Source organism: Engystomops pustulosus, chromosome 7 (assembly GCF_040894005.1).
Source record: "Engystomops pustulosus chromosome 7, aEngPut4.maternal, whole genome shotgun sequence".
Taxonomy (NCBI): domain Eukaryota; kingdom Metazoa; phylum Chordata; class Amphibia; order Anura; family Leptodactylidae; genus Engystomops; species Engystomops pustulosus.
This window is the reverse complement of record NC_092417.1, coordinates 142,130,264-142,274,442: the sequence shown is the minus strand read 5'-3', so window position 1 is coordinate 142,274,442 and position 144,179 is coordinate 142,130,264. Positions and strand designations below refer to the sequence as shown.

Genomic DNA, 144,179 nt, shown 5'->3' with positions numbered 1-144,179 from the left:
AGGTATTTAATTAGCGCGTGCACTGGGATTGTGGCACAGCTGCGCCGGCTTCCATGCGACACAAATTGGGGGGGACAATCCGAATGATTAGGACTGAGCGCTACGTGTGGCACCAGCCTTAGGGTGCGTTCACACGTTGCAGTTAAAACTTCATTGTAATTAGTTTTGGGGTGGTTTTAGGTGGTATTACTTATTTTAACAAGTGAAAGACATCAAATCAACAGGTGAATGACATTTGTGGAACAGCTTTCTCCTTCAAAATCAAATTCACCCGTTCATCTCATATCTTTCACCTGTGAAAAACTAAAAACGGCCCAAAAACGCCACGTTTGTCTTCACCCTAAGAGCTGACTCTTGAACGATAGCCAATGGCTCACTCAACCTCACCCAGGATCGGACTGGGCCGGCGGAGGACCGGAGTATCCTCCATTGGGGTCTGGCTCCTGGCTCTATGGCAGGGGCCTCTGTCCCGATAAGATGCCAATGCCATTTAAAAGTCACAGTGCAATGCGGCTGGGAAACTTTCATCTCGCACGTCGCACTATGACCCAGGATGCGCAGCCGCTAAATGATGACATCAAGCGGCCTCTCATCCTGTCCTCTCAGGTGAGCAGAGCACACAGGGGACTGGAGGGGCCTAAAGAGAGGACAGCAGGGCCGCGAAAGATATGCATAAGAGGGGAAGCTGGAGGACCTGTGGTGATGTCATCATCACATGACCCTCCGGCTCCTCCTCTATACAGTCTCCCGCGGAACAGGACTGCTCTGCTCACAATGAGGTGAGGGGGACTAGAACAGGGGGGCAGCAGGAGGGGGGGAGGGGAACTAGAACAGGGGGCCTGGAGGGGTGAGGAGAGACTAGAACAGGGGGGCAGCTGGAGGGAGAGGGGAACTAGAACTGGGGCAGCAGGGAGGGGAAACTAGGGAGGGAGGAGAGAGGAACCACAACCGGGACTGTGGAGGGTGGTGCTACTAAAACCGAGGGGAGGGGGGAGCTAAAATTGGGGACAGGAAGGGGGAACTCGAACTGGGGGCCGTGGGGTGGGGGGGACTCGAACTGGGGGCAGGAGGGGGGGGGGAACTCGAATAGGGGGCAGGAGGGGGGGGGACTCAAACTGGGGGGAGGAGCTGGGGGCTGCAGGGGGGGGAAATACGGGGGAGACATGAACTAGAACTGGGGCTGCAGGGGGGGGACTAAAACTGGGGGCAGGAGGGGAGGGGGGAGCTAGAACTGGGGGTAGCAGGGGAGGGGGGAATAGAACTGGGGGCAGGAGGGGAGGGGGGAATAGAACTGGGGGAAGGAAGGGGGAACTCAAACTTGAGGGAGGAGGGGGGAACTCGAACTGGGGGCACGAGGGGGAAACTCGAACTGGGGGAAGGAGGGGAGGGGGAATAGGACTGTGGGCAGGAGGGGAGGGGGAATCAGACTGGTACAAAGGTTAATGAATCTCCCCCAGTGTCTCTGCACTGCTCCAATAATCAATTGTTTGTGTGTCTTAAAGAAACGCATACAATTGATTCTCTCTTCCTCCTGACAAATGTGAGTCCCCACGAGCTCCAAACCCAGTCATGGCTGAACTCCAACTGACTATGATCATTACACCCCTGCCTATTAATATGTTTTTGAAGTGTGAAAGCAAACCCAATCAAATGATGGAACATATTTGCATTTGGACTGCAAAGCAGCAGTGCTTATCACTAAGCCACTATACTGGAACTTCATTACAGAGGCGCAAGCCAGTTGCTAAAAGGAAGACACAACAATAGTTACATCCAGTGCTAAAATGCATCAGGTTTATTTATGGCATGTTGTAACAGGAAGCGAAACACAACCTTTTATTTCCCCACAAATCATTAGTTTAAGATCATGAGGCTGCGCTCACACGCTTTGAATTGTGATACAACAGCTGTGGAGAGGAGATTTTGCATTTACAAAATGCAATAAAAAGAATTACAGCCCCACCAACAAAATGGCTGACGTTTGTTTCAATATAATAAACTTTATTTACACATGGAATTTGTATCCTTGACAACACATGACATCACAGTACAGAACATTCCGGACCCACCTGCCAGAAGAACCATTGGAGCTGCTGGAGGTGCTGAAGGACGATGGCTCTCTGCATGGTCCATACCAAAATAAGGTAGGGGGGAAACCATATAAGTGTAGGGGGCCTGTAGGGTATAGATGGGGTAGGATGGACACCAATCTACAGTATATGGAATAGAACATTTTGATAATTAAGGGTTAACCACTGGGATTTTCTCCACCTAGTCCATATTCAGAAGTTAGAAAAGGTATATTACCCAAAAATACTATTATTCTTTTATAGGTTTATAATTATTATTATTACTATTTAATTTGGGGATATTTAATATTTTGAGCCTTAAGAGGCTTGTGCAATGAATTAAACTTATCCCCCTTGACTCTCTCCACCCGTCCCATAGAACTGTATTGGTATCCGTGACAACACGTGACATCACAGTACAGAACATTCCGGGATCCACTGGCCAGAAGAATCATTGGAGCTGCTGGAGGTGCTTGAAGATGAAGGTTATCTGCATGGTCCATGCCAAGTAAGGTAGAGGGGAAGTCATGTATGTATGTGTGGAGGGTACAAAGCCAGCGTTTAGTAATGGAAGCACACATGTCCATGCTGGTAACATTTGACGTTCCGGAGTGCCGAGCCCCCCCTTCACGTCCCACTCCCTTGAAGGTGGCGTAGAGGGCAAAATAATCACAAGTGCTAGCAATAAGCAAGCATTTGCGATTATTTCAGGGCCCCTACACCACTGATAAATATGCCCCATAGTGTTAAAGAACATAAAACCGAAATAACAAAGTCTTAAAGGTATATGGGAGCTCTTTATGAGCCAACAACTTTATAACTAACTAACATACATATATAGACATGGGGGGGGGCATCTCCCTCTTTTTAATGTGGCCCCTTCTTATCTCCCCATATTTATGTAGGCCCCCCTCATCTCCCCCTCTTAGTGTGGTCCCCTCTCCTCTTTGTAGCATAGTTAAAAAAAAATCAAACACCACATACCTCACCTTTCCAGGTTCCCCAGCAGCTCCTCTCCTTCTCTGCTGCTGTGTACATCAGGCCGGCAGGTGATGACGTCATCATATTGCGCCACACGTTCAGTTTTTCAGATGCAGTTTTTGAAGCCAAAAGCAGCTGTGGATTATAACGGGTGAGGACTTATAAGAAATGCCTCTATTTTTACTCCACTCCTGGTTTGGGCATCAAAAACTGCATCTAAAAAACTGAACGTTTGAACGTGATACATCTGTGTCTGTTACTATGCCTGTTGTACAGTGATTACTGCACGTCTGTTATCCTCTGCTTATAGAGGACTTTTCATTTCTTGGCAAGTATCTTGGTCACAAAACTTAATTTCATTTTGATCTGGGCCATTAGGCGACTGACTGTGTTAATCTTCTTATATTTGTTATCCATGGCCTCCTTTTGTTATAAAATCAACTTTTAAAATGAGGGGCTCCTGGTGTTACCAGAGACCCTCTGTGCTGCAACTTCATGGGCTGTTATGCTTTCAGCCCCCTGCTCTCTCCCTTTCCCTCTGCCTAATGTAGTGTTATTGCAGCTGAGAAAGTTTCAGCACACATTGGAAGGGGGAAGTGCTCCTCACACACAGAAAGAGCCTTTGAATATGCCTTTGGTCTCTGGTTACCCCCTCCACGATCATAAGAATAATTTTTAAGGTTTATTTTAGAAGGAAGGAGGCCATGAATAAAAAAATATAAGATTAACACAGTCACGGCCTGGATCTATGAGTAAGTGGTATATCATGAATGTATGTGATGGAAGGTTTTGTTTAAATATCTGTCACAGCCGCCCTGACAACTCAGCCACTGGGGAGCAGGCGCCCTGACAACTCAGCCACTGGGGAGCAGGCACCCTGACAACTCAGCCACTGGGGAGCAGGTGCCCTGACGGCTCAGCCACTGGGGAGCAGGCACTCTGACAACTAAGCCACTGGGGAGCAGGCACCCTGACAACTCAACCACTGAGCAGCAGGCGCCCTGACAACTCAGCCACTGGGGAGCAGGCGCCCTGACAACTCAGCCACTGGGGAGCAGGCACCCTGACAACTCAGCCACTGGGGAGCAGGCGCCCTGACAAATCAGCCACTGGGGAGCAGGCGCCCTGACAACTCAGCCACTGGGGAGCAGGCGCCCTGACGACTCAGCCACTGGGGTGCAGGAGCCCTGACAACTCAGCCACTGGGGAGCAGGTGCCTTGACAACTCAGTCAAGGGGGAGCAGGCGTCCTGACAACTCAGCCACTGGGGAGCAGGCGCCCTGACAACTAAGCCACTGGAGAGCAGGAGCCCTGACAACTCAGCCACTGGGGAGCAGGAGCCCTGACAACTCCGCCACTGGGAAGAAGGCGCCCTGACAACTCAGCCACTGGGGAGCAGGCACCCTGACAACTCAGCCACTGGGGATACAACTGACTAATAAACACATGACAGTAAAACATGGGCAATAATAACAGTCACAGGCCCAACGGTAACCCATAGCAACATTTTACACATATATGAAGTATACACATATATATAATTCTGAATTCACATCTGTATACTGCCATGATAAACATGATGAGAATGACCACTCAGCTACTAGGGAACAGGCGCCCTGATGACTCAGCAACTGGGGAGCAGGAGCCCTAACGACTCCGCCACTGGGGAGGAGCCCTGAATTCACATCTGTATACAGCCATGATAAACATGATGAGAATAACGACTCAGCTACTAGGGAACAGGCGCACTGATGACTCAGCCATTGGGGTGCAGGCGCCCTGACAACTCAGCCACTGGGGTGCAGGCGCCCTGATGACTCAGACATTGGGGTGCAGGCGCCCTGATGGCTCAGCCACTGGGGTGCAGGCACCCTAACGACTCAGCCACTGGGGTGCAGGCGCCCTGACGACTCCGCTACTGGGGAGGAGCCCTGACAACTCAGCCACTGAGGAGCAGACGCCCTAACGACTCAGCCAATGGGAAACAGGAGCCCTGGAGACTCAGCCACTGGGGAGCAGGCACCCTGACGAATCAGCCACTGGGGAGCAGGAGCCCTAACGACTCAGCCGCTGGGGAGCCGGCGCCCTGACAACTCAGCCACTGGGGAGCAGGCGCCCTGACAACTCAGCCACTGGGGAGCAGGCACCCTGACAACTCAGCCACTGGGGAGCAGGCACCCTGACAACTCAGCCACTGGGGAGCAGGCGCCCTGACAAATCAGCCACTGGGGAGCAGGCGCCCTGACAACTCAGCCACTGGGGAGCAGGAGCCCTGACAATTTAGCCACTGGGTAGCAGGCGTCCTGACAACTCAGCCACTGGGAAGCAGGAGCCCTGACAACTCAGCCACTGGGGAGCAGGCACCCTGACAACTCAGCCACTGGGGAGCAGGCACCCTGAAAACTCAGCCACTGGGGAGCAGGCGCCCTGACAAATCAGCCACTGGGGAGCAGGCGCCCTGACAACTCAGCCACTGGGGAGCAGGCGCCCTGACGACTCAGCCACTGGGGTGCAGGAGCCCTGACAACTCAGCCACTGGGGAGCAGGTGCCTTGACAACTCAGTCAAGGGGGAGCAGGCGTCCTGACAACTCAGCCACTGGGGAGCAGGAGCCCTGACAACTCAGCCACTGGGGAGCAGGAGCCCTGACAACTCCGCCACTGGGAAGAAGGCGCCCTGACAACTCAGCCACTGGGGAGCAGGCACCCTGACAACTCAGCCACTGAGGAGCAGACGCCCTAACGACTCAGCCAATGGGAAACAGGAGCCCTGGAGACTCAGCCACTGGGGAGCAGGCACCCTGACGAATCAGCCACTGGGGAGCAGGAGCCCTAACGACTCAGCCGCTGGGGAGCCGGCGCCCTGACAACTCAGCCACTGGGGAGCAGGCGCCCTGACAACTCAGCCACTGGGGAGCAGGCACCCTGACAACTCAGCCACTGGGGAGCAGGCACCCTGACAACTCAGCCACTGGGGAGCAGGCGCCCTGACAAATCAGCCACTGGGGAGCAGGCGCCCTGACAACTCAGCCACTGGGGAGCAGGAGCCCTGACAATTTAGCCACTGGGTAGCAGGCGTCCTGACAACTCAGCCACTGGGAAGCAGGAGCCCTGACAACTCAGCCACTGGGGAGCAGGCACCCTGACAACTCAGCCACTGGGGAGCAGGCACCCTGAAAACTCAGCCACTGGGGAGCAGGCGCCCTGACAAATCAGCCACTGGGGAGCAGGCGCCCTGACAACTCAGCCAAGGGGGAGCAGGCGTCCTGACGACTCAGCCACTGGGGTGCAGGAGCCCTGACAACTCAGCCACTGGGGAGCAGGAGCCCTGACAACTCCGCCACTGGGAAGAAGGCGCCCTGACAACTCAGCCACTGGGGAGCAGGCACCCTGACAACTCAGCCACTGGGGATACAACTGACTAATAAACACATGACAGTAAAACATGGGCAATAATAACAGTCACAGGCCCAACGGTAACCCATAGCAACATTTTACACATATATGAAGTATACACATATATATAATTCTGAATTCACATCTGTATACTGCCATGATAAACATGATGAGAATGACCACTCAGCTACTAGGGAACAGGCGCCCTGATGACTCAGCAACTGGGGAGCAGGAGCCCTAACGACTCCGCCACTGGGGAGGAGCCCTAAATTCACATCTGTATACAGCCATGATAAACATGATGAGAATAACGACTCAGCTACTAGGGAACAGGCGCACTGATGACTCAGCCATTGGGGTGCAGGCGCCCTGACAACTCAGCCACTGGGGTGCAGGCGCCCTGATGACTCAGACATTGGGGTGCAGGCGCCCTGATGGCTCAGCCACTGGGGTGCAGGCACCCTAACGACTCAGCCACTGGGGTGCATGCGCCCTGATGACTCAGCCACTGGGGTGCAGGCGCCCTGATGGCTCAGCCACTAGGGTGCAGGCGCCCTGATGACTCAGACATTGGGGTGCAGGCGCCCTGACGACTCCGCTACTGGGGAGGAGCCCTGACAACTCAGCCACTGAGGAGCAGACGCCCTAACGACTCAGCCAATGGGAAACAGGAGCCCTGGAGACTCAGCCACTGGGGAGCAGGCACCCTGACGAATCAGCCACTGGGGAGCAGGAGCCCTAACGACTCAGCCGCTGGGGAGCAGGCGCCCTGACAACTCAGCCACTGGGGAGCAGGCGCCCTGACAACTCAGCCACTGGGGAGCAGGCACCCTGACAACTCAGCCACTGGGGAGCTGGCGCCCTGACGACTCAGCCACTGGGGAGCAGGAGCCCTGACAATTTAGCCACTGGGTAGAAGGCGCCCTGACAACTCAGCCACTGGGAAGCAGGAGCCCTGACAACTCAGCCACTGGGGAGCAGGCAACCTGACAACTCAGCCACCGGGGAGAGGCACCCTGACAACTCAGCCACTGGGGAGCAGGCGCCCTGACAACTCAGCCACTGGTGAGCAGGCGCCCTGACAACTCAGTCACTGGGGTGCAGGCGCCCTGACAACTCTGCCACTGGGGAGCAGGCACCCTGACAACTCAGCCACTGGGGAGCAGGCACCCTGACAACTCAGCCACTGGGGAGCAGAAGCCCTAACAACTCAGCCACTGGGGAGCAGGCACCCTGACAACTCAGCCACTGGGGAGCAGGCACCCTGACAACTCAGCCACTGGGTAGCAGGAGCCCTGACAACTCAGCCACTGGTGAGCAGGCGCCCTGACAACTCAGTCACTGGGGTGCAGGCGCCCTGACAACTCTGCCACTGGGGAGCAGGCACCCTGACAACTCAGCCACTGGGGAGCAGGCACCCTGACAACTCAGCCACTGGGGAGCAGGCGCCCTAACAACTCAGCCACTGGGGAGCAGGCACCCTGACAACTCAGCCACTGGGGAGCAGGCACCCTGACAACTCAGCCACTGGGTAGCAGGAGCCCTGACAACTCAGCCACTGGGGATACAACTGACTAATAAACACATGACAGTAAAACATGTGCAATAATAACAGTCACAGGTCTAATGGTAACCCGTAGCAACATTTTACACATGTATAATTCTGAATTTACATCTGTATACAGCCATGATAAACATGAAGAGAATGACGACTCAGCTACTAGGGAATAGGGGCCCTGAAAACTACGCCACTGGGGAGCAGGCGCCCTGACAACTCAGCCACTGGGGAGAAGGCGCCCTGACAACTCAGTCACTAGGGAGAAGGCGCCCTGACGCTTCTGCCACTGGGGAGCAGGCGCCCTGACGCTTCTGCCACTGGGGAGCAGGTGCCCTGACAACTCAGCCACTGGGGAGCAGGCACCCTGACAACTCAGCCACTAGGGTGCAGGCGCCCTGATGACTCAGACATTGGGGTGCAGGCGCCCTGACGACTCCGCTACTGGGGAGGAGCCCTGACAACTCAGCCACTGAGGAGCAGACGCCCTAACGACTCAGCCAATGGGAAACAGGAGCCCTGGAGACTCAGCCACTGGGGAGCAGGCACCCTGACGAATCAGCCACTGGGGAGCAGGAGCCCTAACGACTCAGCCGCTGGGGAGCAGGCGCCCTGACAACTCAGCCACTGGGGAGCAGGCGCCCTGACAACTCAGCCACTGGGGAGCAGGCACCCTGACAACTCAGCCACTGGGGAGCTGGCGCCCTGACGACTCAGCCACTGGGGAGCAGGAGCCCTGACAATTTAGCCACTGGGTAGAAGGCGCCCTGACAACTCAGCCACTGGGAAGCAGGAGCCCTGACAACTCAGCCACTGGGGAGCAGGCAACCTGACAACTCAGCCACCGGGGAGAGGCACCCTGACAACTCAGCCACTGGGGAGCAGGCGCCCTGACAACTCAGCCACTGGTGAGCAGGCGCCCTGACAACTCAGTCACTGGGGTGCAGGCGCCCTGACAACTCTGCCACTGGGGAGCAGGCACCCTGACAACTCAGCCACTGGGGAGCAGGCACCCTGACAACTCAGCCACTGGGGAGCAGAAGCCCTAACAACTCAGCCACTGGGGAGCAGGCACCCTGACAACTCAGCCACTGGGGAGCAGGCACCCTGACAACTCAGCCACTGGGTAGCAGGAGCCCTGACAACTCAGCCACTGGGGATACAACTGACTAATAAACACATGACAGTAAAACATGTGCAATAATAACAGTCACAGGTCTAATGGTAACCCGTAGCAACATTTTACACATGTATAATTCTGAATTTACATCTGTATACAGCCATGATAAACATGAAGAGAATGACGACTCAGCTACTAGGGAATAGGGGCCCTGAAAACTACGCCACTGGGGAGCAGGCGCCCTGACAACTCAGCCACTGGGGAGAAGGCGCCCTGACAACTCAGTCACTAGGGAGAAGGCGCCCTGAAGCTTCTGCCAATGGGGAGCAGGCGCCCTGACGCTTCTGCCACTGGGGAGCAGGTGCCCTGACAACTCAGCCACTGGGGAGCAGGCACCCTGACAACTCAGCCACTAGGGAGCAGGCACCCTGACAACTCAGTCACTGGGGAGAAGGCGCCCTGACAACTCAGCCACTGGGGAGCAGGCACCCTGACAACTCAGCCACTGGGGAGCAGGAGCCCTGACAACTCAGCCACTGGGGAGCAGGAGCCCTGACAACTCAGCCACTGGGGAGCAGGAGCCCGGACAACTCAGCCACTGGGGAGCAGGAGCCCTGACAACTCCGCCACTGGGGAGCAGGCACCCTGACAACTCAGCAACTGGGGAGCAGGAGCCCGGACAACTCAGCCACTGGGGAGCAGGAGCCCTGACAACTCAGTTACTGGGGAGCAGGAGCCCTGACAACTCAGCCACTGGAAAGAAAGCGCCCTGACAACTCAGCCACTGGGGAGAAAGCGCCCTGACAACTCAGCCACTGGGGAGCAGGCGCCCTGACAACTCAGCCACTGGAAAGCAGGGACCTTGACATCTCAGCCACTGAGGAGCAGGCACCCTGACAACTCAGTCACTGGGGAGCAGGAGCCCTGACAATTTAGCCACTGGGTAGCAGGCGCCCTGACAACTCAGCCACTGGGGAACAGGAGCCTTGACAACTCAGCCACTGGGGAACAGGAGCCCTGACGACTCAGCCACTTGGCAGCAGGAACCCTGACAACTCAGCCACTGGGGAGCAGGAGCCCTGACAACTCAGCCAATAGGAAGCAGGGACCTTGACATCTCAGCCACTGGGGAGCAGGCACCCTGACAACTCAGTCACTGGGTGCAGGAGCCCTGACAATTTAGCCACTGGGTAGCAGGCGCCCTGACAACTCAGCCACTGGGAAGCAGGAGCCTTGACAACTCAGCCACTGGGGAACAGGCGCCCTGACAACTCAGCCACTGGTGAGCAGGCGCCCTGACAACTCAGTCACTGGGGAGCAGGCGCCCTGACAACTCAGCCACTGGGGAACAGGCGCCCTGACAACTCAGCCACTGGTGAGCAGGCGCCCTGACAACTCAGTCACTGGGGAGCAGGCGCCCTGACAACTCTGCCACTTTGGTGCAGGCACCCTAACAACTCAGCCACTGGGGAGCAGGAGCCCTGACAACTCAGCCACTGGGGAGCAGGCACCCTGACAACTCAGCCACTAGGAAGCAGGGACCTTGACATCTCAGCCACTGGGGAGCAGGCACCCTGACAACTCAGTCACTGGGTGCAGGAGCCCTGACAATTTAGCCACTGGGTAGCAGGCGCCCTGACAACTCAGCCACTGGGAAGCAGGAGGCTTCAGCCACTGGGGAACAGGAGCCTTGACAACTCAGCCACTGGGGAACAGGAGACCTGACGACTCAGGCGCTGGGGAAGAGGAGCCCTGACAACTCAGCCACTTGGCAGCAGGAACCCTGAGAACTCAGCCACTGGGGAGAGGCGCCCTGACAACTCAGCCACTGGGGAACAGGCGCCCTGACAACTCAGCCACTGGTGAACAGGCACCCTGACAACTCAGTCACTGGGGAGCAGGCGCCCTGACAACTCTGCCACTTTGGTGCAGGCACCCTAACAACTCAGCCACTGGGGAGCAGGAGCCCTGACAACTCAGCCACTGGGGAGCAGGCACCCTGACAACTCAGCCACTGGGGAGAAGGCGCCCTGACAACTCAGCCACTGGGGAGCAGGAGCCCTGACGACTCAGCCACTGGGGAGCAGGCGCCCTGACGACTCAGCCACTGGGGAGCAGGCACCCTGACAACTCAGCCTCTGGGGAGCAGGAACCCTGACAACTCAGCCACTGGGGAGCAGGAGCCCTGACAACTCAGCCACTGGGGAGCAGGCGCCCTAACAATTCAGCCACTGGGGAGCAGGAACCCTGACAACTCAGCCACTGGGGAACAGGAGCCCTGACGACTCAGCCACTGGGGAGCAGGAGCCCTGACAACTCAGCCACTGGGGAGGAGCCCTGAATTCACATCTGTATACAGCCATGATAAACATGATGAGAATAACGACTCAGCTACTAGGGAACAGGCGCACTGATGACTCAGCCATTGGGGTGCAGGCGCCCTGACAACTCAGCCACTGGGGTGCAGGCGCCCTGATGACTCAGACATTGGGGTGCAGGCGACCTGATGGCTCAGCCACTGGGGTGCAGGCACCCTAACGACTCAGCCACTGGGGTGCAGGCGCCCTGATGACTCAGCCACTGGGGTGCAGGCGCCCTGACAACTCAGCCACTGAGGAGCAGACGCCCTAACGACTCAGCCAATGGGAAACAGGAGCCCTGGAGACTCAGCCACTGGGGAGCAGGCACCCTGACGAATCAGCCACTGGGGAGCAGGAGCCCTAACGACTCAGCCGCTGGGGAGCAGGCGCCCTGACAACTCAGCCACTGGGGAGCAGGCGCCCTAACAACTCAGCCACTGGGGAGCAGGCACCCTGACAACTCAGCCACTGGGGAGCAGGCACCCTGACAACTCAGCCACTGGGTAGCAGGAGCCCTGACAACTCAGCCACTGGGGATACAACTGACTAATAAACACATGACAGTAAAACATGTGCAATAATAACAGTCACAGGTCTAATGGTAACCCGTAGCAACATTTTACACATGTATAATTCTGAATTTACATCTGTATACAGCCATGATAAACATGAAGAGAATGACGACTCAGCTACTAGGGAATAGGGGCCCTGAAAACTACGCCACTGGGGAGCAGGCGCCCTGACAACTCAGCCACTGGGGAGCAGGCGCCCTGACAACTCAGCCACTGGGGAGAAGGCGCCCTGATAACTCAGTCACTGGGGAGAAGGCGCCCTGACGCTTCTGCCACTGGGGAGCAGGTGCCCTGACAACTCAGCCACTGGGGAGCAGGCACCCTGACAACTCAGCCACTGGGGAGCAGGAGCCCTGACAACTCAGCCACTGGGGAGCAGGCGCCCTAACAATTCAGCCACTGGGGAGCAGGAACCCTGACAACTCAGCCACTGGGGAACAGGAGCCCTGACGACTCAGCCACTGGGGAGCAGGAGCCCTGACAACTCAGCCACTGGGGAGGAGCCCTGAATTCACATCTGTATACAGCCATGATAAACATGATGAGAATAACGACTCAGCTACTAGGGAACAGGCGCACTGATGACTCAGCCATTGGGGTGCAGGCGCCCTGACAACTCAGCCACTGGGGTGCAGGCGCCCTGATGACTCAGACATTGGGGTGCAGGCGACCTGATGGCACAGCCACTGGGGTGCAGGCACCCTAACGACTCAGCCACTGGGGTGCAGGCGCCCTGATGACTCAGCCACTGGGGTGCAGGCGCCCTGACAACTCAGCCACTGAGGAGCAGACGCCCTAACGACTCAGCCAATGGGAAACAGGAGCCCTGGAGACTCAGCCACTGGGGAGCAGGCACCCTGACGAATCAGCCACTGGGGAGCAGGAGCCCTAACGACTCAGCCGCTGGGGAGCAGGCGCCCTGACAACTCAGCCACTGGGGAGCAGGCGCCCTAACAACTCAGCCACTGGGGAGCAGGCACCCTGACAACTCAGCCACTGGGGAGCAGGCACCCTGACAACTCAGCCACTGGGTAGCAGGAGCCCTGACAACTCAGCCACTGGGGATACAACTGACTAATAAACACATGACAGTAAAACATGTGCAATAATAACAGTCACAGGTCTAATGGTAACCCGTAGCAACATTTTACACATGTATAATTCTGAATTTACATCTGTATACAGCCATGATAAACATGAAGAGAATGACGACTCAGCTACTAGGGAATAGGGGCCCTGAAAACTACGCCACTGGGGAGCAGGCGCCCTGACAACTCAGCCACTGGGGAGCAGGCGCCCTGACAACTCAGCCACTGGGGAGAAGGCGCCCTGATAACTCAGTCACTGGGGAGAAGGCGCCCTGACGCTTCTGCCACTGGGGAGCAGGTGCCCTGACAACTCAGCCACTGGGGAGCAGGCACCCTGACAACTCAGCCACTGGGGAGCAGGCGCCCTGACAACTCAGTCACTGGGGAGAAGGCGCCCTGACAACTCAGCCACTGGGGAGCAGGCACCCTGACAACTCAGCCACTAGGGAGCAGGAGCCCTGACAACTCAGCCACTGGGGAGCAGGAGCCCTGACAACTCAGCCACTGGGGAGCAGGCACCCTGACAACTCAGCAACTGGGGAGCAGGAGCCCGGACAACTCAGCCACTGGGGAGCAGGAGCCCTGACAACTCAGTCACTGGGGAGCAGGCACCCTGACAACTCAGCCACTGGGGAGCAGGAGCCCAGACAACTCAGCCACTGGGGAGCAGGAGCCCTGACAACTCAGCCACTGGAAAGAAAGCGCCCTGACAACTCAGCCACTGGGGAGAAAGCGCCCTGACAACTCAGCCACTGCGGAGCAGGCGCCCTGACAACTCAGCCACTGGAAAGCAGGGACCTTGACATCTCAGCCACTGGGGAGCAGGCACCCTGACAACTCAGTCACTGGGGAGCAGGAGCCCTGACAATTTAGCCACTGGGTAGCAGGCGCCCTGACAACTCAGCCACTGGGGAACAGGAGCCTTGACAACTCAGCCACAGGGGAAAAGGAGCCCTGACGACTCAGGCGCTTGGGAACAGGAGCCCTGACAACTCAGCCACTTGGCAGCAGGAACCCTGACAACTCAGCCACTGGGGAGCAGGCGCCCTGAAAACTCAGATACTGGGAAGCAGGGACCTTGACATCTCAGCCACTGGGGAGCAGGCACCCTGACAACTCAGTCACTGGGTGCAGGAGCCCTGACAATTTAGCCACTGGGTAGCAGGCGCCCTGACAACTCAGCCACTGGGAAGCAGAAGCCTTGACAACTCAGCCACTGGGGAACAGGAGACCTGGCGACTCATGCGCTGGGGAAGAGGAGCCCTGACAACTCAGCCACTTGGCCGCAGGAACCCTGACAACTCAGCCACTGGGGAGAGGCGCCCTGACAACTCAGCCACTGGGGAACAGGCGCCCTGACAACTCAGCCACTGGTGAGCAGGCGCCCTGACAACTCAGTCACTGGGGAGCAGGCGCCCTGACAACTCTGCCACTTTGGTGCAGGCACCCTAACAACTCAGCCACTGGGGAGCAGGAGCCCTGACAACTCAGCCACTGGGGAGCAGGCACCCTGACAACTCAGCCACTAGGAAGCAGGGACCTTGACATCTCAGCCACTGGGGAGCAGGCACCCTGACAACTCAGTCACTGGGTGCAGGAGCCCTGACAATTTAGCCACTGGGTAGCAGGCGCCCTGACAACTCAGCCACTGGGAAGCAGGAGGCTTCAGCCACTGGGGAACAGGAGCCTTGACAACTCAGCCACTGGGGAACAGGAGACCTGACGACTCAGGCGCTGGGGAAGAGGAGCCCTGACAACTCAGCCACTTGGCAGCAGGAACCCTGAGAACTCAGTCACTGGGGAGCAGGAGCCCTGACAATTTAGCCACTGGGTAGCAGGCGCCCTGACAACTCAGCCACTGGGGAACAGGAGCCTTGACAACTCAGCCACTGGGGAACAGGAGCCCTGACGACTCAGGCGCTTGGGAACAGGAGCCCTGACAACTCAGCCACTTGGCAGCAGGAACCCTGACAACTCAGCCACTGGGGAGCAGGCGCCCTGAAAACTCAGATACTGGGAAGCAGGGACCTTGACATCTCAGCCACTGGGGAGCAGGCACCCTGACAACTCAGTCACTGGGTGCAGGAGCCCTGACAATTTAGCCACTGGGTAGCAGGCGCCCTGACAACTCAGCCACTGGGAAGCAGGAGCCTTGACAACTCAGCCACTGGGGAACAGGAGACCTGACGACTCATGCGCTGGGGAAGAGGAGCCCTGACAACTCAGCCACTTGGCCGCAGGAACCCTGACAACTCAGCCACTGGGGAGAGGCGCCCTGACAACTCAGCCACTGGGGAACAGGCGCCCTGACAACTCAGCCACTGGTGAGCAGGCGCCCTGACAACTCAGTCACTGGGGAGCAGGCGCCCTGACAACTCTGCCACTTTGGTGCAGGCACCCTAACAACTCAGCCACTGGGGAGCAGGAGCCCTGACAACTCAGCCACTGGGGAGCAGGCACCCTGACAACTCAGCCACTAGGAAGCAGGGACCTTGACATCTCAGCCACTGGGGAGCAGGCACCCTGACAACTCAGTCACTGGGTGCAGGAGCCCTGACAATTTAGCCACTGGGTAGCAGGCGCCCTGACAACTCAGCCACTGGGGAACAGGAGACCTGACGACTCAGGCGCTGGGGAAGAGGAGCCCTGACAACTCAGCCACTTGGCAGCAGGAACCCTGAGAACTCAGCCACTGGGGAGAGGCGCCCTGACAACTCAGCCACTGGGGAACAGGCGCCCTGACAACTCAGCCACTGGGGAACAGGCGCCCTGACAACTCAGCCACTGGGGAGCAGGCGTCCTGACAACTCAGCCACTGCGGAACAGGAGCCCTGACGACTCAGCCACTGGGGAGCAGGAGCCCTGACAACTCAGCCACTGGGGATACAACTGACTAATAAACACATGACAGTAAAACATGGGCAATAATAACAGTCACAGGTCCAACAGTAACCCATAGCAACATTTTAGACATATATGAACTATACACATATATAATTCTGAATTCACATCTGTATACTGCCATGATAAACATGAAGAGAATGACCACTCAGCTAATAGGGAATAGGGGCCCTGCCGACTCAGCCACTGGGGAGGAGCCCTGACAACTCAGCCACTGGGGAACAGGAGCCCTGACGACTCAGCCACTGGGGAGCAGGCGCCCTGACAACTCAACCACTGGGGAGCAGGAGTCCTGACAACTCAACCACTTGGGAGAAGGCGTCCTGAAAACTCAGCCAATAGGGAGCAGGAGCCCTGACAACTCAGCCACTGGGGAACAGGAGCCCTGACGACTCAGCCACTGGGGAACAGGAGCCCTGACGACTCAGCCACTGGTGAGCAGGCGCCCTGACAACTCAGTCACTGGGGAGCAGGCGCCCTGACAACTCTGCCACTTTGGTGCAGGCACCCTAACAACTCAGCCACTGGGGAGCAGGAGCCCTGACAACTCAGCCACTGGGGAGCAGGCACCCTGACAACTCAGCCACTAGGAAGCAGGGACCTTGACATCTCAGCCACTGGGGAGCAGGCACCCTAACAACTCAGCCACTGGGGAGCAGGAGCCCTGACAACTCAGCCACTGGGGAGCAGGCACCCTGACAACTCAGCCACTAGGAAGCAGGGACCTTGACATCTCAGCCACTGGGGAGCAGGCACCCTGACAACTCAGCCACTGGGGAACAGTAGCCCTGACAACTCAGCCACTTGGCAGCAGGAACCCTGACAACTCAGCCACTGGGGAGCAGGAGCCCTGACAACTCAGCCACTGGGGAGAAAGCGCCCTGACAACTCAGCCACTGGGGAGCAGGCACCCTGACAACTCAGCCACTAGGAAGCAGGGACCTTGACATCTCAGCCACTGGGGAGCAGGCACCCTGACAACTCAGTCACTGGGTGCAGGAGCCCTGACAATTTAGCCACTAAGTAGCAGGCGCCCTGAGAACTCAGCCACTGGGAAGCAGGAGGCTTCAGCCACTGGGGAACAGGAGCCCTGACAACTCAGCCACTTGGCAGCAGGAACCCTGACAACTCAGCCACTGGGGAGCAGGCGCCCTGAAAACTCAGATACTGGGAAGCAGGGACCTTGACATCTCAGCCACTGGGGAGCAGGCACCCTGACAACTCAGTCACTGGGTGCAGGAGCCCTGACAATTTAGCCACTGGGTAGCAGGCGCCCTGACAACTCAGCCACTGGGAAGCAGAAGCCTTGACAACTCAGCCACTGGGGAACAGGAGACCTGGCGACTCATGCGCTGGGGAAGAGGAGCCCTGACAACTCAGCCACTTGGCCGCAGGAACCCTGACAACTCAGCCACTGGGGAGAGGCGCCCTGACAACTCAGCCACTGGGGAACAGGCGCCCTGACAACTCAGCCACTGGTGAGCAGGCGCCCTGACAACTCAGTCACTGGGGAGCAGGCGCCCTGACAACTCTGCCACTTTGGTGCAGGCACCCTAACAACTCAGCCACTGGGGAGCAGGAGCCCTGACAACTCAGCCACTGGGGAGCAGGCACCCTGACAACTCAGCCACTAGGAAGCAGGGACCTTGACATCTCAGCCACTGGGGAGCAGGCACCCTGACAACTCAGTCACTGGGTGCAGGAGCCCTGACAATTTAGCCACTGGGTAGCAGGCGCCCTGACAACTCAGCCACTGGGAAGCAGGAGGCTTCAGCCACTGGGGAACAGGAGCCTTGACAACTCAGCCACTGGGGAACAGGAGACCTGACGACTCAGGCGCTGGGGAAGAGGAGCCCTGACAACTCAGCCACTTGGCAGCAGGAACCCTGAGAACTCAGTCACTGGGGAGCAGGAGCCCTGACAATTTAGCCACTGGGTAGCAGGCGCCCTGACAACTCAGCCACTGGGGAACAGGAGCCTTGACAACTCAGCCACTGGGGAACAGGAGCCCTGACGACTCAGGCGCTTGGGAACAGGAGCCCTGACAACTCAGCCACTTGGCAGCAGGAACCCTGACAACTCAGCCACTGGGGAGCAGGCGCCCTGAAAACTCAGATACTGGGAAGCAGGGACCTTGACATCTCAGCCACTGGGGAGCAGGCACCCTGACAACTCAGTCACTGGGTGCAGGAGCCCTGACAATTTAGCCACTGGGTAGCAGGCGCCCTGACAACTCAGCCACTGGGAAGCAGGAGCCTTGACAACTCAGCCACTGGGGAACAGGAGACCTGACGACTCATGCGCTGGGGAAGAGGAGCCCTGACAACTCAGCCACTTGGCCGCAGGAACCCTGACAACTCAGCCACTGGGGAGAGGCGCCCTGACAACTCAGCCACTGGGGAACAGGCGCCCTGACAACTCAGCCACTGGTGAGCAGGCGCCCTGACAACTCAGTCACTGGGGAGCAGGCGCCCTGACAACTCTGCCACTTTGGTGCAGGCACCCTAACAACTCAGCCACTGGGGAGCAGGAGCCCTGACAACTCAGCCACTGGGGAGCAGGCACCCTGACAACTCAGCCACTAGGAAGCAGGGACCTTGACATCTCAGCCACTGGGGAGCAGGCACCCTGACAACTCAGTCACTGGGTGCAGGAGCCCTGACAATTTAGCCACTGGGTAGCAGGCGCCCTGACAACTCAGCCACTGGGGAACAGGAGACCTGACGACTCAGGCGCTGGGGAAGAGGAGCCCTGACAACTCAGCCACTTGGCAGCAGGAACCCTGAGAACTCAGCCACTGGGGAGAGGCGCCCTGACAACTCAGCCACTGGGGAACAGGCGCCCTGACAACTCAGCCACTGGGGAACAGGCGCCCTGACAACTCAGCCACTGGGGAGCAGGCGTCCTGACAACTCAGCCACTGCGGAACAGGAGCCCTGACGACTCAGCCACTGGGGAGCAGGAGCCCTGACAACTCAGCCACTGGGGATACAACTGACTAATAAACACATGACAGTAAAACATGGGCAATAATAACAGTCACAGGTCCAACAGTAACCCATAGCAACATTTTAGACATATATGAACTATACACATATATAATTCTGAATTCACATCTGTATACTGCCATGATAAACATGAAGAGAATGACCACTCAGCTAATAGGGAATAGGGGCCCTGCCGACTCAGCCACTGGGGAGGAGCCCTGACAACTCAGCCACTGGGGAACAGGAGCCCTGACGACTCAGCCACTGGGGAGCAGGCGCCCTGACAACTCAACCACTGGGGAGCAGGAGTCCTGACAACTCAACCACTTGGGAGAAGGCGTCCTGAAAACTCAGCCAATAGGGAGCAGGAGCCCTGACAACTCAGCCACTGGGGAACAGGAGCCCTGACGACTCAGCCACTGGGGAACAGGAGCCCTGACGACTCAGCCACTGGTGAGCAGGCGCCCTGACAACTCAGTCACTGGGGAGCAGGCGCCCTGACAACTCTGCCACTTTGGTGCAGGCACCCTAACAACTCAGCCACTGGGGAGCAGGAGCCCTGACAACTCAGCCACTGGGGAGCAGGCACCCTGACAACTCAGCCACTAGGAAGCAGGGACCTTGACATCTCAGCCACTGGGGAGCAGGCACCCTAACAACTCAGCCACTGGGGAGCAGGAGCCCTGACAACTCAGCCACTGGGGAGCAGGCACCCTGACAACTCAGCCACTAGGAAGCAGGGACCTTGACATCTCAGCCACTGGGGAGCAGGCACCCTGACAACTCAGCCACTGGGGAACAGTAGCCCTGACAACTCAGCCACTTGGCAGCAGGAACCCTGACAACTCAGCCACTGGGGAGCAGGAGCCCTGACAACTCAGCCACTGGGGAGAAAGCGCCCTGACAACTCAGCCACTGGGGAGCAGGCACCCTGACAACTCAGCCACTAGGAAGCAGGGACCTTGACATCTCAGCCACTGGGGAGCAGGCACCCTGACAACTCAGTCACTGGGTGCAGGAGCCCTGACAATTTAGCCACTAAGTAGCAGGCGCCCTGAGAACTCAGCCACTGGGAAGCAGGAGGCTTCAGCCACTGGGGAACAGGAGCCTTGACAACTCAGCCACTGGGGAACAGGAGACCTGACGACTCAGCCACTGGGGAGAAGGCGCCCTGACAACTCAGCCACTGGGGAGCAGGAGCCCTGACAACTCAGCCACTGAGGAGCAGGCGCCCTGACAACTCAACCACTGGGGAGCAGGAGTCCTGACAACTCAACCACTGGGGAGAAGGCGTCCTGACAACTCAGCCAATAGGGAGCAGGAGCCCTGACAACTCAGCCACTGGGGAGGAGCCCTGACAACTCAGCCACTGGGGAACAGGAGACCTGACGACTCATGCGCTGGGGAAGAGGAGCCCTGACAACTCAGCCACTTGGCCGCAGGAACCCTGACAACTCAGCCACTGGGGAGAGGCGCCCTGACAACTCAGCCACTGGGGAACAGGCGCCCTGACAACTCAGCCACTGGTGAGCAGGCGCCCTGACAACTCAGTCACTGGGGAGCAGGCGCCCTGACAACTCTGCCACTTTGGTGCAGGCACCCTAACAACTCAGCCACTGGGGAGCAGGAGCCCTGACAACTCAGCCACTGGGGAGCAGGCACCCTGACAACTCAGCCACTAGGAAGCAGGGACCTTGACATCTCAGCCACTGGGGAGCAGGCACCCTGACAACTCAGTCACTGGGTGCAGGAGCCCTGACAATTTAGCCACTGGGTAGCAGGCGCCCTGACAACTCAGCCACTGGGAAGCAGGAGGCTTCAGCCACTGGGGAACAGGAGCCTTGACAACTCAGCCACTGGGGAACAGGAGACCTGACGACTCAGGCGCTGGGGAAGAGGAGCCCTGACAACTCAGCCACTTGGCAGCAGGAACCCTGAGAACTCAGTCACTGGGGAGCAGGAGCCCTGACAATTTAGCCACTGGGTAGCAGGCGCCCTGACAACTCAGCCACTGGGGAACAGGAGCCTTGACAACTCAGCCACTGGGGAACAGGAGCCCTGACGACTCAGGCGCTTGGGAACAGGAGCCCTGACAACTCAGCCACTTGGCAGCAGGAACCCTGACAACTCAGCCACTGGGGAGCAGGCGCCCTGAAAACTCAGATACTGGGAAGCAGGGACCTTGACATCTCAGCCACTGGGGAGCAGGCACCCTGACAACTCAGTCACTGGGTGCAGGAGCCCTGACAATTTAGCCACTGGGTAGCAGGCGCCCTGACAACTCAGCCACTGGGAAGCAGGAGCCTTGACAACTCAGCCACTGGGGAACAGGAGACCTGACGACTCATGCGCTGGGGAAGAGGAGCCCTGACAACTCAGCCACTTGGCCGCAGGAACCCTGACAACTCAGCCACTGGGGAGAGGCGCCCTGACAACTCAGCCACTGGGGAACAGGCGCCCTGACAACTCAGCCACTGGTGAGCAGGCGCCCTGACAACTCAGTCACTGGGGAGCAGGCGCCCTGACAACTCTGCCACTTTGGTGCAGGCACCCTAACAACTCAGCCACTGGGGAGCAGGAGCCCTGACAACTCAGCCACTGGGGAGCAGGCACCCTGACAACTCAGCCACTAGGAAGCAGGGACCTTGACATCTCAGCCACTGGGGAGCAGGCACCCTGACAACTCAGTCACTGGGTGCAGGAGCCCTGACAATTTAGCCACTGGGTAGCAGGCGCCCTGACAACTCAGCCACTGGGGAACAGGAGACCTGACGACTCAGGCGCTGGGGAAGAGGAGCCCTGACAACTCAGCCACTTGGCAGCAGGAACCCTGAGAACTCAGCCACTGGGGAGAGGCGCCCTGACAACTCAGCCACTGGGGAACAGGCGCCCTGACAACTCAGCCACTGGTGAGCAGGCGCCCTGACAACTCAGTCACTGGGGAGCAGGCGCCCTGACAACTCTGCCACTTTGGTGCAGGCACCCTAACAACTCAGCCACTGGGGAGCAGGAGCCCAGACAACTCAGCCACTGGGGAGCAGGCACCCTGACAACTCAGCCACTGGGGAGAAGGCGCCCTGACAACTCAGCCACTGGGGAACAGGAGCCCTGACGACTCAGCCACTGGGGAGCAGGAGCCCTGACAACTCAGCCACTGGGGAGTAGGCACCCTGACGCTTCAGCCACTGGGGAGCAGGCGCCCTGACAACTCAGCCACTGGGGAGCAGGCGTCCTGACAAATAAGTCACTGGGGAGCAGGCGCCCTGACAACTCAGCCACTGGGGAGTAGGAGCCCTAACAACTCAGCCACTGGGGAGCAGGAGACCTGACGACTCAGCCACTGGGGATACAACTGACTAATAAACACATGACAGTAAAACATGGGCAATAATAACAGTCACAGGTCCAACAGTAACCCATAGCAACATTTTACACATATATGAAGTATACACATATATAATTCTGAATTCACATCTGTATACTGCCATGATAAACATGAAGAGAATGACCACTCAGCTAATAGGGAATAGGGGCCCTGCCGACTCAGCCACTGGGGAGAAGGCGCCCTGACAACTCAGCCACTGGGGAGCAGGAGCCCTGACGACTCAGCCACTGGGGAGCAGGAGCCCTGACGACTCAGCCACTGGGGAGCAGGCGCCCTGACAACTCAGCCACTGGGGAGCAGGAGCCCTGACGACTCAGCCACTGGGGAGCAGGAGCCCTGACAACTCAGCCACTGAGGAGCAGGAGCCCTGACAACTCAACCACTGGGGAGCAGGAGCCCTGACAACTCAGCCACTGGGGAGCAGGCGCCCTAACAATTCAGCCACTGGGGAGCAGGAGCCCTGACAACTCAGCCACTGGGGAACAGGAGCCCTGACGACTCAGCCACTGGGGAGCAGGAGCCCTGACAACTCAGCCACTGGGGAGCAGGCGCCCTGACGCTTCAGCCACTGGGGAGCAGGCGCCCTGACAACTCAGCCACTGGTGAGCAGGCGCCCTGACAACTCAGTCACTGGGGTGCAGGCGCCCTGACAACTCTGCCACTGGGGAGCAGGCACCCTGACAACTCAGCCACTGGGGAGCAGGCACCCTGACAACTCAGCCACTGGGGAGCAGAAGCCCTAACAACTCAGCCACTGGGGAGCAGGCACCCTGACAACTCAGCCACTGGGGAGCAGGCGCCCTGACAACTCAGTCACTGAGGAGCAGGCGCCCTGACAACTCTGCCACTTTGGTGCAGGCACCCTAACAACTCAGCCTCTGGGGAGTAGGAACCCTGACAACTCAGCCACTGGGGAGCAGGAGCCCTGACAACTCAGCCACTGGGGAGCAGGCGCCCTAACAATTCAGCCACTGGGGAGCAGGAGCCCTGACAACTCAGCCACTGGGGAACAGGAGCCCTGACGACTCAGCCACTGGGGAGCAGGAGCCCTGACAACTCAGCCACTGGGGAGCAGGCGCCCTGACGCTTCAGCCACTGGGGAGCAGGCGCCCTGACAACTCAGCCACTGGTGAGCAGGCGCCCTGACAACTCAGTCACTGGGGTGCAGGCGCCCTGACAACTCTGCCACTGGGGAGCAGGCACCCTGACAACTCAGCCACTGGGGAGCAGGCACCCTGACAACTCAGCCACTGGGGAGCAGAAGCCCTAACAACTCAGCCACTGGGGAGCAGGCACCCTGACAACTCAGCCACTGGGGAGCAGGCGCCCTGACAACTCAGCCACTGGGGAGCAGGCGTCCTGACAACTCAGCCACTGGGTAGCAGGAGCCCTGACAACTCAGCCACTGGGGATACAACTGACTAATAAACACATGACAGTAAAACATGTGCAATAATAACAGTCACAGGTCTAATGGTAACCCGTAGCAACATTTTACACATGTATAATTCTGAATTTACATCTGTATACAGCCATGATAAACATGAAGAGAATGACGACTCAGCTACTAGGGAATAGGGGCCCTGAAAACTACGCCACTGGGGAGCAGGCACCCTGACAACTCAGCCACTGGGGAGAAGGCGCCCTGACAACTCAGTCACTAGGGAGAAGGCGCCCTGACGCTTCTGCCACTGGGGAGCAGGCGCCCTGACGCTTCTGCCACTGGGGAGCAGGTGCCCTGACAACTCAGTCACTGGGGAGAAGGCGCCCTGACAACTCAGCCACTGGGGAGCAGGCACCCTGACAACTCAGCCACTGGGGAGCAGGAGCCCTGACAACTCAGCCACTGGGGAGCAGGCACCCTGACAACTCAGCCACTGGGGAGCAGGAGCCCTGACAACTCAGCCACTGGGGAGCAGGAGCCCGGACAACTCAGCCACTGGGGAGCAGGAGCCCTGACAACTCCGCCACTGGGGAGCAGGAGCCCTGACAACTCAGTCACTGGGGAGCAGGCACCCTGACAACTCAGCCACTGGGGAGCAGGAGCCCGGACAACTCAGTTACTGGGGAGCAGGAGCCCGGACAACTCAGCCACTGGAAAGAAAGCGCCCTGACAACTCAGCCACTGGGGAGAAAGCGCCCTGACAACTCAGCCACTGGGGAGCAGGCGCCCTGACAACTCAGCCACTGGAAAGCAGGGACCTTGACATCTCAGCCACTGAGGAGCAGGCACCCTGACAACTCAGTCACTGGGGAGCAGGAGCCCTGACAATTTAGCCACTGGGTAGCAGGCGCCCTGACAACTCAGCCACTGGGGAACAGGAGCCTTGACAACTCAGCCACTGGGGAACAGGAGCCCTGACGACTCAGGCGCTGGGGAACAGGAGCCCTGACAACTCAGCCACTTGGCAGCAGGAACCCTGACAACTCAGCCACTGGGGAGCAGGAGCCCTGACAACTCAGCCAATAGGAAGCAGGGACCTTGACATCTCAGCCACTGGGGAGCAGGCACCCTGACAACTCAGTCACTGGGTGCAGGAGCCCTGACAATTTAGCCACTGGGTAGCAGGCGCCCTGACAACTCAGCCACTGGGAAGCAGGAGCCTTGACAACTCAGCCACTGGGAAATAGGAGACCTGACGACTCATGCGCTGGGGAAGAGGAGCCCTGACAACTCAGCCACTTGGCCGCAGGAACCCTGACAACTCAGCCACTGGGGAGAGGCGCCCTGACAACTCAGCCACTGGTGAGCAGGCGCCCTGACAACTCAGTCACTGGGGAGCAGGCGCCCTGACAACTCTGCCTCTTTGGTGCAGGCACCCTAACAACTCAGCCACTGGGGAGCAGGAGCCCTGACAACTCAGCCTCTTTGGTGCAGGCACCCTAACAACTCAGCCACTGGGGAACAGGCGCCCTGACAACTCAGCCACTGGTGAGCAGGCGCCCTGACAACTCAGTCACTGGGGAGCAGGCGCCCTGACAACTCTGCCTCTTTGGTGCAGGCACCCTAACAACTCAGCCACTGGGGAGCAGGAGCCCTGACAACTCAGCCACTGGGGAGCAGGCACCCTGACAACTCAGCCACTAGGAAGCAGGGACCTTGACATCTCAGCCACTGGGGAGCAGGCACCCTGACAACTCAGTCACTGGGTGCAGGAGCCCTGACAATTTAGCCACTGGGTAGCAGGCGCCCTGACAACTCAGCCACTGGGGAACAGGAGACCTGACGACTCAGGCGCTGGGGAAGAGGAGCCCTGACAACTCAGCCACTTGGCAGCAGGAACCCTGAGAACTCAGCCACTGGGGAGAGGCGCCCTGACAACTCAGCCACTGGGGAACAGGCGCCCTGACAACTCAGCCACTGGTGAGCAGGCACCCTGACAACTCAGTCACTGGGGAGCAGGCGCCCTGACAACTCTGCCACTTTGGTGCAGGCACCCTAACAACTCAGCCACTGGGGAGCAGGAGCCCTGACAACTCAGCCACTGGGGAGCAGGCACCCTGACAACTCAGCCACTGGGGAGAAGGCGCCCTGACAACTCAGTCACTGGGTGCAGGAGCCCTGACAATTTAGCCACTGGGTAGCAGGCGCCCTGACAACTCAGCCACTGGGGAACAGGAGACCTGACGACTCAGGCGCTGGGGAAGAGGAGCCCTGACAACTCAGCCACTTGGCAGCAGGAACCCTGAGAACTCAGCCACTGGGGAGAGGCGCCCTGACAACTCAGCCACTGGGGAACAGGCGCCCTGACAACTCAGCCACTGGTGAGCAGGCACCCTGACAACTCAGTCACTGGGGAGCAGGCGCCCTGACAACTCTGCCACTTTGGTGCAGGCACCCTAACAACTCAGCCACTGGGGAGCAGGAGCCCTGACAACTCAGCCACTGGGGAGCAGGCACCCTGACAACTCAGCCACTGGGGAGAAGGCGCCCTGACAACTCAGCCACTGGGGAGCAGGAACCCTGACGAATCAGCCACTGGGGAGCAGGAGCCCTGACGACTCAGCCACTGGGGAGCAGGCGCCCTGACGACTCAGCCACTGGGGAGCAGGCACCCTGACAACTCAGCCTCTGGGGAGCAGGAACCCTGACAACTCAGCCACTGGGGAGCAGGAGCCCTGACAACTCAGCCACTGGGGAGCAGGCGCCCTAACAATTCAGCCACTGGGGAGCAGGAGCCCTGACAACTCAGCCACTGGGGAACAGGAGCCCTGACGACTCAGCCACTGGGGAGCAGGAGCCCTGACAACTCAGCCACTGGGGAGGAGCCCTGAATTCACATCTGTATACAGCCATGATAAACATGATGAGAATAACGACTCAGCTACTAGGGAACAGGCGCACTGATGACTCAGCCATTGGGGTGCAGGCGCCCTGACAACTCAGCCACTGGGGTGCAGGCGCCCTGATGACTCAGACATTGGGGTGCAGGCGACCTGATGGCTCAGCCACTGGGGTGCAGGCACCCTAACGACTCAGCCACTGGGGTGCAGGCGCCCTGATGACTCAGCCACTGGGGTGCAGGCGCCCTGACAACTCAGCCACTGAGGAGCAGACGCCCTAACGACTCAGCCAATGGGAAACAGGAGCCCTGGAGACTCAGCCACTGGGGAGCAGGCACCCTGACGAATCAGCCACTGGGGAGCAGGAGCCCTAACGACTCAGCCGCTGGGGAGCAGGCGCCCTGACAACTCAGCCACTGGGGAGCAGGCGCCCTAACAACTCAGCCACTGGGGAGCAGGCACCCTGACAACTCAGCCACTGGGGAGCAGGCACCCTGACAACTCAGCCACTGGGTAGCAGGAGCCCTGACAACTCAGCCACTGGGGATACAACTGACTAATAAACACATGACAGTAAAACATGTGCAATAATAACAGTCACAGGTCTAATGGTAACCCGTAGCAACAATTTACACATGTATAATTCTGAATTTACATCTGTATACAGCCATGATAAACATGAAGAGAATGACGACTCAGCTACTAGGGAATAGGGGCCCTGAAAACTACGCCACTGGGGAGCAGGCGCCCTGACAACTCAGCCACTGGGGAGCAGGCGCCCTGACAACTCAGCCACTGGGGAGAAGGCGCCCTGATAACTCAGTCACTGGGGAGAAGGCGCCCTGACGCTTCTGCCACTGGGGAGCAGGTGCCCTGACAACTCAGCCACTGGGGAGCAGGCACCCTGACAACTCAGCCACTGGGGAGCAGGCGCCCTGACAACTCAGTCACTGGGGAGAAGGCGCCCTGACAACTCAGCCACTGGGGAGCAGGCACCCTGACAACTCAGCCACTGGGGAGCAGGAGCCCTGACAACTCAGCCACTGGGGAGCAGGAGCCCTGACAACTCAGCCACTGGGGAGCAGGCACCCTGACAACTCAGCAACTGGGGAGCAGGAGCCCGGACAACTCAGCCACTGGGGAGCAGGATCCCTGACAACTCAGTCACTGGGGAGCAGGCACCCTGACAACTCAGCCACTGGGGAGCAGGAGCCCAGACAACTCAGCCACTGGGGAGCAGGAGCCCTGACAACTCAGCCACTGGAAAGAAAGCGCCCTGACAACTCAGCCACTGGGGAGAAAGCGCCCTGACAACTCAGCCACTGGGGAGCAGGCGCCCTGACAACTCAGCCACTGGAAAGCAGGGACCTTGACATCTCAGCCACTGGGGAGCAGGCACCCTGACAACTCAGTCACTGGGGAGCAGGAGCCCTGACAATTTAGCCACTGGGTAGCAGGCGCCCTGACAACTCAGCCACTGGGGAACAGGAGCCTTGACAACTCAGCCACTGGGGAACAGGAGCCCTGACGACTCAGGCGCTTGGGAACAGGAGCCCTGACAACTCAGCCACTTGGCAGCAGGAAACCTGACAACTCAGCCACTGGGGAGCAGGCGCCCTGAAAACTCAGATACTGGGAAGCAGGGACCTTGACATCTCAGCCACTGGGGAGCAGGCACCCTGACAACTCAGTCACTGGGTGCAGGAGCCCTGACAATTTAGCCACTGGGTAGCAGGCGCCCTGACAACTCAGCCACTGGGAAGCAGAAGCCTTGACAACTCAGCCACTGGGGAACAGGAGACCTGACGACTCATGCGCTGGGGAAGAGGAGCCCTGACAACTCAGCCACTTGGCCGCAGGAACCCTGACAACTCAGCCACTGGGGAGAGGCGCCCTGACAACTCAGCCAATGGGGAACAGGCGCCCTGACAACTCAGCCACTGGTGAGCAGGCGCCCTGACAACTCAGTTACTGGGGAGCAGGCGCCCTGACAACTCTGCCACTTTGGTGCAGGCACCCTAACAACTCAGCCACTGGGGAGCAGGAGCCCTGACAACTCAGCCACTGGGGAGCAGGCACCCTGACAACTCAGCCACTAGGAAGCAGGGACCTTGACATCTCAGCCACTGGGGAGCAGGCACCCTGACAACTCAGTCACTGGGTGCAGGAGCCCTGACAATTTAGCCACTGGGTAGCAGGCGCCCTGACAACTCAGCCACTGGGAAGCAGGAGGCTTCAGCCACTGGGGAACAGGAGCCTTGACAACTCAGCCACTGGGGAACAGGAGACCTGACGACTCAGGCGCTGGGGAAGAGGAGCCCTGACAACTCAGCCACTTGGCAGCAGGAACCCTGAGAACTCAGTCACTGGGGAGCAGGAGCCCTGACAATTTAGCCACTGGGTAGCAGGCGCCCTGACAACTCAGCCACTGGGGAACAGGAGCCTTGACAACTCAGCCACTGGGGAACAGGAGCCCTGACGACTCAGGCGCTTGGGAACAGGAGCCCTGACAACTCAGCCACTTGGCAGCAGGAACCCTGACAACTCAGCCACTGGGGAGCAGGGGCCCTGAAAACTCAGATACTGGGAAGCAGGGACCTTAACATCTCAGCCAGTGGGGAGCAGGCACCCTGACAACTCAGTCACTGGGTGCAGGAGCCCTGACAATTTAGCCACTGGGTAGCAGGCGCCCTGCCAACTCAGCCACTGGGAAGCAGGAGCCTTGACAACTCAGCCACTGGGGAACAGGAGACCTGACGACTCATGCGCTGGGGAAGAGGAGCCCTGACAACTCAGCCACTTGGCCGCAGGAACCCTGACAACTCAGCCACTGGGGAGAGGCGCCCTGACAACTCAGCCACTGGGGAACAGGCGCCCTGACAACTCAGCCACTGGTGAGCAGGCGCCCTGACAACTCAGTCACTGGGGAGCAGGCGCCCTGACAACTCTGCCACTTTGGTGCAGGCACCCTAACAACTCAGCCACTGGGGAGCAGGAGCCCTGACAACTCAGCCACTGGGGAGCAGGCACCCTGACAACTCAGCCACTAGGAAGCAGGGACCTTGACATCTCAGCCACTGGGGAGCAGGCACCCTGACAACTCAGTCACTGGGTGCAGGAGCCCTGACAATTTAGCCACTGGGTAGCAGGCGCCCTGACAACTCAGCCACTGGGAAGCAGGAGGCTTCAGACACTGGGGAACAGGAGCCTTGACAACTCAGCCACTGGGGAACAGGAGACCTGACGACTCAGGCGCTGGGGAAGAGGAGCCCTGACAACTCAGCCACTTGGCAGCAGGAACCCTGAGAACTCAGCCACTGGGGAGCAGGAGCCCTGACAACTCAGCCACTGGGGAACAGGCGCCCTGACAACTCAGCCACTGGGGAACAGGCGCCCTGACAACTCAGCCACTGGGGAGCAGGCGTCCTGACAACTCAGCCACTGGGGAGCAGGCGTCCTGACAACTCAGCCACTGCGGAACAGGAGCCCTGACGACTCAGCCACTGGGGATACAACTGACTAATAAACACATGACAGTAAAACATGTGCAATAATAACAGTCACAGGTCCAACAGTAACCCATAGCAACATTTTAGACATATATGAACTATACACATATATAATTCTGAATTCACATCTGTATACTGCCATGATAAACATGAAGAGAATGACCACTCAGCTAATAGGGAATAGGGGCCCTGCCGACTCAGCCACTGGGGAGGAGCCCTGCCGACTCAGCCACTGGGGAGCAGGAGCCCTGACGACTCAGCCACTGGGGAGCAGGAGCCCTGACAACTCAGCCACTGAGGAGCAGGCGCCCTGACAACTCAACCACTGGGGAGCAGGAGTCCTGACAACTCAACCACTTGGGAGAAGGCGTCCTGACAACTCAGCCAATAGGGAGCAGGAGCCCTGACAACTCAGCCACTGGGGAACAGGAGCCCTGACGACTCAGCCACTGGGGAGAAAGCGCCCTGACAACTCAGCCACTGGGGAGCAGGCACCCTGACAACTCAGCCACTAGGAAGCAGGGACCTTGACATCTCAGCCACTGGGGAGCAGGCATCCTGACAACTCAGTCACTGGGTGCAGGAGCCCTGACAATTTAGCCACTGGGTAGCAGGCGCCCTGACAACTCAGCCACTGGGAAGCAGGAGGCTTCAGCCACTGGGGAACAGGAGCCTTGACAACTCAGCCACTGGGGAACAGGAGACCTGACGACTCAGCCACTGGGGAGAAGGCGCCCTGACAACTCAGCCACTGGGGAGCAGGAGCCCTGACGACTCAGCCACTGGGGAGCAGGAGCCCTGACAACTCAGCCACTGAGGAGCAGGCGCCCTGACAACTCAACCACTGGGGAGCAGGAGTCCGGACAACTCAACCACTGGGGAGAAGGCGTCCTGACAACTCAGCCAATAGGGAGCAGGAGCCCTGACAACTCAGCCACTGGGGAGGAGCCCTGACAACTCAGCCACTGGGGAGAAGGCGCCCTGACAACTCAGCCACTGGGGAGCAGGAGCCCTGACGACTCAGCCACTGGGGAGCAGGAGCCCTGACAACTCAGCCACTGAGGAGCAGGCGCCCTGACAACTCAACCACTGGGGAGCAGGAGTCCTGACAACTCAACCACTAAGGAGAAGGCGTCCTGACAACTCAGCCACTGGGGAGCAGGAGCCCTGACGACTCAGCCACTGGGGAACAGGAGCCCTGACGACTCAGCCACTGGGGAACAGGAGCCCTGACGACTCAGGCGCTGGGGAACAGTAGCCCTGACAACTCAGCCACTTGGCAGCAGGAACTCTGACAACTCAGCCACTGGGGAGCAGGAGCCCTGACAACTCAGCCACTGGGGAGAAAGCGCCCTGACAACTCAGCCACTGGGGAGCAGGCACCCTGACAACTCAGCCACTAGGAAGCAGGGACCTTGACATCTCAGCCACTGGGGAGCAGGCACCCTGACAACTCAGTCACTGGGTGCAGGAGCCCTGACAATTTAGCCACTGGGTAGCAGGCGCCCTGACAACTCAGCCACTGGGAAGCAGGAGGCTTCAGCCACTGGGGAACAGGAGCCTTGACAACTCAGCCACTGGGGAACAGGAGACCTGACGACTCAGCCACTGGGGAGAAGGCGCCCTGACAACTCAGCCACTGGGGAGCAGGAGCCCCGACGACTCAGCCACTGGGGAGCAGGAGCCCTGACAACTCAGCCACTGAGGAGCAGGCGCCCTGACAACTCAACCACTGGGGAGCAGGAGTCCTGACAACTCAACCACTGGGGAGAAGGCGTCCTGACAACTCAGCCAATAGGGAGCAGGAGCCCTGACAACTCAGCCACTGGGGAGGAGCCCTGACAACTCAGCCACTGGGGAGAAGGCGCCCTGACAACTCAGCCACTGGGGAGCAGGAGCCCTGACGACTCAGCCACTGGGGAGCAGGAGCCCTGACGACTCAGCCACTGAGGAGCAGGCGCCCTGACAACTCAACCACTGGGGAGCAGGAGTCCTGACAACTCAACCACTGGGGAGAAGGCGTCCTGACAACTCAGCCAATAGGGAGCAGGAGCCCTGACAACTCAGCCACTGGGGAACAGGAGCCCTGACGACTCAGCCACTGGGGAACAGGAGCCCTGACGACTCAGGCGCTGGGGAACAGTAGCCCTGACAACTCAGCCACTTGGCAGCAGGAACCCTGACAACTCAGCCACTGGGGAGCAGGAGCCCTGACAACTCAGCCACTGGGGAGAAAGCGCCCTGACAACTCAGCCACTGGGGAGCAGGCACCCTGACAACTCAGCCACTAGGAAGCAGGGACCTTGACATCTCAGCCACTGGGGAGCAGGCACCCTGACAACTCAGTCACTGGGTGCAGGAGCCCTGACAATTTAGCCACTGGGTAGCAGGCGCCCTGACAACTCAGCCACTGGGAAGCAGGAGGCTTCAGCCACTGGGGAACAGGAGCCTTGACAACTCAGCCACTGGGGAACAGGAGACCTGACGACTCAGGCGCTGGGGAAGAGGAGCCCTGACAACTCAGCCACTTGGCAGCAGGAACCCTGACAACTCAGCCACTGGGGAGAGGCGCCCTGACAACTCAGCCACTGGGGAACAGGCGACCTGACAACTCAGCCACTGGTGAGCAGGCGCCCTGACAACTCAGTCACTGGGGAGCATGCGCCCTGACAACTCTGCCACTTTGGTGCAGGCACCCTAACAACTCAGCCACTGGGGAGCAGGAGCCCTGACAACTCAGCCACTGGGGAGGAGGCACCCTGACAACTCAGCCACTGGGGAGAAGGCGCCTTGACAACTCAGCCACTGGGGAGCAGGAGCCCTGACGAATCAGCCACTGGGGAGCAGGAGCCCTGACGACTCAGCCACTGGGGAGCAGGCACCCTGACAACTCAGCCTCTGGGGAGCAGGAACCCTGACAACTCAGCCACTGGGGAGCAGGAGCCCTGACAACTCAGCCACTGGGGAGCAGGCGCCCTAACAATTCAGCCACTGGGGAGCAGGAGCCCTGACAACTCAGCCACTGGAGAACAGGAGCCCTGACGACTCAGCCACTGGGGAGCAGGAGCCCTGACAACTCAGCCACTGGGGAGCAGGCGCCCTGACGCTTCAGCCACTGGGGAGCAGGCGCCCTGACAACTCAGCCACTGGGGAGCAGGCGTCCTGACAACTCAGCCACTGGGGAACAGGAGCCTTGACAACTCAGCCACTGCGGAACAGGAGCCATGACGACTCAGCCACTGGTGAGCAGGCGCCCCAACAACTCAGTCACTGGGGAGCAGGCGCCCTGACAAATAAGTCACTGGGGAGCAGGCGCCCTGACAACTCAGCCACTGGGGAGTAGGAGCCCTAACAACTCAGCCACTGGGGAGCAGGAGCCCTGACGACTCAGTCACTGGGGAGCAGGCGCCCTGACAAATAAGTCACTGGGGAGCAGGAGGCTTCAGCCACTGGGGAACAGGAGCCTTGACAACTCAGCCACTGGGGAACAGGAGACCTGACGACTCAGGCGCTGGGGAAGAGGAGCCCTGACAACTCAGCCACTTGTCAGCAGGAACCCTGACAACTCAGCCACTGGGGAGAGGCGCCCTGACAACTCAGCCACTGGGGAACAGGCGCCCTGACAACTCAGCCACTGGTGAGCAGGCGCCCTGACAACTCAGTCACTGGGGAGCAGGCGCCCTGACAACTCTGCCACTTTGGTGCAGGCACCCTAACAACTCAGCCACTGGGGAGCAGGAGCCCAGACAACTCAGCCACTGGGGAGCAGGCACCCTGACAACTCAGCCACTGGGGAGAAGGCGCCTTGACAACTCAGCCACTGGGGAGCAGGAGCCCTGACGACTCAGCCACTGGGGAGCAGGCGCCCTGACGACTCAGCCACTGGGGAGCAGGCACCCTGACAACTCAGCCTCTGGGGAGCAGGAACCGTGACAACTCAGCCACTGGGGTGCAGGCGCCCTAACAATTCAGCCACTGGGGAGCAGGAGCCCTGACAACTCAGCCACTGGGGAACAGGAGCCCTGACAACTCAGCCACTGGGGAGTAGGCACCCTGACGCTTCAGCCACTGGGGAGCAGGCGCCCTGACAACTCAGCCACTCGGGAGCAGGCGTCCTGACAAATAAGTCACTGGGGAGCAGGCGCCCTGACAACTCAGCCACTGGGGAGTAGGAGCCCTAACAACTCAGCCACTGGGGAGCAGGAGACCTGACGACTCAGCCACTGGGGATACAACTGACTAATAAACACATGACAGTAAAACATGGGCAACAATAACAGTCACAGGTCCAACAGTAACCCATAGCAACATTTTAGACATATATGAACTATACACATATATAATTCTGAATTCACATCTGTATACTGCCATGATAAACATGAAGAGAATGACCACTCAGCTAATAGGGAATAGGGGCCCTGCCGACTCAGCCACTGGGGAGAAGGCGCCCTGACGACTCAGCCACTGGGGAGCAGGAGCCCTGACGACTCAGCCACTGGGGAGCAGGAGCCCTGACGACTCAGCCACTGGGGAGCAGGAGCCCTGACGACTCAGCCACTGGGGAGCAGGAGCCCTGACAACTCAGCCACTGAGGAGCAGGAGCCCTGACAACTCAACCACTGGGGAGAAGGCGTCCTGAGAACTCAGCCAATAGGGAGCAGGAGCCCTGACAACTCAGCCACTGGGGAACAGGAGCCCTGACGACTCAGCCACTGGGGAACAGGAGCCCTGACAACTCAGCCACTGGGCAACAGGAGCCCTGACGACTCAGCCACTGGGGAACAGGAGCCCTGACAACTCAGCCACTGGGGAGCAGGAGCCCTGACAACTCAGCCACTGGGGAGAAAGCGCCCTGACAACTCAGCCACTGGGGAGCAGGCGCCCTGACAACTCAGCCACTGGTGAGCAGGCGCCCTGACAACTCAGTCACTGGGGAGCAGGCGCCCTGACAACTCTGCCACTTTGGTGCAGGCACCCTAACAACTCAGCCTCTGGGGAGTAGGAACCCTGACAACTCAGCCACTGGGGAGCAGGAGCCCTGACAACTCAGCCACTGGGGAGCAGGCGCCCTAACAATTCAGCCACTGGGGAGCAGGAGCCCTGACAACTCAGCCACTGGGGAACAGGAGCCCTGACGACTCAGCCACTGGGGAGCAGGAGCCCTGACAACTCAGCCACTGGGGAGCAGGCGCCCTGACGCTTCAGCCACTGGGGAGCAGGCGCCCTGACAACTCAGCCACTGGGGAGCAGGCGTCCTGACAACTCAGCCACTGGGGAGCAGGAGCCCTGACAACTCAGCCACTGGGGAACAGGCGCCCTGAAGCTTCAGCCACTGGGGAGCAGGTGCCCTGACAACTCAGCCACTGGGGAGCAGGCGTCCTGACAACTCAGCCACTGGGGAGCAGGCGCCCTGACAACTCAGTCACTGGGGAGAAGGCGCCCTGATGCTTCTGCCTCTGGGGAGCAGGCGCCCTGACATCTCAGCCACTGGGGAGCAGGCACCCTGACAACTCAGCCACTGGGGAGCAGGCACCCTGACAACTCAGTCACTGGGGAGAAGGCGCCCTGACAACTCAGCCACTGGGTAGCAGGCACCCTGACAACTCAGCCACTGGGGAGCAGGAGCCCTGACAACTCAGCCACTGGGGAGCAGGAGCCCTGACAACTCAGCAACTGGAGAGAAAGCGCCCTGACGCTTCAGCCACTGGGGAGCAGGCGCCCTGACAACTCCGCCACTGGGGAGCAGGCACCCTGACAACTCAGCCACTGGGGAGCAGGCGCCCTGACAACTCAGTCACTGGGGAGAAGGCGCCCTGACAACTCAGCCACTGGTAGCAGCCACCCAGACAACTCAGCCACTGGGGAGCAGGAGCCCGGACAACTCAGTCACTGGGGAGAAAGCGCCCTGACAACTCAGCCACTGGGGAGCAGGCACCCTGACAACTCAGTCACTGGGGAGCAGGAGCCCTGACAATTTAGCCACTGGGTAGCAGGAGCCCTGACAACTCAGCCACTGGGGAACAGGAGCCTTGACAACTCAGCCACTGCGGAACAGGAGCCCTGACGACTCAGCCATTGGTGAGCAGGCGCCCCAACAACTCAGTCACTGGGGAGCAAGCGCCCTGACAAATAAGTCACTGGGGAGAAGGCGCCCTGACAACTCAGCCACTGGGGAGCAGGAGCCCTGACAACTCAGTCACTGGGGAGCATGCGCCCTGACAACTCTGCCACTTTGGTGCAGGCACCCTAACAACTCAGCCACTGGGGAGCAGGAGCCCTGACAACTCAGCCACTGGGGAGGAGGCACCCTGACAACTCAGCCACTGGGGAGAAGGCACCCTGACAACTCAGCCTCTGGGGAGCAGGAACCGTGACAACTCAGCCACTGGGGTGCAGGCGCCCTAACAATTCAGCCACTGGGGAGCAGGAGCCCTGACAACTCAGCCACTGGGGAACAGGAGCCCTGACGACTCAGCCACTGGGGAGCAGGAGCCCTGACAACTCAGCCACTGGGGAGTAGGCACCCTGACGCTTCAGCCACTGGGGAGCAGTCGCCCTGACAACTCAGCCACTCGGGAGTAGGCGTCCTGACAAATAAGTCACTGGGGAGCAGGCGCCCTGACAACTCAGCCACTGGGGAGTAGGAGCCCTAACAACTCAGCCACTGGGGAGCAGGAGCCCTGACGACTCAGCCACTGGGGATACAACTGACTAATAAACACATGACAGTAAAACATGGGCAATAATAACAGTCACAGGTCCAACAGTAACCCATAGCAACATTTTACACATATATGAAGTATACACATATATAATTTTGAATTCACATCTGTATACTGCCATGATAAACATGAAGAGAATGACCACTCAGCTAATAGGGAATAGGGGCCCTGCCGACTCAGCCACTGGGGAGCAGGAGCCCTGACAACTCAGCCACTGGGGAGCAGGAGCCCTGACAACTCAGCCACTGAGGAGCAGGAGCCCTGACAACTCAACCACTGGGGAGAAGGCGTCCTGAGAACTCAGCCAATAGGGAGCAGGAGCCCTGACAACTCAGCCACTGGGGAACAGGAGCCCTGACGACTCAGCCACTGGGGAACAGGAGCCCTGACAACTCAGCCACTGGGGAACAGGAGCCCTGACGACTCAGCCACTGGGGAACAGGAGCCCTGACAACTCAGCCACTTGGCAGCAGGAACCCTGACAACTCAGCCACTGGGGAGCAGGAGCCCACCTACAACTCAGCCACTGGGGAGAAAGCGCCCTGACAACTCAGCCACTGGGGAGCAGGCGCCCTGACAACTCAGCCACTGGTGAGCAGGCGCCCTGACAACTCAGTCACTGGGGAGCAGGCGCCCTGACAACTCTGCCACTTTGGTGCAGGCACCCTAACAACTCAGCCTCTGGGGAGTAGGAACCCTGACAACTCAGCCACTGGGGAGCAGGAGCCCTGACAACTCAGCCACTGGGGAGCAGGCGCCCTAACAATTCAGCCACTGGGGAGCAGGAGCCCTGACAACTCAGCCAGTGGGGAACAGGAGCCCTGACGACTCAGCCACTGGGGAGCAGGAGCCCTGACAACTCAGCCACTGGGGAGCAGGCGCCCTGACGCTTCAGCCACTGGGGAGCAGGCGCCCTGACAACTCAGCCACTGGGGAGCAGGCGTCCTGACAACTCAGCCACTGGGGAGCAGGAGCCCTGACAACTCAGCCACTGGGGAACAGGCGCCCTGAAGCTTCAGCCACTGGGGAGCAGGTGCCCTGACAACTCAGCCACTGGGGAGCAGGCGTCCTGACAACTCAGCCACTGGGGAGCAGGCGCCCTGACAACTCAGTCACTGGGGAGAAGGCGCCCTGATGCTTCTGCCACTGGGGAGCAGGCGCCCTGACATCTCAGCCACTGGGGAGCAGGCACCCTGACAACTCAGCCACTGGGGAGCAGGCACCCTGACAACTCAGTCACTGGGGAGAAGGCGCCCTGACAACTCAGCCACTGGGTAGCAGGCACCCTGACAACTCAGCCACTGGGGAGCAGGAGCCCTGACAACTCAGCCACTGGGGAGCAGGAGCCCTGACAACTCAGCAACTGGAGAGAAAGCGCCCTGACGCTTCAGCCACTGGGGAGCAGGCGCCCTGACAACTCCGCCACTGGGGAGCAGGCACCCTGACAACTCAGCCACTGGGGAGCAGGCGCCCTGACAACTCAGTCACTGGGGAGAAGGCGCCCTGACAACTCAGCCACTGGTAGCAGCCACCCAGACAACTCAGCCACTGGGGAGCAGGAGCCCGGACAACTCAGTCACTGGGGAGAAAGCGCCCTGACAACTCAGCCACTGGGGAGCAGGCACCCTGACAACTCAGTCACTGGGGAGCAGGAGCCCTGACAATTTAGCCACTGGGTAGCAGGAGCCCTGACAACTCAGCCACTGGGGAACAGGAGCCTTGACAACTCAGCCACTGCGGAACAGGAGCCCTGACGACTCAGCCATTGGTGAGCAGGCGCCCCAACAACTCAGTCACTGGGGAGCAAGCGCCCTGACAAATAAGTCACTGGGGAGAAGGCGCCCTGACAACTCAGCCACTGGGGAGCAGGAGCCCTGACAACTCAGCCACTGGGGAGCAGGAGCCCTGACAACTCAGCCACTGAGGAGCAGGCGCCCTGACAACTCAGTCACTGGGGAGCAGGAGCCCTGACAATTTAGCCACTGGGTAGCAGGAGCCCTGACAACTCAGCCACTGGGGAACAGGAGCCTTGACAACTCAGCCACTGCGGAACAGGAGCCCTGACGACTCAGCCATTGGTGAGCAGGCGCCCCAACAACTCAGTCACTGGGGAGCAAGCGCCCTGACAAATAAGTCACTGGGGAGAAGGCGCCCTGACAACTCAGCCACTGGGGAGCAGGAGCCCTGACAACTCAGCCACTGGGGAGCAGGAGCCCTGACAACTCAGCCACTGAGGAGCAGGCGCCCTGACAACTCAACCACTGGGGAGCAGGAGCCCTGACAACTCAGCCAATAGGGAGCAGGAGCCCTGACAACTCAGCCACTGGGGAACAGGAGCCCTGACGACTCAGCCACTGGGGAGCAGGCGCCCTGACAACTTAACCACCGGGGAACAATCACCCTGACAACTCAGCCACTGGGGAGCAGGAGCCCTGACAACTCAGCCACTTGGGAGCAGGAGCCCTGACAACTCAGCCACTGGGGAGAAGGCGTTCTTACAACTCAGCCAATAGGGAGCAGGAGCCCTGACAACTCAGGCACTGGGGAACAGGAGCCCTGGCGACTCAGGCGCTGGGGAGCAGGCACCCTGACGACTCAGGCACTGGGGAGCAGGCGCCCTGACGACTCAGGCACTGGGGAGCAGGCGCCCTGACAACTCAGCCACTGGGGAGCAGGCACCCTGACGACTCAGGCGCTGGGGAACAGGAGCCCTGACAACTCAGCCACTTGGCAGCAGGAACCCTGACAACTCAGCCACTGGGGATACAACTGACTAAGAAACATATGACAGTAAAACATGGGCAGAAATAACACAGTAACAGGTCCAACGGTAACTCGTAGCAACATTTTAGACACATATGAAGTATACACATATATATTTCTAAATTCACATCTGTATACTGCCATGATAAACATGATGAGAATGACCACTCAGTTACTAGGGAACAGACGCCCTGACGATTCAGCCACTGGGGAGCAAGTGCCCTGACAATTCAGCCACTGGGGAGCAGGCACCCTGACGACTTAGCCACTGGGGAGCAGGTGCCCTGACGACTCAGCCGCTTGGGAGCAGGCACCCTGACGACTCAGCCACTGGGAAGCAGGCGCCCTGACGAATCAGCCACTTGGGAGCAGGAGCCCTGACAACTCAGCCACTGGGGAGCAGGCGCCCTGACAACTCAGCCACTGGGGAGCAGGCGCCCTGACAACTCAGCCACTGGGGAGAAGGCGTTCTGACAACTCAGCCAATAGGGAACAGACGCCTTGACGACTCAGCCACTGGGGAGCAGGCGCCCTGACGAATCAGCCACTGGGGAGCACGAGCACTGACAAATCAGCCACTAAGGAGCAGGCACCCTGAAGACTCAGCCAATGGGAGCAGGAGCCCTGACGAATCAGCCACTGGGGAGCACGAGCCCTGACGACTCAGGCGCTGGGGAGCAGGCACCCTGACGACTCAGGCACTGGGGAGCAGGCGCCCTGACGACTCAGGCACTGGGGAGCAGGCGCCTTGACAACTCAGCCACTGGGAGCAGGCACCCTGACGACTCAGGCGTAGGGGAACAGGCGCCCTGACAACTCAGCCACTTGGCAGCAGGAACCCTGACAACTCAGCCACTGGGGATACAACTGACTAACAAACATATGACAGTAAAACATGGGCAGAAATAACACAGTAACAGGTCCAACGGTAATTCGTAGCAACATTTTAGACACATATGAAGTATACACATATATATTTCTAAATTCACATCTGTATACTGCCATGATAAACATGAAGAGAATGACCACTCAGTTACTAGGGAACAGACGCCCTGACGACTCAGCCACTGGGGAGCAGGTGCCCTGACAATTCAGCCACTGGGGAGCAGGCGCCCTGACAACTTAGTCACTGGGGAGCAGGTGCCCTGACGACTCAGCCGCTTGGGAGCAGGCACCCTGACGACTCAGCCAATGGGAAGCAGGCGCCCTGACGAATCAGCCACTGGGGAGCAGGAGCCCTGACGACTCAGCCGCTGGGAGCAGGAGTTCTTACGACTCAGCCGCTGGGGAGCAGGCGCCTTGACGAATCAGCCACTGGGGAGCACGAGCACTGACAAATCAGCCACTAAGGAGCAGGCACCCTGAAGACTCAGCCAATGGGAGCAGGAGCCCTGACGAATCAGCCACTGGGGAGCAGGAGTCCTTACGACTCAGCGGCTGGGAAGCAGGCGCCCTGACAACTCAGCCACTAGGGAGCAGGCGCCCTAACGAATCACCCACTGGGTACAATTGACTAATAAACACATGACAGTAAAAAATGGGCAATAATAACTCAGTAACAGTCCCAACGGTAACCCGTAGCAACATTTTAGACATATATGAAGTATACATTTGTATATTCACATCTGTATACTGGCACCCCCTACATTGCTTCAACAGAGTGCACCATTTTTTTTGGTTGTGTATTGTGCAGCGTGAGCCACTGTGTATTGCGTGCGCCAGAAATGTTTTTTAATCACTTTTAGACACTTTTTATATAATACATGTGCAAGCAGTTTGCACTGAAAAGAACTTGCAAAGTCTCCCAGAAAACTGCTGCACGGACCTTAGTATACGTGGGCCATCATGCTGCACATTGTACAGCATACTATGTATATAACATAAATATGATTTATATGCCAAATTTTTGGATATAGCATTGTATGTGTGTGCATAAATATGTATTCTATGGGGCCCATTTACTATGGGTCTGAACAGCGCATTTTCGTCAGGTTTCCCGACTTTTTACCGTTTTGCCCTGAATTGCCCCGGGTTTTTGGCACATGCGATTGGATTGTGGGGCACCGCGCCGGCTTGCGTCGGACAACCCAACTGATTCGGACAAACCACGGAATTTAAAAAGCAATTTTTGTCACAAGATCAGCACTCACATACACCGGGAAGAAGAAGGTGAACTCCGGCGGACCTCAGCGGGGAAGCGACAGATGCAGGAAATTGGAGTCGCGGCAGACCCGAATCCTCGTCGGACAACACATGGTGGGCTACGCGATGGGACGGGTAAGTAAATGTGTTATTGTAACTTACATGTGTGAGTATGTATATGTATATTTTTTAAAGGGGAAAGCCTGCTCTGCGGCCCTGCCTCTCCTAGGTATGCCACTGCCCTTACCCATTTGCTTTCTCTACCCTATCCCCTTTACCTCCATCCTTTCTCCCATCCCCTTTTTATTTATCCTTCCCCTACCCCATCCTCCTCCTCCCACCTACCCCATTCCTTTCTTCTATTCCCCATCCTATCTTGTTTCTCAATCTCTATCCCCTACCCCACCCCCTTTCTCTACCTGCATTCCCTTACACCATCTCCTACTCCATTCTCTCTACTTTTCACTTACACAATTCCGTCTCTCTACTTCCAGCCCTTACTCCACATTCTTTTTTCCCTCTATCCACTGACACACCCCTTTTCTATACCTCCATCCTCCACTTTCTTCTACTCCATGCCGTACCCATAACCTTCCTCCAGCCCTTACCTTATCCCCTTTTTTCCCTCCATCCCATAACTCAATCCCATTTTCTGCCTTTTTTCCTTACCCCATCCCCTTCCTTTATCCCTTATCTCATCTCCATCTCGTACTACACTGCTTTTTTCTTTTTCCCCTACCCTTTCCACTTTCTCCATTTCCTGTCCATCCTCTTTCGCCCTACCCCACCTCTATCACCTTCTTCCATCCCCTACTCTATCCTCTTTCTGATACTCCATCCCAAACCCATTATCTTCTTTGCATACATTACACACCCTTTTTCTTCATCGCCTACCCCATCCCCTTTTTTATTCATCCATCTCCTACCCCATTCCTTTTCCTCCCTCCCCTTAGTCCATTACCTACGTCATCCTCTTTCTTTACCTTCAATCCCTAACCACCCCTTTCTTTTCTATCAACTCCTATCCCATCCCCTTTCTACATCACCTGCCCAGCATCTTTCTCTTCCTCCATCCACTCTACCATCCCCTTTCTTTACCTTTCTTTACCTCTATTCCTTCCCTCGCCCTCCTTTTTTATGCAACATACTTTATTTCCTACCCATTTCTCTCCCTTTATACCTAACCCCATTGATTTCTATTCCTTCATCCACTTTCTAATCCTCTAACCCCCACACCATTCCCTCTCTCTGCTTCCATCCCTCTCTGTACCTCCATCTCCTACTCCGCCTCTTACCTCTTCCCAACCCCCATCACCTTCCTTCATCCTCTAGTCCTTTTGCTCCATCCCCTTCATCTTCCCATTTACTTCCATTCTCTACTACATTACTTTTACTACATCCCCTTCCCCTACTGGATCCTCTTTCTCATACTCCATCTCTTACCCATTACCTGCCTCCATCCTTTACCCACCCTCTTTCTCCAACCACTAGCCCATCCCATTTTCCTCCATCTCCTACTCCATACCTTTACTCTATGTCCTTCTTCCATCCCCTACTTCATGCTCTTTCGCATAGTCCATCCCTAACCTGTTACCTTCCTCCATCCACTACACACCCTCTTTCTCCATCCCCTACCCCAACCCCTTTCTATTACTACATCTCCTCCTCCATTCCTTTTCCTCCATCCCCTTTCTCCATCCTTTTACTCCATGACCTACCTTATTCTCTTTCTTTACCTCCATCCCCTACCATACCCCTTTCTTTTCTTTCTCCCCCTTTTCGTCCTCTTTCTCTTCCTCTATACAGTCCCCCATCCCCTTTCTCTATACCCAACCCCATTGCTTTCTATTCCTTTCTCCCCTTTCTAATCCTCTACCCCCCACTCCATTCCCTCTCTGTACCTCCATCTCTTACTCCTTCCCCTACTTCTTCCCTACTCCCTCACCTTCCTTCATCCCTTTTCACTTCCTCCATACTCTAACCCATCCCCTTTCTATAGCTCCATCCCCTATGGCTATGCCATCCCATTTCTCTACACATCTCCTTTTCTCATCCCCTGCCCCATTTCTTTTGTCTTCCTTAATTTCTTTCCTCATTTTCTTCCTTTACATCCATCCCCTACCATTTCTCCATTACCTCTCTCTTCCTCCATCCTCTACCCCACCCCTTTTCTCTTCCTTCCTCCATTTCTCCTACTCTATCCCCTATCCCATCCCTTTTCTCAATCCCCTACCTCATTCCCTTACTCTACCTTCATTGCCTACCCACCCGTTATCTCCAACCCCTACCCCATCCCGTTTACTCCAACTCAACTCCATACCTTTGCTCCATCACCTTTTCCATCCCCTTTTTATAGCTCCATCCCTAACCCATTCCTTTTCCTCCATCACCTTTTTCTTACCTCCATATTCCATACCTTTACTCCATCCCCTCCTCCATCACCTACCCCATGCTCTTTCTCTACCTATCTCCTCCCACACTTTCTCTCTTTCTTTCTTTCTCTTTCTCTCTTTCTCTTTCTTTCTTTCTTTTCTTTCTCTAACCCCATCCCCTTCCCCCATCCCCCTGGCAATCCTCTTTCTCTACCTCTATCCCCTTCCCCATCCACCTTTCTTGTTCAGTATACTCAACCCCATTGATTTCTAATCCTGTCCACTTTCTAATCCACCTACTTCTTTCCAACCCCATCAGCTTCCTTCATCCCTTTTCACTTCCTCCATCCTCTTTCTCATAGTCCATCCCTAACCTGTTACCTTAATCCATCCACCCTCTTTCTCCATCCCCTACCACACCCCTTTCTTTTCTTTCTCCCCCTTTTCATCCTCTTTCTCTTAGCCCATTCTCTACTCCATCCTTTCCCCCACTCCCTATTTCTTCCTCCATCTATCCCCATTTTCTGCCCATCCTCTTTCTTTTCCTTTATACACTCCCCCAACCCCTTTCTCTACCTCTATTTCTTTCCCACCCCCTTTCTCATCCAACATACTCCATTCCCTACCCATTTCTCTTCCTTTATACCCAACCCCACCATACCCCCACCACTTTGCCATTAAATGGGCCCCCACCAAGCTGGCATTTCCCCAAGAATTTGTTCTAGTAACAAGAAGATCATATGCCGACATCCCGGAAGATAAGGAGGAAGAGGTCACCGCACAACTGGGGAACTAGAGAAGGTGAGAACAGATTTTTTTCACTGGATAGATTATTATTTATTACAGGGGGGCTGTATATTTTACACTGTGAGCTATATATTAGTTACAAGGGGGCTGTGTATTGTACACTGGGAATTGTATACAGCATACAACCCCCAGGTTGCAATAATCAGCCCCTTAGTAAATAGCATGCAGTATATTAGTTGCTGGTATATTTTACATTGGGGACTGCATATTTATTAATTACTGGGGGGCGGTGTATATGATTGAGGGCTGTGTATATGGGGGGCTGTGTATATTGCCTCTTAGTGCATAGTCCTATTACATGGATGCTATAAGTGTACCCTGTCTGGGCTACATTCTGTGGGGGGCCTGCACCAGATTTTGCACCCAGGGGCCCCCATTAACCTCAATCTGGCCCTGAATTTTCCATTTAAAACCCTTTTTCGTACAACTGCACTATACACAGAGCTTCCTCTACAGTGACTGACTCTGCAAACAGCATACTTTCTACCAATAGCATACAATTAGGTTATACAATAACGTGAGTGCAGTTACATGTCTTATATGACCTTATGTTGTGCACCTATCTGAAGCACTTCCCTCCTTATACTGGCGGGTCCCTACACTAACACAAACACAAATAGTCTTAGTGTAGGGACCCATCTGAATGAGGTCGCCTTGACGTGGCAGATGGGCTCGCACAATGTGAAATTGTGTGCTAAGAACCTCATAGATCTTTAGGGCGAACTGACAAGATTAACCCCATAATGTAATGAGGCCTTAAAGTAACCCCTTAATGTAATGTAACGGAATTGTGCGTCACTGTTCTGTTAGTTGACTCTCCTGTATTGACTTCACACACAGTGGTTGGTCTCAGGCTCTTTATGAAACAAGCTGCCATTACACATGTCACATACTCATGTCTGTCTACCAACAAGTTGCTACCTGCTTTACAGACACAGAAGTAGTGAGGCCTCTAGAGGCCAGGATAGGATATAACATATTGCTACATCCTTTCTCTTTTAAATGGAACAATTAAATATAAGAAAACTGTTAAACATGAAACAATAATAAAAAAAAAAACGTAATAAGTCTATTTAGGTGTAATCCTTGAGGTGGGCTGGCCTTTTTATCATCCTGCCAGCTCGTGTAACATAAGATGTTTCGCCACAAACATCTGAGTGTTCTTCTGGTTCTGTCACACTAGGGGTCATTTACTAAGGGCGCGATTCGCGTTTTCCCGACGTGTTACCCGAATATTTCCGATTTGCGCCGACTGTATCTGAATTGCCCTGGGATTTTGGCGCACGCGATCGGATTGTGGCGCATCGGCGCCGGCATGCGCATAACGGAAATCGGGGGGCGTGGCCGAATGAAAACCCGACGTATTCGGAAAAACCGCCGCATTAAAGAACGGAAAATGTGTTGCTCAGGACGCGCTTACCTTCACTCAGCCCGAGCCGGTGAACGCCAGCACGTTCAGATGCTTTTCAGCGCAGCAGCGCCTGGTTGACGGCGGAGGAACTACCTTATTAAATCCCGGCCGGACCCGAATCCAGCGCAGAGAACGCGCCGTTGGATCGCGAATGGACCGGGTAAGTAAATCTGCCCCACTGTCTTCTCTCTGGTTACTGTCCTCACTCCTCGCAGCTTCATTTTCAGCTGCCCCTGTTGTCTCCTGGCTTGTGCTTGCGTTTTTCATGCGTTTTTCTCAGATGTCTGCGATTTCTCCTTAGTCTCCTTCCTTCCTCTGTTTCAACTTCATAAGTGCGAGGCCCCAGCTTCTGGACCACCTTTGCCTTTAGCCAGTGCTTGTCATATTTGCTGATGGGCTGGATCCGCACATTATCATTTCTCTGAAGTTCAGGCAGATCTTTTGCCGATTTGTTATAGTAGAAAGCTTGCCTCTCTTGATTTTTCCTCAATTGATCATCAACTTGTTTCACAAGCTTTGGCTTAAGCAAATGACTAGCAGTTGGTAAGAGTGTCCTGGTCCGTCTACTCATGAGCCTCTGAGCTGGGCTGCTGTGGAGGCCTTGTGTGGGGGTGTTTCTGTGATCCAGTATAGACAGGTACACATCTGAACCTGCCTGCTTTGCTTTTTGCATTAGTCTTTTAGCTGTTTTTACTGCTGACTCTGCTTTCCCATCACTTTGAGGATATCCTGGAGATGATGTCTGATGGTCAATTTCCCACGTCGTGCTAAATCTTTTAAACTGAGCAGCATTGTCAGAGAACATTGTCAGGTAAATTGAGCAGCATTGTCAGAGAACACAGTATCAGGAATGCCATACCTGGCAAAATCGGCCTTGAGTTTTTTAATCACTGTTCTTGCCCTTGTATCCTGCAGATAGTCCACTTCCCAGAAGTTGGAGAAATAATCCACTGTAATCAGAAATTCTTTGTCATTCCATGTGAAGAGGTCCGTGCCTATCTTTGACCATGGCCTCTTTGGAATTGCATGTGGTTGCAATGTCTCCTTCGGTTGCTTATCACTATGTGAAGCACATATTTCACATTGTGCTATGTAATTTTTAATGTGGTCATTCATACCTGGCCAATAGACAGATTCCCGTGCACGGCGTAGACAGCCTTCAATGCCTAGATGAGTAGAGTGCAAGTTTTTTAGTATGTCTCTTCTGAGCGATTCTGGTATCACAGCTCTATCTCCCTTGAAGATGATTCCTTGATGAACTGAAAGCACATCTCTGGTGTGAAAGAATGGAGAGACTTCCTTTGGCGCTTGCTGCTTGTACTTTGGCCAGCCTTGCACAATGACCGTTTTGAGAATCTGGAGAGTTTTATCTTTCTCTGTGAATGTCTGAATTTGTTTCAGTTTTTCCTTTGACACTGCTAGGTAGTCAGCCATATTGATGCTTTCCATTTCTTTTCCTTCATCCTTTGTGATGGGTAGGTAAGCTCTACTTAGAGTATCTGCAATCAGTAAGTCTTTCCCCGGACAGAAGCAAATGTCAAACTCATATTTTTGAAGTCGTAAGAGCATGCGTTGCAGTCTCTTTGGGGCATTTAGTAGCGGTTTCTTGGTAATACTCTCCAAAGGCTTGTGATTAGACTGCACAGTCACTCGGCGACCATAAGTGTACTGGTGGAACCTCTCCAGCCCAAATACCACGGCCAGTAATTCCTTCTCAATCTGTGCATATCCCTGTTCTGTTGGTGTTAGTGCCCTGCTTGCAAATGTAACTGGCTGTTGCGCCTGCATCAATGTTGCTCCCAGGCCTTTTTCTGAAGCATCACATTGTACCACCACCTCTTTATCTGGATCAAAATACCTTAGGATTGTTGCATCTGCAACTGCCTTCTTCACTGCCTGGAAAGCACTTTCCTGGGATTCTGTCCATTCCCAGAGGACGTCTTTGTGTGTTAGCTGTCTTAGTGGCTCACACATGTCTGCTAGATGCTTGCAAAACTTTGATAGGTAATTTAGCATCCCCAGAAATCGCTGAACTCCACAAACATCTTTTGGGGTAGGCATGTCTTGTACTGCCCTTACCTTTTCCGGGTCAAGTTTTACACCATTTGAGGTAAGAAGATGTCCGATATATGGGACTTCTGTCATTTTCAGTTTGAATTTCTCCTTGTTTAACTTTATTTGCTTTGCTCTACATCGCTCCAGAAATTGTATCATTTTCTGGTCATGATCCTTGATGGCCGATTCCATGTCTTCCCCTTCTCCCACTATAAGTATATCATCTGCTATTGTTTTAACTCCAGGGAGTCCTTCCAAGGCTTGCATCAATTTCTGCTGGAACACCTCTGGTGCAGGACTTAGTCCCATGGGCATTCTTAGCCATTTAAAGCGTCCAAAACGGGATGAAAATGTAGTCAGTGAACTTGATTTTTCATCCAGTTCTACATGCCTGAATCCATTTTTTACATCACATACTGAAAATATTTTAGCCTTTGATAAATCCGGTAGAATATCTTCTATTGTAGGCATTGGATAGTGATTTCTTTTCAGTGCTTTATTCAGTGGCTTAGGATCAATGCATATTCTTAATTTACCAGATGGTTTCTTGACTATGTCCAAACTGCTTATCCAGTCTGTGCTCTTCTGTACTGGTGCTATCATTCCTCGCTCCCGTGAATCCTGCAGCTCCTCTTTTAGTGGTTGCATTAAAGCTACAGGCACCCTTCTTGCCGGTAATCTAGTAGGTGGCACCGTGTGATCAATTTCTAGTCTGTATTTACCTTCTAGACACCCATCACCTTCAAATAAATCAGCATATTCTGTTTTTATAGTCTGAAGATCAAGCATTTTTTGTTTTGAATATTGTATATTCTGGGACACTTCAACAGCCATAATGTTGTGGGTCTGCACCATTATTAAGTCCATCGCCTGAACTGCTTTTACACCCAGTAATGGTACATGATCACTACCAGGCAGCACTATAAATTCCACCTTGTAACTCTTTTTGTTACATGGGTTCCTTAATTTAAGCTTGCAGGTCCCCATCGGTTTCAAAACACTTTTGTTGTACATCACCAGGACCTTGTACGTGGGCTCAATGGAAACATGTTTTTTCAGCAGCGCACATGGAATTACATTGCAACTTGCTCCACAATCCAGCTGAAATCTAACGGGCTGCTCATCCAACAAAAAGGTTGCAAATAACTGTTTCACCTCCTTTGCTACTTGCTGCTTGAGCACATGGACATTCTCTGTTGCAGGCTGCAGCTGTAGCCATGTAATGTCCTCATCACTGTCTGTGTTCTGTGTCATTGTGTGGACTTGTCTGTGCTGTTTGCTGGGTTTCAGTCTGCACAGAGCTGAGAAATGGTTCCTCTTCCCACATGTCCTGCAGGTTTCACCATATGCAGGACATTTCTATTTGTCTCTCTCATGTCTTTTCCCACAATATCTGCATTGGATGGTCTCCCATATACAGCTTGTACTGCCTCATCACTGGTGGCTTCCATCATCTTCAGGCTGTCCTCTGTCAGCTCGGCCGCCCTGCAGATCTTCAGGCATCTCACCAAGGTCAGCTCTTCCTCCCTCAGTAACCTGTCTCTGAGGTGAGAGTCTCTGATGCCACACACTATCCTGTCTCTGATGAGAGAGTCTCTTATTTCTCCAAAGCCACACGTTGCCGCCAGTCTCCTCAGCTCTGTCACATATCTGTCCACATTCTCCCCAACCTCCTGATCCCTTGAGAAGAACTTGTATCTCTCCACAGTCTCATTCTTTTTGGGGTCACAGTGTTTGTCAAATGCCTGCACAATGTCCTCTAGCACCAGACTGTCAGAGATTTCTGGGATTAGGGTCTTGGCTATTTCTCTCCCCTTTTCCCCAATAAGGTAATAAAAGAGCTTTACTTTCCTTCTCTCATCCCTTTGGGCCACTGTCAGATCCACATACAGGGTGAACTCTTCCTTCCAGTGTCTGCAGGTCTGTGACAGATTGGAAGAAGTGACATCCAGTGTCTGAGGGGGTTTCAGGCCACTCTCCATTGTGCAGTCTTATCGGAGACTCTCTGTACTTACAGTTGCTGTGATTCACACAGGTTCTCAGGAGATGCAGACTTGTTATACACAGGTTCTGTGCCCAGCTGCCACCATGTTCTGTTAGTTGACTCTCCTGTATTGGCTTCACACACAGTGGTTGGTCTCAGGCTCTTTATTCAACAAGCTGCCATTACACATGTCACATACTCCTGTCTGTCTACCAACAAGTTGCTACCTGCTTTACTGTACACAGACAGAAGTAATGTGACCCCCGGAGGCCAGGATAGCATATAACATATTGCTACAGTCACAATGTTCACAATGTTAAAAGAGGGCTCACAGGCATACCCGGTATTTGCTACATGTTACAGCAAGCACCCACCGTCACATCATTGCCGGCACCAATTGCTGGTGTTGACATTTTAAGTGCCACTGGCAAGGTTGCCAGAGCAATTTAAATCCCCAGCAGCCTGTGGGTGCTGCCATCTTGGCAGGTTTGGCATGCATTGTGTGTGTGCTTCCTGTACTGTGTGTGTGTGCTTCCTGTACTGTGTGTGTGTGCTGCCTGTGCTGTGTGTGTGCTGCCTGTACTGTGTGTGTGCGCAGCCTGTACTGTGTGTGTATGTGCTGCCTGTACTGTGTGTGTATGTGCTGCCTGTACTGTGTGTGTGTGCTGCCTGTACTGTGTGTGTGTGTGTGTGCTGCCTGTACTGTGTGTGTGTGCTGCCTGTGCTGTGTGTGTGCGCTGCCTGTGCTGTGTGTGTGCGCAGCCTGTACTGTGTGTGTATGTGCTGCCTGTACTGTGTGTGTATGTGCTGCCTGTACTGTGTGTGTGTGCTGCCTGTACTGTGTGTGTGTGTGTGTGCTGCCTGTACTGTGTGTGTGTGCTGCCTGTACTGTGTGTGTGTGTGTGTGCTGCCTGTACTGTGTGTGTGTGCTGCCTGTACTGTGTGTCTGTGCTGTCTGTACTGTGTGTGTGCTGCCTGTACTGTGTGTGTGCTGCCTGTACTGTGTGTGTGCTGCCTGTACTGTGTGTGTGTGTGTGTGCTGCCTGTACTGTGTGTGTGTGTGTGTGCTGCCTGTACTGTGTGTGTGTGTGTGCTGCCTGTACTGTGTGTGTGTGCTGCCTGTACTGTGTGTGTGCTGCCTGTACTGTGTGTGTGTGCTGCCTGTACTGTGTGTGTGCTGCCTGTACTGTGTGTGTGTGCTGCCTGTACTGTGTGTGTGTGCTGCCTGTACTGTGTGTGCGCGCTGCCTGTACTGTGTGTGTGTTGCTGCCTGTACAGTGTGTGTGTTGCTGCCTGTACAGTGTGTGTTGCTGCCTGTACAGTGTGTGTGTTGCTGCCTGTACAGTGTGTTTGTTGCTGCCTGTACTGTGTGTTTGTTGCTGCCTGTACTGTGTGTGTGTGCTGCCTGTAGTGTGTGTGTGTGTGCGCTGCCTGTACTGTGTGTGTGCGCTGCCTGTACAGTGTGTGTGTTGCTGCCTGTACAGTGTGTGTGTTGCTGCCTGTACAGTGTGTTTGTTGCTGCCTGTACTGTGTGTGTGTGTGTGCTGCCTGTAGTGTGTGTGTGTGTGTGCGCTGCCTGTACTGTGTGTGTGCGCTGCCTGTACAGTGTGTGTGTGTGCTGCCTGTACTCTGTGTGTGTGCTGCCTGTACTCTGTGTGTGCTGCCTGTACTGTGTGTGTGCTGCCTGTAGTGTGTGTGTGTGTGCGCTGCCTGTACTGTGTGTGTGCGCTGCCTGTACAGTGTGTGTGTGTGCTGCCTGTACTCTGTGTGTGTGCTGCCTGTACTCTGTGTGTGTGCTGCCTGTACTGTGTGTGTGCTGCCTGTACTTTGTGTGTGTGCTGCCTGTACCCAAACCCTGAAGCCAAGCTTAAAGCAAGTAGCAACTTCCAACAATCATGAACCCAGTGGGACAGTCCTAGACTTCAGGATTCTGGGAGCTAAGTCTCAGAATCAATTTTTATTTACACCATAAGCATTTCTGCTGGTTACATAGATGCACACTATAGCAACTGAGAAGGTAGCTGCTGCAGAGGAAGAAAAGAAAAGGCGAGAATTTTTTTTTAAATCAAATTATACATCAACAAGACAGTAGAAGATGCCTGCCTGTATCACTGCACAGAGAGAAGAGGGGAGCTGCTGGGGAACATGGACAGGTGAGTATGTGGTGTTCATTTGAAACAAGGAAAAGAGGAGGATTGGGGGGCCATGATGTGAGGGACTATCAGAGGGAGCTACAGTATGGGGGAGTTTGTGGGGGGCCCGCCATATGGAGGGTAGGAGAGGGGGCAACAATCTCCGAGGTTGAGATGAGAGGGTCCACAATATCACAGGGAGATAAGAGGGCACCATATGGTGGGGAGATGAGCGGTAACAGTATGAGGAGGAGCCACAATGTGAGGGGTAGCTGAAAGGCAACAATATTAGGAGGAGATGAGAGGCAACAATATGAGGGGTGGCACAGTATGAGGTTGAGGGGCTACAATAGTGGCAGAAGCACTGATTGCTTTTAAAAGGTCCTACCTAATGCTGGTCCTTACATCCATGTTCACAAGATTGAATCACATTTTAGGCCCATCTGGCGAATCTCCTCCCTGACGTCTGAATGCGGATGTGTTTAGACCTAAATGCTTGCATTGTGTGAGTAGCAGCAAGATTATTATTATTATTATTATTAACACTGCAAAACATTGAGGTCTAAACACATCTGTATTCAGGGAGAAGATTCTCCAGGGACGCCTGAAATGCATTTTAAAACCTAATCCAATCGCATCTTGTGCACATGGCCTTAGGCTGATTATCACATTATGAGGTTGCATTGTGTTTTAAACCGCAATTAAAGCGTATTCTGTAAATGCGGCCTAACGCTATACAGGAAATATTTCCATGTAGCAGTAGGTGGACCCCCAGTATCAATTTCACTGGTGGGCTCTAGGCCCCCCAGTCCCACTCTAGTGGGAGGGACAGTGTGAGGAAGGGTACACAATGGGAGTATGAGATAAATTAAAGGGCTTACTATGAGTAAGGAACCAAAATGAAGGGTCAATTGAAAAGGGGAGATCAAGAGTGGGGGGCCCAAAGGAAGTGTGAATTTTACAGCATAAGGTGATAGGTGTGGTTGGTGGGAATTATACACAGTGGGTGTCATAGGAAGGGAGCATTTTACATTGTGGAATGTCACTGGAAGAGGGCAATATATTGGGGCACATTTACTAAGGGTCCGAACGCCGCTTTTACGCCGAGTTTCACAATTTTTTCTCCGTTTTGCCCTCAATTGTCCCGTGTTTTTGGCGCACGCGATCGGATTGTGTTGCATCGTTGCTGGCTTGCATGCGACACAAATTGGGGGGGGGGGGTCCCGTCGGACAACCCGACTGATTCGGTCAAACTGCGGACCTCAGCGGGGAAGCGACAGATGCAGGAAATTGGATGCACGATCCTAGTGAATCGCGGCAGACCGCAGACAGCGTTGATCGTGACGGGACGGGTAAGTAAATGTGCCACATTATGTGGAGGCATTATACAGTGTGGGGGCCTGGGTTTAAAAAAAATATGTTCTCCCAAATACTCACAAAAATTATAAGGTATGATTATTTCAGAGATTTTAGTAATTGTATACAGATTTTATTACTATATCATTTGTACATATCACTATGAAATGAAAAGTTATATGTGCTGTATAAATGGGAAGCAGGGACTTCTTCATCTCTGCTGGGCCAAATGCATGTGACTCCAGCACTGCTCTAGGATACATGACACTGCAATGACAATCCCACAATAGTCACACAGCGCCCTCTATTGATTACTGAATTTATTACAGTATGGAAGCTAAATAACAGAAGGTAGGTAGATCGTCAGGACCAGTTTTAGACAAAGTGAGGCCGTGGGCGAAACTAAAAGTGAGGCCCCGAAATAAAACAATTTTAAGAACTGTCCAGGTATCAGGTGAAATAAACTGCAACGTTTCAAACATGAAAAAGGCTACTCTGCCGAAACGTTACAGCATGGAATAAGGTTCATAATTTGTTTCACCTGATACCAGGACTGGGGGGCTGCTATTTTATATGGAATAGACAGGTTAATAAATAGACATATAGCCCCCACCCCTGATCCCCTGCTACATTTATCCCACTGGAATTCACAGACAAATCTTTGAAAAGCACCAACATCCTGATCAGAAAAAGAAGACAACATTACTAATGACTGACACTACACAGGCTGACACTGTCTCACACACCAGTATCAGTCCGTGACCAGGGCCGATTCTAGCTTTTTTGCTGCCCGAGGCGAAAATTGAAAATGCTGCCCCCCCCCCCCCCCGAACCCCCATTTTAAAAATTTTGGGTTGTCATAAGAACCAGGAGTAACAATAAAGCTTAGTTGCAGACACCTGTGATAACTGTTATAGCTCATTATTGTAGTCTAAGGCTAAAGTACAATAAATTACCAACATCCAGAGGTCCGTTTGTAACTAGGGATTGTCTGTAAGTCGGGTGTTAAATAGGGGACCGCCTGTAGTTGATAAAAAGATCTTATGCAGATGAAGCATACTGCTATACCGATAGAATATTATTCACTGGGTAGAGATAGGAGATTGTTCACCTCTCTTGTCTTGAAACTAATTCACTGTGGGTAAATCGAGAGTACAACTAGTAATAAAACCTAACTTTTATTTATGTTTGCTGATAAAATGATAGAAACTACTAAACTATATATGTGTTAAAAAGAAATTAGAGATCAGACCCCAACTTCAGACTGATATACGTCGATACCTCAAGGGATCTGATATATGTCAGTGGGAGGCTTCAGCAGCTATCTAATAAGGTAGAGACACTAGCCTGTTCTGGTGCTAGTACTGCCCTCAGATCACTAGGCTCAACTAATAAGGTCTCTATCTAAAGCTAGCACTCCTCAAGATAATGTTTAGATCCGACGCGTTTCCTGATCTCATTCATCAGGGATCAGATATTCAGTTTTGTGATCAATACATAAATCCACAACTTGTGGATGTGATTAAGTGGTTGACCACATAGTGGGTAAGACACATATGGATGGCGTGTCCCCGCATAGATGTCAGCGGCAGCCGCCCGCGGGGAACGCCAGATATATATTGCTTAAACCCCACCCCCCTCGTGACATCACATCGCGGTCTCTAACCAATGCGGAGGCGCCCAAGAGACGGGCCTCCCCGCATCAGTGCGTCCCACTTGTGTCATTAGACATTGCAGCCAGTAAGAAACAACCCGGCGCCCACCCACCTCCGATCAGGTGACCAAAGGCGGGGCAGAGCCCGGTCATGTGACCGCACGTCAGCGGATGGTCCAGAAGGACTGCCCCGACAGTGCGGAATCAGTTCCCATTGGCTGCTCGGGACCAGGTATGTAAACAAAGATATGAGGCCGCGTAAGCCCAGGTAGTTCGGGCAAAAGGGGCAGGGTACCAAAAAATAAATGGGGAATAAAAGGTACCCTCCTCTTAAGGTGTACCTGACTGGTAAGTATGACGTATACCTGTTAAAGCAGACATTAGTTAAAGATAAACATGGACGACGATACCTGGTATGATGCACAAACCACCAGAGGATGTTCCGGTATTAGTTAGGAACAGGGGGTATCTAAAAAGTGAGAAGAGTAATGACATAGAAAAATGGAGAGATGAATAGATTAACATATAGACAAACAGACAAGGAGATGAAAAGATACGGCCAAATAAGGGGATCACAGGAAGATTTTGCTCATCCCCAGGTACACTATGATTCCTGCTGCTAGGGGGCATTTTGGTCATAGAAAGCTCACAAAAGACAGGCTTTCATTAAGCCCCTTGGGGTCAACTGAGTCCAGGGTAAAGATCCATTTGGTCTCTTTTTGTTGGATTAGCCTGTCCCAGTTTCCCCCCCGTTTGGGTGGTCTCACTTTTTCTATGACTTGGAACCGTAGCAGTTTCGAATTGCTATTGTGACAGGTGGCAAAATGTCTAGCCACTGTTGTGTTCCGTTGGTTCCTAATGTCCCCGACGTGCTCTTGGATCCTGACTTTAGTGGGGCGGTGGGTTTTGCCCACATAGTTTAGGGGGCATGGGCATGTGAGCATGTACACAACTCCCTCCGTCCTACAGTTCGCATAGTCCCGTATAGAGAAACATCTCCCATTGCTTGCGCTTTGGAAGGTATTCCCTCCTTGGACCAGGGGGCACAAACTACAGTTGCCGCATTTGAAAGTCCCAGTCCTCTCCGTGAGCCACGTATGGGGTGCTCTTGGCGCTTCCAGATGGCTATGTACAAGCCTATTGCGCAAATTCTTTCCCCGACGATAAGTGACTGACGGAAAGGGTGTGAGGACGTCTCTCAAGTCAGGATCCTGTCTTAAGATGCGCCAGTATTTTTCAAGGATCTTTTTTACAGAGTTTGCCTGTACATCAAAAGTGCCAATCAGGCGTAAAGTATTATCTCCTTCCCGAGTTTTCGGGACTAGGAGCTCTTCACGTCTGGAGGTCAGGGCGTGTTGGAAGGCTTTTGTAACTGTCCTTCTAGGGAAGCCCCTCTGTATAAACCTGTCACTCAGGTCTCTAGCTTGTGACAGGAAATCCTCAACATGGCTACAATTACGACGAAGTCTGAGAAACTGTCCCTTTGGTATCCCTCTCTTGAGGGGAACAGGGTGACAGCTTTCCCAGCGCAATAAGCTGTTAGTCGCCGTGTCCTTTCTATGTACTTTCGTTTGTAGGTGACCATCAGTAGTCTTGGAGATGCGGATATCCAAAAACGCAATTGATTGTTCCTGGATTTCACTCGTAAATCTGAGGCCCAAATCGTTGCCGTTAAGAGCCTGAACAAATTTTTCAAAGTTTGAAGGGGACGATGACCATAGGATGAGCACGTCGTCTATATACCTAAGCCAGATGGAGATGTGAGATGTCCATCTGGCTAATTCCTCTGAGAATACTATGCGGTCCTCCCACCAGCCGAGGTAGAGATTAGCGTAGCTGGGGGCCATTGGGCTCCCCATAGCTGTCCCCCTCAGCTGGTGGAAGAGCTTACCCTCAAAAAGGAAAATATTCTTCTCCAGAATAAATAAAGAGCCCCCACAAAACCGTTGTGTCTGTTAAAATGATTGCCTCTTGTACTCAGAAACGCCTCCACTGCCTCACATCCCTTGTCCCTTGTCCCTTGCTATACCGATAGAATATACAGTGGACACAGATTAGTTCAGTCGCTACAAATTGAAAATACGATTTGTAGCTGATAAAGGATTAGTTTAGTCTATGCAGGTGGAATATACAGTATTTGGTAGAGAATTTGTTCACTTTATGCACATGGGGCTACATAGTTTCTATACAGCTGGAATACAGGTGGTCCCCTACTTAAGGACACCCGACTTACAGACAACCCATAGTTACAGACAGACCCCTCTGCCCACTGTGACCTCTGGTGAAGCTCTCTGGATGCTTTAAAATAGTCCCAGACTGCAATAATCAGCTTAAAATGGTCTGCAATGAAGCTTTATTGATAATTCTTGGTCCTATTACAGCAAAAAAATTTGAAACTCCAATTGTCACTGGGGCAAAAAAAAAAATTGTCGGGAACTACAATGATAAAATATACAGTTTCGACTTACATACAAATTCAACTTAAGAACAAACCTACAGTCCCTATCTTGTATGTAACCCGGGGACTGCCTGTATACAATAGTGGATACCAGATTTGTTCAGTATATGAAGTATACTATTTGTAGCTGAATTATCTATACAAAGCTGAACAAAAATAAGTAGGTAAGCAAACACCAAGGGGTTAACAACCTGATATTGGAGCACATACAGTTCCAGCCCCTCAGTACCTGAGCTCTGTTCTTTACTGCTCTCTGGCAGAGCAGGGGTTACAGGCAGCATTTCAGAGACTCCCCCCTCACTCAGCGGCTCCTGTCTGTAAACCTGTGACACCCGACACCCGGCCTGCACGTGTGCTGCGATCCAGTGACTCTTCAGGTCCTGAGACTCGGCACAGTCCTGGGCTCCTCCACCTGCAGTCTCCTGCTGCTCCTCCTGTCCTCCGCTCTCCCTGCACAAGGTCCGGAGAGTGGGACCTTCAATCATGGCTCCTCACTGCTGTGAGCTGCACATGGAGGCTGGTAGGACAGGAGAACCTGTCAGGAAGCGGGAGATGCTTTCAGTGCACGCTGTCAGGTCACAGCGTACATACGCACCACACAATCCCAACCCATCGCCGCTCTGTATATTAATCGCGTCTGTGTTCTTACAGAAACAGACGCAATTAATTTCATGGTGGGTGATCCGGGCAGCGCCCAGGGTGCCGCTCTAATCAGGGCTCGGGCATCTGCCGCCTGATGCGAGATTTTCATCTCGCCTCATGGCAGATGCGGCCCTGTCCGTGACACTGACATTAGTGGCATCTAACACCTTACAGGACGTCATTACCACTTGGTAACTTGTCACTGCTGATACCACCGCCATATGTCTTCAGCTCTGTCGAGCAAATCTCCACACTGCGTCCCTAACTTAGGCTATATTCACACGAACGTATGGGGGACGTATATACGGCCGCCGTATATACGGCCGATATACGTCCCCCATACACTTCTATGGGCGCACGGCACCCTACGGGAGCGGTACGGTGCCGCACACGTGCGGCACCGTACCGTTCCGTACCCGGGAAAAAGATAGGACATGTCCTATCTTTTCCCGAAATACGGCGCCGTGCGCCATAGGTTGCTATGGAGAGGGGCGGGGGTGAGCTGCGCTCACCTCCTCCTCCTCTCCCCGTACACTGCCATTGCCCGCTACGGTACGGTACGGGCGGGCAACGGCAGTGTGAATATAGCCTTACAGTAAAAGGTCACCTGGATAATACAGTGCTCACATGCAGGAAACCCTAATTATTATTATATATGCATTGGGGCAGATTTACTTACCCGGTCCAGTCGCGATTCCGGTAGTTCCGGGACTCACTAGGTCATGCGCCCGATGGCCACTAGGTGTCGCTGCTGCGCTGAAGTCCGCCAGAATTCACCTCCCTCTTGGTGTATGTGAGTGCTATTTTTGCAACACAATTTTTTTTTTAAATTCCGCATTTTTTCCGAATCTGTCGGGTTCTCCGACGGCCACGCCCCCCGATTTCTGTCGCATGAAAGCCGGCGCCAATGCGACACAATCCGATCGCGTGCACCAAAATCCAGGGCTATTGCTTGCAAATCGGAAAAATTCGGGAAACCCAGCGGAAAAACGGCATTCAAACCCTTAGTAAATGTGCCCCAATGCGTTTTTAAACAGAAGTCAGAATATTTCTAGTTGCCCATGGCAACCAATCACAGCTCAACTTGAATTTTACCAGTGCTCATGAATATTTTAAAGGGGAGCTGTGACTGGTTGCCATTGGACTCTCAGACAGCTTGATAAATCTGCCCCATTGGGGCAGATTTACTTACCCGGCCCATTCGCGATCCAGCGGCGCGTTCTCTGCACAGGATTTGGGTCCGGACGGGATTTATGAAGGTAGTTCCTCTGCCGTCCACCAGGTGGCGGTGCTGCGCTGAAAATCATCTGAACGCGCCAGAATACACCGAGCTGGACCAGGTGAAGGTAAGCGCTTCCCAAGCGACACATTTTCGTTTTTTAAATTCGGCAGTTTTTCTGAATATGTCGGGTTTTTGTTCGGCCACGCCCCCCGATTTCCACTCCCACAGTGCACACTCCACTCACACTGCGCACACTCCACTCACACTGCGCACACTCCACTCCACTCACACTGCGCACACTCCACTCCACTCACACTGCGCACACTCCACTACGCTCACACTGCGCACACTGCACACACTCCACTACGCTCACACTGCGCACACTCCACTACGCTCACACTGCGCACACTCCACTCACACTGTGCACACTCCACTCACACTGCGCACACTCCACTACGCTCACACTGCGCACACACTCCACTACGCTCACACTGCGCACACTCCACTACGCTCACACTGCGCACACAGCACACACTCCACTACACTATGCTCACACTGCACACACTCCACTCCACTACACTCACACAGCACACACTCCACTACACTCACACAGCACACACTCCACTACACTCACACAGCACATACTCCACTCCACTACACTCCCCGCCTCCCACCAGCATAGACAGACACACATAGAGGTCCTTACAAAGTGCAGCAGCCGCGGAAACGTGCCAAGTGTCGGCAAAGATGGAGTGACGTCGGAGCACAGGAGCAGGCAGGAGGCATGGGGCGCCTGGACCCAGCAGGCCGCGGGACGGGTACAAGCAGGCATCGGGCACCGGGACCCCGCAGGCATCGGGCACCGGGACCCCGCGACTCCGCAGCCAGCGGGATGGGGACAAGCAGGCATCGGGACCCCGCGACTCCGCAGGCAGCGGGACGGGGACAAGCAGGCATCAGGACCCTGCGACTCTGCAGGCAGCAGGGCAGGGACAAGCAGGCATCGGGACCCCGCGACTCTGCAGGCAGCAGGGCGGGCCAAGCAGACGTAGGCGCGCTGGGACTCCGCAGGCAGTGAGCCGGTGCTGCGCAGACATCGGCGCGAACGAGCAGGCAGCGGGACGCCAGGGCCGAGCGGTCAACAGAGCGCTGGGACCCGGCAGGCATCGGAGTGAACCCAGCCACATAGGTATCGTTGATGAGACTGGGGAGATGGTACGCGTGCCAGCAGAGAGGGCTCTGCGTGCCCTCTCTGGCATGCGTGCCATAGGTTCGCCACCACTGCCCTAGACCCACAGTCGTAATACAGACTCCTTACCCTCACAGTCCTTATACAGCCCCCCTATCCCCTCAGGCGATATATAGCCCTCCTACTGCCACAGTCCATATACAGCTCCCCTACCCCCACAATCGATATACAGCCTTCCGATCACGCCCAGGCAATATACAACCTCCATCACCACCCCCAGAGTCAAAATACAGCCTCTCTTCACCCCCCATTCACAATCAGTCTACAGCCCCTATAAAGCCCCCACAGCCAATATACATCATCTCCCCAACCCACCATCACAGTTTATATACAGCCCCTCCCCCAACGGAAATACTAAAATGTATACCTGCCTGTTCCCAAGCCAATGCCATCTCTCTTCTGGCTCTTCTTCCGTGTCACATCACTGTGCTGTGCCCGGGACCTCCACATTGTACAGAGCGGGGCCTCAATGTGTCAATTTGGATTTTTTTCCAGCTCCCCAGCACACAGCATGGAATATTAAATAATGTCACTAGGTAGTACAATTTGTTATGCAGAAAACAAGCCTCATACAGCTCTGTACAAGCATCATAGTGTGCGCCTGCGGGGAGATCGCATGGACGCAACTCCGCCGGCTAGAGAAGAAAGAAGTGAGTATCGCCGGAAGGTGAGTATTAAGTTTATTTTTAATGTGCTTCACATACAGGGGGCTTGCTGGCTGTATACTATATGGGGCTGGCTGTATACTATATGGCCTGTGGGTGCCAGAGGTGGCACTCAGAGCCCTTTCTGTGGGCACTCAGACCATCGCCCCGGGACAGAGTTCACCAAATCCACCGAATCTTCCTGCAGTCCCAGGCAACTTATGATATGCTGCTCTCAGCGCTATTTTACAACGAAACTCCTTTGGCTGTTTTGAACTGCGGAAAAAGTGAGAAGGTGTGGACAGAACTGTAATATCTTTGGAGGTCCTCCTGCTGGACCCACCATTCTTCCCGTGCAGAGAGACCCTGAAGAGAAGCTACAATGAGAGTCTGAATGTGCCCTCCTTCTGTCAACTGTATTGGTGGCCTCAGGGGGCCAATATGATTGATAAATGTAGAAGAACAGGTAGCAATAACTTACTGCTTAAAATGTCATGTTGGCACTTAACGGTAATTAAGTGGATTTTGGTTTGCAGTTTCAGCACTCTGTCTGTAAAAGGTTCGCCACTGCTATATGGGGATGGCTGTATTCTATATGGGGCTGTCTGGCTGTATACTACATGGGGCTGGCTGTATACTACTACATGGGGCTGGCTGTATACTACTACATGGGGCTGGCTGTATACTACTACATGGGGCTGGCTGTATACTACTTGGGGCTGGCTGTATACTACATGGGGCTGGCTGTATACTACTGCATGGGGCTAGCTGTATACTACTACATGGGGCTGGCTGTATACTACTACATTGGGTTGGCTGTATACTACATGGGGCTGGCTGTATACTACTTGGGGGCAGGCTGTATACTACTTGGGGCTGTCTGTATACTACTTGGGGCTGGCAGTATACTACACCCTCGGCTTATACTCGAGTCAATAGATTTTAACACAGTTTTTGGTGGTAAAATCTATTCTGTGGTATTCAAACAAGTGCTTGTGTGTGCAACACCCCTGCCTACGTATAGGCAAGCTCGTATTTGCGAATAGTACCCTCTACATGTCAGAATCTATCTGGAGAACTTAGGTTATTTGCAGCTGTAGCCTTTTGCCTGCATTGTGATTGGAGAGGTGCTACCACCTGACCAGGGGGAGCATAAAAACCCCTGTGCAAGGGGAGCACATGATCCAGTCCAGTCTGCAGAGTCACAGTGAACAGAGAGATAGAGCGCACAGCACACCTTCAGTGCTGTCACAGAAACCAATTCCAGGAACTGAGTTAGGAGACTCTAACCCAGAGCTGCAGCTTCCACAGTATGGGCACAGTTCCATCTCCTTTATCTCAGCCTGCATATACCATCAGGCTGGTGCCTTATCCTGCGGACCACTCTCCACGACCACTCCAGTACCAGAATCCAAATCTGCTGTTTGACCGTTCTGGTCCGTTTCCTGCTACCTGTTGTTTAATAAAGAACTGTAAGTTGATTTGCACAACGTTTCCTCAGTCTGATCCCTGGATATGGCTGTCTACCACCACAGGCTCCCAATCCATTACCCAGAGACCTATCTTACAGACACTCAGGGGTTGCCCCAGGAGAACCAGTACCTCAGCCTGCACACACCACCTGCTGGAGACCTGCCAGGCTGTAGGACAGCCCTCTGGTCCCCATACCAAGCACTGTGACAATAGCGTGCCTAGGCCGTAATCGCCAGCCACTCTGGTATTCTGGGCCCCGGCTGCCTCCAGGCCACCAAAAAAAGGCTAGGCCCCGGTGGGGGATGTTGCATGTGGGTTTCCTCCAGGCCCTCCGGTTTCCTCCCACACTCCAAAACATACTGGTAGGTTGATTAGATTGTGAGCCCCATTGGGGACAGGGACTGATTTGGCAAGCTCTGTGCAGCGCTGTGTAATATGTGTGCACTATATAAATAAAAAAATATTATTATTATTATAAAGATAGATAAGTTCCCTTAATATATAGATAAATGGGGTCACAGATTGAGGGTAGACAATATTTTACATGCTGAAGAGTCACCTGATTCTAGATTCAAAATCCATGAAACATAGAATCAATCTGACGAGTATAAAACAAGCCCATACACTGTGGCATGTAGACCACATGTGGGAGCACTTAGAGAGAGAATATATAGCTTTGACGGCTCTTTAATTACAGAACAGTCATGATGTGCACCCTATGACAACCACCAGCACAAGACTCCTCCTAAAATACCAGGTACAGGGACAGTTTTAAACATACAGGAACAAAAAAGAAAAAATGTTTACAAGCTTCTTCACATATAATCATAGGGCACCGATCCTTTTAACTTTGCTGAGTTATTTTAAAAACTTCAATCGTCCATTTGCAAGGCTTCACACTACTGGAGGTATACAGTATATTTATGTATGTAGTTAGCTGCAGGCCAGAACACATATACAGCAGTGTAAATACTGTTATATTTATACAGTTCTTTAGTTTTTTCAATATATTTGTCTTGCCCATAGCATTTAGATTGAGTACTAGGACACAAAACTAGATTTTTCTCTAACCTTTAGCTGCCTATGGTGGATCTGCTGACCGGCAATAAGATGAAAGGAGACATGAGACAGACTGGCCGTGATGGTGTAACAATGCTGGCAAGATGTAGCAGATGACCAGTCAGGTCTTATGTAGTACCCCTGTAGCATACCTCCAACAACCTTGGATCTGCTGGGAAAGTAAAGATTTTGGGCTTTGTCCCACTGTCCCAGGCAGGTGAGAGTACGTGCCAAGTTTCAACTCTACCTGCATCATGCAGCAAAATGTGAAGGGGAGGTAAGAGAGGCAATATGTGGGGTACAACGTAAAGGGGGGCTACACAAAGGAAGAGCATTATAAGTGTCAGAGAAGGGATAAAACAAAAGGGGGGCAACAAGAGTATTCTAAGTGGATGGGGCTACAGAACATGAGGCATAAGTGGCGCAACTACAAAAAGTGGGGTATTTTAAGTGGGGTCTAAAACAAAGGGGGGCATAATGTGAGCGTGTGCTACAGAAAGGAGAGCATTATATGAAGGCGGGCCACATTGGCAGTATATTATATGAGGCACTATAGGAGAACATTATATAGTTTTGGGGCCACAGAAAGGGGTAATATACAGGGTGCGGTGTCACAGGAAGAGGAGATTATACTGGATCGGGCCACTAAAGAGAAATATACTTTTGCTAATTTATTAAACAAGAAAAACGGAAATATCACATGGGCATAAGTATTCAGACTCTTTGCTGTGACACTCATATTTAACTTACATGCTGTCCATTTCCTTCTCATCCTCCCTGAGATGGTTCTACTCCTTCATTGTAGTCCAGCTGTGTTTAGTTAAACTAACTGGCATTCATTAGGAAAGGCAAACAACTTTACATATAAGACCTCACAGCTGATACTGCATGTCAGAGCACATATGAATCATTAGGTCTTAGGAACTGCCAAGGAGCTTAGAGACAGAATTATGGCGAGGCACAGAACTGGCCGAGGTTACAAAATAATTTCTGCAGCACTCAAGGTTCCCAAGAGTACAGTGGCCTCCATAATCCTTAAATGGAAGAAGTTTGGGATGACCACAACTTTTCCTTGATCTGGCTGTCCAGCCAAATTAAGCAATCTTGGGAGAAAAGCCTTAGTAAGAGAGCTAAAGAAAAACCCCAAGATCACCGTGGCTGATGGGAGAAACTTCAACAAATTCACCTATCACTGCAACCTTCCATCAGTTGGGGCTCAATGGCAGAGTCTGCCGATGCAAGCATCTCCTCAGTGCAAGACATATAAAAGCTGCATACAGTTTGCAAAAAACTACACACAGGACTCCCAGACTATAAGAAATAAGATACTCTGGCATCCATCAATGTTCACCATCCAACCTGAGGGAACTAGAGAGGATCTGCAAGGAAGAGGCAGAGGATCCTCAAATCCAGGTGTAAAACCTTGTAGCATCATTTCCAAGGAGACCCATCGCTGTACTGGCTGAAAAGCTGCTTCTACTCAATACTGACCACAGGGTCTGAATACTTATGACCATGTGATATTTCAGTTTTTCTTGTTTAATAAATTAGCAAATATTTCTATATTTCTGTTTTTCTGTCAAGATGGGGTGCAGAGTGTACATTAAAGGACATCTACCACCAAGGTGAAGGATTTTACACCAAGCACACTGACATACTGGTGTGTGCCCCCTCTGGCAGGATCTACCATTCTTTTAACTTCTTATGTCCTGATTTTCTTAAAAAAGGTTTTTAAAATTATGCAAATGGGCCCAAGGGGTTTGGGCTCCATAGGTGTTATTGCTGCCCAGAGCACCTCAGGATAATTTTCCTAATTTTTAAAACCATTTTTTTTCTTAAAAACAAGGGAATAGGAAGCTGAAAGAATAGTGGATGCTGCCAGCGGGGGCACACACCAGTATGTCAGTGTGCTTGGTTTACAATCCTTCATCCTGGCGATCGATTTCCTTAAATAAGCAAACTAGCAAAATGGCTACTGCAGAGACCCCATTTAAAAAACTGTATACCGTAGAGCCCCCCTTTAATGAAATGGCCACTGCAGGGCCCGCTTTTTAAGACACTATACTTATCTACTTATGTCTTACGGTTTCTCCATATGATAATTGTCTTTGTAATCTATACATTTATATATTTTTTTGTTACTGTATCAAATAAAATTTTGAAATTTTACACTCTGTTTATATGATTATTGTGCTCTCGCCCCCTTCTTTTGGTGCACTATACTTATCTCCGGCATCTTCTCCCCGCAGCTTCACCTTCTCCTCTTTGTCGTTGTGTATGTGCACTGGCTGAAAGAGGAGAAGACGGAGCCGAGGGGCGGTGAGAAGGAGCCAGCGGTAAGTATAGAGTTTTTTTTAACCTAGCGATCTTCAGATAAGACCCGGGTATGGGTGAGCGTGGGCCCCTGAGAAGCAGTTTGTAAAATGCACTCCCAGGAAAACAAAGATTTTATTCATTACCTAATATATGACCAATAACTATGAAACTGGTATAAGATCCACTTATCATGTGCCAACAAAGGGGATGCTATAAATTTGGCTAACAATAGATGAGTATTCTAAGGAAATAAGGTTCCTTGGACCCTTGTGAGAATACCAATTAGCGGCTATTCAGAGATAGTTTGGGATGCAGGTGTTCCGTTGTTTGTTGCAACTTTGGTAATTCAAACCTCTCATGCACGTCTTCATGACTTCTTCCAAGCTGCACCAATTCTCTGGAATGCCCTTCCCCGGAATATCAGACTAAGGCTACATTCACACTGCCGTTGCCCGCCCGTACCATACTGTAGCGGGCAACGGCAGTGCACGGGGAGAGGAGGAGGAGGTGAGCGCAGCTCACCCCCGCCCCTCTCCATAGGAAGTTATGGCGCACGACGCCGTACTACGGAGGAAAATAGGACATGTCCTATCTTTTTCCGGGGTACGGAGCGGTACGGTGCCGCTCCCGTAGGGCGCCCTGCGCCCATTGCCGTCTATGGGGGACTTATATCGGCCGTATATACGTCTGCTGTATATACCTCCCCCATACGTCAGTGTGAATGTAGAATAAGGGTGCTGTCACATGCATTTGCATACAAACATATATGCGTCCGACCATGGCCCAAGCCCAAACTGAATCTAATGTGTGACAGCAGCCTAATGCTCAACCTCCAAAGTTTTAAACATGCTCTTAAACCCCATCTTTTTAGACAAGCCTATCACACTCGCTAACTGCAGGAAATGTCAGTTCACTCTTTACTAACCCATTCTGTGTCCTCCTCCTGTCTGTTATCCGGCAAACACCAGATATATACCAAGCTCCAGTCACTTTCACCTTGGACCTTGTATACAAGATGGCAGCTGAGCACTGGTTCAAGCAGCAGAATTATTATTTATTAAATTATTTTATACTGTTCCTTTATGAAAAATGGCTGGACCATTATACAAGCTCTTTACCTCTTGTGTCACCCCCTCATCCTCATAGACTGTAAGATCTTGTGTCACTCCCTTATTCTCATAGACTGTAAGCTCTTGTGTCACCCGCTCATCCTCATAGACTGTAAGCTCTTGTGTCACCCCCTCATCCTCATAAACTGTAAGCTCTTGTGTCACCCCCTCATCCTCATAGACTGTAATCTCTTGTGTCACCCCCTTCATCCTCATAGACTGTAAGCTCTTGTGTCACCCCCTCATCCTCATAGACTGTAAGCTCTTGTGTCCCCCTCATCCTCATAGACTGTAAGCTCTTGTGTCACCCCCTCATCCTCATAGACTGTAAGCTCTTGTGTCACCCCCTTCATCCTCATAGACTGTAAGCTCTTGTGTCACCCCCTCATCCTCATAGACTGTAAGCTCTTGTGTCACCCCTCATCCTCATAGACTGTAAGCTCTTGTGTCACCCCTCATCCTCATAGACTGTAAGCTCTTGTGTTATCCCCTCATCCTCATAGACTGTAAGCTCTTGTGTCACCCCCTCATCCCCATAGACTGTAAGCTCTTGTGTCACCCCCTTCATCCTCATAGACTGTAAGCTCTTGTGTCACCCCTCATCCTCATAGACTGTAAGCTCTTGTGTCACCCCCTCATCCTCATAGACTGTAAGCTCTTGTGTCACCCCTCATCCTCATAGACTGTAAGCTCTTGTGTCACCTCATCCTCATAGACTGTAAGCTCTTGTGTCACCCCTTCATCCTCATAGACTGTAAACTCTTGTGTCACCCCTCATCCTCATAGACTTTAAGCTCTTGTGTTATCCCCTCATCCTCATAGACTATAAGCTCTTGTGTCACCCCTCATCCTCATAGACTGTAAGCTCTTGTGTCACCCCCTCATCCTCATAGACTGTAAGCTCTTGTGTCACCCCTCATCCTCATAGACTGTAAGCTCTTGTGTCACCTCATCCTCATAGACTGTAAGCTCTTGTGTCACCCCTCATCCTCATAGACTGTAAGCTCTTGTGTCACCCCTCATCCTCATAGACTGTAAGCTCTTGTGTTATCCCCTCATCCTCATAGACTGTAAGCTCTTGTGTCACCCCCTCATCCTCATAGACTGTAAGCTCTTGTGTCACCCCCTCATCCTCATAGACTGTAAGCTCTTGTGTCACCCCTCATCCTCATAGACTGTAAGCTCTTGTGTCACCCCTCATCCTCATAGACTGTAAGCTCTTGTGTTATCCCCTCATCCTCATAGACTGTAAGCTCTTGTGTCACCCCTCATCCTCATAGACTGTAAGCTCTTATGTCACCCCCTCATCCTCATAGACTGTAAGCTCTTGTGTCATCCCCTCATCCTCATAGACTGTAAGCTCTTGTGTCACCCCTCATCCTCATAGACTGTAAGCTCTTGTGTCACCCCCTCATCCTCATAGACTGTAAGCTCTTGTGTCACCCCCTCATCCTCATAGACTGTAAGCTCTTGTGTCATCCCCTCATCCTCATAGACTGTAAGCTCTTGTGTCACCCCTCATCCTCATAGACTGTAAGCTCTTGTGTCACCTCATCCTCATAGACTGTAAGCTCTTGTGTCACCCCTTCATCCTCATAGACTGTAAGCTCTTGTGTCACCCCTCATCCTCATAGACTTTAAGCTCTTGTGTTATCCCCTCATCCTCATAGACTATAAGCTCTTGTGTCACCCCTCATCCTCATAGACTGTAAGCTCTTGTGTCACCCCCTCATCCTCATAGACTGTAAGCTCTTGTGTCACCCCTCATCCTCATAGACTGTAAGCTCTTGTGTCACCTCATCCTCATAGACTGTAAGCTCTTGTGTCACCCCTCATCCTCATAGACTGTAAGCTCTTGTGTCACCCCTCATCCTCATAGACTGTAAGCTCTTGTGTTATCCCCTCATCCTCATAGACTGTAAGCTCTTGTGTCACCCCCTCATCCTCATAGACTGTAAGCTCTTGTGTCACCCCCTCATCCTCATAGACTGTAAGCTCTTGTGTCACCCCTCATCCTCATAGACTGTAAGCTCTTGTGTCACCCCTCATCCTCATAGACTGTAAGCTCTTGTGTTATCCCCTCATCCTCATAGACTGTAAGCTCTTGTGTCACCCCTCATCCTCATAGACTGTAAGCTCTTGTGTCACCCCCTCATCCTCATAGACTGTAAGCTCTTGTGTCATCCCCTCATACTCATAGACTGTAAGCTCTTGTGTCACCCCTCATCCTCATAGACTGTAAGCTCTTGTGTCACCCCCTCATCCTCATAGACTGTAAGCTCTTGTGTCACCCCCTCATCCTCATAGACTGTAAGCTCTTGTGTCATCCCCTCATCCTCATAGACTGTAAGCTCTTGTGAGCAGGGTCTTCACTCCTATTGTTCCATATGACTGTCTGTACTCTGTAATGTAATATTATATTTCTATATGTCCCCTATGAGTTCTAAAACGTTATGGAATATGATGACGCTAAATAAATAAAGATTATTATTAAAATAACTCAAAATATCCTGAAATTCAGAAATGATGGTCAAGTAGGGAGTGTAGGGCAGAAAGAGTGGGGTTAATCCAGAGTGACAGGTCGCGTCACTCATCCTGGTATAATTACTTTAGAGGCACGCCGTATAATGCTTTGGTATGAAGAGGGACCAATCTGAAAAAGGTACTGAATAAACTGACCAGACTGTGCCTGAGAAAATTCTGCCATTTCCCCAATAGAAAGACTCTCAGTAGGATATTTGGTACACACAATCAGGTGACGCTACCTGGGATTTTGTTAACTTAATTGAGTTGGGAATTTTTATCCTGGCACATTAATCTGGAGCTGGATGGGCGGAGGGCGGTCAGGGGCGTGAACGCCCGGCCAGCCAGATTTAATATAGTCTCAGCCGGAAAATCGCCAGAGACTGTAGCAAAAAACTCCAACAAATCAAACCTGCTCTACAGGTTGTAACTGAGTTTGCTCACGTATCTACTAAGAGGTCGGAGCTTAATAGCAGATATGTGCTTTGAAGCAATGGAGAGGGGAATTTTAAAATGTCAATTTTTATTTTTGGACAGGTCTGACACCTTTCCTGGTTGCAGGGAAATGCACCTGTTATTGTTGGTCAGTCCTATAGATACTGAATATAGCAAAGCATCTAAGAAGAGTATCAACTAGAGATGAGCGAACATGCTCGTCCGAGCTTGATGCTCGGTCGAGCATTAGGGTACTCGAAACTGCTCGTTGCTCGGACGAATACTTCGCCCGCTCGAGAAAATGGCAGCTCCCGCCGTTTTGCTTTTTGGCGGCCAGAAACAGAGCCAATCAAAAGCCAGGAGACTCTGCACTCCACCCAGCATGACGTGGTACCCTTACACGTCGATAGCAGTGGTTGGCTGGCCAGATCAGGTGACCCTGGGATAGACTAGCCGCTGCCCGCGCTGCTCGGATCATTCTGTGTCTGGATGCCGCTAGGGAGAGAGCTGCTGCTGGTCAGGGAAAGCGTTAGGGTGTTCTATTAGCTTACTGTTAGGCAGGAGTGATTCTCCAAGAACCCAACAGCCCTTCTTAGGGCTACAATAACGTTATACTTTTTTTTTTTTATTTGCAGCTAGTACCATATTGTGAGGAATTTGCAGGGGGACTTGCTACCGTTGTGTTTAGCTCTTAGTGACACACATATCCACCTCAAACACCAAAGTGGGAAAATTTATTAGGGGTTTGATTTCAATTAGGCACAGTCTGCCATTTACTTTTTATTTTACGTTTATTTTTTTAATAACTCAGTGTCATCTCATCTTGCATAGTAGTGTGCTTTCATACTTGGCTAGAAAATAGCCATAGGAGAATCCAAACGGCTTACTTACGCCTACAGTAGCGTTATATATATTTGATTTCTGGTTGATCTGCTGGTGGCTGTACTTGCTGCAGTGCATCTACTAGCAAATTGTGAGCAATTTGTAGTGAGACTTGCGACCGCTGTGTTTTGCGCTTAGTGACGCACATATCCATTGCAAAGACCGAAGTGGGAAAATTTATTAGGGGTTGGATTTCAATTAGGCACAGTCTGCCATTTCCTTTTTTATTTTACGTTTATTTTGTTTAATAACTCAGCGTCATCTCATCTGGCATAGTAGTGTGCTTTCATACTTGGCTAGAAAATAGCCATAGGAGAATCCAAACGGCTTACTTACGCCTACAGTAGCGTTATATATATTTGATTTCTGGTTGATCTGCTGGTGGCTGTACTTGCTGCAGTGCATCTACTAGCAAATTGTGAGTAATTTGTAGTGAGACTTGCGACCGCTGTGTTTTGCGCTTAGTGACGCACATATCCATTGCAAAGACCGAAGTGGGAAAATTTATTAGGGGTTGGATTTCAATTAGGCACAGTCTGCCATTTCCTTTTTTATTTTACGTTTATTTTGTTTAATAACTCAGCGTCATCTCATCTGGCATAGTAGTGTGCTTTCATACTTGGCTAGAAAATAGCCATAGCAATAGGATAGCATCGTTTGGTTTTAAAAACTAAAAAACACAGAAAAAAACAAAAAAACACAAAAAAAAGTTTAAAAAAAATTAAAGTTATAACTCTCATTTTCAAAATGTTTAACCCGAGGGCTAGGGGTAGAGGACGAGGGCGGGGACGTGGGCGTCCAACTACTGCAGGGGTCAGAGGCCGTGGTCCTGGGCGGGGTGAGACACCACCTGCTTATGAGGGAGCAGGGGAACGCCGCAGAGCTACACTCCCTAGGTTCATGTCTGAAGTTACTGGGACTCGTGGTAGAGCACTGTTGAGGCCAGAACAGTGTGAACAGGTGATGTCGTGGATTGCCGACAATGCTTCGAGCAATTTGTCCACCAGTCAGTCTTCCACGCAGTCCACCCATGTCACCGAAATCAGCACTCCTCCAGCTCCTGCACCTCAGCCTCCTCCCCCCCAGTCTGCCCCCTCCCAGGAAAATTTGCCATTTGAACCAGCATACTCTGAGGAACTGTTTTCTGGACCCTTCCCACAGTCACAAACCACTTGTCCGGTTGCTGCTGAGCAATTTTCCGATGCCCAGGTTTTCCACCAGTCGCAGTCTGTGGGTGATGATGACCTTCTTGACGTAGTGGAAGAAGTGTCTAAAGAGGTGTCCGACGATGAGGAGACACGGTTGTCAGACAGTGGGGAAGTTGTTGTCAGGGCAGGAAGTCCGAGGGGGGAGCAGACTGAGGGATCGGAGGATGATGAGGTGACAGACCCAAGCTGGGTTGATAGGCCGGGTGAACACAGTGCTTCTGAGACAGAGGAGAGTCCTCGACCAGAACAGGTTGGAAGAGGCAGTGGTGGGGCCAGACGGAGAGGCAGGGCCAGAGCTGGTGTATCAGCGCCAAATGTGTCAACTAGTGAAGCTCCCGTGGCGAGGGCTCTTGCGACGAGGGCTAGATTTTCAGAAGTCTGGAGGTTCTTTAAGGAAACACCGGATGACCGACGGACTGTGGTGTGCAACATTTGCCAAACCAGGCTCAGCAGGGGTTCCACCACTACTAGCTTAACTACCACCAGTATGCGCAGGCATATGAATGCTAAACACCCCACTCAGTGGCAACAAGCCCGTTCACCTCCGGCCGTGCACACCACTGCTCCTTCCCCTGTGTCAGCTGATAGTCAGCCCCCTGCCCAGGACCCTGGCACAAAAACCCCATCGTCGCCTCCACGATCCTCCACAGCATCCACCAGCGTTCAGCTCTCCATACCCCAGACGCTGGAGCGGAAACGCAAATATAGTGCAACCCACCCGCACGCCCAAGCCCTTAATGTCCACATCTCCAGATTGCTTAGCCTGGAGATGCTGCCCTATAGGCTAGTAGAGACCGAGGCCTTTCGCAACCTCATGGCGGCGGCCGCCTCGGTATTCGGTCCCCAGCCGCCACTACTTTTCCCGATGTGCCGTCCCAGCCCTGCACCAGCACGTGTCAGACAACATCATCCGTGCCCTGACCAACGCCGTTTCTGACAAGGTCCACCTGACCACGGACACGTGGACGAGTGCTGCCGGGCAGGGCCACTATATATCGCTGACGGCACATTGGGTTAACTTGGTGGAGGCTGGGACCGAGTCTGACCCTGCGGCTGGTCATATACTGCCGACACCGAGGATTGCGGGGCCTACCTCGGTCCAGGTGTTTCAGGCCTACTATGCCTCCTCCTCCTCCCACGCCTCCTCCACCTCCTCCTCCTCCGAATTACCATCCGTGGGCATGGCGCCATCAGTCGGTAGCTCTAGGCACAGCAGCAGTGCCGTCGCTAAGCGACAGCAGGCGGTGCTCAAACTGCTGAGCCTAGGCGATAAAAGGCACACCGCCCAAGAGCTATTACAGGGCATCACGGCGCAGACTGATCTGTGGCTGGCACCGCTGAACCTGAAGCCAGGCATGGTTGTGTGTGACAACGGCCGTAACCTGGTGGCGGCTCTGCAACTCGGCAGACTGACACATGTGCCATGCCTGGCCCATGTGTTAAATCTGATAGTTCAGCGTTTCCTCAAGACATACCCCAATCTGTCTGATTTGCTCACGAAGGTGCGCCGCATCTGTGCGCATTTCAGGAAGTCCAGCACAGATGCTGCCACTCTCAGGGCAGCGCAGCGCCGCCTCCAACTGCCCGCTCACCGACTGTTGTGCGACGTGCCCACGAGGTGGAATTCAACACTGACCATGTTATCCAGAGTTTACCAGCAGCGCCGAGCCATTGTAGACTGCCAGATGTCAACTTCCACCAGAACTGGTAGTCAGGTCAGTCAGCTTCCTCAAGTCTACAATGAGGAGTGGACATGGATGTCTGATATCTGTCAGGTGCTGAGTAACTTTGAGGAGTCAACACAGATGGTCAGTGGCGATGCCGCCATCATCAGCCTCACCATCCCGCTGCTTGGCCTGTTGAAAAACTCTCTGATCAGCATGAAGTCGGAAGCTTTGCGCTCGTCACAAGAGACGGGGGAAGAAGATTCCCTTGTTGATAGCCAAAGCACCCTTAGGTCTGTTTCTCAGCGCATATCGGAGGAGGTGGAGGTGGAGGAGGATGAGGAGGAAGAGGAGGAGATTGTTGGCGAGACACAAGAGGGGACCATTGTTGAGTCCTTCACTGTTCAGCGTGTATGGGCAGAAGAAGAGGAGTTGGAGGAGTTGGAGGAGGAGGAAATGGACAGTCAGGCCAGTGAGGGGAGTGAATTCTTACGCGTTGGTACTCTGGCGCATATGGCAGATTTCATGCTAGGCTGCCTATCCCGTGACCCTCGCGTTCAAAGAATTTATTCCAGCACCGATTACTGGGTGTTCACTCTCCTGGACCCACGGTATAAGCAAAATCTTTCCACTCTCATTCCTGGAGAGGAAAGGAGTGTGAGAATGCATGAATACCAGCAGGCCCTGGTTCACAAGCTGAAACAGTATTTCCCTTCTGACAGCGCTAGCGGCAGAGTGCGTAGTTCTGCGGGACAAGTAGCGAGGGAGAGTAGGCGAGCAGGCAGCTTGTCCAGCACTGGTAAGGGTACGCTTTACAAGGCTTTTGCCAGCTTTATGTCACCCCAGCAAGACACTGTCACCTGTCCCCAGTCTCGGCAGAGTAGGGCTGATCTTTACAGAAAGATGGTGAGGGAGTACGTAGCTGACCATACCATCGTCCTAAATGATCACACAGCTCCCTACAACTACTGGGTTTCAAAGCTGGACATGTGGCACGAACTGGCGCTGTACACCTTGGAGGTTCTTGCCTGCCCTGCCGCTAGCGTCTTGTCCGAGCGGGTTTTCAGTGCAGCTGGTGGCATCATCACCGATAAGCGTACACGCCTGTCGACTGACAGCGCTGACAGGCTGACGCTTATTAAGATGAATAAAGCATGGATTTCTCATAATTTCCAATCTCCACCAGGTGAAGGAAGCTCAACCTGAATAATTTATCCACTCCTCCTCCTCCTCATTTTCCTCCTTCTCCTCCTCTTTGTACAGTAAAGCAGAGGAAACTGGCTATTTTTTGACAGGGCCCACTGGCTCTAGCTATAGTACTTTATGCATTTCATTTTTCTGGAGGGCCACTTACCCGGTCCTCTGTTTTAAAAAATTTTTGGGAGTGCCACATACAGGCACTCAATCTATTCAATTTTTCTGGAGGGCCACCTACCCGGTCCTCTGTTTTAAACAATTTTTGGGAGTGCCACATACAGACACTCAATCTATTCAATTTTTCTGGAGGGCCACCTACCCGCTCCTCTGGTTTGAAAACTTTTTTGGACTGCCACATACAGGCACTCAATCTATTCCATTTTACTGGAGGGCCACCTACCTGCTCCTCTGGTTTGAAAACTTTTTTGGACTGCCACATACAGGCACTCAATCTATTCCATTTTACTGGAGGGCCACCTACCTGCTTCTCTGGTTTGAAAAGTTTTTTGGACTGCCACATACAGGCACTCAATCTATTAAATTTTTCTGGAGGGCCACCTACCCGCTCCTCTGGATTGAAAACTTTTTTGGACTGCCACATACAGGCACTCAATCTATTCCATTTTACTGGAGGGCCACCTACCTGCTCCTCTGGTTTGAAAACTTTTTTGGACTGCCACATACAGGCACTCAATCTATTCCATTTTACTGGAGGGCCACCTACCTGCTCCTCTGGTTTGAAAAGTTTTTTGGACTGCCACATACAGGCACTCAATCTATTCAATTTTTCTGGAGGGCCACCTACCCGCTCCTCTGGTTTGAAAACTTTTTTGGACTGCCACATACAGGCACTCAATCTATTTCATTTTTCTGGAGGGCCACCTACCTGCTCCTCTGGTTTGAAAACTTTTTTGGACTGCCACATACAGGCACTATCCAAATTAAATTGTCTCCATAGCAGCCTCCACACGTTGTCTCCATTGCTACCTCCAAAAGTCGTCCATATAGCTGCCTCCATACATCGTCCCCTTATCAAACGAGGTGTGTCAGGCAGAAATTTGGGTTGTTTTCATGGGTTCCACATCAAAGTTGTTAACTTTGTCGCCACCCTGCTGTGTTATCCACAAAATATACTGGCAAACTTTTATCATTTACCAATATTATTTCAGCGCTTCTTGCGCATCTGTTTACATTCCCCTCACCCGCCATATCCTAAACTTATAAGAACGCTACTACACTTGATCTTATACAAAAGGTTCTTAGAAGTGCTGTTTGGGGAGTAGCCTAGAGACAGGGGCTTGGATTTGCGAAAGCTCGCCTGGCAGCGGAGCGCCAGCTCCATGCGCATCATGCGCTTCTTGCGCATCTGTTTACATTCCCCTCACCCGCCATATCCCAAACTTATAAGAACGCTACTACACTTGATCTTATACAAAAGGTTCTTAGAAGTGCTGTTTGGGGAGTAGCCTAGAGACAGGGGCTTGGATTGGCGAAAGCTCGCCTGGCAGCGGAGCGCCAGCTCCATGCCAAGATCCAACTAACATAGTTTTAACTGCAGCACCTTTAATCTACTACTAGTTCACTGCCTCCATACATGGTCCCCTTATCAAACGAGCTGTGTCAGGCAGAATTTTGGGTTGTTTTCATGGCTTCCATGTTAACTTTGTCGCCACCTTGCTGTGTAATCCACAAAATATACTGGCAAACTTTTATCATGTACCGATATTATTTGAGCGCTTCTTGCTCACCTCCTTTGGTTCCTCTCTGCCACCCATTGGTTTGAAGCCTGAGTCCATTTAGAGTATGTCGCCATGCCACTCTCTAGCCTGCCGCTGCCTCTGCATGCCGTCCCCTATAGTGTCAGGGTCAATTATTGGATGTTTTACATGCTATCTAGCTTAATTCTGTCACTCTGTCATGGCCATGCTGTTGCCCATAGTTTTGGCATAATGGTGCGATTAAGCAGCCTCAGAGGCATCCATGCATGCTGCCCCTGCTGTTTCCTGTCCATTTCCGTGGTGTTTCCATCCTTTTCTGAGGTTCCCAGGTGTTTGGCCAAGCTTCCCTGTGCAGAGCCCCTTGAAAAATGCTCGAGTTTCCCATTGACTTCAATGGGGCTCGTTATTCGAGACGAGCACTCGAGCATCGGGAAAAGTTAGTCTCGAATAACGAGTACCCGAGCATTTTAGTGCTCGCTCATCTCTAGTATCAACCGTTGTGGAGGACTAATAAAGCCCATATGTTCCAATAGCGAGACTTTTTGTTTTAAGCTTTTAACAAAAAGTTATTATCTGAACACTACAGCATCTTTAAAGGAAATCCACCATTTGTTTTTATGCATAGTGAACCAATCATACCTTGAGAATGCTGTAGCTACTCTGATGCAGAAAGATATCTTGTTATATACTTGATCCATATGTTTTGCTCAAAAAAACAATTATGAAATTCATGACCTTGGGAAAGCTGGGTGCAGACTGCATACATAAACACATTACACTCAGCATCCAGAACTGTCCAGATAGGAATAATCAGCCTGAGGTGATTGACTCAAACACAGCAGCTGGTTGATTACTTCTGCCTGTCAGGGACAACACAGGCAGAAGGCTTATGCTGGACAGGACAACGTTGAAGCAGTGCATAATTAGGGTAAGAGGAGAAGCGCAGGAGCAACATAGCCTCATTATTATAATTTTTTAATTGTTTTTTTCAGCAAAACCACTCAGTTCATGGATTAAACAAGTTATGTTTCTGCATCAGTGTAGCTTCAGCATTCTCAAGGTATGTTTGGTTCATAATGCATTAAAATGGTAGATTTCCTTTAAGTTTCTAATATAGCTAACAATATAAAACAACTCCAAATGTAAAGTTTTTTTTTAATTAGAAGATATATCTTACACATAAAACCAATAATATTGTTAACATCGAGATGAAGTGATCTATCTCCTGGTTTTCTTTATGGTTTTGTAGTCTTCTTAATGTGATAAATAGTCCATATACTTCTCAAACGTCCACTGTCTTATATTTGCATATACTAAGTATCTTACTATTCTAGTGAGCTTGACTGATAATCAGTATGTTGTAGATTCACTTAGCCTATTACATTACTGTATGTCAGAACAAGACTTGGAGTTGGAGGTCTATTTTGCATTGATGAGACGCAAATAGTGAGAAACAGTCATACAGTCTCTATGAGGAGTTCTGTCTTGGACTTCATCTTTGTCATCTCAGAGAACTTGTTTCTTGAAATATGTCATCATTCTTCTTAAGAATTACTGCTTTTGCAAATGAGCTGATGTTTTGGGTTGTTCCAACAGTCAATAAAATGAAAATCGCTGATCATTTAGAACCCAATGAATATATTATTTGGTATATATATATGTTGCTCAGTTACTGTCATCATCCGCACTGCCCATGTAGTTTCGAAGACTGAAGAAGTCGAGGGAAGCACTTACAACCTGGGACAGGTGCACAATGCCTGTTATCACCAGGGCCAGCACCAAAGCGGGCAGAGCAATGTTCCACACGGTGGCCAGAATATTGTAGCATCGCGCTTTTTGACCATAACGTCGAGCAGCCACCTCATTCCCCTGCACCTTCTGGTCTCGTGCCTAAAGAGAGAGATTACACAAATTATTATCATAAAGCAATATGATTAAAGGGGCTGATCTCTTATAAAAACAGTTACTCTCAGTGGCAGGGTCTGTTCCAGGTTTCAATAGGCCCATGGGTGACACAGCCTTAGTGGGCCCCTTTGCAGTGAACTCACGTGGTGGCATTAAAAATTCAGAAAGGAAAATAGTCTCCTGTTCCCTAAAATATTCACTAGTTTATCATACCAAACAGCCCCCTCATGGTTATTTTATATAAGTCCCCCCCACACCCTAGGGATTCATTAGATACAGCCCCACTCACCCCTATGGATTCATTAGATACAGCCCCACTCACCCCTATGGATTATTTATGTACATCCTTAGGTGGGCCCCCCAGCAGCTCTGGGCCCCGGCACTTGCCCTGGTGTACCCAGTGCTAGTGCCGGCCCTGCGCAGTGGGTGGTGTGTGGTATTGCAACTAAGGTCTATTCTGTACAGCTGAGCTGCAATACCAGGACAAACCAGGGTCAGGTGTGGGCTGTATTGGAAAAAGAAGCCATGTTTTTCAACCTCCAGACAACCCTTTTATGTAGCAGGCTGAGTATACATATAAATGAAGGATTCAGGAGGAAAAGCTGTCAATCAAAGAAACAATCAATGAAAAAATTTTTCAAAAAAAACAGGATGATACTAAAACTACAGGAGAAAGTAAAAAAAAAACGTTTTAAAGAAACTCCACTTCACTTAAAAAGTTACTTCACTTTTTTTCATTTAAGCTTTCTTCCTTTTTAAAATCGAAAATAGTTATAAATGAACCTGACATTTAAATCACATTTTTAACATCTTGTGTATTTTGGTTCTACAAACTTACATAAGGTTTTTCCAAAATCACAAGTTTCTGTCATCTGCAAGCCAAAGGAGGCTGAACACACAGTTCATAGTGCCAAAAATAATTCTGAGGTTTTACATTCCATAGCTTAACAAACCATGACTAGTTCCTTGTTTATTAGGTGTCCAAACCTTGTTGTTAAGTTCCTTATGTAGCAATTGGTATGTACAACTATAACATATGTAAAATACCACAAAAATAATAAATGCTTAGGATAGGTAGACTGGTTTCTAATGTAGTGAAATATCAATAGATCGGGGTTCATTCACTAAGGGCCCCGCGGGCCGCACTTTCATCGAACATCCCGACGATTTCCATTTTGCACCACCGGGACAGGGATTTAAAAGGGGTTTTTGGCGCAATCACGCCGGCTTTCATGTGACAGAAATCGGGGGACCGGCCGTCGGACGGTTCGATGGATTCGGACAAACTGCAGAATTTAACTAAAAAATTGTGTCGCAAGCCAAGCACTTACATGCACCGGGAGGAAGATGGTGAACTCCGGCGGACCTGAGCGGGGAAGCGACAGATGCAGGAAAATCGGGTGCACAATCTAAGTGAATTGCGGCACATTGCATTCCGTAAGGACAATGCACTTTCTGGAACTCCGAGGGACCAGGTAAGTAAATGTGCCCCATCATCTTAAAAGGGAATTTCTGGGATTTTGATGACTTATTCAATACCCATCACCCCCCACTGATCAGCTTTGTTCCCCCTGCCTAAAAAAATGGAACTAAATAGTGAGATAAAAGCAGCAAGCTCACATTTCCGTAGACTCATAACTCTGGTAGGCTCATGGAATAGGGCTTATGGAGAGGGGGTACATTTCATATACTGTAGTTGATATGTAGAATAAGTAGACGTAACACATTTCTTAAATGAGCAGATACAAAAATGAAAAACACAAGGCTGAATTTTTTATCTTAATGTGCACCATGTATTTCCATTCATCCAAAGACATGAGTCCTCTTCCCTCAGCGGCAATTAAAGAGAGTGGATGCGCCTTCTGCCTGGTACATGGGTCACATTGTCAAAAACAGAACATTCTTTTTCAGCTGAATTATAGAAGATTGTTGGGTTGTTTACATTTATAGCCACAAAATGACAGAGAAGCAAAACCAGAGGACAACTCACTGATGTAATTAAAAGTTGCCCTTTACCACTGGACTTTATTTTTGACAAGCCACTGAAGACACTGAAATGATATGTCCTCGCTGCTTCTAGTTTTTCCTTTAATTTCCAACTCCATCATGAAATTGGTGGTTATCAAACTTTGGGTTTTTGTGAAAATGAGTGAGATAATTAAAATGTAGAAATAAACTTACTCTTTTACTTTAAGTGTCTTTATGTCTCTGTATTGTCAAAATGTATCCTGATATTTTTTCCAATCATAATATGAAAATGCGTTTAACATGGGATGAAAATCAGAGGAACTGTATTGGATGAAACTTTAATACTGAATAAAAGTCAATTCATTGACCAATATTAAGAAAACAAATGCCGGTCTATTTGATCCGGCATCACCTTGTGCTTGTTACTGCTCGTGCAAAGGACCATTAGATTGGAACAACTGTGTATATGAATCATGCATTTTTAATAAAGATATTATGCAGGTGGTCCTCAACTTAAGGACACCGGACTTACAGACCCCTAGTTACAGATGGACCTCCATGTCCACTGTGACCAGCACAAAATTTTGAAAACCCAATATACAATGGATAATTTTTGTTTGGTCTGGAGCTACAATTATAAAATAGACCTGTTCCAACTTACATACAAATTCAACTTAAGTACAAATCTGAATAACCTATCTTGTATATAACCTATATAACTATCTGTATTCCCTTACTAACATCTACTCACAAGAATGCTACATAGACATAGATTACCTATGTGGAGTTTTTTTTACGTCACTCCAGTCCCACCATTCCAGTCACATATAGATTTGCAAAAAGTTCTTGTGGCTGAAGCTGACCACGTACTAGACTAATTTGCACCTGAAATGCTCTGCGTCACATTTACTGAAGGTTTTAGACCATTTTAGGCATTTTTCCGACTTGTCCGAAAAAGTGGCGTGTCCTTGGTAACCGGTGCTCCAGAAAATTTAGCCCATATGCCAAAAAAATCAATATTGTGGTGCAGCAAACTAGACCAACTAATAGGAGATGCAAAGTACAACTCTCCAGTTTTATACTGCACCAGATTTATAATCCAGCATCAGACACAGGTATTAATCTGGCGCAGCAGAGATCTGTCTAGTTCTACTCTTCACTGGTCTAAAGACCGAAACATTAATACATCTCCCCCATTGTTTTTACAAGCTTTTAAGATGTACAACATTTCATAAATTAAATTAAATTAAATCATTTGCATTCTCCAATATCTAATCTTGAGCCATATTAGATATAACAGGATAAATATAGCATTTATAAACTCAAAGAGAACCTGATTTTACCCCAAATCCAAAATACTAGAGAATTCCCTTGAATTTTATGTGAAATCTTGTCCAATTAACCTATAGAAATTCTCCTTCAAAGTCATGTGAAAATGAGCAGAGATGAGTCTCTTGAGATGAGTCAAGTTAGAGGCTGCAGGTGTAGTTTCTCTTCAGCCCCTATCTTCATATCTATAGTACCTAGCCACATACTATTGGAGCCATCATAAAGATAAGAATCTCAAGTTTCAGATAATGTATCAGGCTACCGGAGATACAGGCAGTTAAAGACATAGTTGTAAATATGCTCCACCTATTTATTTAGCGGCCTGTATCTCAGTTCTGTAGCTCACAGAAGCCAAGCCTGATGTAATCTGGTGAGGTTCTTATATACATGTTGGTACTATGCGGCTATAGGACTGAGGTTAGGGTGTCTAAAGTGACACTGTACCTGCTGCCTCTCAACTTGACTCATCACCGGCAAAAATATGACTCTTCTCTCCTCATTTTCATATGACTTTGAAGGAAATTTTGCATAGGTAAAAGGAAGAGATTTCATATAAAAGAGTGAACTCTAGAAAGGAAATTTCATACACTTCCTAAAGGATAGTAGTTTAATCTGGTAAAAAGTAATCGCTATTAATCTATTTTTGATGTTTCATAAATAAGAAATGGACAAACATTTAATGATTTAAAGATATTGGAGAAAGGATAGTGTACATACATGCCTATCCAGAAGGCAGAATTCAATTAGGTGAGATCTGTCAATACTGTATATAGTATATAATAATTTACATAATTTATCAAAATTGTGCATAACATATAATATACAGGTTAGCCATACTATGCATACTTCTTCTTCCCATAGAAGATATTTAGGTAAACAAGGGGCACTTCATTATTATATTTTGGTAAAACAATACATAATAAACTTGGCACAGAACATGTAGTGTTTTATTTGGTCTTAACCTATTTTTTATCTCCCCCACTTAAAGCTATGGAGTGTAGACATAATAAACCTTATCCCCAAGCCATTACAGCTATTGCTCAATTTTCTCTCACCTTGACAGAGTAGACCAATGCCATGAATCCAAGACAGAAGAGGTTGAGGTAGACGGTATTACACAAGGACCAAAGCAAGTGATCTCTCGGAGCCACTGGGGCTCCAATATCGACTACAGTATGGGCATTATCTGGCTTGTTGGGGTGGGTCATGAAAATATCTTCACGGGGGTAGGAGGTGTCCATACTGCTAAGGATATTGTGAGCAAGTGGATAAAGTAGTATTAATAAATGACAGGACAGGGCTGAAAGTAATAAAAAAGAGCTGAAAGGTGTAAAGTAGCAGGTAGACAAAGAGAAGAAGATGTGAGAAGTCCTGCCGGTCAGGATGATGTCTGGGAAGGGAATGCTGGTTGTATTTGTCCTCTTTATACACATTGCTACACAAGCCATGACTGTCTCCTCCCTGCTTCTATTACAGGGTCCCTATCACTACATACTCATTTTGGTCACCCTGTAGCTGTTTTTGCCTTTTCTGTTTGCTGAGCCCGCCCGAGCTTCATTTCTCAGATTTGTTTCTCTCTGATGAAATTTCTTTTACATTAAATCTAAATGTGCATCTACTTTATTAAGAATATGAGAAAGGTGTTGCTATGGATCAATGTATAAAAAACATGGTGGGGCACATTTACTTACTCGGTCCTGTCGCGATCCCTGAGGTGCGTTGTCCGACGATGATGAAGTCTGGTGCGATTCACTAAGATTGTGCGCCCGATATCCTGCATGTGTCGCTTCCCCGCTCAGGTCTGCCGGAGTTCACCATCTTCTTCCCGGTGCATGTGAGTGCATGTCTTGCGACACAATTTGAATTTTAAATCCCGCACTCAGTCCGAATCAGTTGGGTTGTCCAACAGTCCGCCCCTGATTTGTGTGGCATGAAAGTTGTCGCGATTGCGCCAAAATCCGGTCACGTGAAAACGCCAAAAACCCCTGTTAATTGCGGCGCAAATCGTAAATAGTCGGGAAACCGACAGTGGGGTAAATGTGCCCCAATACATTTTTGCTAAAATACCTTAACAGCATTTTACATATTATTCAAAAATGTACAGTATCTCACAAAATGACTACACTCCTCACATTGGCCCAGATGTATCATTAGTGCACTTGAGCTGAGTGCACCAGTTTTTTCTGGTACACTCAGTTTAATGGGCGCCTCAGTTATGTCAGGATTTGGTTTTAATCCTGTATCATGTCATAAGGCCTCCCCACACAAACAACCAAAAGATGCTACATTAAGATAAACCTTACGGGTGATGATCTGCTCTATCAGGTGGAGGACTGTATGATTTCTCCTGGCCATGGTTTATATCTGTTGAATTCACAGTCAAATGTCTTCAGATCTACGCAGCACAACTCCACAGGGCGCCCCTAAAAATACCACAGTCACTTACAGTACAATGAATTATGTTCATAAATATATATTATCCACTATTCCCTACACAAAATATAATTTATATAGTCCCCCAAATAAATTATAGTACGCACAGCATTATATATACCACATGCCCTGAACTACAGCAACCTGCTAATTTATATACACAGCCACGCCACACCCAGTGGTACGTAGTGAACACAGCCTCCCCCAGCAATACATGTCCTCCAGTATATACAGCCTCCCCCAGTAATACACAGTCCCCCAGTATACACGACCTCCCAGTATATACAGCATGCCCCCATAATACACAGCCCCCCCCAGTTTGCACAGCCCCCCAGTAATACACAGTCTCTCCCAGTAATAGACAGCCCCTACAGTATGCACAGCCTCCACCAGTATGCACACCCCCCAGTATACACAGCCTCCCCCAGTATACATAGCCTCCACCAGTATGCACCCCCCCCCAGTATACACAGCCTCCCCCAGTATACATAGCCTCCACCAGTATGCACCCCCCAGTATACACAGCCTCCCAGTATACACAGCCTCCCCCAGTATACATAGCCTCCACCAGTATGCACCCCTCCCAGTATACACAGCCTCCCAGTATACACAGCCTCCCAGTATACACAGCCTCCCCCAGTATGCACAGACCCCCAGTAATACACAGCCTCCCCAGTATATACAGCCTCCCCCGTAATACACAGCCACCCCACTATACACAGCCTCCCCCAATATGCACAGACCCCCAGTATACACAGCCCATGAGTGTATAGAGCCTCCTCCAGTAATACACAGCCCCCCCCCCAGTATACGCAGCCCCCCCCCCCTGGTATACACAGCCTCCCCAGTATGCACAGTCCCCCAAAATATACACAGCCTCCCCAGTATTACACAGCTGCCCAGTATACACAGCCTCCCCAGTTTACACAGCCCCCCCAGTATTACACAGCTGCCCAGTATACACAGCCTCCCCCAGTATTAGACAGCTGCCCAGTATACGTACACAGCCTCCCCTAGTATGCATAGCCTCCCAGTAATACACAGCCTCCCCCAGTATGCACAGACCCCCAGTAATACACAGCCTCCCCAGTATATACAGCCTCCCCCGTAATACACAGCCACCCCACTATACACAGCCTCCCCCAATATGCACAGACCCCCAGTATACACAGCCCATGAGTGTATAGAGCCTCCTCCAGTAATACACAGCCCACCCCCAGTATACACAGCCCCCCTGGTATACACAGCCTCCCCAGTATGCACAGTCCCCCAAAATATACACAGCCTCACCCAGTATGCACAGCCCCCCCAGTATTACACAGCTGCCCAGTATACACAGCCTCCCCCAGTATTAGACAGCTGCCCAGTATACGTACACAGCCTCCCCTAGTATGCATAGCCTCCCAGTAATACACAGCAGGGATGTAGGTGGTGCGACATCATCACATGAAACATGGGTTCTCCAGAGCAACAGAGCTGCACAGCCAAACAGGTTTGTGCCTCTCTGTATATTAATTGCGTTCTTAAAGAAATAGATTACATGGTGGGTGATTTGGGTGGTAATGAGTGCCTGAATCACCCACATTACATACCACAAGGCTGGCATCCCGTTAAGGCTTGGTCATCTGCCGCCTTATGCAAGATTCTCATCTCGCCTCATGACAGATGCAGCCCTGGATCTGTGCATGCAACTTGTACACAGGGCGCAGGTAGTCATCTGCCTGACCTGACCACAGCCCAGCACTGCATCATGTATTGAGGGAAGGAAGGAGCTGATGGGCCCCATCAGCTGTTTGAGAGACCTAGCCCACAGGGAATACTCCGAATTAACTCTTTGGCCAGTCCACTCCTGGATAAAGCCTTCCTATGCAGAAACCACTGTATAGATTTACTATTTACCTCAGAGTTCTGATATTTAGTGCCAGCAGAAACGTAACCATTGATACAACCAGGGTTGGCTACAGGTTTCAGTAGGCCCCTTTGCAGTGAACTAAATTGAATCTAAAAATCTCCTGTTCCCTAGTTTAGCATACCAAACATCCCCCTCATGGTTATATTATATAAATATCATTCTCTGTCTGGATGCCGCTAGGGAGAGAGCTGCTGCTGGTCAGGGAAAGCGTTAGGGTGTTCTATTAGAATAGTGTTAGGCAGGAGTGATTCAACAAGAACCCAACAGCCCTTCTTAGGGCTACAATAACGTTATATTTTACTTTTTTTGGTTTGCTTGTGGCTGGGCTTGCTGCCACTAGTAGTGCAGCTAGTACCATATTGTGAGGAATTTGCTGGGAGACTTGCGACCGTTGTGTTTAGCTCTTAGTGACACACATATCCACCTCAAACACCGAAGTGGGACAATTTATTAGGGGTTTGATTTGAATTAGGCACAGTCTGCTGATTTATTTTTCTTTACGTTTATTTCTTTTTATAACTCAAAGTCATCAGGCACAGCACAAAATCCAGTTGTGTGCTGTCAGTGTAGGTTAGAAACTAGCCATAGCAATAGGATAGCATCGTTTTGTTTAAAAAAAATAAATAAAAAAATAAACACAAAAAAAAAAAATTTAAGTTTACACTTTAATTTGGAAAATCGACTACACAAAAGGAGAGCAGGCACCGCCACAATGTAAGCAAATAATGTATCCACGCATCCCAATAATTGATGCAACAATCAGAACAAGAAAAAAGTTGGATGCGTACAGGAAATCACATTACCAAAAAATCAATTTATTGATACAAACAGTAATAATAACAAGACAACAAATATAAAAACACTTAAAACATACACCCAGTGGGTGTATAAAGCTTCCAAGGGTAGTAGTCCCTTACACTCCCCATCCACAATCAATAATTCGCACAGATAGACAATTATTTATAGGTAAATTACTATAGTCGGTCCTAGAAAAACCTCTAGATGGCGGCAATGCAGTAAAGTGCTCTGTGTAAAACAATAAAGTATGGAGTAAAGCCTGGTAAACCCTCAACCTGCTCATACAATACCCAATTGTAGAAGAGACATGTGGTGTCTAGTACTGGGATGAAAGCCAGGGAGGCAGGTCAGTTGGATGGGGAGTGGAGCAAGCCCCACGCGTATCGGATTTTTTGGTAATGTGATTTCCTGTACGCATCCAACTTTTTTCTTGTTCTGATTGTTGCTTTAATTTGGAAAATGTTTAACCCGAGGGCTAGGGGTAGAGGACGAGGGCGTGGACGTGGGCGTCCAACTACTGCAGGGGTCAGAGGCCGTGGTCCTGGGCGGGGTGAGACACCACCTGCTGATGAGGGAGCAGGGGAACGTCACAGAGCTACACTCCCTAGGTTCATCATGTCTCAAGTTACTGGGACTCGTGGTAGAGCACTGTTGAGGCCAGAACAGTGCGAAGAGGTGATGTCGTGGATTGCGGACAATGCTTCTAGCCATTTGTCCACCAGTCAGTCTTCCACGCAGTCCACCCATGTCACCGAAATCAGCACTCCTCCAGCTCCTCCACCTCAGCCTCCTTCCCCCCAGTCTGCCCCCTCCCAGCAAAATTTGGCATTTGAACCGGCATACTCTGAGGAACTGTTTTTTGGACCCTTCCCACAGTCACAAACCACTTGTCCGGTTGCTGCTGAGCTATTTTCCGATGCCCAGGTTTTCCACCGGTTGCAGTCTGTGGGTGATGATGACATTATTGACGTAGTGGAAGAAGTGTGTAAAGAGGTGTCGGACGATGAGGAGACACGGTTGTCAGACAGTGGTGAAGTTGTTGTCAGGGCAGGAAGTCCGAGGGGGGAGCAGACTGAGGGATCGGAGGATGATGAGGTGACAGACCCAAGCTGGCTTGATAGGCCGGGTGAACACAGTGCTTCTGAGACGGAGGCAAGTCCTATAGCAGAACAGGTTGGAAGAGGCAGTGGTGGGGCCAGACGGAGAGACAGGGCCAGAGCTGGTGCATCAGCGCCAAATGTTTCCCGTAGTCAAGCTCCCGTGGCGAGGGCTAGATTTTCAGAAGTCTGGAGGTTCTTTAAAGAAACACCGGATGACCGACAGACTGTGGTGTGCAACCTGTGCCAAACCAGGATCAGCAGGGGTTCCACCACTACTAGCTTAACTACCACCAGTATGCGCAGGCATATGAATGCTAAACACCCCACTCAATGGCACCAAGCCCGTTCACCTCCGGCCGGGCACACCACTACTCCTTCCCCTGTGTCATCTGCTAGTCAGCCCCCTGCCCAGGACCCCGGCCCGAACATCTCCCGTGCGAAAACCCCATCTTCGCCTCCACGATCCTCCACAGCATCCACCAGCGTTCAGCTCTCCATACCCCAGACGCTGGAGCGCAAAAGGAAGTATAGTGCAACCCACCCACACGCCCAAGCCCTCAACTTTCACATCTCCAAACTGCTTAGCCTGGAGATGCTGCCCTATAGGCTGGTAGAGACCGAGGCCTTTTGAAACCTCATGGCGGCGGCCGCCCCTCGGTATTCAGTCCCCAGCCGCCACTACTTTTCCCAATGTGCCGTCCCAGCCCTGCACAAGCACGTGTCAGAGAACATCATCCGTGCCCTGACCAACGCCGCTTCTGACAAGGTCCACCTGACCACGGACACGTGGACGAGTGCTGCCGGGCAGGGCCACTATATATCGCTGACGGCACATTGGGTTAACTTGGTGGAGGCTGGGACCGAGTCTGACCCTGGGGCTGGTCATATACTGCCGACGCCGAGGATTGCGGGGCCTACCTCGGTCTATGCCTCCTCCTCCCACCCCTCCTCCACCTCCTCCTCCGAATTACCATCCGTGGGCATGGCGCCATCAGTCGGTAGCTCTAGGCACAGCACAGCAGTGCCATCGCTAAGCGACAGCAGGCGGTGCTCAAACTGCTGAGCCTAGGCGATAAAAGGCACACCGCCCAAGAGCTATTACAGGGCATCACGGCGCAGACTGATCTGTGGCTGGCACCGCTGAACCTGAAGCCAGGCATGGTTGTGTGTGACAACGGCCGTAACCTGGTGGCGGCTCTGCAACTTGGCAGACTAACACATGTGCCATGCCTGGCCCATGTGTTAAATCTCATAGTTCAGCGTTTCCTCAAGACATACCCCAATATGTCCGATTTGCTCACGAAGGTGAGCCGCATCTGTGCGCATTTCAGGAAGTCCAGCACAGATGCTGCCACTCTCAGGGCAGCGCAGCGCCGCCTCCAACTGCCCGCTCACCGACTGTTGTGCGACGTGCCCACGAGGTGGAATTCAACATTAACCATGCTATCCAGAGTTTACCAGCAGCGCAGAGCGATTGTAGACTGCCAGATGTCAACTTCCACCAGAACTGGTAGTCAGGTCAGTCAGCTTCCTCAAGTCTACAATGAGGAGTGGACGTGGATGTCTGATATCTGTCAGGTGCTGAGTAACTTTGAGGAGTCAACACAGATGGTCAGTGGCGATGCCGCCATCATCAGCCTCACCATCCCGCTGCTTGGCCTGTTGAAAAACTCTCTGGTCAACATGAAGTCGGAAGCTTTGCGCTCGTCACAAGAGACGGGGGAAGATTCCCTTGTTGATAGCCAAAGCACCCTTAGGTCTGTTTCTCAGCGCATATCGGAGGAGGTGGAGGAGGATGAGGAGGAAGAGGAAGAGGAAGAGGAGGAGAATGTTGGCGAGACAGAAGAGGGGGCCATTGTTCAGTCCTTCACTGTTCAGCATGTATGGGCAGAAGAGGAGTTGGAGGAGGAGGAAATGGACAGTCAGGCCAGTGGGGGAGTGAATTCTTGCGCGTTGGGACTCTGGCGCATATGGCAGATTTCATGCTAGGCTGCCTATCCCGTGACCCTCGCGTTCAAAGAATTTATTCCAGCACCAATTACTGGGTATTCACTCTCCTGGACCCACGGTACAAGCAAAATCTTTCCACTCTCATCCCTGGAGAGGAAAGGAGTGTGAGAATGCATGAATACCAGCAGGCCCTGATGCACAAGCTGAAACAGTATTTCCCTTCTGACAGCGCTAGCGGCAGAGGGCGTACTTCTGCGGGACAACTAGAGAGGGAGAGTAGGCGAGCAGGCAGCTTGTCCAGCACTGGCAGGGGTACGCTTTACAAGGCCTTTGCCAGTTTTATGTCACCCCAGCAAGACACTGTCACCTGTCCCCAGTCTCGGCAGAGTAGGGCTGATCTTTACAGAAAGAAGGTGAGGGAGTACGTAGCTGACCATACCATCGTCCTAAATGATCACACAGCTCCCTACAACTACTGGGTTTCAAAGCTGGACATGTGGCACGAACTGGCGCTGTATGCCTTGGAGGTTCTTGCCTGCCCTGCCGCTAGCGTGTTGTCCGTGCGGGTTTTCAGTGCAGCTGGTGGCATCATCACCGATAAGCATCCATCCCAAGATCCAACTAACATAGTTTTAACTGCAGCACCTTTAATCTACTACTAGTTCACTGCCTCCATACATCGTCCCCTTATCAAACGAGCTGTGTCAGGCAGAATTTTCAGGTGTTTCACCAGATACATAGTGGAACTCGGCCCATCTGTCGCCGCCATGCTGGAGACCTGAAGTTGCAATCATAGCAGCGCAATATGGATGCCCCATACTGTAGCTCTTAATCATGGAACCATTTCCGAAAAAACTATTAAACATAGAACCACTATGCAATTCCATTATTCCTAGGTGAAATATTCAAACGACCCAGCCTGCTTTGAAAATTATAATTTTTTCAAAGTAAACGCTTCTGGCCCCCAGGCCCATTTTGGGTGGGGAGGAGCCGAGAGACAGGGGCTTGGACCGCCAGCTTCATCCCAAGATTAGGCAGCCTCAGAGGCATCCATGCATGCTGCCCCTGCTGTTTCCTGTCCATTTTGCCTCCACGATCCTCCACAGCGTCCACCAATGTCTCCATGCGCAACTTTCAACTCTCTATACCCCAGACGCTGGAGCACGAGAGGATATGCAGCACATCATCCCCTTATCAAACGAGCTGTGTCAGGCAGAATTTTCAGGTGTTTCACCAGATACATAGTGGAACCCGGCCCATCTGTCGCCGCCATGCTGGAGACCTGAAGTTGCAATCATAGCAGCGCAATATGAATGCCCCATACTGTCGCTCCTAATCATGGAAGTCGTCTCCATGGCTGCCTCCACATGTCGTCCCCTTATCAAAAGAGCTGTGTCAGGCTCATTTTTCGGGTGTTTCACCAGATACGTTATGGAACTATGTCACCACCATGCTGTGTTATCGACTAAATATACCGTCAACCTTTTGTTCATATAGGAAATCATTTCAGCGCTTCTTGCTCACCTCCTTTGGTGAAACCTGAGTCCATTTAGGGTATGTTGCCATGACACTCTCTAGCCTGCCGCTGCCTCTGCATGCCGTCCCCGATACTGTCAGGGTCAATTATTGCATGTTTTAGATGCTATCTAGCCTCATTCGGTCACTCTGTCAAGGCCATGCTGTTGCCCATACTTTTGGCATAATGGTGCGATTAAGCAGCCTCAGAGGCATCCATGCATGCTGCCCCTACTGTTTCCTGTCCATTTCCGTGGTGTTTCCATCCTTTTCTGAGGTTCCCAGGTGTTTGGCCAAGCTTCCCTATGCAGAGCCTTGGTCCCCTTGAAAAATGCTCGAGTCTCCCATTGACTTCAATGGGGCTCGTTATTCGAGACGAGCACTCGAGCATCGGGAAAAGTTTGTCTCGAATAATGAGTACCCGAGCATTTTAGTGCTCGCTCATCTCTAGATACAACCCCTTTCACCATTTACCATCAAGCATGATAAATCAGGGACACTTACTCATAGATCCAGGCACTGTGACTGTGGCAATCTTCTTATATTTGTTACCTTCCTTCTAAAATCATGTGAAACAAGGTCCCTGTTAAGTGGTTAATGGGCTTATGCAATTTGAGCAAAGTGTAAGGCCCCTTCTCCACTGGCATTTTTCACGCGCGAGTTCTGCGTGTGCATTTGACGCTCAGAACTCGCATTGCACTCTGTCCCTTTGTATTCAATGGGTCTTTCTCCATTAGCGTTGTTTTTGACGCGCGTGCTTGCGTTCGTTTGCACGCGCGTCAAAATCGCAGCATGCTCTATTTTTGCGAGTCACGCGCAATTTTCACGCCCCATTCAAGTCTATGGAGATGCATCAAGAACGCATTGCACTCGCAATCATTGCAAGTGCAATGCGAGTGCAATGCGTTTTAAACGTAAGGGTTGCTAGGTGACCAGAATAACATTATTTCCCCTGCTCGCGAACGATCATTTAATTAAAAAAACGCAGTGAAGAACAGTGAAGAATAGAATAAAAACAGTGAACACAGTGAACACAGGATCATTTAAGATAAAAACACAGTGCAGAACACAGTGCAGAATAGATTACAGATGTTCGGCACATCTGCTTACTTGTCGGGAGATACGCGCGGAACGGCGCTAACAAAATAGCATGTGAAGAACAATATATATGTGTGAAGAACACATTGCAGATGTATTTAAACATCTGCAATGTGTTCTTCACACACATATATATTGTTCTTCACATGCTATTTTGTTCGCGCCGTTCCGCGCGTATCTCCCGACAAGTAAGCAGATGTGCCGAACATCTGTAATCTATTCTGCACTGTGTTCTGCACTGTGTTTTTATCTTAAATGATCCTGTGTTCACTGTGTTCACTGTGTACAATGATTTTATTCTATTCTTCACTGTTCTTCACATCTGCTAAATTGTCGGGAGATAATATATGCGCGGAACAGTGAAGAATAGATCGCAGATGTTTGCAAATTATCAGAAGACATTATTTTTCAATTAAATAACACATTTTAATCCCAAACCATGGTCCCTTTGAAAAATGCTCGAGTCTCCCATTGAATCGCGCGTCAAAAATGCGCCGAAAACACAAAAAAAACGCAAATTACTCCAAGGAAAAATGGAACAAAAACGCAGCCAAAACGTCAGTTTTTCACGCATTGCACCCTGACGTGAAACGCAACGCTAGTGTGCAAGAGGCCTAACTAAGAACCTCTAATTTGTTTTGCTAATATAACCGAGTGGCATTAATCATTGTATAATGTGAGGATGTGCGGTCCAGATTTTTCTTTCTCCAAATGTTGGTATAGTGTATTTCAGTCCTGGAAATCTCCTCTAACTTAAATCCAGTCTTGGATTGCAAAGTCACATAAGTAAGAGCTACACTTTTGTGACTTTATGGGGCAATTTCTAGACTTTAAAGTGTTGCTAAAATATTCTATTGACCTCTATCCAGTTAGACTTACTATCCAGTTAGGTTAATAGACTTTGTGTACCCCCTAGTGGTCATCTTATAATTTACCAAAGGTTAGGAAACAAACTCAAATTTTGAAATTATTGGTATCTTTTGAACTAGAGCTTATATTTAGGCACTTGAAAAAGTCTGTATAGGCTTCCATCTATGTTTTATGTGTGTATGTTTTAGTATAAACACTGCTCAAAAAAATAGGGAGCACTAAAATACCACATACAAGATCTCAATGAAAGAAATATTCCAGTTGCAATTCTTTACTCATTCCATAGCGGAATGTGTTGAGAATAAAAAAACATACGAACAATCAAAATAAAAAATTTTGATGCTTAAAATCAAAGTGGAAAATCAAATTTTAGGCTGATACAACTTAAGTGGAAATGCCTCAAGACAGGCTCAGTAGTGTGGATGGCCTCCACATGCCTGTATGACATTCCTATAATGCCTGGGCATGCTACTGGTGGCACATTGGATATTCTACTGAGGAATCTTCTCTTAGACCTGGATAAAAGCATCAGTGAACTCCTAGGCTGTCTGTGGTGCAATGTGATGTTAGTGGATAAAGGTGACATGATGTTCCAGATGTGTTCGATTGGGTTTAGGTAATGGGAAAAAGCAGGCCAGACTATAGCATCAATGTCTTCACCACGCAGCAACTACAGACACAATGGGGCACATTTACTTACCCAATCCTGTGCAATCCTTGATCTGCCGTGCTTCAAAAAGATTGTGTACCTGATTTCCTACTTGTGTCGCTTCCCTGATCAGATCCGCCGGAGTTCACCTTCTTCTTCCCGGTGCATGTAAGTGCATGGCTTGCGACACAAATTTAAATGTTAAATCCTGCCCTTAGTCCGAATCCGACATTTCTCCGGTGGCCCGCTCCCGATTACTGTCGCATATAAGCCCTGAAAAGTCGGGAAACCTGAAGAAAATGCGGCCGCGGGACCCTTAGTAAATAAGCCCAACATATTTCCACATGAGGCACAGCACTGTCATGCATCAGAAGAATCCCAGGATCCACTGCACCTGCATATTGTCTCACAATGGGCCAGATTTATCAAAAGTGTAGTTTACCTCACAAATGTGCAGGGTATTTGGCGCACCCTACACTGCTCTGGAAGTTTGCACCATTTTTTTAATGAACCACTCACAACAGAGTAGGACATACTAGCCCACATTTATCAAAACTAGTGCAGTCTGTACTGTGTGTAGTTTGCCTTTGTGCAAAGTGCTGCAAATTAATCAAAGCTGGCGCACCCTGCACTGCTCTGGAAGTGTGCACCATTCTTTTTTGCAGAAATGTGACGCACGTCATTAATAAATGAGGTGCAAACTCTACTAAGCATTAAGACTCCCCTCTAGGTTCACATTTTTTCTGCCTTGCCGGACACAGTACAGACACTTTATAAATACATGTGCAAGAGGGTTCCACATTCTATTCAGTGGAAAGTCAGGCGCAAATAAATGTGGACCAATGAGTAGATCAAAATGGACTAAAAATGTTTGTGGTGAGAAAGAGCTGAATGGGATACTGCACATAATACAATTGTTACGCTACAATTGTTAAGACCATGCAAAGTCCAAAATAAAATTGGCGCAGGGACTAATAAATCTTGTCCACAAAATTCTGCACTCAAAGGCGACGTCCGGTTCCGTTGCAGAGTTGTTCTGTATGCCACATGTATTACTGTGACTCGACGGAAAAGTGAGGAACCCACCCATTAAATAAAAAACTGGTGCACTCAGTTTAAGCACGATTGCCGCGTACAGGGTGTAGCAGATTATTGAAGACCGGATGCCCGTATTTCAAAAATCTGGCGCATTGTGTACACTAAATCTAGGTCATTAGCTTTATAATTATACTGTAGGTTACTGCTATTTACATTGTTTTCTGCCTTTTTAGATCATTTCCTTATAACACTTCCCGAACAATAACCAAGACTTGCTTTCCCATGAGGTTCTTTAAAGAACAATAACTAGAAGCAAGGTAACTATTACTGAGGAAACCACAGTATACGTGAACGTATTTTCTCAGGTGTGGCACAAAAAGTAACAATAATTTTCTTTAAATGCATTTCCCCCATCTGTGACAAAACAGAAGGTAACTATTATAAGAAAAGTTCAAAGTTTGAAATATACTTCAAGACATAATACAGGGTTTTCAAACAGCCACCACCCATCTCTGTGTGGCTATACTGGGTACTACCAGGAGAGGGCAGCAGAACCTTCCTTTAGAGATACGGTAAGTGGTGCCTGCGCTGCCATGAGGGGATAACAGTACCAAGTAATCTGCATGCTCTGTTTATTTAGAAACATTATGGTACTCTCTGGGAACTGTTAGGTTTTGCATGGATATTCTGCTGTCCTAGTAAACTATCAATGTGGAACCACACAGCACTTAGAGGATATTGGTTGGAGCAGAGAGTGAGAATCAAATATCGACGAATTATGGCAAGTTAAAGAAAATCTACCATTTAGCTGTAGCTACACTGATAGAGAAACATATCTTGTTTAATCCCTGAACTGAGTGGTTTTGCTGAAAATATTTTATAAAATTATGATAATGAGGCTCTGTCGCTTGTGTGGCTGCCCCAGCGCTCTCCTAACACTAATTATGCACTGCTTCAGCGTTGTCCCGCCCAGCAAAAGCTGGGAATATGTCATCACTGCGTTGTCCCTCTCAGGCAGAAGTAATCAATCGCTGCACCATCCCCCCCCCAGCTGCTGTGTATGAGTCATCCAGCTCAGTTTGATTAGTCCTGTCTGGACACTTGAGGAAGCTGTGTAATGTATGAATGTTCATGAATGCAATGTAATGTATGAATGTTGCATGAATGGGTGCAAGAAGCACCCAGCTTTTCCAAGGTCCTGAATTATATAATAGTTTTTTGAGCAAAACCACTCAGATCAAGGATTTAACAAGATATGTTTCTGCATCAGCATTATCAAGGTAAGTTTGATTCACAATGCATAAAAACAAATTTAGATTTCCTTTAAGCTTTTTCTATCATCTCCCACCTACAGTCTTTCTGATTTTGTTCAATTTACTGTACTTGGTCTATACAATAAAGCTCACAAGGACAACTCACACTTAGGACAATAAAATTCTCACACATGGTAGGATGCCTGCAGCGAGTTCTATTTCTAAGTGTTACAGGGTTGGATTGGCCCACCACTGTACCGGTGAAATCGCAGGTGGGCCTCACCCTGCCATCTGTGTGATTTGAAATAAGGAAGAGAGGACCACAAGGGGCCACAATATGGAAGGGGGGGGGGGGGAGAGGCCACAATATAAGGGGGAGGTGAGAGGCTGGTGGTGGTGGTGTCATGGTGTGGGGAATATTTTCTTGGCACTCTTTGGGCCCCTTGGTACCAATTGAGCATTGTTGCAACGCCACAGCCTACCTGAGTATTGTTGCTGACCATGTCCATCCCTTTATGACCACAATGTACCCAACATCTGATGGCTACTTTCAGCAGGATAATGCGCCATGTCATAAAGCTGGAATCATCTCAGACTGGTTTCTTGAACATGACAATGAGGTCACTGTACTCAAATGGCCTCCACAGTCACCAGATCTCAATCCAATAGAGCATCTTTGGGATGTGGTGGAACGGGAGATTCGCATCATGGATGCGCAGTCGACAAATCTGCGGCAACTGTGTGATCTCTGAGGAATGCTTCCAGCACCTTGTTGTATCTATGCCACGAAGAATTGAGGCAGTTCTGAAGGCAAAAGGGGGTCCAACCCGTTACTAGCATGGTGTATCTAATAAAGTGGCCGGTGAGTGTATAATGGGGCAGTACACGGTATGGTATATAATGGGGCAGTATTATGCGGTATGGTATATAATGGGGCAGTACACGGTATGGTATATAATGGGGCAGTATTATGCGGTATGGTATATAATGGGGCAGTATGCCGAATGGTATATAATGGGGCTGTATTATGCGGTATGGTATATAATGGGGCTTTATTATGCGGTATGGTATATAATGGGGCTTTATTATGCGGTATGGTATATAACTGGGCAGTATGCGGTATGGTATATAATAGGGCAGTATGCGGCATGGTATATAACTGGGCAGTATGCGGCATGGTATATAACTGGGCAGTATGCGGTATGGTATATAATAGGGCAGTATCCGGTATGGTATATAATGGGGCAGTATTATGCGGTATGGTATATAATGGGGCAGTATTATGCGGTATGGTATATAATGGGGCAGTATTATGCGGTATGGTATATAATGGGGCAGTATTATGCGGTATGGTATATAATGGGGCAGTATGCGGTATGGTATATAATGAGGCAGTATGCGGTATGGTATATAATGGGGCCATATACGGTATGGTATATAATGGGCCAGTATTATGCGGTATGGTATATAATGGGCCAGTATTATGCGGTATGGTATATAACGGGGCAGTATGCGGTACGGTATATAACGGGGCAGTATGCAGTATGGTGAATTATTGTATATACTTTTAGATATGGTAATACCCAGTGCAGGAAGAATACCTGGATCCCATGACAACCAATCAGCAACCTGCTAACATGTCCATTGTGGGTGGTAAACTGAAAGTGGTGATTTGATAGGTTGCATACAGCAGGCCCGTTCTCTTCCCGTTATTCCCTCCCACTGAGCACCGCTGAGACTCCATCACCCATCCGGGCATTCCCCGCCATCCCATGACGTCACGACAATCCCTACGCTCCGTCACGGTGGTGGCGCAGTTGCCATGAGTACAGCCGGTGAGGGGAGGGGGAGGTGGTTCCGGAAGTGACGTAAGGTCCCGCCCCGGTGCGGACGTGCCGCTGCGCCGGGATCACGGAAAGCAGGAGCGAGAGAGTAGGCGGCATGGAGCCTCCGAGAGGTGAGGAGAGGGATGGAGGGGAGCGCCGGCCTGGTCCACAGCTGGGCATGATGTCACCGGGGCAGTGACAGCTCCCGGGCAGCTGTGTGCAGCCGCTGACATGACAGGCTGCACATCTGTCTCCATCACAGTGCACGGAGCTGCTGCACACTGCACGGCTGGACCTACCGCGATCACTACACAACGATCCAGCAGCACCGGCTCCGCTCTCATTGTACCGGCTCAGCCATAGCCGGGGCTGCAAAGAAGTGTCTGCTAGATTTACACATTGCCCAAAAAATGCAATGATTGGTAGCATCGATGTGTGCATCAGTCTCCATCCCTATGGCACCTGTCATCAATGAGGATGTTCACACCCAGGTTTATAATTGCATCCAGGTTTATTTAAAAAAAAAAAAAAAGTGATTTTTTTTTTTCTTTGCCAGATCCTGCACCCCTCATGTCCATTGCTGCCCAATATTACTGCTCCCTGCACTGAAATAGGCGTGAGATATATCCTGAAAAAAAAAGAACACAGCTTTGCTTTATTCTTCATTGTCCCCAAACATAAAATTTCCTCCCTTTTGCCTAGCATTGAATTCTAGGAGTGCAGGCATCATCTGACAGGTAGATCGTATCTGTAGAAAACTACATTTTTATGAATCAAGGAACATGTTCTTATAAAATCACTTATTATAATATTTACATTTTTTTAATTCATTTAAACATACCGGTCTCTGGACAAAGTTGGGTGAAGAATGTGAGGTGTCTTAAGCATGTTCAGACGTATGATTTCCTAATTCATGCGATTACTTTGTTCCCTGTGGACCCATTAGATTCTACATTTTAATTTTTCTTGATTTGGATGTAAAGGATGTGTAAAAACAGAAACTTGTGTGGGGTTTGCGGGCAGAACTCATTCACTAAAGCTAATGGCTGCATGAGACAGACTTGTACTGTCCATGTTCCTGGTTTGGTTGTTTTGCAACTCTGGGTAAAAAAGTGAAGCAGAGACTCACAGAAAAACGAAATAGGGATGTAAAAAAGGGACACGTGGTGCAACACCAAAATTATTGTGGAGGAAAAAGGTCTGTTTATGTGAATGAATATGACAAATCCGATAAGCAGTTCCATTTCTACGTTCCTGTATAGTGATATGGTAGTAGGGTTATTGGTGCAGATTGATTTCAGGGTCTTAGGAAAGTTGGATTAGACACACAATCCCATGTATATCTATTGGCTCGTACACACGACTGTTACTGCCATTGCCCTGTGTATGAGGTGTCTGCCTGAGTTGCAAATTTTGGAGCAGGTCCCGTTCCTGACGTGTTTTCAGCTCAGTCTTTTCTACTGTCACTGGGCCACAAACAGACCATAGGTTGCCTCAATCAAAGAATATTTTGCCCTCCGTTTACCACAGACCGGGCGGCCCAGGTGTGAATGTTAGCAGGTTATTAGTTATCATTATACACTTTATTTCCCTGTAGTAATTCTTGTGCCTCTGAGGCGTCTTGTGAAATCTCCTCACCAGGGTTGGTGAATACCTCTCCTGAGGTGTGTTTGCACTGGGGCGGTGGCAGCAGTTTTCCGGGTGCTGGAAGGGATGCTCCACTTAAAAGAGCGAAATTACATGTTGAGATCTGAACAGGTACTGGCATGTAATACTTGGAAGACGTTCAGAATACTTTCGCTTCCATTGTTCTGAGTTGGTTTGTCACTGTCATGAGTATCCTGCTTGTGGCCGAAAATATTTTGTTACTATGCATGAGGTGACTTCCATTTTTCTTGTGTAGTTGAGCGTATCTGGTCATACCACATTCCTTCTGGCCTGCTAAAATTGGCATGTAGACACTGACTACTGCAGAACCTTGCAGTCATATCTACCTGGCCAGCTGTCTATTGTCGTGCAATGGCTTAAATAGCACTTCCATAATATAGTGTTACTGTGCCAGCCCCTTCTTTACATTGCCCCACAGGTCGTCAGCGGACTACAGGTTGCCATAAAACTGCATGTTCCTTCTCATTGTTTTTTTTATATATTGCATATTCAACCACTCCTGGTTTTGGCTTATAACTAAAGACCTAACGGAGATGTGAACTGAGCCTTATGTGTATGGCCAGCTTTACTCCAAGTCTTTTCTTACTTGGCATATATGGAGACTTGGCCAAGCTGAGTGTATGTATATTGAGATGGGAGTGTCTGTAAATTAAGCTGGCATGTGGGATACTTTTGGGTTATAGACCAGGGCCGCGTTCATACGCTGCATATTGATTGCATTTTGAGACGGAATCCAAGTGCTTCCTGTGTGATCACATGTTGAGCCAACGGTTTTTTAAAAAAAAAATCAATTTCAATGGAGCTGTATTGGTATCTTTTAGTATCCGTTTTTACATCCTCCATTCGAACTTCCGCAACTAACTGACACTAACGGATAGCAAAAAAATCAGTTTTTTATCGGATCCGTTAAAGGTGTCCGTAAAAACTGATATTTTACCATTAATGTATTTGTTCAGACAAGCAGTTTTTTGTTTTTGAATGGAAAATGCAAAACGGAAGTCAAGGGTTAGGCCCAGTTCGAATCACCGTTATTATCTTCCATCACTCAAAAGATAATTATGGATGTCTAATGGATTTGTTAAAATGTCCATTTTAATGATTTTAATGGCTAGCGTTTGCATCAGTTCTGTTATTGCTTATATCACTGGAGCGGAAAATGTGACGGAAGATGCAAAGCTATATTTTCAGTCTCAAATTACGAAAAAAAATGGTATCATCGCAAGTGGACACTAACTGAAGTCTCTCGAAATCACGGTACATTTTGACGGATCCATTTACATTATAGTGATGGAAAACAATATCAGTGGTCCAGACGCAGGTGTGCACGTGGCCTTGGTCCATCTGACTAGTGTTCCGTAACAGCAGTGGTTATTGGTGGATATTCACATGGTGAATAAATCATATACAGTACTGTGGGCATCTGTGTCCTGTCCAAGGCTCTCCGGGTTGGGGAGTTTCATTCTGCAACACCACTGCGCTCCTGCTAATTCCTCTAGGGCTTGTCCTCTAATTAATGATCAGGACATTGATCCAGTTTCAGACAAAATCCGATAATCCATCCTTTACTCGTGTAATATTTAAGGCAAGTCCTAAGGTAGAGCTCTGCTTCTATAAAGTTTGTAGATGACACATCTGCAGCTATTTCCCAGCCTCCCGGCTCCCTCTTCTGTTCCCGCGGATCCTCTTTCCTTTAATTACAGTGGCATAAAGAGATTATGAGATTTTATTACAATCAAATTAGCACGCCTGAAGATTATTCCCGTATTACAGCCTCACCCGGGTCAGCGGGCTTAAATAGCTGAGATTAGGCGCAGCGCTGTGATTATCCCTGCTTATCTAGAAGTATCAGGTGGGGTATGTCAGTAAAGATGTGTGATCATTCATCCCGGGTATAAATAGGAAGTGACTGAAGGCATAGGACATCCTGTTATGACTCTTTATGACATTGCAATGCTGTGTGACATCTTTTTTTATAGGATACGTGAGAAGGGATAAAGGGAAGTTTGTCCTGATCCCCTATCCGAGATCCATTTTGCTTTTCCTAGTGTTTTTGAAGCAACACTTGGAGTGATTTGTCCTTTGTCTCGGCAGTGTCTTGCTTCTTTCACCTACGCCTCCTCTAATCTGATTCTTTAAGGTTGCCGATGCCTCATAATTGTCCTTTAAATATTTTATGAGCTGGCTTGTAGATTACAGTCAGTGTCACCAGTGCGGGGGTATTGGTCAACAGTGAGCGAGGCCTTAGGCTAGGGCTGTGCGGCATGCTATTTCTGTTTTCCTTAGCTATAATGGGTTTTATAGGTTTCTTTTCAAGACCATCAGTGACGTTTTTACTTTGGTGCCAAAATTGATTTACCTATCCAAAATCTGTCTATTTTCAGTGCCACTAAAACTGGACTGCTTTCTTCCAAACAAGGTGTCAAAGCTGTCTAAAGGTTGTCGATGGAATTGCAGCTTAAGGCCCCAGGCTGTAATGGGGACCAGCATTTCTTCGCAAATTTGCGGTCCCCATAGATATCTATGACACCCGGTCAGGGTGCAGTGAGCACACATTGGGGGTCATTTACTAAGGGCCCGATTCTCGTTTTCCCAACGTGTTACCCGAATATTTCCGATTTGCGCCAATTTTTCCCTGAATTGCCCCGGGATTTTGGCGCACGCGATCGGATTGTGGCGCATCGGTGCTGGCATGCACACGACGGAAATCCGGCGGCGTGGTCGAACGAAAACCCGACGGATTCGGAAAATCCGCCGCATTTAAAAAAAAAAAAAAAAAAGATTGGTCGCACCCGCCATACTTGCATTCACCAGGAAGAGATCAGTGAACTCCGACGCAACTCGGCGGACCTCGGCGCAGCAGCGACACCTGGTGGACATCGGGCGCAGGACCCTCAGACCCATTTTTGTGCTCCTGTACAGCTCCTTCCCTTATGCTCTCTCACAGATCTCACAGCCAGGTAAGTTTACATCAATGGGAGAGGGAGAGCTGTACAAGAGCACAAAGGATTGAGCAGCACAGACAAGCCATATGTTGTGTTTTGAAATGCATCCAAACCAAAGCCCAACCCTTGGGACTACACAGAGGATGCTGTCAGGGTGCAAGGTAAGTTATAACACACAATTATATTGCAATGCAAATGCTTAGAGAAAGCACAAAGACATATTTGCACTGCAGGTGTGATGGACTTTTGCAAACCAGTCTTTAGAGAAAATGAGGTCCCTGATGACAGGTTCCCTTTAAGCCAGGGGTGTCCACCACTCAAATGTGGGAATAGGGTGATATATTAAAGTGGAAGTCTCTACTGTTTACCTGGGTGTTTGTAATGGCACCTTACCAGTCCTTTGTCTCCTTCACCACAAAAACCACCCTGACTAAATATTCCTCCGGCATGTTGACATATCTCACTCCATTATAAATCCAGAGCAGGATGTGAGGGACTGTCCTGTGATCTTCGGGGAAGACGAGGATTGGCCTGATTTGGACTTATTTGAGTTTATAAAGAGATGAGCAGCGCCATAGATGTCCGGCAGCCACATGTGTATTCAGACATTGTATAGGACGGAGATCCTCCAGAGTAACAGTAAGTACTATTATTGATCACGGACACTGTGAGGTGTAATAAAATGAGGTGAGAAAAGGACGATCAGAAGATAATCCTCATAAATCTTGTCAGGAAAGTGAGATTCCACAGGCAGACAAGGGATCTGAACGGCCCGGGCTTTTATGCCCCACCAGAGATTTCTGTCAGCCGCTTATCTCCGAACTAAAAACATGTATGTGTAGTAGGGGGATTCACAAAGTGCATGTTTACGAGGGAGTCGGGGGTTAATAGCTTTCAGGCAGCACATGGTGTCCTGATAAGGCCTACTGTTCTATCCCATATAAACTACGGGGACAATATAGAGCTGGATATAGGGATAGAAGCCGCACTAGGCTAGGAAATGGTTAAACTGGAAGGGCATTTTGCCTATTTACACCTGCTACACCAGGCAAAGATCAAACTGTCAATATTGATCTGGAAGTCAATAGTCCAGACGTAGCAGAGGCGGAGGGGCGCAGCGCAGGGCCGATCCCAGGCTGCAGCAGGTACTGGACAGACACCGGGAGACCATGGGACAGCTGATTATTGGCTTTCTGGATTGAGGCATTCAGGCGGGGGGGGCGGGGAGGGGGTGCAGGGGCTATTATACTACACCATAGAGAAATGTCCGGGATATGGTGCAGGCACATGAAAATTCATCGGATCAGAGGTTCTGTGTATTCATACCTTCACGATTCACAGTAATTAACCCCATTGTTACCCCTTTTTCTCTGAAAACCATGGGGTGCTGCTGTGCTCCGACATAAAGGATCGAGGAGGACAAATAGGAATCTCTCTTCATGACCAACAGATTAACGACCTGAAAAAAAATCAATTTTAACTCGTGGACCCAAACCCCCCTCCTGTAAGGGAAGCGGATCAGGTGACCGCGGTGCTGGGAGAAGGCAGCGGGAGAGCTTGGCTATCCGAGGAGCCCGGCAGACATCCCAAATCTCTGCTATGGATTCCTCAGTAGGATCTTGTCATATGAGGTTTGTGAGTTTAGTACAAAGTCTCTCGATGCAGGTTATGTAACAGGAGCAGATGTTCGGCCTTCTGGGATCAGATCATTTTGTTGCATTTAATAAGACACTGTAAAGTCTCTCCAGAGGTTTAGCAAGTTAAGGGTTAACGTTGTCTTTGAGGAATGATTACATTTCAGACGGATTTACAGGATTGTTGCTGTGCTCAGACAGTGGATGTCAGATTATAGTGTGTAATCTCTGTGCAAATAGTCAGAAGTTTTCTGAAGGGAAACCCTAAATAACGTAGAAATGAAACATTATGAAATTAATTTCTGGGAATTTGTTCTAATTGAGATTGAAAGAAGTTTTGTACCGACCTCAGTGCTGGGGATGAGACTGTGAACATCATGATAACACTTCAGCGTTGTGGATGGTCCATGATCGCCATAAGATGAGCCAAACATGCCTGGCGAATGCTGTAGCTACACTGATGCATAAACATATCTTGTTTAATCCCTGAACTGAGTGGTTTTGCTAAAAAAAAAATGCTAAAAATTATGAAAATGAGGCTCTGTTGCTGCTGTGGCGCTTCTCCTTACCCTAATTATGCACTGCTCCAGAGAACTTTGTATTCACTTTGTTGTCCCTGACAGGCAGAAGTAATCCCCCAGCTGCTGTGTATGAGTCAGCCGGCTCAAGTTGATTAGTCCTGTCTGTACAGTTCAGGAAGCTCTGTGTATTGTGTTTATGTACGGCAGCCAGGGCACCCAGCTTTCCCAATATACTGAATTCCATAATAATTTTTTAGCAAAACTGCTCGGATCAGGGATTAAACAAGATATGTTTCTGCATCAGTGTAGCTACATTATTCTCATGGTATGTTTTGGTTAACAATGCATAATAATAAATGGTAGATTTTCTTCTCGAAGCATGGGGTGGATCTTGGCTGTTGGACTCTCTGCACTCGCCAGGATAGGGAACCACAAGTTCTCCCTATCTGATTCTAAGCTTTGTCCACTCTGTGCTCCATTGACTTCTGGACCGCTGTAAAGAGCAGCTGAAACCCAGAAGCCCCTGTTCTGTTGAGCAGATAAGGGAACTTGTGATCCTCAGACCACAAAAAAATGCCTGAAATACTGGGAGATATTTATCAAAAGTGACTAAAGACAGTGCACAGTAGGAGAAGACCCACTTAAACTGCAACAGATTTATGCAACAGATTTATGCAACAGATTTATGCAACAGATTTATGCAACAGATTTATGCAACAGATTTAAAGTCTGATGCTGATTGATCATTCTGGTCCAATTTAATGTTCCACCTCCTATTTGTTGGGCAGCACGGTGGATCTGTGGTTGGCACTACAGTCTTGCATCCCTGGGGTCCTGTGTTCAAATCCCATTCAGGTCAACATCTGGAAAGAGTTTGTATGTCCGTTTCTGCGTGGGTTCCCTCCAGGTCCTCCGGTTTCCTCCCACATTCCAAAACCCAATTGTAGGTTGATTAGATTGTGAGCCCCATGGGGACAGGGACCGATTTGGTAAGCTCTGCAGTGCTGCATAATCTGTGTGCGCTATATAAATAAAGAATTATTGGTTTACACACATTTATGGCAATTTTTATCTAGCTTTGCAAGGTATAAGACCGTGTTCACATGCTATGTTTGAATTGTGTTTAGAACTAAACTCTTGCGTTTGGGAACCGGCAACACGCATTTTGCTTGTTCCTGATCGCATATGCTTATTTATGAGCATATCTGAAATTCAGACAAGCACTTTGCTGAGCCTGAATTGCTTTTCTTAACTTATAAACACGGCCTTAATGTCTTAAAACCTTTTGATAAATGTGGCTTTACCGGTAGTTTCGTTTTGTCTAGTTACGACAGACGCTGTGGTAAACCATTTGTTAAAACTGCCCAGCTCTGTACTTCCACAATTTTACATTACCGTATTTTCTTTTTTGCATGTCAGTCAGAATCCAGATGATAGTATGAAAGGAATATGCACGTGTATTACATTGGTAATCGCTGAAGGTTGTCGTGTGGATTCACATCCTTCCTGTCAGAATTGGAACACATGCACACTTGGCCAGACCGTGCATCTATGCATGCATGTTATTGAGACTGTTTTATACAGCTGAATGGTTCCCTCAAATATTTTACCACGAAAAGGGATTGGCTAAAAATTCCATCATGACTAATGCTAAAGAAGAAGTAGTTCTGTAGAAGTAGTACTTTTGGTAACAAATGTACGTAGAAGATATATAGAACTTGTCTAAAAGAAGTTAATTGGCTGACTTTTGAAGTATACTTGAGGAAAGTTTTGTGGGGTTTTGGTCAATTTGATATAAAATTAGCTGAAATAAATCACAGTCGGCTAAAAGATGATTTACGTAGTGAATCTTAGAAGGACGGAGCAGTTTCATGTGAGGGGGAAGTGGCTCACCGCAGGCGTCTGTGGTGGTTTCTGAACAGGATTGTGAAATGATAGATAACATAGACAAAGCGGCTGAAATTTATAAAGACAATTTGTAGGTAAACCAAAGTGATAACACATGAGGCCGACTTTCAAGCAGGTGGAAGAGCGACGCAGCCTCTGGTGCAGCAGGTGCTGTGCCCATAGAAATGAGAAGGGATAGGAATGGAGGGTGGTGGGCGCCTGTGTAAGTGGGAACAGTGGCCGCTTGTTATATAGCGGCGGCCCAGGACTTTACTGTACATTCACAATTGTTCTGGGCATGGCCTGAAGCGCAAGCATTGGAAGCTAGATGTATAGTCACATATGGCTATGAAAGACTGCTCTGTGGAGAAGACGGCTTTCCCGGTGTCCGGAGAGATGATGTAACGTCTATGTAGCTTATTAGTAAGACGGTACTGTAATATTTAACCATTAACATGACAGAAACCTGCATCTCTTATTATGCTCCATATACTTTTTTTTCTGCTCATATTCTTACTCTCAAATTTGAGTTTATCTCTGTACAGGGCTGTAAGATCTGCTGATGACGGCAGCCATATTGGTTGGTTGTTTTTGTACAGACCTGTCTATTACATTGTTGTTTACCTTATGTATTTTGTTTGCTTGCAGACAGTAAAGGCAGGCGGCGGTGACGTAGTGCTTGCTGCTCACCATGCCGGGGATTGTCGTGTTCCGGCGGCGCTGGTCTGTGGGCAGCGATGATTTGGTGTTGCCGGGAATCTTCCTCTTTGTACTGCACAGCACGTGGTGAGTATGAAGGCTTCTCCTGTAGTAGATAATCTGTAGTCCTTGGAGAGGCCAGCCTGGTAATCGTCAGAAGAGTCTTTTCCTAAGCAGACTGTGTTTTCTAAAGATACGTAATGGGATCAAGCTTAAGCTGGCTGTAGGCAGGGAGATCTGATCATGATATGATGACCATACACAAAGCCATGTTCCCCATACAAAATCTGTGGCATTATGGGAATTTTACATTTGCGTTGCTTTACATATACATACACCTTGGCACCAAGTCAATGGGTCTTTACTTGCTCAAGAGTTACAACCAAAGGGATGCGGGAGCCCAAATGATTAAAACTCCAGAAAATGTAGTTCTACTTTAACCTCGTATAGACTGCCCATAGAACATATACATCCTAAAGAGGTTAGGGCTAAATGGAAATACCACACAGGCTGTACACTTGTGTTATACAGCAAACACCTGCCGTAATAATAATAATTCCTTTATGGTCAGTCCTGGCAACAATGGCAGCAGTTAACCTGTTAAGTTCCACAGTTAAAGCGGAACATTTCGCCTATGGCAGCTCAACAAGGGCGCTGCCAATTGTCTCCCTTTCAGGTAGTGTGTTCCCAATGATGCCACTGATGGCTATCATTGACCTCAGGCTTTGGACAACTTCTGGAATAACTTTGAAAACCCTTTAAGTAAACCTATGAGCAGTTTGCTACCCTAAAACTCCAACACAATGAGGACTGTGGGAGCAGCTGTATAAGGCTATTTATATCCTTAAATCTTGAGAACTTGGCTTTTAATAACTTAAAGGACATCTACCACTAGAATCGAGGATTGTAAACCAAGCACACTGATATACTGGCAGGATCTGCTCTTTTAGATTCTTTTTCCCTGGTTTTTACCAGAATAGGTTTTAAAAATGATGCAAATAAGGCTACGGGGCTCCAAGCTCCATAGGAGTTTTCCTAAAAACAAGGGCATAAGAATCTAGATCCTGCCAGAGGGGGCACACACCAGTATGTCAGTGTGTTTGGTTTACAATCCTTGATCCTGGTGGTAGATGCCCTTTAAGATGGTGGTACAAATGTATATGTGTTGTCTCTCCATTGTTCACTGCAGGTTTGTTATCCTATGTGTGGTTCTCTTCGGCCTGACCTATAACCCACATGAGACATGTTCCCTGAATCTAGTGGATCATGGGCGCGGGTATCTGGGTATTCTGCTGAGCTGTATGATCGCAGAGGTGGCCATCATCTGGTTGAGCATGAGAGGGGGAATCCTGTACACTGAACCCAGAGACTCCATGCAGTATGTGCTCTACGTCCGGCTTGGTAAGATTTACAGGCCAGCTTGCTCTTGGCTTGTGTGATGTGGAAACTCTTTGTTCATTTGCACTTTCTTCCATCCCTCGTAGCAATTCTGGTGATTGAGTTTGTTTATGCCATCGTGGGTATTGTCTGGCTCGCTCAGTATTACACATCCTGCAATGATGTCACCGCAAAGAATGTCACACTTGGTAAGTGGGGGTCAGACTCTTAAAGGGGCAACAATTTTTTTTTACTTTTTTATTTTTCATGCTTGTGTCTGATGTTATGCTTTTGTGTGTAGGGATGGTGGTATGTAACTGGGTGGTCATACTCAGTGTCTGCATTACCGTTCTCTGTGTCTTTGATCCCACTGGAAGAACCTTTGTGAAGCTGCGCGCAACAAAGAGGAGGCAAAGGAACTTGCGAACGTACAACTTGCGGTAAGTAAACTCCCATCCTAGCCCCCCGGTGTCTTACATTTGTCTTGCTACAGCCTCACCCTCTTTATCTCTGCTTGGTCTTAGCCACCGCCTGGAGGAAGGTCAGGCCAGCAGCTGGACCCGTCGCTTAAAAGTCTTCCTATGCTGCACCCGCACTAAAGACTCCCAGTCTGTAAGTACAGAAGTTTTATCTGAATATCTGCCAGGAGGTGTTTGGGTGATTTAACCTTATCCTACACAACAGAGAACTGAACTAACACAAAGCTGAAAGTACTGCTGCACGCTCCATGTAGTGTCTGTGCTGGGTTACTACATTGGAATCTCTAGGAGAGTAGCCTTATTCAGTCGACCTGCCAGGTGGCCATATAGTTTTGTCAGTAATGTTTCTTGATTTTTACATATAATAATGATATGCTGATCAAAGGCTGCAAAATATTCCACCATATAGACAAATGGTGAGGTATGTCCCCTATGCAGCTTCTCCCCGTTCATCATTGTATTTCTGGGGTTTTAGAGAAACTCCAGAGACGCAACCTTTTATTTATTACTGGAGCTTATTAAAGGTTTTTTGCGTCCAGCTTTCTGCCACAGTTAAGCTCTATTGATGACTACTATTGATATTTATACAGTTACAGGACTGCAGCACCTGGAGGTCCCTGTTAGTGATGAATGCCATACTATAGGTCTGACACAGTTGGAGTAATGGTTGGGCATATACGTTATGAGTCCATTTAGTCTCTGTGTGGCTGACAGCCTAGTACAGTGCTTAGCTATAATAGTCTTTAAGCAACCCCATGTCCTGCTGATCACAGGGGGTCTTGGCAATCTTGTGGATAGGATGTAAATCTATGTTATAGTAAAAATCTTTTAACAGGGTTTCAAGCTTGTACATGCGGTATGCAGTGTGCTCTATGTGCTGCAGTTGTACATGCGGTATGCAGCCCTACTCTGTGTGCTGGGTTGTACATGTGGTGTGCAGCGTGCTCTATGTGCTGGGTTGTACATGCGGTGTGCAGCGTGCTCTATGTGCTGCAGTTGTACATGCGGTATGCAGCGTGCTCTATGTGCTGCAGTTGTACATGCGGTGTGCCGCATGCTCTATGTGCTGGGTTGTACATGCGGTGTGCAGCGTGCTCTATGTGCTGGAGTTGTACATGCGGTGTGCAGCCTGCTCTATGTGCTGCAGTAGTACATGCGGTGTGCAGCCTGCTCTATGTGCTGGGTTGTACATGCGGTGTGCAGCGTGCTCTATGTGCTGGAGTTGTACATGCGGTGTGCAGCCTGCTCTATGTGCTGCAGTAGTACATGCGGTGTGCAGCCTGCTCTATGTGCTGCGGTAGTACATGCGGTGTGCAGCGTGCTCTATGTGCTGGAGTTGTACATGCGGTGTGCAGCGTGCTCTATGTGCTGGGTTGTACATGCTGTTGTAAATATAATAAATAAAATACACATGTGACATGGGAACTGATGGATACCGCTTACAACTGGTACTGTAAACCGCACATTTAAAGGGGGGTAATAAAGGATTACTGGTGTAATTGGCACTTTACTAGCCCTCCAGGGAGCTTACACCATCCCCTGTCTTTCTCTGCTTCACTTAGGAAGAAACATTTTTTTTAAAGATGCTCTATGTGCTGCAGTAGTACATGCGGTGTGCAGCCTGCTCTATATGCTGGGTTGTACATGCGGTGTGCAGCCTGCTCTATGTGCTGCAGTAGTACATGCGGTGTAGAGCGTGCTCTATGTGCTGGAGTTGTACATGCGGTGTGCAGCCTGCTCTGTGTGCTGCAGTAGTACATGCGGTATGTGCTGCAGTAGTACATGCGGTGTGCAGCCTGCTCTATGTGCTGCAGTAGTACATGCGGTGTAGAGCGTGCTCTATGTGCTGGAGTTGTACATGCGGTGTGCAGCCTGCTCTGTGTGCTGCAGTAGTACATGCGGTGTGCAGCGTGCTCTGTGTGCTGCAGTTGTACATGCGGTATGCAGCGTGCTCTATGTGCTGCAGTTGTACATGCAGTGTGCCGCATGCTCTATGTGCTGGGTTGTACATGCGGTGTGCAGCGTGCTCTATGTGCTGGGTTGTACATGCGGTGTGCAGCCTGCTCTATGTGCTGCAGTAGTACATGCGGAGTGCAGCCTGCTCTATGTGCTGCAGTAGTACATGCGGTGTGCAGCGTGCTCTATGTGCTGGAGTTGTACATGCGGTGTGCAGCGTGCTCTATGTGCTGGGTTGTACATGCGGTGTGCAGCCTGCTCTATGTGCTGCAGTAGTACATGCGGTGTGCAGCCTGCTCTATGTGCTGCAGTAGTACATGCGGTGTGCAGCCTGCTCTATGTGCTGCAGTAGTACATGCGGTGTGCAGCCTGCTCTATGTGCTGCAGTAGTACATGCGGAGTGCAGCCTGCTCTATGTGCTGCAGTAGTACATGCGGTGTGCAGCGTGCTCTATGTGCTGGAGTTGTACATGCGGTGTGCAGCGTGCTCTATGTGCTGGGTTGTACATGCGGTGTGCAGCCTGCTCTATGTGCTGCAGTAGTACATGCGGTGTGCAGCCTGCTCTATGTGCTGCAGTAGTACATGCGGTGTGCAGCCTGCTCTATGTGCTGGAGTTGTACATGCGGTGTGCAGCGTGCTCTATGTGCTGGGTTGTACATGCGGTGTGCAGCCTGCTCTATGTGCTGCAGTAGTACATGCGGTGTGCAGCCTGCTCTATGTGCTGCAGTAGTACATGCGGTGTGCAGCCTGCTCTATGTGCTGCGGTAGTACATGCGGTGTGCAGCGTGCTCTATGTGCTGGAGTTGTACATGCGGTGTGCAGCGTGCTCTATGTGCTGGAGTTGTACATGCGGTGTGCAGCCTGCTCTATGTGCTGCAGTAGTACATGCGGTGTGCAGCCTGCTCTATGTGCTGCGGTAGTACATGCGGTGTGCAGCGTGCTCTATGTGCTGGAGTTGTACATGCGGTGTGCAGCGTGCTCTATGTGCTGGGTTGTACATGCTGTTGTAAATATAATAAATAAAATACACATGTGACATGGGAACTGATGGATACCGCTTACAACTGGTACTGTAAACCGCACATTTAAAGGGGGGTAATAAAGGATTACTGGTGTAATTGGCACTTTACTAGCCCTCCAGGGAGCTTACACCATCCCCTGTCTTTCTCTGCTTCACTTAGGAAGAAACATTTTTTTTAAAGATGCTTCTTTGCAATGCTTGGGGCATAAATAGCTTTAACCCCCTTTAAAGCCGAATTATGGCTTTTTAAATAATGTTGCACAATTACATGAGCTACACAAGACCATTAAATATTAAGACCAGCACTACATAGCAACTTGCGGTGATACCATGTTACAGAGATCAGCAATGAGGTGAAACATGCAAAGAACCTTTTATTTTAGAGTACCCTAATGTAGTGCCAATGGGCAATCATTTGCTACCTTATCCTTATACGTTAGGGAAATCTACCAAAATAAAGCAAGGAAAAACTTACTAATACACCCTGCCATTGTGACTGTGGTAATCTTCTTATATTTGTTATCGATGGCCTCCTTCCTTCTAAAATCAACTTTTATAATTATTCTACTGAACCAAAGGTCTTTAGGAGGTGTTTCCGAGGTTCCTTAGTGCTGCAGATTGACAGTGTGTTACATTGGTGCATTTACACATTCAGTTTTTAAGATGCAGCTCTCGGTGTCCAAACCAGGAGTGGAGTGAGAAAAAGAATGATACGTGCTTACCCATTATGATCCACACCTGCTTTTGGCTTTGAAGACTGCATCTGAAAAACTGAATGTGTGAAAGCACCCTTAGGGTGGCGGCAGACATGCCGTTTTGTCTGCGTTTGCAAGCGCAGACAAAGCCCCACCCACTGGGTAGCCCGTGGCCCGATCGCATTGGCATTTCTATGGAAACGCCTGCGATCGAGAACGAGCCGCCGGTGTTTTTCATTAAATTAATGCAAAAACCCGGCGGCTCGTTCCTGATCGCAGGCGTTAGCATAGAAACTCTGATGCGATCGGGCCACGGGCCGCCCCAGTGGGTGGGGCTTTGTCTGTGTTTGCAAAGGCCGACAAAACGGCACGTGTGCCACCACCCTCACAGGGAGTGAAAAGACCTCACTTAAAGGGACTCTGGAAGCACCCCCACAGAACCCTTAAGGCTCCATAGAATAATTGTAAAAGTTTATTGTACATGGAAGGAGGCCACGGATAACAAATATAAGAGGATTACCACATTCACGGTGCCTGGATCTATGAGTAAGTGTCTGTGGTTTATCATGATGGATTTTGATGGTAGATTTCCTTTAAGTGAAATGCAATGTGTACCAAGTAAGTGATGTCTTCTCTTACAGGATGCATACTCTGAAATTGCCTATTTGTTTGCTGAATTTTTTCGAGATCTGGATATTGTTCCATCCGACATCATTGCTGGATTAGTTTTGCTGCGCCAAAGGCAGAGGGCAAAACGCAACGCAGTCCTGGATGAGGTTAGTGCCCTGGGGCCGTGTCGTCCAATGCTATTTACCTAAAAAATAATGATTGACAGAAAGTTAAACTAAAATGTTGATAAGTTTAATCTGAGTATGAAGCTATGAAGTGTCACAGGAATTTCCTGTACAAGGGCATGTTCACATGCTGAGGCAGGGTTCCAGATTTTGGAGCACACCTCTTTCAATCTATGTGTACCCAAAAATAAGCCCTTCACACGTTTGTTACAGTTAGGAAAGACTTTACGTTTCAGCAAATTAATCCTACATTAACCAGAAACTCTATATAAAATATATATGGGAAACCTCAACAGGGTTTTGTAATTTGTCAAGGTTTTTAGTTTTTGTATCTGTTCTTCAGCTAACATGACTTTGTGAGTACAGGGTTAGGGTACATTCACACAGCCATATGCCCGCCAGGTGGAGAGGAGGAGGAGGCGACCCCTCCATAAAGAAAAGTGTCATGGGCGGCACTGTACCGTCACCGGGCCGTCATTGCCGTCTATAGGACATATATGACGACCATGTGAATGTACCCTTACGCAGCTTGAAGGAATAGCAATATCGTAGAAAGATTCTGAAGAAACGAAGTCATTCAATTCCGTTCAGGCCACAGTGAAGAAATTTTTGGAAAAATTTCGTGGCAACTCAATAAATATCCCATACACAGCCTGATAAACTCCCACCAGAGGTGTCAATTTTTTTTTTATCTTTTTGAAAATAAATGAATTAGGTAATTGAAATACAACAGCCCAATAATTTTTTTTGTGCATAAAATCAATGGTTTTGGCCAACAGATCTTTAATGTCTTCGTGCCAAATATGGGTTCTATCACACAGTCATAATGAGGCAAGTATGGATCAGGAATCTTTCTCTCAACGTTTTTGGTAATGACTATCCAGATCTAAACCTACATGACATGTAGTGGAATTGGCAAATCTAAGTCAAACGGAGAGGGACAAGGTCACAATGCTTACCCGCTTTTACGCCAATACACTAACAGCCTACTCAAGTAGGGCATGAAATATCCTTTTTATCATTGCCTCTATTATATGAAATCTTGCCCGTTACCTAAAAAACAAACAAATCCGCTGCATAGTCATATAAAAATGATTGCAGAGTGACTTTTTGACTCCTATAAGTCACTTTTAGCGGCTCTTAGGGCATTGATGGTGAACCTTTTACAGGCTGAGTGCACAAACTAAAGCCAAAAACCCAATTATTTATCACAAAGTGCTGACACAGCAATTTAATCAGGCACTTATCGCTCCCTCCTCTAACACAGCTTTCACTTTCCACTACTTCTTTCAATTCTATTGGTGTCTTGAGGACACCAATGGAATTGAAATAAGTATTGGAAATTCACTTAATCATCGTAGCTTCCCAAGGTCCCCTTGAACAGGGGGAATTATGGGGCAGGAGATCCAATGATAATCCAGCGCTGTCCACATCTCTCTGCTCCTCCTGCAGTCCCAGGAAGTGTTGCTTTAAACTAGTGCTAAAGGTAACACATCCTTGGCTATCCAGGACTGCAGTAGGAGGCCCTGAGTCATTCACCCTGACTGTCAAACTCTTTCCTGGAATGATGGTCTGGGTGCCTAAAGAGAGGGCTCTGAGTGCCACCTCTGGCACCGGTGCCTTAGGTTAGCCACCACTGCTTTACGGTTTGTGACTTCAGATGACCCTATCTTTGGTTTTATAGTTACTAGATGGTATGGATGTCATAGTAAAGATGGGGATCTTGACTTTCACATCACATCAGGCTTGTGGTTCTGTGATCTTCAGAACCAGATATGCAGACATTTAGGGCAGAAACTGTTGGGAATGTGAGAGCTGCAGATGAAGATATTTTTAAGTTTGGTTTTAGCTGCTTTAAAGCCAAAGATAGGGCCCCCCCTGCAGCCACTCAACTCATCTCTCTCTCAAAAAGTGACTCTTCTCAGCTAGTTTGCAATCATAGCCAATGGCTAGTTGCAGTTCAGCTACCAATCTGTCATTCTGTTTGGGTCACATTTTACAAGGTATGAACCTGCATCGGTGCAAAGTGGATTAAGTCAGTGACGTGCTTTATAAACTATGAATCAGACTATAGATTTCCTATAAGCTTTCAGTGATATGAAAATGCAGACACTCCTCTAGACACTAAGAGATATATTTTTTTTTTCTGCATTTAGCCTTTATAGTGACTTATCAATGGTCTCTGTAGCATTATATGATATGTCCTAATATTTTGTCATTTCCCATTTTGCAGGCTAATAATGACATATTGGCTTTCTTGTCCGGCATGCCAGTTACTAGGAAAACAAAATATCTGGACTTGAAAAATACAGTGAGTATTTGTACTTTTTTTTACCTCTCTGTACAGGTAAGGACCGGTTCACATCTCCATTCATCATTGGTTTTTGCATCAGTTATTATGAGCTAAAACCAGGAGTGATCACTTTTAGCTTGGACACAGATAACGTGTCTTACCATTTACCTTAACTCAGTGTGGTCTCCAAAGAATACTGAAAATAACTGATACCAAAAGAATTATGAATAGTTGTGAACTGTCCCTTACACAAGCCCTATCTCCTCACCATGTCCTGTGTTTCTTACTACAGCAAGAGATGCAGCGCTACAAGGAGGTCTGTTATTACATGCTGTTTGCTCTGGCGGCATATGGCTGGCCCATGTACCTTATCCGGAAACCGACTTGTGGCATCTGCAGATTGGCGGGCGCTTGCTCGTGAGTGCTTTCTAGTTTGACATTGCCTTTTACAGATTTATTTTTTTTATGTCTGTGCTTCCAATACACTCTGGTACATTTTGGGCATTATTGCTATTTATCCCATGTGTAAAATAGAATCATTTTGCTGTCATGAAAAAAGCTGCACATGGCTTCCGTGCCGAGGTTATTACTGTGTCTTATTACATAAGTGAGGTCTTCCATTCCACCAAAAAATTCTGAATGGAGTCCAATATATTGATCAAATATGTTGTTTTATTTATATCCTCTTTTTCACAAGAAAGACACCCAGCAATCTGGAGAATAGGATTCCTGTTCTCCCTAAGTGGAGCACGAGGATGAGCTTGCATCCATCACTTCGTTCAGTTGCATGGCATTTCCAGAAATAGCTGAGCACAGCACTCACCTATCTATATTACTCAGATGAATGGAAATGCCAGCGATAGGTGTGCACTGTGCTGAGTAGTTGGCGACCCTCCCATTGTATTGAATGGAGCAGCTGAACCCATGCTCATCTTGCTGCTCCACCCATAAGTGCAAACAGCACCCTTTGTTCTCCAGATAGCTGGTGTTTGGTGCTCACGGTCAGTGGAGTTCCCACCATTTGGACTGATCAGATTCCCCCTATCCTGTAGAAAGTTGATAACATGCAAACTTGGTAAACCCCCTTTTAAAGCAATAACAATTTTTTCCCCTTTGGTTATGCATCTCACAATTATCTTTTAGGTAATTGTTTTTAATTGCTCATTTCCCCATCATCTGGGACTGATATCCCAGCCTCTGTCTCCTAATAGTGTTGATCTGGGTCTCGCAGCCCGCAGCTTCCTATCATATCCTGTATATAAGGGCAGATTCATGGCATCCATGGAATGCTGGCTATACAACAGTAACTGCGATAAACTGGTCGCCCTCTACAAGTTAAGAGGTGGATGCTGTTTGGGATCATGTAGGACAGAACACAAATACCCCTGAACATGAGGCCTCTTTTCATTTGTATATATGTTATGTTTATAACTTGGTCATTTCTTTCTTAACGTGCACCTCCTTTCTTATCACTCTATTCTTGGTTTGATGTCTTTAGCAGCTGCTGTTGTCTCTGCTCTACTCGTCCCCGCTTTGCGCCTGGAGTCACCATTGAGGAAGATAACTGCTGCGGTTGCAATGCAATTGCAATAAAGCGTCACTTCTTGGATGAGAACATGAATATGGTGGATATCGTGTACACGTCATGTCATGATGCGGTCAGTTGTGTTTTCTGCTCTGCCTCCTGTTCCTTTCTACTTTCACTTTGTACCTGATTGTCATTGATCCTTAAAAATGACACTAATGAAGCAACATTTACACTTATATTAACTCCATCAGAACTGTCACACGGCTATATATGTCCTATTTGCACATGCCCCATGCAGAAAGGATGTTAAAGGGGTTTTTCCACAAAACTAGTTAGGCCTGATCCTGTGGATAGGACCTAACTTGCTGATCAGTGGGGGTTAGTGATAAGACCCCCAAAGATCACGCTCCCCAAGATGACAGAGCCGCCAACAACGCATGGTCGGGCTGCCCCATTCATCTCTATGGAGCTGACGGAGATTGCCAAGCGTCATACTCCGTAATCTCTGTCAGCGCCCTAGAAATGAATGTGGCCAACTTTAAATGACTATATCTCTCCTGAACCCTGGCACCTAGAAACCCAATCTAGGTTACATACCCTGTTTCCCTAAAAATAAGGCAAAATGAAATTCATGGTTTGGCAAGTTACAATGACTTTCGGTAAGATGATGATATGAATATCATAAATGTTGCTTTTTTTTAAATTTCAATTCTTCTTCCAATAAAGCTAGCAAACACCGCGATACATAGCCCTCAGAACGCAGGACCGCTATAATCTTGTATACATGAGGGGGCGGTGCCTGGCAGTCACCGCTGGCATATAGTGTGGGAGGGGCAGTCCGGGGAAGAAGCTGAGTAGAGAGGAGCGGTTCGGACCGCCCTGTCATGAATACCCCAGACCGCTGTAAGCTTGGTCCGGCGTTCGCAGCGCTACCTAGTGCAGTGTTTGCTAGCTTTATTGGAAGGTTCCGATAAAGATAGCAATTTAACAATGTTACACCTGGTGTAGGGCTAGGAAGCTGCTTACTTTAGTAGGCAGCTCCTAGATAGATTATTTAGGGGAACAGGTTCTCTTTAAATAAAAAATTTAGCTTTTGGTTCACCAATACCAGGATTGGTAATTGTACCATAGATTAATTCTTGATGGAGTTTAGCTTTTTTTATACTGACATGTGATGGCATGACAACAGTATATATATATATATTTTTTAAAACAGTTTTTATTATTTTATAACCGTAAAATAATGACATACAATATATGCCCTGAGGGCACCAATTACAACTTGCATAGAACAAATGAACAAAAATGCGAGAATATCACCGCATTTGCCTACAATCAATCTTTTGCTTTTGTGTTTCTGCTCATTTGTGTAAGTTCCTGAAGCTACTCTGGCGTGTATCTCAGAGTTGTTGGTCTTCAGATTTTCAAAAGTCCACAAGGCTTAATGAATTAGAGGAATAAAACATTCAGAGATGCAACAAAAAAAGTTAGAAGAGAAAAATGAAAAAAAAGGACAGGATTTAGAACATAGGACAGATCATTTAGCAATAGTCCTGATGTTCAAACATTGAAACTTTGAACTTAAACTTAGTCACGGCCTAGTGCTACTACAATCCAGAATCATTCTCGGAAGTATACACTTTGTATCCACGAATTCCATTGTTTTACAAAAATATTATAATTATTATTTTGTAGGGAAATAGCCTTTTCATAAGCACATGTATTGTTGATTTGTGTTATGACCTCATTGATAGTAGGGCATTGGGTGTCCTTCCAGTACCTCGTTATTGCCAGTTTAGTGGACATTAGGATGTGCGCTACAATAGTGCGAGAATTAAGGGGTAATTCTTTCAGGTTCATTAGTAGTAGTGCTGTGGCTGGGGAAAATGAGATATTTGTGAAGCCTAATCTGTTGATTAAATTGAAAGCTTCCAGCCATAGGGTTTTGACTTTAGGACATGACCACAAGATGTGCAATAGGGAGCCCTTTTGGCCACAAAGTCTCCAGCACCCTGGGGGTGAGGTACTAAATATCCTGTGGAGGCATGTAGGGGTGAAGTACCAACGCATATGTGTCTTGATTATCGCTTCCAGGTGGGGAACACTATGGAAAGTGGAGTATGCTAATACTACAGCGTCCGTTTATTGTTAAAAGTGCAACTTAACTCCTTTTCCCAGGCATTCATATATGGTAGTTTAGACATTAACCCTTTATTTTTTAGATATAGATAAAAAAAAAAGAGATACCTTTTTTTCGGTGTGTTTTGTCTTGTAAAAAGCTAAGAATATGTTTGTTAATTTGTAGGCTGTCTGGGTTAAGGTTCTGCATGAATTAGCGAATTTTAAGGTAGTTAAATATTTCCCCTGGGGGGAGATTGTGTTTGTTATTTAGGCTAGTAAAGGTAGCCAATTTTTGATTGGTCAATAAGTCCGCCAGATTTGTAATGTTTTGTGTTCGCCAGCCCTGTAAGTTGATGTTTTGAATATTAGCTTCGAATATAGATATTGGTATATTATCGGATGGCAGGTGGACAAGGTCTTGGTTGTTGGTTGAGATCACTTCCCTCCATGCCTGGTCTGTGGCCATCATTGTGCTCAGTTTCGATGTTGTTATATTGATATGACATATTGGGTTCAAGAGTCTGGTTTGTAGGGGTGAATCGTTATTATAGTGCTTCTCAATCATGCACCATCTGTTGTTTAGGTCCCACCTGGATCTAACTTGACTTAGGATCGAGGCTGTGTGGTAATCTTTCAAGTCTGGTACACCTAGCCCCCCTACTGACTTTGGTTTAGAAAGTGTATGTAGTGCGATCCTTGGGCTCTTCCCTTGCCAGAGAAACTTCCTTAATTGAGTTCTGGTCGCTCTAAAAAAGGATTCAGGTATTGGGATAGGAATAGTTCTGAAAATATATATGTATTTCGGGAGGGTCATCATTTTGTTTGAGGCAATGCGTCCACACCATGATAACTGCACTTTTGAGTACTCTAGTAATTCTTTATCTATTTTGGATAATAGGGGAACATAGTTAAATTGATATAAGTTTTTGGTCGGGAAGGCCAGTTCAATCCCTAGGTATGTTATATGTTCTGGTTGCCAATCTAGTTCGTAATCTTGTTTTAGTTTCTGTATTATTTCTGACTTTATATTAACTGGAAGAGCTTGGGATTTTGAATTATTTACTTTATAATATGAAATTTTCCCAAATTCCTGCATGGATATTAAAGCGTGATGGATGGAGGTTTCAGGATGTGTTAATGATAATATTATGACAACAGTATATTAATATATTAATAAATATTGTTTTTCTTTGATGAACAATAAATGTGAATTCTTGTTTATGGAACAATGATAGTCCCTGAAAATAAAACCTAATGCATCTTTAGAAGCAAAAAATAATATATGACACGGTCTCATTTTTGAGGAAACTGGGCAGTAAAATGAGAATTTCCCCTATAATATAGTATCATGGATGCTTCACAAACCCGGAAATATACACTTTTGAATTTGCAGTAAAAATGTTGATTTTTTTTTTTTTTTTTTTAATATCTTGCTTTCTATTTCCGAGATCTCCGCCTGTAAAGGGCATCTACCGCCATGATGAAATACTGTATGCAGGCTCATTTGTATGCAATCCTTCATCCTGGTGGTAGATGGCCTTTAACAGTGGATATCTGTCTGTGAAACATCCAAACACAATTTTGACTCTTAAAGGGGTTTTCTTGTGAATAGGGCCTACCTTGTTTCCCAAGTTAGGGCCTAACTTGCTCATCGCTGTAGGTCTCATTAATGAGACCCCCACAAATCACGAGAACAGGGGGTCTGATGTACCCCAAGCGCAGCATCTCTGTTAGCTCAATGGAGATGAATGAGGCAGCCCTGCCATGCTGTGGGGGTCTCATCACATAATTGTAACAGACTGTGGACATTTCATCTATTGATATTAATCGCCTACCCCATGTGATAAGTTGTTTATATAGTTGATGTTGTGTCTTTTAGCCTTTATGAATTTTCTTTCCACAGGTTTATGAAACTCCATTTTTTGTGGCTGTCGATCATGATAAGAAGAAAGTGGTGATTAGCATACGCGGCACACTCTCTCCAAAGGTAGAGGAATGCAGACTTATTTATTATCACATGTAAATGTAGTTCAACCAGCTCCAAAACAACCCACAAGTAGAAACTTGTGTAGGGCACCATATCAGCTTTCCACACATTCCTTTACTGCTCCCAAGGATCCATAATTCTGGTGAAAATGTAGGTTTTATCTTTATGCATTTTTGCTTCTTGGTGCACCAGAGCCACATGTGCAGGTGCCCTTGTGTGCTCTCTATGCTACCCAACGCTGCCCATTTAGACAAATATTGACATATTTTGCAGAAAGATAACCATCAGTTTATCAGTTTACAGAAAATTAATTTTTGTTTACGGGAAAAGAAATATTTTAAAAAAAATCTTATACAGTTACCTACACAATGCTGCCTTTACCTGTGTTATGAATTTAGAGCTGGTAGACTTCCCTTTAAGAACAATCCATATTGTATGATATCTCACATCTAACTCTTTAATTTCCAGGATGCCTTGACGGACCTGACAGGAGATGCCGAGCGCCTGCCAGTAGAGGGGCACCATGGGACATGGTTAGGACACAAGGTATGAGCCATTGCATCAACCTACCACTCAATCTTCTTCCACAGAATAAGAACCGGTTCACATCTATGTAATAGTAATAAATCTTTATTTCTATAGTGCTTTACAGACCATGGGGCAACATATACAAATATAATAATGCGTTACACATCATTTACATGGTCAGATGACACAATAGGGAGCATGTCCCTGCTCACAACCGCTTACAATCCATGAGTAGAGTTTAAGTAGATAAAACATAAGTGAGGATCTTGGGTGCTCACCTTGTGGGGGTGTGCAAGAATAGGCACTGGGTTGTATATTTTAGTTATAATGGGTCTGCCTTTGGTTGACTCTTAAGCAGGAAGGGCAGATCCAAGTGAAAAGGGGGAGTTAAGGAATAATTAGATTCTGTTGTGATGTGCTGCCCCAAGTAAGAGCAAGAAAGTTCCTTAAGGAATAATCATTACTTTTGGGACTATGCATTTCAGAAGAAGACAACTTGCTTTGTCGGGTCAAAGTATTTTTTTTTTTTATCCCTGTGACAGCAGGATTTTCATAAATTTTGAGGACAAGGATTAACAGTAAAGCTTAAAGGGGTATTCTCATCTGGGCATTTACATTTAATTAAATTCATTTGCCTTATGTAAACATTTCTTCAATTGGATGTTAATTAAAAAAATGTTCCTGTGTGGAGATAATTTCTCATAAATGTAGTCTTATGGACCCTCAGAAACCAGATAGCTTCCTCGGATACGACCACGCCACACTCTGGCAGCAGTGGCCAGACTTGCGCTATAAAGTCCTGCCTGACTTCCTGGATTCAGTAATCATTACCACAGGATGGCTGTGGGTCATGTAGTAACTCCCGGACATTTCCTATACAATGGGGGACATTTACTATGGCGTTTCCGCCAGTTTTGTGGCGCTCTCACCACATGTTCTGCTCTCCGACCTATTTATTAGCTGTCGGGGACAGAAAAAATGCCTTTTTCCGTCTGCTCCGACTCTTCTCCGAAAAGGGGCGTGGCTTTGGCGGAGTGGAAACTCAGACACAATTAATATGTGTCGCAGCCCTTTTTGGGCGGTGTAAACTGACGGAAAGTAGACCAAAAGAAAACTGGTCTAGCAGGGACTGTTGGACACATTTCTGGTGCTCGGGACAGATTTTGGTCCCAGGGACAGAAAATAGTCTCGGCGCCAGAAATGTCTCTGCACAGCTCCACAATATTAAATGTGTGTCTTCTTACGAGAGCAGGTCGGTAACAAAGCCAATGCAGACACCGACACTGTAAGTAAATGTCCCCCAATAACTTTTTGTTTCTTTGTGCAATCCCTCCAGCAGAGGTGGCCGTATCCGAGGAAGCCATCTCGTTTCTAAGGGACAACATGACTACATTTATGAGAAATTACCCTCACATAGGAACATTTTTTCTTTTACAAAAACATCCAATTGAAGAAATGTTTACATATGGCAGATTAATGAAACTGAATGTGAGTGCCCAGATGAGAATACCCCTTTAATTGCAGACACCTTTCCTAACTCTTGTGTTAATTGTTGCAGTCTGGGGCTAAAGTTCAGTACGTTTCCAACATTCAGAGAGCTTCTAGGGAGGTCACATTGGCCACAGAGGTCTGTCTATTACTAGGCGTTGTCTGTAAATCGGGCGTTCTTAAGTAGGGGACCACCTGTAAATGGTTTGCTGCTCCACTGAAACAGTGTTGGCTCAGGACTTCACAGTTCTGTGATCGCAGAGGGTTTTTGTAGTAGGTTTTCATTCCCATTAACCTTTTAAGGGTCGTCTAGCATGGTGAGATCACGTTCTGTTAGAAAGTCTGTCTCTCAGATTTAACCAATAAATTTGGGTGACACATAGTCTGGGGTTTTCTTAACCTCTCTGCAAAGTACGTAAAGGGAATGGAATATGACTGGAGTATATGATTAACTAGTTCAGTGATGTTTTCTGTAATACCTGTATGCTTTTTTTGATGCACTTACCTCCACATGTGAAAGCTTTGTATGGGTTCTTTTGTTTAATTTGTGTTGTAATCGTTGAAACTTAAATCTCTTAATCTGGAATTACAGTAGTCATGCTGTAGGTAGTCCTGTTCTGACTTCAGTCACACAATCTTAGGGCGCGTTCACACGTTGCGTTTTGACCTGCGTTTTCATTGCGTTTGAAACGCATATACAACATCTGAGGAGAGGTGATTTGCCTAATTTCATCACTGTTAACGCATGCGTTAACAAAACGCATCGTAAACGCGATGTTAACGCACGCGTTAACAAAGCGTTAACGCATGCGTTTTGTTAACACATGCGTTAACATTGCGTTTACAAACGTAAACGGTAATGTAATTAGGCAAATTACCTCACATCAGCTGTTGTATATGCGTTCCAAACGCAATGAAAACGCAACCAAAACGCAACGTGTGAACGCGCCCTTACATGACCTTTTGGCGTTAGATGAGTAGTACATGAACTTTGTGCTTCTAGTGAAGTCATCCTGCCATATCATCTCTGTAAATGATGTCATGCTGGTGTCTTGCTGTTTGCAGGGAATGGTGCTTTCTGCTGAATATATTAAGAAGAAACTGGAGCAAGAAATGGTGCTTTCTCAGGCATTTGGCAGAGATCTGGTAAGATATACAGTCTCTCACGCTTCATACACACGAACATGAGCTGTATGCTGGACGCAAACAAGGCTACTTGTTGCCGGCAGCTAAGCTGATGATAATGCAAAAAGACAATTGGCAGCAATAGGGCCTGATCTATATCTTGTGGCCCATGTAATCAGCTCTTGCACAAGGCTAAGGAATCCACAGCTCTTTGCCCATAGAAAGTAATGGGGCTGTGTGCTGAAAAACTTACTTTATTCTCTTTTTGGAAAAGTCGCGGGATGAATTGAATAAAAAAATTAATGTTTCTAAATTTTTCTAACGTCATCAAGCTCTTGACTTTACCATTCCAACACCTCTCAGATAAGCCTGTGCTTTTCTTCTTTCTGGTCTTTCTCAACAGTACGCCATAGTGGTTAAAGAGAACCCGTCATGCAAAATAACTCCCTAATCTAAATATATTTTCATAAACTGCCATTAGAAAGCATGGCCACTCTAAATGCCTGTAAACCTAAGCAATGAGGTCCTAAAGCTGTATGCAAATTACCTGTGAAATGTCCAATGAGTCATTGGCATATTCAACCAGTCCAGCTTATTCATGAGAGGGAGGTACAGCCACACCCCCAATGCTTGACTGACAGCATGTATAATGGGTATAATGGCTCCTCCATGTGCTTCCTGGTGCTGGCGCCCCCTGCAGCCTGTGTGTGTATGTGAGAGATGCAATAGCTCCAGGCAGCCATGTTATAGCAGAACATGTCAGGTACTTGTGTAGCTGATGTCTGTGTCTCTCACCTGTATATTAGGAGGTTGCAGCAGGTCAGCAGATAAAGCACAGACACCAGCAATGCTTTACTATACATTACACACAGACATGAGCAGGGGGAGGAGAGGGGAGGGGTAACAGGGGTGACATCACTGCCTCCGACCATGTGACCAGCCTCATTTACATGATAAATAATAGATGATTTTATTATGATTAATGTATGAAATAACTAGATAAAGGCTGGGATGGGATCCTTGTGAGCTGCTCCAACAGGTAGTAGTGACAGAAATAGTGAGAGAGACCTGATGACAGGTGTCCTTTAAAGGGGAATACCCCTTTAAGCCTGCATTTCAGAATAGACCAGGAACTATAGAGCATCGAAATTCCATCTGTATGGGATCAATAAGGGACAATAAGGACTGTGCTTGGAGTCTTGACACTCATTCACTCATAGATAAGTTTAAACCTTCCTACAAACCCTTTAAAGTATTTTTTTTATAAACAAAATTTGCCATTGCCTTTCAATGTCCCGTTCTTATTTATGGGTGGAGTGAGTGGCAGGGCGGTAATATCCAAGCACGGCGATTGTATCCTATTTCACGTGTAAGAGATTTAGAGCCGATGACAGTCAAAGATAGCCAAGTGCTGTGCTTGGCTACTCCATGTAGCCATTTTCAAGCAGTGTGCAAGGTGATACAAGGCGGGTTTATATCCCCCCGCAGGATGTGACATCATCAGTAGTGAAAACAAACAATTAGCATAATGATGCAATGTGACAATGTTAAAAACATACAATGGTTATACATCTGTGTCATATCGTGATGTGTTACAACATATGTGACACCAACAGGAGGAGAATCTACCATACCACGCCGTTAAATATACTGTAGTATAAGCACATGTCACAGGGTTGCTTAGCAACCACGCCAGGCGCCCTTAAGTACTGTCCACGGCAAAAATTCAGCTTGCTGCAGCTTCATGATAGGACGGTTTTGTTTGTCCGCATAGGGGGCACTTACCCCCCTGGCTGAATATAAAAAACATGGCTGAATATAAAAAAAATTTTTTGAAAAGAATCCAGATGCAAGAAGGTAAAGGCGTGTTGATGGTGATTGTCTCTCCATGAACAATAAGGATCGTGATCTAAAAACAGATCACGATCCTTATTGTTCATGGAGAGACAATCACCATCAACACGCCTTTACCTTCTTGTATCTGGATTCAGCCATGTCCAGACCTTTTTGGAGATACACTGAATTGGTGGTGTCATGTGCAAGGGCAGTAAGGCAGTCAGAGGAGGGTGACGAGACTCCATCTGGGTTCCATCACAATGCGCTCGGTTTTCCGAGTGCTAAATAGTGTTGGCACCACGGCCACTGATCTAGTGGTCCAGGAGATATGGTTCATCCTGATGTGACTGACATATATTTTCTGCCAAGACACGCTTTTTGACACTTACCTTAGTGTACCCTCTAACTCCATCGGCTCAGACCAGGTTTCCCTAAACAAAGATGGCCGCCCCGTCATGGGAGGTAATCTCGCGAGATCCGCTGGGGCACATGACCTGCTAAGCGCCGTAATCTGAATCTCAGAGTCCCGTCGCTCTACCAGCAATCGGGCCACTATCCCCTTTGGCGCTGGATCGGGTAAGTGCCCCCTATGCGGACAAACAAAACCGTCCTATCATGAAGGGGACCAGCTGAATTTTTGCCGTGGACAGTACTGGCGTGGTGGCGTGGTTGTCTAAGCAACCCTGTGACATACAGTGTACAGTGTATTTAACGGCGTGGTATGGTAGATTCTCCTCCTGTTGGTGTCACATATGTTGTAACACATCACGATATGACACAGATGTATAACCATTGTATGTTTTTAACATTGTCACATTGCATCATTATGCTAATTGTTTGTTTTCACTTCTGATGATGTCACATCCTGCGGGGGGATATAAACCCGCCTTGTATCACCTTGCACACTGCTTGAAAACGTTGCATTGTACTACCACTGGTGTTTGAATAAATACTAATCACCACGGAGTGCTGCTCTCCTGTTGTCTTCTTTGGATTTGCCTTGAGTCGGGCCCATAGAGCTTGCACCCACCTGGATCCCAATCCGATTTCTTTACTGTGCCGCCCGCACCTTCCTTTTTATAACTTCAACTCATGCAACATACTTCATCTAAATCTCTCCGTAATACTTAGATAACGTCAATCTCCGCTGAGTCCCCTTGGCTTGGGCAGCTCATATATAGAGAAATATAAGAGAATACAAGTGTTAGTTGAAATTCAAATCCAACCCATATCTATTCTATGGAGGTCACCATAGATGGTCAGCTGGCAATTTGGTTCAGCTGGTGCACCTTTTGGTGGGAGATTTATCATTGCTTCTACTCCAGTTTTCTGGCATAGAAGCAGTGCAAGAATCGCAAATTCTTCTGCAGCGCTAGAATTTGCGCTGGCGTATGATAAATCACCCCCTTTTTGTATATGACCAGCCTAAAGGGGTGTTGTCTTTACACGATAGACTTTCCCCTTAAATTTCTTTCAAAATGCTATTTATAAAGAAATGGTCAAAGGTGAATATTATCGCTGATGTTACCTTTTTTCACATGAACTGTTGTTCTCCCCTTTGCATTATATTTAAATAGAAAGTGTGGGAGATCCAAAGGATATACACTTGCTAGCAGCTTCCTACAAGCCCCATAATGCATTGATCCTGCCACATGTATCTCATCTCATTGCAGTGCAGTCTCCTCTCCCTCTGTTACATTTCATCAATTGAGTTTATGACCTTGAGTCTTTCTTGTGTTGCCAGGCACGTGGGACCAAACACTATGGCCTAATTGTGGTGGGCCACTCCCTGGGAGCCGGCACTGCTGCTATTCTTTCCTTCCTTCTTCGTCCCCAGTACCCTTCCCTAAAGTGTTTTGCTTACTCTCCACCAGGGGGCCTCCTAAGGTAAGCTTTCTATAAATGTTATGTTTGGCAGAATTGACATCTCTAGGATTTTCTAATGCCATCCATTTTTGTTTCCAGCGAGGATGCCATGGAGTATTCCAAGGAGTTTGTTACATCTGTAGTGCTAGGAAAAGATTTAGTACCCAGGTGATTTTCCAGAAATGATATCTTTGTTATGATTTGTAAAGCGCTACGGAATTTGATGGCGCTATATAAATGAAGATTATTATTATTATTGTCATGGAGTGACCTACATACTACAATTTACATGGATCTTTCTTTTCCTTAGGATTGGTTTGTCTCAGCTTGAAGGATTCCGCCGGCATCTCTTGGATGTCCTTCAGAGGAGCAATAAGCCAAAGGTTGGTTATGGACAGATTATTTGGAATTGGTAGGTTTTATACTATTCTTTCTGTGATGCAGCCTTCCTTTTTTGCTTTTTAGTGGCGGATAATTTTAGGGGGAACTAAGTGTATACCTAAATCAGAACTTCCTGATGAATCTGAGGGGATAGCTGTGCCCAGTAATCGGCTCTGGACTCATCCCAGTGATCTGACCATAGCGTTGTCCGCCAGTACCCCGCTCTACCCACCTGGACGAATCATTCATGTTGTGCACAATCATCCCGCAGAGCAGTGCTGGTGAGTGTTGGCAGTGTTACTGAAGATACACATCTTTTATATGGTACCTGTAAATGTGAATACTCATTTATGCTTCATACCATGTTCACAGTTTCTGGGATCAAGAGGAACCAACTTACTTTGCTATTTGGGGAGACAACAAAGCATTTGAAGAAGTAATAATCTCCCCAGCCATGCTTCATGAACACCTTCCTCATGTGGTAATGGAAGGACTGAATAAGGTGAGGGAAAGTACTTTGTGCTCCTTTTACTTCTATTTTACCAGATACAGCCCATTTGTCTGTGTGAGAATTGGATTTTTTTCTGTCATGAGACCGAGGATTATCAATAAAGCTTCATTACAGACACCTTACAGCTGATCATTGCATCCTGGGAGTACTTGTGACATCCTTGGACTTCTGGTGGATCAGGGAACTGTGCAGTCATTACTGTATGCACGTACTCTATGTAAAGACCACTCCTATGTTACTAGGTAGAGGGGTGTGAGGATGTCCCTGGTGCATACAGAAATAATTGAGAGGACCCCTGATCTATTGGTTTTCTGCCCGACAATGAAAGTCCTGATGCTTACTGGTCACATGACCAATAACTCCTGTGTACAGACGGGACAGTTAACCAGGTTAAATACAATTTGGGGTATTGTAATTGCCCTGGTAAATATGCTTATTTTATTTTTTCCCCTCATTTCAACCGACTCTTTTAGTCATTTCACATCCAGTCACATACTTTAGCTAATAACCATCTTTTGCTGGCCTTGGCAGTTCTGCATTATGACACTTACAACACATTGTTTTCCCTACAGCCATACAGTTAGGGCCAGAAATATTTGGACAGTGACACAAGTTTTGTTATTTTAGCTGTTTACAAAAACATGTTCAGAAATACAATTATATATATAATATGGGCTGAAAGTGCACACTCCCAGCTGCAATATGAGAGTTTCCACATCCAAATCGGAGAAAGGGTTTAGGAATCATAGCTCTGTAATGCATAGCCTCCTCTTTTTCAAGGGACCAAAAGTAATTGGACAATGGACTCTAAGGGCTGCAATTAACTCTGAAGGCGTCTCCCTCATTAACCTGTAATCAATGACGTAGTTGAAAGGTCTGGGGTTGATTCCAGGTGTGTGGTTTTGCATTTGGAAGATGTTGCTGTGACCAGACAACATGCGGTCAAAGGAACTCTCAATTGAGGTGAAGCAGAACATCCTAAGGCTGAAAAAAAAGAATAATTCCATCAGAGAGATGGCAGACATGCTTGGAGTAGCAAAATCAACAGTCGGGTACATTCTGAGAAAAAAAGGAACTGACTGGTGAGCTTGGGAACTCTAAAAGGCCTGGGCGTCCACGGATGACAACAGTGGTGGATGATTGCCACACACTTTCTTTGGTGAAGAAGAACCCGTTCACAACATCAACTGAAGTCCAGAACACTCTCGGTGAAGTAGATGTATCTGTCTCTAAGTCAACAGTAAAGAGAAGACTCCATGAAAGTAAATACAAAGGGTTCACATCTAGATGAAAACCGTTCATCAATTCCAAAAATAGACAGGCCAGAGTTAAATTTGCCGAAAAACACCTCAAGAAGCCAGCTCAGTTCTGGAAAAGTATTCTATGGACAGATGAGACAAAGATCAACCTGTACCAGAATGATGGGAAGAAAAAAGTTTGGAGAAGAAAGGGAACGGCACATAATCCAAGGCACACCACATCCTCTGTAAAACATGGTGGAGGCAACGTGATGGCATGGGCATGCATGGCTTTCAATGGCACTGGGTCACTTGTGTTTATTGATGACATAGCAGCAGACAAGAGTAGCCGGATGAATTCTGAAGTGTACCGGGATATACTTTCAGCCCAGATTCAGCCAAATGCTGCAAAGTTGATCAGATGGCACTTCATAGTACAGATGGACAATGACCCCAAGCATACAGCCATATCTACCCAGGAGTTCATGAGTGCAAAAAAGTGGAGCATTCTGCAATGGCCAAGTCAATCACCAGATCTTAACCTAATTGAGCATGCATTTCACTTGCTCAAATCCAGACTTAAGACGGAAAGACCCACAAACAAGCAAGACCTGAAGGCTGCGGCTGTAAAGGCCTGGCAAAGCATTAAGAAGGAGGAAACCCAGCATTTGGTGATGTCCATGGGTTCCAGACTTAAGGCAGTGATTGCCTCCAAAGGATATGCAACAAAATATTGAAAATATATTTTGTTTGAGTTATGTTTATTTGTCCAATTACTTTTGAGCTCCTAAAATGTGGAGTGTTTGTAAAGAAATGTGTACAATTCCTACATTTTCTATCAGATATTTTTGTTCAACCCTTCAAATTAAATGTTACAATCTGCACTTGAATTCTGTTGTAGAGGTTTCATTTCAAATCCAATGTGGTGGCATGCAGAGCCCAACTCGCGAAAATTGTGTCACTGTCCAAATATTTCTGGCCCTAACTGTATCTACCTTCATAAAACCCATTGTGTATCCAATGTGGCAAATGCATTAAAAAAAAGAGGGAGAATAACTTTGACAAAGATGAGTACCATAGTTCTGGTATCAGATTAAAGATGTTTATATTTTGTGAGCTACACATACCAGAACTACATAATATAAAGTACAATATGTAGGCATATTAAATGGTGACTCCTATCCGGCAAAAGTTTTCTATTCATTTTCACATGAAGGAGGAAGTTTTTCTGTAGCTCCACAGGTGAAATTGCACATAAAGGAGAAAATTTTTTATAAAGACCTTTTATACCCTACCTGAGGGGGCTAGTAATTTAGTGGGGTAAAAGTAAGTCACAGGTTCCCTTTAAGCTAATTCCTTTAATATTGCGGTTCTGCTTGCTGGTTGTACTTGAATACAATATTCAGAAGATGTATTCAAGTCACCCCAAGTCTTTTTTTTATTAAAGTGGGGCCTTTACACAGTTAAAATAATTTATTTGCTTCATGCCTTAAAATTACTTCAAATTTCTCTCCTATATAGGTGTTAGAAAATTACAATAAGGGCAAAACTGCCCTTCTTTCAGCTGCCAAAGTAATGGTGAGTCCAACAGAAGTTGATCTGAACCCAGAACTGATCTTTAATCAGCCACCACATCTGTCGCCGCCGATTCTGGAGGTGATCCCTGCCATCATGCCTGGCACTAATGCCAATAGAAGGAACAGCAGCACCAAGTAAGTGGGACATTTTGCAGGGGAAATTAGTGGGGGAAATATTGTTTTCTTTCAAGTGGGAAATATATTTAATTGATATCTATTCATTAATTGTTCCTATTTCTGTGACTCCATTTTTCATCCCTCATCCCCCCTCCCTCATCTCCTTACGCACGTTTCTTGTCGTCATTATTCAGGGTCCTGTGTGGTGCAATGTCTCTTTGCTCGCCTGTGTAAAGGACACTGTTCTGTCAGGTTTTTCTTGCATTGCCATGGCCTGTTTGTGTCGTGATTTGTATTCTCTCATCTGTGAGTCTTTTTTCAATCTTTATCACCTTTTTCAATGATGATTCTATTGTTTTATCATCCTCGTAGTTGCACCGTGTTGTCTGTCAGAATCCCACCCTCCATAGTGTTTATTAGTCTCCTATCTACAGTGGGTATGAAAAGTATTCAGACACCTTTACATTTTTCAAGGGTTTCTTTCACTGGTGAGATCAACAAAGTTTTTTTTGTTTTTTGTTTTTTCTTTGCCCATTAATGTAAACTGTGCACCCCATCATAGAAAAAGAAATGAAATTTAAATATTTTAAACAAAACTGCAATATCACATGGTGATTCTTCTTATCAGACCAGAGAATCTTAATTCTCAGTCTCGGAGTCCTTCATGTGTTTTTTTGCAGACTATGCAGGATTTCATATGTCTTGCACCGAGAAGAGGCTTCCGTTAGTGCACTTGTCTCCAACTTCTTCCATTTGCGAGCTGGAGGCCACTGTGCTATTAGGAATCTTGAGTAATGCAGAAATTCTTTTGTAACCTTAGCCAGATCTGTGCCTTGCCACAATTCTGTCTCTGAGCTCCTTGTGCAATTCCTTAGACCTCATGATTCTCATGTGCTCTGACATGCAATGTGAGGACTTGTATAGACAGGTGTGTGCCTTTCCTTATTAAGTCCAATTAATTTAATTATACACATCTGGACTCCAATGAAGGAGTAGAACCATCTCAAAGAGGATCAGAAGGAGATGGACACAGCAAAGGGTCTAAATACTGTGATATTTCATTTTTTAAATTTAGTAATAATAAAAAGAATTCCTTTTTATAGCGCACACATATTATGCAGCGCTGCACAGAGCTTGCCAAATCAATAAAATGGCAACATTTTTGCCAAGATGTGGTGCAGTGTTGATTAATGAGCAAAAAAAAAGACCTTTTATGATCTTACCAATTGTTTGCAATGAAACTGAGTTAAAAATTTTATGAGGTCTGATTACTTTCTGTACCCACTGTACTTGGATAACTCCTCTATATGGTATAAATCATTGGAATTGTTTTTCCTTTTGTATGCGTTTCATGTTTGATTTGAAGGCGGAGGCAGTAAGACAGCAATTGAGAATTATGATATATTTTATGCTATTCTGTTGCATAAAATGTATGATAAGTCGATAACCCTGCCATGACGTCGGGTGTAGAGAGAGGGCTCACAATCGACAGGGCAAATGCTTTTTGTATTTTACTTAGGACAATTGCAATTAACTACCCCCAATAGCACTCAACCTGTTTTTAGTGGTTAAACTTCTAGGTCCTGCGGTCAAGCACAGCACCAATACAGCAATTGTAATCGGCTCTGTACACAGAGGCATGAAGAAGTTATGGGTGTGAGAATATGGCAAAGTTAAAAAGAAAAAAAATACATAACATTTTTTTTTTTACGCTATTAAGACATAACCAAGCTAAATAAATTTGCTAGCTCCATGATCTTATTGACTCAAAAAATAATAGGGGATATGTGAAACACCTGAAAAGAAAGCCAATAAGAAAAATGCTGCAACTACAGTAATTTTTTTTACCCAATTCCAGAATATTACATTGTACCAGGAAGTACAGTTAGTCCCGCAGAAAATTCTGTAAACAGAATCTTCTGGAAAAGTTCTGGCAAAGCTGGAATGATTTATACAGCGCTCACCTAAGGAATTTATATAAAAAAAAAATTTTTGTTTTCTGCTTCAGCTCAGTGCCACTCATTGGACAGCAGAGAACATGTTTAGTGTAGTTTTAGGGTAAGTTCAGTAAAATAATGTGGTCTTGGGCTGCTCCAGACTACCTGGCTCTGCCAGTCCGACAGAAGAAATCCCAAAATACTTCCATTGATTGCTAAGGAGTGCAAACCTACAGAAACTATTCCAGCTACCACAAAATCAGAGGAGAAGTGCTTCTTTATACAAGTTTCCTAAAAGTTTTGTCACATCTGGCCATCAATTTCACATTTTTAGGTCTCCAGTTGTCGAAATCCTCCACCAGTCGACTGTGTGAAGGAGCTGCTTCTTTGTGCAGTGCGACTTCTTCATGGCTTACCAGCTACTGTGCTGTACTTGTGTATTGCCCGGGTATAGTACTTACTGTTGTGCCATCCCCAGAGATTGAACACACACTGCACTTAAAATGAAAGCCCCATGTAGCTCCTGTGGCTGATTTTTAGACGTCGCCTCTGAAAAAGTAATAGTGGTAAACTTTGCTAAATTATTTATGGAGCGATACCCCAGCTCAGTGCAGTCATTGTAAAACTCAATAAATTATTATAAATATATTATAATAATAAATGTTAATATTTTCAAGTAGCAGCAGTGATGATATTTTTATTACTTTGGCTGTTTCATGTTCCTCCGTGTATTTACCTCATTCTTTTATTACCTCTAGGAGTAAGCAGTCAGAAATCAGCCTCGAGGGGTTCTATGACTCCCGTCTGCTGTCCCCAGTGCTGAAGGATCCAGTTGAGCTTCTGTTGATGAGCACCAAGGATTGCCTGGCAGTGTCCCTACATGACCGCAGAGCACCATTAGCTACAATGGAGAGCCTCTCGGACAACGAGTCAGTATACAGCTTTGATTCCAGACGTTCTTCTGGTTTCCGAAGTATTCGAGGTTCGCCCAGTTTGCGTGCTGTGTTGGAGCGTGACGAATCCCACTGTTTCTTTATCGACCCCACCATTCCAGAGGAGAATCCATCCCTAAGCTCTCGCACCGAGCTCCTGGGAGCCGATGCCCTCTCTAAGCACTCTCAAGAGAGCCAGCACACAGAGATTATCCATAACAGTGGTCGCTCTTCACCTGGAGATTTGCCAACCTGGGAAGAAGAAGCGGCTGCTGGAGCTGAGACTACCAGGGTACAGACGCCAGCCCAGGAGGAGCTGGCATTACAGAATGGACGACTCACCGAGGTTCCAAGTCCTCAAGTACTAGAATTTGCTGAATTTATTGATAGTCTTTTCAATCTAGACAGTAAAAGTGGGTCTTTGCAGGACCTTTATCATATGATGGTGTCGGAAGGAACGGACCGTGAAATACCGAAGTCAGTAAGTGATCAGGAGATACTGCTAAGAGCACAGTTCGAGCCAAATTTGGTGCCGAAGCCTCCCCGTCTCTTTGCTGGCTCAGCAGATCCATCATCTGGCATATCTGTTTCTGCCTCTTTCCCACTTAGCTCTTCAGGTGAGCTCATGGACCTTACACCGACAGGTATGAGCAGCCAGGAGTGCCTAACCCCTGACCCAACTCGGACTGCCACACCTACGGGACCAACTCATGGCAAACCAGAAGAACTGCTCATCTCTGCTCTCTAGCAACGCACATAGGCAATTGTGTAGAAAATATCTGATGGAAAAGCCGCTTTAGGAGTAGGAAAAAAATCAAGCTTACAAATAGGAAGAGATAAGCCAGAGCTTAGTTACCTGTGGTAATTGAGTCGGAGGGAGCGCTGCCCTCCCGCCATCACTTTTAATGGCTGTGGCACCACTGTGTTACAGACTTTGCGGCAGCTGAAAAAAGGGATATTCTTATTTTGTGAAGATCACAAACCAAGGAAAGGGATACATTGCACTAAGAAGACTCCACCACATTGGCAGTCTTGCATGGCTTGTCTTTACCAGCCAAGATTACTTGCCAACCTGCTTCATGAGTCTGTCTGGATGAACTGTGTTGGCATTCAGGGTTGTTTTACCTCTGTCTGCCGTTGGGTATTTATATTGGGTCATATTATTAGGATTTGCGCAAAGGAGGTATGGGTACAGTACCAACTATAGCGCAAAGTGGTCAAACAAGGACACCCTTCTGCCTTCATAACTAACATAATTCATGTGCCATGTTACAGTTCAAAAGATGAATGTGTGGTAGGAGAGTGGGAACCATGTTTGGTCCATCTTTGGACACATGTCCTATATATCTAAAGTAGTGGAGAAATAATATTTATATCCGATCTTAATTGTGTCATTGCAGGAACATATAGATATATATCAATTATTTCTGCCCACCAGGCATATGATGATCATCAGAGCAGGCTGTAAAATGTAGTATTTTTCCCCATCGCTTTTAGTCTACACCTTAGATATTGTTTGCAACCGTACATCCCTTATTGCTGTGGATTATTAAGATGGCCGCTTTCACAATGCACACGATAAAATAGTATTGCTAGAGCTTATGATATGTACAAGCCTTTCCCATAACATTCCCTTCTGAGGAATTGTATGACTAGGTGAAAACACAAGTATCAGCAGTGATTGTATTTCATCATGTCCTCAATATATTTCTAGAGGCTATGTCCACCCTCACAGGTAGGTTTCCTTATCCTATCAATTCAATACAAAGCAAAATAAATCAACTTTGTAAAGGTTCTTTGTTTCTACAGCTCCTATGCAGAATGTGTGTCTCCGTAGTAACAGACTGCAAACAAACTCTGTGTAGTCTGAACCTGCAGTTTAATTCCTTGCACTTGTCGTCCTTTTCTCAAATGGTTAGCACAAAGTAAGAGGAAAATGGGGGGAAAAAAAATGTTGGACTGCATTTTCACACACTACACAGATTTTATATGCTGTCTGTTAGTATGAAGACACCCAAGGTCCCTTCACATGAATTACGTGCTTTTCATAATGTTTTCTTAAAACAAATCTGTGTCCTCTTAGATATTTCATTGGGCTGGGATGCCATTGTTTTTTCCGTGGACCATCACAGCCAAATGTATAATGGGCTTTGTGCTCTCTGTATGACGCCTGCTAGTACACAGATGTAAAATGCACTCATGTGAATGACGTTTATTCTGGATAGGAAGTGTGGAAACAAAAACGTAGAAGCAAGGCCTACTAGATTGTATTCATAGACTACTAAATGTGGTGGTGAAAGAGTACTTGGCCTGTAAAGGTTCCTGTAGCAGTAATTAAAGGGAATCTCCAGGATCCTTTACATTTATAACGGGGGACAGTGTGCGCTTAGAGTAGTCTGAGAGTGTCAGACTACCATATACAGTAGTCGAAGAAGCTGCTGGTCGTTAACAGGAATGGAGAAGGCAATGGGGGTCTGAAAAGGTGGGGACCAGATATTTTAACTTCATTATTTTGTGAAACTCTTACTACTGTATGAACTAGAGGTTTTTATTAATTACATGCAATGTATGAAATTTTACAAAAAGTAGAGAGCACTTTTTATGCCATCAGAGTAATTTAACAAAGGTGGTATTTTAAAGCGGTTGTCCCACAAAGGTAACTTGCCGTATTCCCAATCCATAGCATGCCCACTAGGGGGTCTAGCCACTGGGCAGAACAAGGGACATTATAGTCCCTCAGTGAGTGGAGCTGCAATGTGCTCCATTACCTTCTATAGGACTTCTGAATAATGACTTTGCGTAGTGCTATAAAAGGGAATGCAATGCTCCTGGAATGTGGACAAATATGGGAAAACTCCTCTAAGTGACACACAACCTATAAATTAGTAGTAAACCTTTTATGGGGCATAATCTGGCACCCACATCTGCATTATGTTCTGCATTATGTTCATCTCACAGAAGGTCAGGAGGAGAGTTCATCTCCTCCTGACCAGATCTAGTGTCCTGCTTAAGGGGCTAAGCGAAGAGGGCATGTCTTATATTTTGAATAATCTGCGTAGGGAGAGGCTCCTGCTGCAGCCAGTTATCTTGCCACCAAACATTGGACAGGGAGGAGAAGGAAGAGGTGTGCATGTCTGATCTCCTCGGTCACAGAACATTTTCCAGTAATAATTGTAATGGGAAAGTTGTAGATTAAGGGTAAAAGTCTTAATTTTCTGTTTTACAGATTTCATGTTTACAAAAGGAAAGTTGGTGACTGAAAGTCACCACTGTAACCCTTCCCCTTTAGAGCAAGCAATGATGATTCCATATGTACCACTACCGCAGTATTTTGTGAGGCACTTTGAGACTGCGGCCAAACATATCCTTCTCAGTCACGTGCCAATTACCAGACCCTTATTTACTGTTTAGTGCTGACCACGATGCCAACGTATAGAATGTAGCTGTAAGCAAGCTATAAATGCCAGATACTGTGTTAACCTATTGTGCAAGTGTCATAAAAGACGTAGGAGCGATGGTGTCTCTACTGTAACACGAAGAGGAGAATTGAAAAGTGCCATCTGAGATGGCAGCCGTTCTGGAATGACTGGGCCTGGCAAGTATTACCGTGTACCCTATGGTAGTGTTGGGCACTTTTTCGCTACTGACACTCTTCTAGCAGCAATGGGTTAAAAATCCAAAGTCTTCTTGATATCTTTTTGTAAGGGAAGGACCTACAGAGAAGAGCCGTGTTGTCCCTCTCGTTGTTCACGTATTAAAAGATGCCTATATGTGTGGAAATAGTTGGGGCTGAGGCATGGAAGGAAGGCCACAGATGGCTTACAAGTTGCACTGAAGTCCCAACCCCAGAACTGGTTTTACAGCTTTTATTGTGGTGTTTGAGATCTTTAATGCGTTTTTTTTAATTTGCCTTGTATATTTATTGTTCCCTCATCTCCTGTACTATATGTGTTTTCTGTTTGTCGGTCCTTGTCGTTGTGGCCCGATTCCTCGCTCTCAGGCTCAGAGGGACATCTTAGCACTGGAGTTAGTTTATGTCCTTTGCACAGTAGCTTCTTTATGGGAGTATGAGATTTGTGTTTCCGAATGCACGTTTTTGACACTACCGGCGTCCCATCGAGAAAGTCTTGGGAGGAATCAAATTTTCACTAATATTGGCTCGACCAACCATGAGGGCTTGCCGGCCCATGTGCTTTACTTGCACCGTTTAGATGTCGTACCATCTTGCTCTGTGCCATCTTATTAATGTGTATGTAATATTAATAGGGAAGCTGATGCCCCAGCATTATGTCACTGCCAGGGCAGTGGGCACTCAGGACATCTCTTACAATATGAGGAATTTTTATTCAATCCTCTGCCTGAGTGCCTTATGGGCTATAGATTTTAGAATAGTTGGCTACTTTTTTTTTTTTTGTGAAAATAAGAATGCCTTAATTTCCGAAGACCTCTAAGCCCAGCTCCCTTTCTATGCCCTCGCCTTGTCATTGTTTATAGGCCGATGCCATCTTGCAGGGCCCAGAGGGACTCACTTCTTGCCAAGTGGGTGAACGATCGTGCATGTTCTAGTCTCCACTCGCTGCTGTGTTTTGTGCCATTACCCTGCATCCTTTGTAGCTTATGTAAAAAAAACAAACATTAATATTGTAAAGAAAGCATATAAAAGATATAGCATATCCTATAAATATATAAATATATACATATGTTCTTGTATATTCTATACAGACTGTAAAAAGGGACGGGCCGCTTCTTGCCCTGGGAGGGTTTACAATACCCCCCGTCTTTCAGGCTGTATATACTTCATTACATCGTTATTGAATCACACAAAAATAGGGGTCTTAATGTAGAGATGAGGGAGACGCAACAAAAACCGCATCATTGAAAGACTTCCGGGCAGCAAAACACTTGGTGGTACTCGTTTTATTTTTGTCAAAAATTGTGCCAAAATCTATGCCTTTTGATTGCATAAAATGGGTACTCCAGGATTTATTTATTGGTCACCACTGCCGGTCAGCCTTTCTGAGATAGTCGCAGCCTTTTGACTTCACATGGGCTTTTTACAGCTGAGGACCATTCCATGAACAGGGCCACTGCAATACTAAACACTACCACTTATACTATGTATGGCACTGTGCTTAGTAGACTATGAAGTGCCTGTAATGTTTGTCTGAATGCTGCTGTCTCTTTATAACTAAGGAAGTGGCAGATCTAAGGCTACATTCGGACCTTGTTGTCGTATCCTTACAATGGAGGGCTAGGGTAACGTCCTGTTCCATCCCTCCCCACTGGGAGGCGTTAAAATCAGCAACAGCCAGTGACTAAGGTCTTTATACGGACAGTTACATCACTGGAGGCCAGGTATGGATGCAATACTTTGCATCTGTCCTCCTCTCCCCCCCTGTAGATTTATACAGCAGGAGGAAGCAGGATATAAAGACATGGCTTACTGCATCTCGCCATCTTGTGTTTCTTACAGTATGCCCCTGTCTCCACAGAATGCATCACACAGGTATGCCTCCATCTACCAGTATATATCTATGGATACTTTAAGCACATATGCCCGGAGCCTTACTGATGTATATGCTGAGTGTATCTAAAAAAAACAAGGTGTGAATATAGCCTAATATGTATCCTCAATATAGATGATCGCTAAATGAATGCTGGAAAACTCATTTAGTTGTGGGTTTGTTTTGCCAAGATACAAAAGTAAAATCTGTAGCTTCGACCTCTGGCCCACCAGGAGACATTCTGCATGCGTCCATAGCCAGAGCACTCTGTGCCATTATCACGGGCAGGAGGGATGGGGACAACTCACTAGTCATGGACTTCAATACCATTGTCGTCATTAGTGCCCTGCCTGACACTATGGGTTTACTAATCCTTATGCTAAGATTGTTGTGGTAAAAGCATGGTCAGTCTTGATTTCAGTAGTATAGAAAATATACTCACACATATGGTTGCATATAGGTGATGGGCTTGTTTATATTATTTAATTGAACTCCTATAAAAAGTCACGTGGGTGAAGTGTCCATACACTACAGCCATTCACCAATGTGTTATAAAAGCACCATATTAACATTTCTTCACCAAGTACAACACAGGTCCTGGCATGGCCCTTGGAGATGATTGTGATGAGATTATGTAACATGAATGTCACCATAAATTATAATGAACATCTTTAGGTAGCTGCTCTAAAATCGACTCTCCAGTCTCCACCTTCTATAAGGTCTTTCATGACAAGTCTTGGATAATTCAACTTTTCTCACCAATGGTGTAGTTAAAGGGGTTATCTACTTTCCACATATAATTGATATTGTTTGTGTAATGAAAAGTTATACAATTTTCTAATATACTTTTCTTATCAATTCTTCATGTTTTAAAAATCTCTGCCTGGTGTCCTGCTATAGAAAGCTTATGAGTTTACTTCCAGTGGATTGAAATCTGTCCATGGTCATGTGATGTCACACAGGTGCATGAGCCGTTGGTATCACACAGCTGTGATTACTCTCTGTGATACTTACGGCTTGTGCACCTTCATGTCCATCACAAGACCATGGACAGATTTTTATGCACTGGATATGCACAAAGATGCTTGCTCTAGCAGGACAACAAGCAGAGATGTAGAAAACCTTGAGCAATATACAGAAAGTATATTAGAAAATTGGATAACTTTTCATTACACAAACTATATCAATTATTTGATTGAAGAGGACAACCCCTTAGGATAGCCCTTGATGTAATGGAAATTTGCTCCGCATTTGCTGATTGGCTGCTGTGTAGAAACACAAGCCTATCCGAGGCAGCAGAGGTGTAGGAGGAGGGAGCTTGCACCAATCGTGAGACAGGAGGTGTATACTACCGTACTCACAGATCACAGCTCTTCCTAAAGTCAAGATAATAACCTGTGAAGATGTAAGATCTGAAGAAAATTGGTAAGAATCTCCTGTAGGGTTTGACTTGCATATCATGTTTAGATCGATTTCTTTGGCCTATTATAGAGCTACTTGAGATAAATTGTAGTTTATATCCTTACTTATGTTTTCCGCTACCTTCTGTGTCATGTGACCGTCAATGATGCTCCCAAATCGGCAAAGTGTCCTCTGCCTGAACAGTTAGTCTCATAGAAATGTATAGAGAGACACAAGAGACATTCTACTGGTTGAAAAGTCGTAGTGTCAGTCACATGGCACAGCTGGGGACCAGAAGATCGAGGATAACTCCAAAATACAGATTACTTGCTCTATAATTTATATGACGTACCTCTCGGAGCCATTAGACTTTTTTTTCCCTAAAATCTGTCACATGGATTGGTTTGCCCTTGTGTAGTTTATTGTATTACATATTGCTCTAAAAAGAGTGCGATTGAGCGGTGTAATGCAAGTCTACAATCATTTCTACATGGCCGTTTGCACAGGACATGAATAACACTGTAGTTTTATCGTTAAAACTTATTCTATAATTCCACACATTAAGGATCCTGAAGGTTTGGTGATGATACTTGCCTGTCTGCGGTGGTAGTTACCAGACCCTCCTGCCTGCGTATTAATAGACGGCCATCGTGTGGTGGACGATACTTATAACACTATGCCTGCGTGTGATCCCTGTCATATGGACCATTGTTTTTATAGCCTTCATGGTGAGCCTGCCAAGTTATGGGATTGAGGGGGGGTTTACCCCAATTCCTGACTCACTATGTTACCACTAAAGAAAAAAAGTTTGCATTTTGGAATGGCACTGAAGATTAATTAAAAAAAATATGAAACTTGCTATTTTCTGCGTTTTTATTTCTGTTGTATTGCTTTAATATTTTTAAGCTATTCTTTACAGGATTGTATCATCACAGAGGTCCCTGGAGCACAAAGGTTTTACAGGAAAAAGTTATAGTTGGCTATTCAAGCACCACTAAAGTTGACATTTGGGTGCCTTGTGTACATGAGGAACTACGGAACTACAGTATGTAGCATTGGAAGGTGGTGTCTGGTCTGTTAATGGGCAGAC

General features: G+C 48.8%; 2 protein-coding genes across 5 annotated transcripts; one reads left to right on the top strand and one right to left on the bottom strand.

Annotated features, from left to right (window-relative positions):
- Positions 1-78,598: 78,598 nt before the first annotated feature.
- On the bottom strand, positions 78,599-83,989 carry LOC140070940 (interferon-induced transmembrane protein 5-like). The gene is made up of 2 exons (XM_072118052.1): positions 83,660-83,989; positions 78,599-79,292 (listed from the first exon to the last, which is right to left on the bottom strand). The coding sequence occupies exons 1-2, from the start codon at positions 83,843-83,845 to the stop codon at positions 79,068-79,070; spliced, it is 411 nt and encodes a 136-aa protein (XP_071974153.1). The 5' UTR covers positions 83,846-83,989; the 3' UTR covers positions 78,599-79,067.
- Positions 83,990-98,924: 14,935 nt separating this feature from the next.
- On the top strand, positions 98,925-143,950 carry DAGLA (diacylglycerol lipase alpha). Of its 4 annotated transcripts, XM_072118049.1 has the most exons (21): positions 103,797-104,295; positions 105,107-105,287; positions 108,347-108,484; positions 109,587-109,798; positions 109,882-109,983; positions 110,076-110,214; positions 110,299-110,386; positions 114,567-114,701; positions 116,953-117,030; positions 117,305-117,429; positions 118,511-118,670; positions 122,565-122,648; positions 123,117-123,194; positions 125,730-125,810; positions 129,370-129,512; positions 129,591-129,659; positions 129,802-129,874; positions 129,957-130,153; positions 130,245-130,374; positions 133,143-133,333; positions 136,011-143,950. In XM_072118049.1, exons 3-21 carry the CDS (start codon positions 108,390-108,392, stop codon positions 136,930-136,932), a joined length of 3,102 nt encoding a protein of 1,033 aa, XP_071974150.1. In that variant the 5' UTR covers positions 103,797-104,295; positions 105,107-105,287; positions 108,347-108,389; the 3' UTR covers positions 136,933-143,950. The 4 variants fall into 4 exon arrangements, with proteins under 4 accessions (XP_071974148.1, XP_071974150.1, XP_071974152.1 ...); XM_072118047.1 differs by lacking the exons at positions 103,797-104,295; positions 105,107-105,287 and adding an exon at positions 98,925-99,177; XM_072118051.1 differs by lacking the exon at positions 105,107-105,287.
- The last annotated feature ends 229 nt before the right edge of the window (positions 143,951-144,179 follow it).

Bases quoted from the DNA above. Each gene is read 5' to 3' on its own strand.
- LOC140070940 (XM_072118052.1), bottom strand. From the start codon at position 83,845: ATGGACACCTCCTACCCCCGTGAAGATATTTTCATGACCCACCCCAAC. The intron at 79,293-83,659 runs GTGAGAGAAAAT...CTCTCTCTTTAG, and splicing joins CATTGGTCTACTCTGTCAAG to GCACGAGACCAGAAGGTGCA.
- DAGLA (XM_072118047.1), top strand. From the start codon at position 108,390: ATGCCGGGGATTGTCGTGTTCCGGCGGCGCTGGTCTGTGGGCAGCGAT. The intron at 110,215-110,298 runs GTAAGTAAACTC...GCTTGGTCTTAG, and splicing joins TTGCGAACGTACAACTTGCG to CCACCGCCTGGAGGAAGGTC. The intron at 133,334-136,010 runs GTAAGTGGGACA...TATTACCTCTAG, and splicing joins AGAAGGAACAGCAGCACCAA to GAGTAAGCAGTCAGAAATCA.